The 122,058-nt window shown below is 37.0% G+C and overlaps 9 protein-coding genes across 24 annotated transcripts; 7 read left to right on the top strand and 2 right to left on the bottom strand.

Moving 5' to 3' along the window:
• The first annotated feature begins 7,070 nt into the window (after positions 1 to 7,070).
• Positions 7,071 to 56,727, top strand: prtga (protogenin homolog a (Gallus gallus)). Its single transcript, XM_058998751.1, has 20 exons — positions 7,071 to 7,353; positions 9,915 to 10,217; positions 26,261 to 26,405; positions 26,605 to 26,738; positions 27,042 to 27,179; positions 27,549 to 27,707; positions 28,075 to 28,234; positions 28,612 to 28,859; positions 32,652 to 32,816; positions 33,690 to 33,995; positions 36,026 to 36,214; positions 46,192 to 46,287; positions 46,494 to 46,680; positions 47,153 to 47,280; positions 47,672 to 47,842; positions 49,642 to 49,824; positions 51,105 to 51,228; positions 51,552 to 51,690; positions 51,964 to 52,074; positions 52,447 to 56,727. Exons 1-20 carry the CDS (start codon positions 7,287 to 7,289, stop codon positions 52,822 to 52,824), a joined length of 3,531 nt encoding a protein of 1,176 aa, XP_058854734.1. The 5' UTR covers positions 7,071 to 7,286; the 3' UTR covers positions 52,825 to 56,727.
• Positions 56,728 to 60,902: 4,175 nt separating this feature from the next.
• Positions 60,903 to 66,276, top strand: pygo1 (pygopus family PHD finger 1). The gene is made up of 3 exons (XM_034907422.2): positions 60,903 to 61,266; positions 62,637 to 62,719; positions 63,114 to 66,276. Exons 1-3 carry the CDS (start codon positions 61,218 to 61,220, stop codon positions 64,230 to 64,232), a joined length of 1,251 nt encoding a protein of 416 aa, XP_034763313.2. The 5' UTR covers positions 60,903 to 61,217; the 3' UTR covers positions 64,233 to 66,276.
• Positions 66,277 to 67,091: 815 nt separating this feature from the next.
• On the top strand, positions 67,092 to 71,488 carry dnaaf4 (dynein axonemal assembly factor 4). Its single transcript, XM_034901805.2, has 9 exons — positions 67,092 to 67,313; positions 67,491 to 67,638; positions 67,904 to 68,037; positions 68,230 to 68,467; positions 68,684 to 68,802; positions 69,198 to 69,307; positions 69,404 to 69,557; positions 69,690 to 69,795; positions 70,689 to 71,488. Exons 1-9 carry the CDS (start codon positions 67,191 to 67,193, stop codon positions 70,799 to 70,801), a joined length of 1,245 nt encoding a protein of 414 aa, XP_034757696.2. The 5' UTR covers positions 67,092 to 67,190; the 3' UTR covers positions 70,802 to 71,488.
• A 113-nt stretch (positions 71,489 to 71,601) lies between these two features.
• On the bottom strand, positions 71,602 to 73,813 carry LOC117429028 (piercer of microtubule wall 2 protein). Its single transcript, XM_034048143.3, has 2 exons — positions 73,682 to 73,813; positions 71,602 to 72,659 (listed from the first exon to the last, which is right to left on the bottom strand). The coding sequence occupies exon 2, from the start codon at positions 72,563 to 72,565 to the stop codon at positions 72,224 to 72,226; it is 342 nt and encodes a 113-aa protein (XP_033904034.3). The 5' UTR covers positions 72,566 to 72,659; positions 73,682 to 73,813; the 3' UTR covers positions 71,602 to 72,223.
• A 31-nt stretch (positions 73,814 to 73,844) lies between these two features.
• On the top strand, positions 73,845 to 86,564 carry LOC117429459 (cell cycle progression protein 1). Of its 9 annotated transcripts, none has more exons than XM_058998741.1 (10): positions 73,845 to 73,980; positions 75,758 to 75,828; positions 77,723 to 77,840; positions 78,716 to 78,780; positions 78,958 to 79,159; positions 80,087 to 80,344; positions 81,603 to 81,724; positions 82,432 to 82,557; positions 83,001 to 84,349; positions 84,968 to 86,564. In XM_058998741.1, exons 2-10 carry the CDS (start codon positions 75,769 to 75,771, stop codon positions 85,146 to 85,148), a joined length of 2,481 nt encoding a protein of 826 aa, XP_058854724.1. In that variant the 5' UTR covers positions 73,845 to 73,980; positions 75,758 to 75,768; the 3' UTR covers positions 85,149 to 86,564. The 9 variants fall into 9 exon arrangements, with proteins under 9 accessions (XP_058854724.1, XP_033904837.3, XP_058854728.1 ...); XM_034048946.3 differs by having other exon boundaries at positions 73,846 to 73,980; positions 78,713 to 78,780; XM_058998745.1 differs by lacking the exon at positions 75,758 to 75,828 and having other exon boundaries at positions 73,848 to 73,980; positions 78,713 to 78,780.
• Positions 86,565 to 86,998: 434 nt separating this feature from the next.
• Positions 86,999 to 93,504, bottom strand: pigb (phosphatidylinositol glycan anchor biosynthesis, class B). Its single transcript, XM_058998746.1, has 12 exons — positions 93,232 to 93,504; positions 92,256 to 92,389; positions 91,790 to 91,909; positions 91,541 to 91,645; positions 91,025 to 91,155; positions 90,722 to 90,862; positions 90,138 to 90,189; positions 89,806 to 90,017; positions 89,334 to 89,398; positions 88,605 to 88,824; positions 87,812 to 87,992; positions 86,999 to 87,272 (listed from the first exon to the last, which is right to left on the bottom strand). Exons 1-12 carry the CDS (start codon positions 93,353 to 93,355, stop codon positions 87,156 to 87,158), a joined length of 1,602 nt encoding a protein of 533 aa, XP_058854729.1. The 5' UTR covers positions 93,356 to 93,504; the 3' UTR covers positions 86,999 to 87,155.
• On the top strand, positions 92,845 to 94,589 carry LOC117429078 (protein PIGBOS1). Of its 4 annotated transcripts, none has more exons than XM_058998749.1 (2): positions 92,845 to 92,919; positions 94,198 to 94,589. In XM_058998749.1, the coding sequence occupies exon 2, from the start codon at positions 94,291 to 94,293 to the stop codon at positions 94,489 to 94,491; it is 201 nt and encodes a 66-aa protein (XP_058854732.1). In that variant the 5' UTR covers positions 92,845 to 92,919; positions 94,198 to 94,290; the 3' UTR covers positions 94,492 to 94,589. The 4 variants fall into 4 exon arrangements, with proteins under 4 accessions (XP_058854732.1, XP_058854733.1, XP_058854730.1 ...); XM_058998750.1 differs by lacking the exon at positions 92,845 to 92,919 and adding an exon at positions 93,495 to 93,606; XM_058998747.1 differs by lacking the exon at positions 92,845 to 92,919 and adding an exon at positions 93,706 to 93,852.
• A 1,681-nt stretch (positions 94,590 to 96,270) lies between these two features.
• Positions 96,271 to 110,441, top strand: LOC117429065 (ras-related protein Rab-27A). 5 transcript variants are annotated; one of them, XM_058998737.1, is made up of 8 exons: positions 96,271 to 96,571; positions 101,023 to 101,134; positions 102,862 to 102,958; positions 105,264 to 105,436; positions 106,404 to 106,489; positions 106,834 to 106,937; positions 107,409 to 107,532; positions 108,438 to 110,441. In XM_058998737.1, exons 4-8 carry the CDS (start codon positions 105,284 to 105,286, stop codon positions 108,640 to 108,642), a joined length of 672 nt encoding a protein of 223 aa, XP_058854720.1. In that variant the 5' UTR covers positions 96,271 to 96,571; positions 101,023 to 101,134; positions 102,862 to 102,958; positions 105,264 to 105,283; the 3' UTR covers positions 108,643 to 110,441. The 5 variants fall into 5 exon arrangements, with proteins under 5 accessions (XP_058854720.1, XP_033904104.1, XP_033904108.1 ...); XM_034048213.3 differs by having other exon boundaries at positions 100,983 to 101,134; XM_034048217.3 differs by lacking the exon at positions 101,023 to 101,134.
• A 1,817-nt stretch (positions 110,442 to 112,258) lies between these two features.
• On the top strand, positions 112,259 to 114,823 carry LOC117964281 (probable ribosome biogenesis protein RLP24). The gene is made up of 6 exons (XM_058998735.1): positions 112,259 to 112,426; positions 113,116 to 113,229; positions 113,325 to 113,397; positions 113,566 to 113,629; positions 114,130 to 114,215; positions 114,454 to 114,823. Exons 1-6 carry the CDS (start codon positions 112,346 to 112,348, stop codon positions 114,525 to 114,527), a joined length of 492 nt encoding a protein of 163 aa, XP_058854718.1. The 5' UTR covers positions 112,259 to 112,345; the 3' UTR covers positions 114,528 to 114,823.
• The last annotated feature ends 7,235 nt before the right edge of the window (positions 114,824 to 122,058 follow it).

Below are 122,058 nucleotides of genomic sequence, written 5' to 3'. Positions count from 1 at the left end.
TACTCATAATCATGTAGTTTCATCCAAAAAATGGTACTCATATTTAGACATAATTTGTATATATCTGTGGTAGAATAATGTTTTAAAAAAATTGTATTTATTTATTTATTTATTGTATTTATTTAATGCTGAATATGTTTGTTAGGTTTAGTAGTTATACCACGGAGTGGTCCAATGGCTGCTTTTTTCGCAGGTGAACCCTTGGAATTAATTATTTCAACATTTTTCAATACTACTCAGTAACACAAGGTGGCAGAATTTTCTTGACATTTACATGAAGAATGTGAAATGATGGTGTCTTTCTATTGTTTTAGTAATTAAAAATAGATGCTACAATAAATGTAGTAAATGTCCTTTCTCTATTGAATTCAACTGCCAGACAGTTCTGTTTATCACCTTCCTAATTAGCGCTTTCATGAAATGATCCTACTCACAGTTTTGCACCAGATAAAGAAATTGCAATACTTCCAGGGAATGTGCATAAACATGGAACATATTGGAAACCTTCTATAGAACTATTTGTAGCTTCTATTGTTACCTTAAGAAAAAGAAGAGAACTGTTTTAACTTTTAATAATTGATACTCAGCGTCAGCATAGTTAAGTGTCATTTCGACCCTTCCCCCTACTGCTTCTCCATGTAGTCATATCGATACCAGAACCCACAACCGCTCAAAATTACTTCAACCGCTATTACCCAAGGGTAAAGTAGGACTATTCCTGTCTTAATAATGGTCAAGCGATCTAATGGTAAAGAGGCCACATGTATCCTAGAAACAAAGACCACTCCATTAACGCTACATACACATTTTAATAATCGAGGGCAACGCGAATTGCATCACTTTATAGAGAGATATGTGATTTTCCTACGCGTCCGTATTGGCATAGAAAGGATCATTTTACTAAAAAAACACGGTGAGTCACGTGCGAGTGTAGTGACACTGTTTGCACGCAATCATTTTCCTACGGTTAAGGTGGCGCTTAAGGGACAGGATATAATATATTAAAATATTCATCCTTCACTGACATTTTCATTTCCATTAAATTGGATTGGACATAACTCGGTTCATGCTTGCATCTATTTGATGTACTTTCTTTTCAGTGTCAAACAGTAGGAGGTTCGTAAATGCATTCACGCCCCAAAATGAACCTTTTTACAACCCAGTTTTACACCAAAACCAAACATCTTAAAACAGCCTCGACCTAAATAAAACGAGCCCGTGGTGATAATTCTCCGTCTTAATGAATAGGCTGTAGCTGCTTCACGCACGTGCTTGTGTTTGTGTTGTGTTTATAAATTGCTTTTTAATTTTAAACATTATATATATATATATATATATATATATATATATATATATATATATATATATATATATATATATATATATAATCAGATATAATTGCCATTATTTTCCATTTGAACTACTGAATTTAGATTGGAATAAAAGAAAAACATGCTATTATTTCCATAGACTGTGTTTCTCAGAGGAACATTTAAAACAACATATATTTAAACAGTGTTGTATTTAAATACGTCATAATGTAAGGGTGTTGAAAACCCCAAATCCACACAGGAGGTAGAGCATGCAATCCTCCCCCACCAAATGTGCCTCAGCCCTGCCCTGTAGGGACCACCCTCTCGGGGTTAGGTGATAGGTCATACACAATCCCATTCAAATCCTTGGACTGTGAAGCAACAAAAGTGGCTGTAAGGGTCATCAGGGCTGGGGCTTTTCTTAGGGTGACATCTGTCCAATAGGAAGAGGCTTAAGCCTACCGGAACTCATTTCACAGGGGCCTCTGAACATTCAGAACATGGTAATGACTTTTACTCAATATTGATCTGGTCTGAAAGTGAACCTTCAGCCCAAAGCCTCCATATCCTTCATTGCCAAGTCACTGCTGAAAATGTCTAAACCCTACCAAGGCTGTAAATACCTTATTCTCTGACGGTCATTTAAACCGCACTTATCGCGTAGGCTAGTGTGGAATCCTTCGATTAAGACAGTAACATGTTAGAGAGTTGGTCATACTAGGAGATCTTCAGATTGTCTTTATATTAAAGGGACTGACGCAGAGTGGTCAGTGCGGGGGTGGCCTTTATGAGGAGTGCAATCAGATATAAAAATACTCACATCCTACCATAGGAAGACACTGTCGAAGAGATGTGTGGGAAATGTTTGTCAAATAATTGTTTAGATGTCAAACATGCATGTTTGGCTGATATTAGGAAGGCAAGCACTTCCTACATTGAGAAAACAAGAAAATGCTCAAATAAATTATACCAAGAAGCTTCCTGACTCATTGAATCATCCTAAATCCGTGACGTCTCTGTTTCAACCACTATAGCCACTGATGATAATAAGATGTTTTAATCTTGTTATCTACCCTTACATGTTTTAAACATGTATATATTTGTGCAGCTTATATGATTAGTATTAGTCTTGACCATATCAGTAATTATGCTTGAGGTCATTGTCCTGCTGCTGAATGAACTTCTGTTCAACAAGGCACATTCCCAATAAAAATAAATGGCAGATCAATATCTGCATTTAGTTGGCAGCTGTCCAGCCACCATCAATTTTCTCCAAATGACCCCCCCCCCCCCAGTTTGAGAGATGCTGCCCTCTATTTACATGCCACTTTAATTGTTGTGCATTGTTTGTCAAACAGCTCTCCTGCCCACCTTCAAATGACCTGCAACGAATGGTTGTTGAAAAATCCCCATCATGTTGAGGCACTGCCCCATTGCTTTGCTTTAGTGGTCGTTTCCTTTCTTTTAAGTTAATTCTCTTCGGGAAGATTTTGTTTTTTCAACGTATCCATTAAGAACATGAGCAAAGAATGGGGATAACCTTAATAAACATGTTCTTGCTATGCATGTACGTCATGATAATGGCATGGCTTTGCCTTACTTTGTGCAATTGTTTTTACATCAATGACTTAATGATGTAATGTTAGATCCTGAAATCCAGTCAAATAGGCTAATTATGGGCATGCAGCAAGAAATGTGATCTACTGGGAGATTATGTTTCTTATAGATCAGTAGCAACTGATGTGCAGTTCCTTTAACAATCATTCTGTCAATATGATCAGCTCACTTGACCCCAATTCTGATGGTTCTGTGTCCAGTATTGACACTAGTAATAATGGTTAAATTAAAATCCTTCTCCGTTATCTCTATTTTAAACTGCGTGCATCATGTTAGAAGAAATGAGTATTACGGATTGGCATAGACCAGTAATACTCATATGTGACTACTTCAGTATCCTGTTCCAACCAGGGTCTTAATAATTTAGTTGAACACCAAATGGAACACTTTGGCTCTGGATAAAGGCTCAGTTTGATAACTAAGGACTTGGTTTGAACAAGGTCCAGGACTGGAATGGATTGAATTGAAAAAGCCACAAGCGCATATTCCTAGCTTAGATATACCAATAATCAAGGTGTCCTCAGCACAAAATACTGGCTCATTTAACCTTTAGCTGATCACAGATCTATAAAGCCTGGGGAATAAAACCAACCACCTTTGATGAGCAAAAGTCTTTAATAAAGCTTTTCATCCTCAACAGACCAGCTCTTGAATTACAATCCAGTATATCATAATTAAATGTAACATGCTCCATACAAATCTGCGACTGGAAACTACACAAAAGTCAAACTTCACCTGTATGTAGCTACTATTTAACAATGATTCACCAGCCTCAAATATTTCCATGAAAGTGTCATTTATTCACATCCCTCATTGTGCCTCCGAAATGTAAAACCTGCTTCACACGTGCACTGGACACTCATTAAGTTACATCCATAACCAGTGAGAGCTCAAGCAATCAAGGTCTGCCAGATCCTAAAGCTGAGGGAACATGAAACCACTTTTTCAGGAACAGTAGCTTGAAACCTGGTTCCAGGAGACCTAGTTTGAGGCAACTTTGCTGTATCAAACCCCAAGTCTCCCCTGGTTGCTTTAGCCTAGGCTATCCAATCCAAGGAAATATGCGTGACGTTGCTTGTAATTCTCAAACAAAGTAAATCAGAAGTTTTCATTTCCAATGAAACTCTTCAGTCAGATTTCAGTATACTTTAAACAACTCATTAATAACAATTAAACCCTCAATAGCACTACATTTAGAATACAAAAAACAACTTAAGAAAGAAATGTGCTGAATCAATAAAATCGTTTAGAATTCACTCCTAAAGTGACAAAAATATTTCCTATAAATCTTTAAAGGCATGCAAAAAACAGTTTTTAACAGATTACATGTTTGCTTTACTATAGCGTTGTGATTTCCTGTATACCTGGAAATATTTCAGATCGATAAATAGAACAGGGGTTTTCGTGGCTTTCCAAAAGCATGAAAAATAATAAACTCTCTTGTTCTATAAATAAAAAGCATATTCATCCCTTTCTTCAACCCTTCTAAATCTAAGTGTGTCCCAGCACACCGCTGAACACTTACCAAGATTAAAAACACACTGGTCTTAAACAACCCAGATATTACTTAAACAAATAAAAATGACAACAAAACACACCACATCATAGATTCATACATACACTGAAAAATGTGAAGCCTGTTGAAATCCACCACACTTATTAAATGCATGACATCCTTGTTCTGTAAATGTTCTCTTTGATTCCCAGAAAATGAAGTGAACACTTGAAATGTATTTGCTTACGACTGTAAGTCGCCCTGGATAAGGGCGTCTGCTAAGAAATAAATAATAATAATAATAATAATAATAATAACTAATGTGTCAGCAAACAGCTATTTCTGTGGAGCTTTTCGTTCCTTTTCGGGGGGTTCTGGTGGGCAACCATCAAAGAAGACTTTGGGTAATAAAAATGTTTGGAAAGGAATTTGAAAATTTACAACTAACAATTTACAGAACATATTGCAGTGAATACAAAGATTTATGAGATGCCAGAGGAGACGGATTAGTCTTGTATTGATTTTTAACAGTACAGAATATCTCCCTTTTCAGGAATGTACTGTCCCCTTCATATAGCAGGAATTAAAGAATAGTTTTGAAACCTGTAATGGAATTTGACCATGGAACTGAGGGTTAGAACCATGCACTTATTATTATTATTATTATTATTATTATTATTATTATTATTATTATTATTATTATTAATAATTAGTCATTTAGCAGACACTTTTATCCAAAGTGACTTACAGAGACTAGGGGGTGAATTATGCTTCACAACTGCTGCTGCAGAGTCACTTACAATAGGTTTTACGTCTCGGTTTTACGTCTCACCTGAAGGACGAGTGCTATTGGATATTTAATTTCCACAAATAGCAACATCTGATGAAGGTACCCCTTGCAGCATGGGTGTCCAAGCATGGTCCTGGAGGGCCATTCCACTCTAGGTTTAACAGGTAAAATATTTACCTGCCTTAGGGTCTGGATTGAGGTTTGATTAGTTCCATTCAATTATTTAGAACAGGGATGGAACAAAGACCAGGTCTGGAAGGGGCTAACTTTGGCAACCCCTGTCCGACAGCATCGTGCCCCCTTGGACATTGCTTGAAACAAGGCATTGGCACAGACAAGCCAATCTGATTGTTGTCCACCCATGGAATAGAACATTACCAAAGTTTGTCATGCTACCCCTATGGGTCAGTCAGGACCTCCAACTAAAGCTGCACGGAATGATTATTAAATCATTAGTATTGAGCTCTCCACAGCAAGCAGGTGAGAAAAACCCAGGTGGGGGTCTGTGGTGTTGATTAGTCTAATTAGCAATTCCAATTGAAACGACTGAAGAAACGTCTGCGGGAATGTATGCTTATTGCTGCTCTCCACAAAGCTGCCTCTGCTAAATCTGTAAGTTTAATATTAGGAGTTTTCCAGCTATAGGGGAGTAAAGACTTATTTGCCAGGGGCTTGAGTACTCTGACTCCTGATCATTATCGTATATACTACTTACCTGATGGGGGGAGTTCTGAAACCCAGGACGTGTGACTTTTCTTCAGGATTCCTTTTAATTATTTCTAAAGCATTCACAAGATAAAACCCCTTGATCTAATTTCAATTGACAAGACATTCCACAGAAGTCTTTTTTTTACAGCAGGTTATAAAACAAATGCGGTATATTTAAACCATGCATGACACCTAACAAACTAACAAAGGCTCTCATCATCTGGGCAGCCATGAGAGGTTACAAAATAAAAGCTTCTTAATTAAACATTAATGAAGCTGCTGACCTAAGTGAAATTGGAAGAAAATTCCAAAAGAACAACACAATTCCTAAACCCATCATCATTTTTAAATTTGCTCTTTCTCTTGTGCTATTTTAACTGATTTCTTTCTCCTGCTATATTTTATTTTAAGAAAACACTTGTTTTTATTATTATTTTAATTGATTCTGTTGCCTCCCAATCAAGTGAAATTGGAAGAAAATTCCAAAAGAACAACACAATTCCTAAACCCATCATCATTTTTAAATTTGCTCTTTCTCTTGTGCTATTTTAACTGATTTCTTTCTCCTGCTATATTTTATTTTAAGAAAACACTTGTTTTTATTATTATTTTAATTGATTCTGTTGCCTCCCAATCAAATGAATTTCTGATTGTCTTGCACCAACTGGAACACCAAACTGAGGCCTCAGTTTAGTTCAATTATTTATTTATCTACCTCACTGTCATGGAGGCACCTGCCATTCTGCACTGGTTAAACCTATTTAGAGGCTGGTGGAGGCATTGACAGCAACAGTCAACAAGAGATGTACTGCCAGCTCAGAAACTTTATTAACAAGCACTTGGCCTACATAGCTCATGTTGTATGTTGTTTTACAGTCAGTAAACACAATGCAATGTGTAAAAAAAAATATGTACCGAGTTAGGCAACAGAAACTATTTTGCAGACCAGTTTTCTATATTTGCTCTTTCCACTTATTTGAACAGCCTGCTTCTCTTACATCCCCTCAAGAATGTGTTTAAAATAAGTCAAGTCAACTGGGGAAACACAGAGCTCGCAAATTGTACGGAGGGTCCTGTTACAAACCTAACCTTAAAAGTTGAAAGGTTGTAAATTGCCAGATAAAAGTAGTTCTTGGCTTTCATCAGTTGGCGGATGAATTCTTCCTTTTTTCAGTGATGCCGCAGAACATAGCGCTGCGGAGGTGGGAAATGGGATGGGATGGAATGTCCTTGCGCTTTGGGGTATTGAGAGAAAAGCAGTCCCTGATGTGAACAGTGGCGCTCTCAGTTGAAAGCAGATTAGTGACGAGTACGTGCGAGAGGCATAGTAGTAAGACTTAGCATGCGAAAACAATTGGAATAAATGGCGTCTTTTGAAAGGATAACATATCGGCGAGTGCTGTATTTTGCAGTATTTATTCCGATTTCAGGTACGTGAATTAATATTGTTTGGTTTTGGAAATATATATATATATATATATTAATATACATCTGTGAACTGCCGAACTGACCATCGGATATGTCCCTTTACCCCTTTCGCTGGCCTCTTCTTTCTGCATGTTTTAACAGCAAATCGCATCTTTGCATTAGTGATTGCAAATGCTGTTGGAATAATACACACACAGTTAAATATCACATTTTAAAGTTGCAGTTTAGTTGAAGTGGCAACTTTGAAATGTACTCTATTACAGACAAGGCTTAGTTAGTGTCCAAAGGCAGTGTAATGGCCGCGCTGACCACTATTTCGGGTCATCTATTGTCCGATCTGACCATTGCAATCGTTTGTCTTATTCCTGGAAAAAATAAATCCTGTTTTCTCTTTCACGTGCCCCCCAGCTTTGCATGCAGGGCACTGTAGGAACTGTAGTAAACAGTAGACTGATCAAAACATTAGTGATACACGTGGATATATTTAGGAATTTGTTTTTGAAAGTAGCTTATTCAGAGGGATCGGCGTGCTTGCCATTGCATGTGTTACTTTGCTTTACTTTAATGATGTTTGATTTGAATAAACAAAATGCAACATGCATGCTTACTGAAAGGGGGTTTTAAGCCTCGGTGTAGTCGTTGTTCTTACTCCGAGGTTGTAAACGTTCGGGAGATTAATAGTTTAATTCTCAACGTGTCATGCCTTGGCGGTTGATTAGCATAAATAATGTAAATGCATTTTTATGTCCTGATGATGGTCCTTTGAGTTCCACTGTGTCCATAATGTTTGAAAATGATCGTTTACTGATTAGTTACAGTATATTACTGTACCGTGAATGAATCAATAAATACAGAATTTAAAAAAGCAAACGGTAATGACTAAGAAGTGATTCCACTGTGATTTTTATTAGTTCCGGAATGATCTACATTTTAATAGAATCTACATCATTTTAAAAGCATTTCGTGTGGTATAGGTTTATAGATTGAATTCTTATTTTCCCCAATTGGCAGTTTTTACATTAATGACCATATTATAGGTAACAAACATATTCTGGGACGTTGTGTGTTGAGTTGCACTATATTTTATTTATTTATGTATTTATTTATTTTATTAATAAATAAAGCGTTGAGGGTTGTAGGGTAGTTTCACAGACCCGGCAATAATCTTGTACTAAGTTTACCTAAAAGTAACATTAACATTATAATCGGGGTCAGTGAAACCTTAATTTATGCCTAATCTTGTTCAGGTCAAATGCATTGATTTTCTATTGATTTAGTTGATTTCGGGTTATGCATGTTATGTGTAAAGTGGTGGTGTTATTCATTTATACAACGAAAGCCTGTAGAATTCGTGCTTGCAAATCTTTCAGGGGTTTGTAGCGAGATTGGATTGCTTGCTTTCCACACGGGATTTGATGTGAAACAGTACATCGTGCTTTCCAGCGTGTGCGCCTGATCTACAAAACAGCCCGTTAATTGAGAGTATAAATGTAATAGCGTAACAAACGTAGGTACTCTAATACTTTGGGTTGCACTGTTTTTTTTACTCATGTTAATAAAAATGCGTCCATTTATTACGCTAATTTTATAGTTATTTTAATATATATTTCGAGTAAAACTGCAGTTATTTGTACATACATTGGCTTACTATCATCAGTAGTAGGCTACCGTGCATGCTATTGTTCCACGGGAATACACAATCGTGAAATCAATAGGGTGTTAATGTTTCCCACACATTTCAAAGCCAAACGAATATATTTTGTTTAGTCGCAGTTTGTAAATTGCAATTTCCCCCACATGTCTTAAACAGCGTGATATAGCTCGTTAAAGAAAATCAACAGGCAATGATTGGCTTCATTTGCAGCGTGTTGGGCACAGAGCAGGACTCCCATCCACGTGGTGTCTTTCCAGCTTGTTAAGACGCTGTTTTCTAAAAAGAAGCTACTGACCTACCTAGGTAGTTTTTTTTCTAATGGCTCCTCGTAAAATATGACTTTTACTGCTTGCACTGTTCAAGATCCCTTTTGACAAGCCTGTAAAATTAGCAAACAGTTTGCTCCCAAACGCTCCTTACTAAGTGATGAAACTTTTAAGAAAAATTCTAGGAATTCAAACCCAGTGTGGCAGTTGTGGTGCCAGCTATTTCCTTAAACTATTTCTGACACCCTTGTGAAACTTTATACCACTGCACTGTTTTTAACATGCCGAAAGCTGCTCCTTACCAGGTGATGCTGAAACAAAAACATGTTTTATTTAATGAATGCATTGAGCAAAGTATGCTGGCTTTCTTAATGTAGGTTCCAATAGTTTGTTCAGCCAGTTTATGTGCATACTAATTGGATTAAATTAGTGTAAAGGGAAGTCTTGAAATCCAAGTATGATTGCAGTGCCCTGTTACAATATACACTTGGGTGGCTGAATTCCAAACTCAGCCTTTCAGTTGACCTTTCATGCTGAACCATGGCAAATCCCAACAACAGTGAGAGTTATGCCAAGAAATTCAATTGTGCGTTACTGATTCCCTTGCTGCTTACTTACTGTACTGTGCCTTCTCTCTTTGCAGGTGTTTTGTGTTTTAGTGAGCTGTTTTTCATCAAAGAGCCACACGACGTGATGGTTTTGAGGAAGGACCCTGTGATTTTGGACTGTCAAGCCCGTGGAGAAGTACCTGTGTCAATGACGTGGCTCAAAAATGGAGTAAAAGTTACAGAAAACGAGCGAGTATATGCCCTGTCCAATGGCTCTCTTTACATTGCAGAGGTGGAAAACCGAAGAGGAGACAAATCCGATGAAGGTTTCTACCAGTGTCTTGCACAAAACAAATATGGAGCCATTTTGAGCCAAAAAGCCCGCCTTACTATAGCAAGTAAGTTACTTAAGCAGGGAATCTGGTTTTTTTGTTTTCCGAATCTATGTGTGACACACAGTGCATCTGTTTTCGTGCAACTCTGCACTGGGTTATGGACCACAAATGGAATATGATTCACATGTATGGTCACCAGTGGTCAGGGGTTGACATGAATGGGCCTCAAGGTCCATTACAGTAACAAGAAAGCACAAGAAACAAGTGCTGTACTTTCCATCTGTGAAATGCAGCGTGTAACCCCAGTGCAGTAGGGGGTGAGCTGAGACCTCAAAAGTTAATTTGTCAGGCTCTACATGGCTGTGTGATCTTTGCCATGAGTCAGGGCATTTAAACATGAAGAAGAACCCCAAAAAACAAACTTCACCAAGCCCCTCTTAAGTTTATGGTCTTTGCTAACAGTAATGCGAAAGCATTTCTGCTTACTATTTAATACCAAATAGTCATACTTTTTTTTTTTTTTTTCTTTAAATCTGTAGTGAAAATATTTGATATGCAAAACCCTAGTATAGTTTTCACTGTTGTGAATTGTTCTGCAGGTATCTGAAACTAAATGTTAGCTGATCAGAGAAAAAGATGAAGACCTAACATATTGCTGAGCATTAAATTGGCTTTCTGTGCTTTAAAAAGGAAATGGTAGTCTATCATGAGTTACCAGCAGGGTGCTATCATTTTCTTTCAGTTTTCCGTGGCTAAGCTTTGGCCAGTGAGATGATCATTTTTTTTTTCTTCAGAAGTGTAATGCCCAACATTGCATTTGGAAGCCTAATTCTCTAATCCATCCAATAGTCTAGGGTCTGAAAACAAGGGGGGAAGGGGTGCATAATGCCTTTGCTGCTAAAGTTAGCGATTGGAACCCAGAAGTTACACTGTGGCAGAAAATGTGGTTATTCATGTGCAAATGAGGGAGCTGCAGGTCTAAAAGGTTAGAAACTGTCCGGGATGTGGGTTACCCCAGTGATAAAGAGCAGATGACCCCCATTCATTGGCCGAAGCTTTCATGTCGCTGCCTCACAAAGTGATTGTCATGAATTGTTCTTTTGGAATGCATTGCTTCGTATATGTGAGCAGGCCAAGGAGCATTATCACAAGGGGACGTCGGAGCAGGTCTTCTGGGACACTTCCCCCCTGCAAGCCCCAAGGCCTGACTCTTTGTTCACCCATGCATTCAAGAATTTACTTTAGTTTCCACATTCCCTTTCAGAGAAACATAAGAGTTTAGGTACTGTAAGCACCTTGACCAAGCATTACATTGTACAGTTGGCAGTTAAAGAAAGTTTAAGTGAGACTCTGTTCAAGAGTTAGCTGTGAGGAACAAAACTGTTTAGTTGAAGCCAGGCTTAAGTAAATATCTAGCAGAACCTGAACTGATTCATGACAGCAGGGCAAGCTAACTACAAAACAAAATATAAACAGTATTCATCAAAGAAAACATTCCCTGAAGTTGGAATTTAAAAAGCAAACAAACAAAATACTTGTCGCAGTATTCACTAAGCTTGGAACACACTTGGGGCAGCAGTGTGGAGTAGTGGTTAGGGCTTTGGGCTCTTGACCGGAGGGTTGTGGGTTCAATCCCTGGTAGGGGACACTGCTGCTGTACTCTTGAGCAAGGTACTTTACCTAGATTGCTCCAGTAAAAGCCCAACTGTATAAATGGGTAATTGTATGTAAAAAATAATGTGATATCTTGTAACAATTGTAAGTCGCCCTGGATAAGGGCGTCTGCTAAGAAATAAATAATAATAATATACAAATAAACTCGAATCTCATTTTATTCAGAGTCTGCCTGTAGATTGAAGTTTTGCTGAATTCACAAAAGCTGTGCATTTATCAGTGGGAGGAAAAATGAATTGCTGATATGTCTGTTAAGGTCAAAGGAAGCAGAAAGTGAAAAGGATCAAGTCTGTTAATTGTTAATCTTCCTTGTAAACTGTGGACAGGAAGTGACTTGTTTATTTCCTTTCCTTAAAAGGTGGAAATGGGATTCTTGGGAATGGGGCCCACAGTGCACTGTATTGGTCCAAAACACAACCCTTGCTCTGGGTGACCTAAAATACCCTGTTTTCAAAATATAAACATTGAACTGCATTTCTTACTGGGCTCCTTCAGATGACTATGATAATAGCTTCTAACCTTACTATTGACATTACCACGTTGACCACATTTTTAAATGCTAGCACGTAAAATAGCATAATATCCGATAGGCACAGCCATTTAAAAGCAGTAGTAGTAAAAGTCAAGTTAATGAGCCTTGGATTACTTTGCAGATTGCTAATGGCAAAACCGAATGTTATTTAGCAGCTGGTTGTGTATGTGAAAATAGATGGCACATTTCAATACATCAGTGTTTCAGAGTGTGATTTTAAAAAGATGTTTCCAGGTTGCTGTATATCATGTAGTGCAGGGCAGCAGTGTGGAGTAGTGGTTAGGGCTCTGGACTCCTGACCGGAGGGTTGTGGGTTCAATCCCCAGTGGGGGATGCTGCTGCTGTACCCTTGAGCAAGGTACTTTACCTAGATTGTTCCAGTAAAAACCCAACTGTATAAATGGGTAATTGTATGTAAAAATAATGTGTAAAAAAATAATGTAATTGTATGTAAAAATAATGTGATATCTTGTAACAATTGTAAGTCGCCCTGGATAAGGGCGTCTGCTAAGAAATAAATAATAATAATAATAATAATAATAATAATAATGTAATTTAATTGTAAGGGTGTGCTGTTTTATGTTGTAAAAGGTGATAAAATCAGCCAGTGGAGTTCACAGCTTGTTTTAAAGGGACACTTAGCTCTGCTGGACTGTCTATCTGGAAGCTCATAAAATTTGCAGGTACCTGAGAAATATAGTGTGGAGGAAAACAAAGCTGGGGGTGGGGGTTTGCTGCTGACAAGTTTACCGTCACTTTAGTTTCACTCAAATCCTGTGTAACTGGTTAGGAGAAATTTGATTGGATACCACCTCACCTGTAAAGAAAAAAAAACAAAAAAAGTTCCATGTGTATTAGAATTTCTGCGGTTTATTGCAGGGCCAAGGAGTGAAGCCAAGGATAGCGCTCTTCATGCGATTGTTTTCTGCTGTGCTACATGGAGGAATTAATGAAAAGCCATTCAGTATGGCTTCTTTTGTCTGTTTGCCCCCTGACTGTCCCCTGAAGAAAGGGATTTTTTTTTGTGGGCAGTTGTTTGTCCAGTGATCTGGGGTCAGGTCTGCTCAGTTTAACAGCTGGGCCTTTTCATTCTGGAATGACAATTACTCTGACAAAAGAGGTCCCTTAGAAACTTTTTTTTTTTTTAATGAAAAGTATAATGTAGAGAACCTTATGCTTTTTTTAAACCACCTTTTAAAAAGTATGCTAAGGTATCCTGTTACAAAAAAAATACAATGTCTTAGCATAGATACACTGAAGCTTTTTTTGTTTAGGCTGCTCTCTATATGATGATGTTTTCCATGTATAGTATTTCAATATACAGAAGCTAAGGGACATTTTGTGATGTGCAGACTGTACATTTGCAAGTTGTTTCTGTTTTAATAGGCTTACTAAAAGACGTTCTGGTAAATGTGAGAATCGTTTGTGTGTCGCCAGCTATGTGCAGGTGAAAAACTAAAGCTTTGATTATTTGGCGTGTGCATGTCTCTTCATGGGAAGGATTGGTAAACTAATATCTACATATTGGCATAGCCTTCTGGACCTTCTGCCTGAAATCCTTGGCCCCTAATAAAGTTCTGTAGCGATGTTAAAGTCTGTGCAAGGATACAAAGAAACATTGTGTTTATTTTCTGAGCCTTTCGCAGCACAATCGACCCATTTACAGTGCGTACATGTGATCTTGCTTATTCCGTTTCAGTAGGCTCAAGCCTGCTTTTTAGTCTTGTACCATCAGAGCAAGATTTTCTTTGTTTTCTTTTTCGAATGAAAACATAGATGGCCTAGAGTTAGAAACCTCCTTTCTCTGTAACATAAACAAGCAGGCGGTCTTGAGAAAGAACAGGGTTGTTGTTTTGAGGTAATGATGCTGACTGGGGTATAGATAGAGAGAGAGCCTGAGGGCAACCCAATCTGTGGAGGCTCTAATGTGTGCCTTCATGAACAATGACATGTGACTTCTGAAGCTAACTAGGATTACGTGGAAGACGGCAGGTTTGTATTGACTGTCTCTGCAGCAGGAAGCCGGGTGCATATGTTGGTTTTGCAGAGTTCTTATTGTGTTTCCAGAGATGATTTGATATTGGAGAGATGTCATTTTCCACAAGTTTAATGACATTCCTCAATTTTTTTAAAGTCGCTTGAGCCATCTTTGACCTGTATTGAACTTCAGCTGTCTTTTTTAAAACCTCAAGCCCATTAATAAATTGCTCCATTTAGTTGCTGCATGGATTGGCTCATTTATTTAAGTTTAAATATGAATACCTTTGTTGTTGGCAACTTGATTATGACTACTTTGATTACAAATTGATTATGAAGACATCTATTGCATAATGTATTTGCTGAAGTTAACCTAGATAGAATTGCAAATTCATCTATATTCCAAATGTTTAGAGTTCCACAACCTGTTTTAAGTTGTAGGCTTGTGGCTGTTGGTTTAGGGTTAGGGCTGTCTTTTCTTTTTGAAATTTAGCACCCCATCCTGATTGATCACCATGACATTCCTGGCAACACGTCTGAAATGAATCCACAAGCAGAGTGCTCTTTACACAGCAAACGTGGGCTGTCCCAGCTCAGAGGTCCATTCCAGCAGGCTGTTTAATCACTTTCCACTTTCCATTTTGGCTGTTTAGGCTTTCTGCAAAGGGAGAAGTGGGGATAATTATCTTGAGGTGCTTATCAGAAAACAGTTGTGGTATCTTCATTTGAGTGTACACGCAAAATCAATGGAGTTTCAATACAACACCTTTGGTTAACCAGCTGTATTCTGAAATAAGCTCCATTTGCATTGCTGCCTGCAAGGGAACTCGTTTTTCATTACTGGCTCTAATATCTGGAACGATGTGCCTTAGGCCAGGCCTCTCTTCTCAGTGACCTTTCTAAAGGGAGCACGTAGAGTTTATAAAGCCATTGATCGACATTTATCTTCTTTCTTTTTTCTTTATTAAAATTCTGTGACCAGCCAGAATTGAGCAGAAACTTCATAAAGAGTTCAAAGAAAAATCAATTATTTATCTTCATATTAATGGATAGTCAGCAGAAATTCCCTTTCCTGCAAGATAAAGTAATCATGGCAGTTGTACGCAGATCATACAAAATGTGTGTCTCTAGAACGAAAGTAGACATGGTTTTAGCTCGATACTCCAATTGCCCTGTGCATACTCTGTTTTACAATAATTTTATATTTGCAAACATGTTTTCTACTGGCTTCATGACCTTAAAGCATTTCTTGTCAAAATGCATGTTACAAGGTTAATAAGAGTCTGAAGCAATGTAATGCAAAATGACCTCTTTTTGTAAAGCATTGCTTAACACATACTGTATAGTTAAATTGAGTCATTGGCCTATAATGACCTTGTTCAAATGAAACACTAAATAAGCAATATTTAGTATTTGACAGTATGATTGCAAGCACACATTTGAAAGACAATATTTGAGTTTCTAACTGTACACTTTTAAAATGAAGACAAAAATAGTTGTACTTTTTTTTTGTATGACTTTGTTTGATTTACAGAATCACCAAATAATATTATTACATGTGTATCTTTTATAAACAGCCACACAGTTTGGGGGGACATTTTAAATGTGTTTAATGGGCTTGTGAGGCAGACCTAAAGCCTCAGGAAATCTCTTCAACCACTATAGATAAGAACTGAATCACTGGTTTGAGATAAAAGGCTTTTGTAGTCTCCAAGTGTCAGAGGTCATGGGCCCCTTTTGACCATTCAGAAGTGATATCTTGAGTATTTTAAATGAGACGGACCATGACAGACTTTACTTCTGTGTCCTTCAGAAACGCATCTTCATCACCTTGTTTGCTACTAATTATTAGATTGAAGTGACACCAGATATGTCCCAAGTTAATACATACATGTTCTTTCATTAGAATATATAAATAAATAAAAAGCTGACTTATATAAACATCTGATTTTTAAATCCTAAATAGATTTAATAGATGGGGCAGCATAGCCTAAAAGACACTTTTTGAGGTGCTTTCTGGTACATCTTCAATCTCTCTGATGTTGCCCATTCATCACCTGCCTGTCTTTTATAGAACTACTGCTGACAGTATGAAATGGCAATACCTTGGCATTGCGATAACTTGAGAACTTTAAAACATACAAAAAAGAAAACCCAAGTGGGGGCTTCCCAGTGACCCCTGGTCTCAGAGGCCACGCTATTCATGGGAAAACCAGCTTTGTTATGCTTTGGCAATGGTCAGTGAACTGGGGCCAGCTTTATTCTGAACCTCCCTAGCAACTAACCATCGGCTGTATGATTGATTCATTTTAGCTTTTCAGCATCACATTCTTCCCTTCAAGCGCTTGTCTAGGAGAGCATCTTTTCAGGGCTGGACATTTAATCATAGAAAGTAAAGGGACACTATATAAGATTGAGAGGGCTGTTTCACTAACCAATTTGAACTACCCTGCTGTTCTTCAACTACTCATCATCATCATCATCATAATGATGCTGTTGGCTGGCCATTGAATTATTTATTTATTTTTTAAAAGACAGCCTGTGTTTTTTGACAAAGTATTGGTGCAGGCCATCCATCTACAGAAATGTGGTGTACAGCTATGGCCAAAAGTTTTGTATCTCTCTATAGAATTAACTAATTTGGCTTCATAAAGTCGGCGATGGCATAACCTGGACACGAACCAGCCATCTCCAGGCTGTAGGGCGCATTCTGCACTCCACGCAGAGCGCCTTTACTGGATGCGCCACTCGGGAGCCCACTACTTTTGCATATACTTAACAAAAAACTGATAACAATGGAAAAATGTGACATTTCAAAATCTAACATGAAATAATGTACTACTGTTATGGCTTCCAGTAGACTGCGATACCATTTTGTAGTTTCTTCGATTTACATAATTAAGTAAAAATATCTAAATTATGTTCATACAGTGTTACTTCTTTTTAATTGTCTCAATCCTTAAATTCTAGGTGATGCAAAACTTTTGGTCATAGCTGTAGGCATTCTCAATTGCTAAATGAAGGAATTTTCTCAGGCAGGCTTGGTTTGTATTAGACTGCTTCACAGAATGAGAAATGGCATGTGTTATTTAAATACATGAAACACATAACGAATGAGATTCTTCCATGGTTGGTTGCTTACAGTAGTTCAAACAGCCAGCGGGGTGAGGCTGTGGTTCTTGCTTGACTGACTTTCTAAATAAATACAGGATGCACACAATGAAATCAGAGATTGTTGCCCATGCCTGTGTGGGTGCGCCCCTGATGGAGCATGTCTGTTTTGCATTTGCAGCTTGTTTTGTAATCCACTTCCTCTTGATCACAGCATGAAGTGGTTTTATGGACATTTGCATAGGACGGCACCCTTTTGAACCCAAATGCTAGAAATAATTGAACTAATCCTTGTAGCTCAATGTGTAATATATTGTTTTAATGTAGTGCTTGGCTCTGGGTGAAAGCAGTGCGATTTGTCAGCTGTGATGTACTGGGTTCAGTGCAGCTGTCATAGTGAGGGGCTGAGGGACAGAGATCTCTGGCTTCACATGGCTCCTTCCACTGCATGTAATAAACGCCCTGCAGCCGAAGCTCTGGCTGTGTTTGAATGAATGTGACGAGCTGCCTGTGATGAAATATGACAGACCTTCCCTGCCTATGATCTGTGTATTGTTTTGATAGACTGCATTGAAGGCATTCTGTGAATAAACCACAATTTAAAAGGACTTCCATTTGCACGCTTCAGTCATTACACTTGACTTGAGATCGAGCAAGCTCCCCCACTGTGGCAGATACCGTATCTAATATGCGGATCAAGGATGTGCGTTTTGAAAAACACAATAATTGGATTTCAAGATTTGGCTAAAACCTGAACATGGGATTGGTTTACTGTATCGTGTACATTTTTCTAAACGCTACAGAATGTAAAATCCGTCAACCTGCCATTGTTTGTATATGAGTTAATCTGCTTCGGAGAATGTATTTATGTAGAGGCAGCAAGCCATGAGGGCATTTGTAGGGTTAGAAATTGGTGTTTTCAGTCCGTCGCTTGGCCAATTGCACCAGACAAAGCCGTGGTGTGTACAATGCATGTGCACCCACCTATCTTTAATCTGAATGAACAGCAGCCACACAACTCGAGCAGCTTTGAAGCTGTCCAGCATGGCTTTCTTGGGGTCTCCCCTGTCATCTCTTGCTTTGAACACCAACGGGAAATGGGGGGGCCATGAAAATTTTTAGTGAGTGCATTGGTTCTGCACACATTGGTTGTCTTGTTGATAGATCTTCTGAGGGAAAAAAAGCCAGAGAATTAACAAGGCTGGAAACTATCTAGCTTTAATACACAGTTTATATTCCAATAAAATAGAAATAAGTCTCTCTGATGGGTAGTAAACTGATTACAGTACCTAAGATATACTAAATGCAGAATAAATAGGGGAATGTTATTATCATGGCCATAGCTATTGATTGTCAAAGGTTCCGTTGGACCTACACTGACATTTTGATGGTGTCTTTTGATATGTTTCCATGTTTTGTATTCCGATACATTTCCATGCAGTTTAAGGTATTTGGCTGCTTTCAAAGCGTTTGTTTCTAAAATGTAGTTTAAAATTAATATACCAGTATTAAAGTTATAGCATGTAAATAGGCCAATAGTCTTTGTCAGTAAATGATGATTTTAATTCTCTTCTCGTCTAAAATTATTCGCTTCCCTTTTAGTGTGGAGTGCGTGACTGGAGAAGTATAGCAGCAAACTGAACTTTAAAATACGTGGCTGTCTTCGTACTTCTATAGAGAGGCTCTGCATTGCTCGGGCCGGAGAGCTTCCAAGAAACCGACAAGATGGCACGCCAGTGTGGTGAGAAGAAGAAAGAGATTGGCCCTGACATCTCTGAGGGAACCTTTGTTTGAGTCTGACCTGGCCACTGACCCATTGTTTACTCTGCTGTGTGGTTTAGTAAGGCTTCTCAGGTTACAGCACAATTGAGAAAATTAGCACTTAAGTTTAAGAGAGAGTAGACCTTCCTCCTTATTTTGGGCGGAGACTTGTAAAAGTTGCACACTTTTAATGAGCTCTTTACAGGTCTTTTTTCTGTTTAATTGCAGGAAGACCTGCTGCCTGAACATCCCTTTTATACAGTACTGAAGCAAGATCGCCTACTAGTCATTAAATATATTTTCTAAAAAAAGAAACTTTGTTTCCCGTTTTTACTAGCTGCAGAGACTTAACAGTTGCATTGTGACACTGGAGTTAAAGCTAACAGGTTGTATTCACTCTGATGCCTATAATCTGGTGGAAAAACACAGCATTCGTTTTATCTGTAATTTGAGGCCACTCATGACCTCCGTGTCAGAAAAATCTTTTTAAGTCACATCAAAGAGGTGATACCAGTATACATGTTATTCAATAGAGGCTGTTTGATGTAAAATATATTTGTTGTTGGTGTTAATGTATTGGTATTTTTTTTTTCACACTGAGTAGAAAAAAACATGTTACAAAGCAAGATGTCCCGGGAATCCCCCTGGAGTTGCAAGGGCCCCTGTGATGTGATTGATTGGCAGTTTGCAGGCAGGCAGAAGGCCTTAAACATTGTGGGCTGTGAAGCAGCTTGGCCATGCTTTGCTAAGTGTTGTGCTAGCCGGGATTTGTTGAGAGCAGAGGTGAAGGGGTTAGGGCAGGAGAAGGGGCAGATGGTCAGATCCTCTTTCTTTGCATTGCAGTGAGGGGAATTTTCCTTTAGATTTTTATTTGTTGGGTGTAATGAGCACAACTCTAAAGTTATAGTAATTATTTATAGGAAAGCCACTGCTCTAAGGAAGGCCTAGGGAAGATGTTTCTATAGAAGGTTAGATTATGTTGATAAAGTATTTAAAAGGAACTGCAATGTGATATATCACTGAAGTATAACTAATGTGCATATGCATTTGTGAATGTACTTATTCATGTTCTTATTAAAGGAGGAGTTATTTCTGGAGGTTTTTTTCTCATTCTGTCTCAGAGAAATCATTAGACATTACAGTAATCTCACACTGTATTGAGTAAAGGTTAATTAGCAACTCTGTTGCATAAGCATAGAGTATGTAAAATGTCATAGTTTAACTAGGGTACTAATCACTGTTCATTAAGCCAGTTCAGATATAGATTAAACCCAAGGTAGTTTTGCTGTTGCTGTTTTTTTCCATAATCCATGCTAGTATGTGTAAACTTTTCTTGTTGTATTTCCAGCCCTGTCCAGCCTTTGCGGTCTGAAGCACTAATTTGATACCTGCCTGGCGAGAAAGCCCTGTTGTGAAACAGCAAGGAATGCACTTTTGATGTTGATTAAAACTTTTGCCTTGCTGAAGGAGTGAAGATCAGTTAAATGTCCAGGATTGACTGTCCTTTCTTTGCTCTGGACAGCTTTATACCTCAAGTGTTGGCACTTCTGATAAATCAATCCTGAACCAAGGATTCTCCCAAGAGGTTGCAAATCTTGCACCACTTTTTAACATCAAAGTTCTATTGGAGGGGCAGCCCTGTTTGTGTGGTGCAAGTGACCTAACGGTCCAGAACTAATTGAATTCAGAATCTAGGTGCACACAGCTGAATAGATGAAAAGCCGGCTATTGTCTGAACTCTTACTGGAAGTGGTGTTTCTGAACCTAGTTTTACTTTTATGGTTGAGAAGTGGTCTTTTGACAACAGGACTTTTGTTCAACTTGACCACTTTATTTTTTTTCTTGTTTTGCCATTCATTTCTTTTTTTGTGGACTAGATTTAAAGTAATTTATTTGTTAACGAGGGTTTATTATACAACACTTTTAAAAATATACTTAAACCTTGGACATTCCCATTGTGAGTCGCCCTGGATAAGGGCGTCTGCTAAGAAATAAGTAATAATAATAATAATAATAATAATACAAGCAACCCCTGACCCCTTATTGCAGACTACAAAGCTACATCACCTTGCATTTCTGGTGGATGTGCTAACATGTTGGCTGATATATCAGGGGGGGCAGGAGGTCTTTGCTACAAACTTAAACCCAGGGCTTTAAATGCCTTAAGAAGCTGTCAGCTGCCAATGCGCTGGTAATCACTCACTGAAAGCCCATACAATCACCCTGGGAATTTGTACTCTGCATGGGAAAGCGATCTGGCAGTATGGGCTTTATAAAGCTATTAATCATAGTTATGTAGGCAAAAGTATCCAATAGATTTGAATACAGAGAGATGAGTCAACAGCTTTTTTTCAGTGAGTCAAATACAGTATTAGAGATATGAAAATCAGAAGTAGATGAGCAACTGGATATTTTATATAGAGGGTAATTTATATATATATATATATATATATATATATATATATATATATATATATATATATATATATATATATAATATTATAAAAAACCTTTATTATTAGTTGAATTAAGACAGCAGATTTACTGCTCTGAAGTGTGGAAGCTGTTGAACAGTCAGACCAGATAACCTATTGCTTGGGAAGGTTGTTGTCTAAGACGTTCTGAACCATTTAATTGTTCTTTTCTTTTTCTCCTCTTTTGCTGACTTTTTTTTTTCTCCCATCTATCAGTGGCTGTTTGGAAGATTCTGTAGGAAACTTTAAAAAGCAAACATCTGGAAACACTCCACGTTCTTCCAATTAACCCGTGTGATAGAGCTTGGAGGAGGGGCAGCAACAGAAATGGTTTATAAGGATCATCCAACAAGGGTCCTATTAAATATACACGAGAGGGAAACATGCAAGACATTTATCAGAGGGCAAAAAGCAAATGTGTGATCAGTGGCATATTTAATTATACACTTACTTTAATCAATGACCTGGGATTTTTTTTTTTTTTTTTTTTTTTTAGACCTGCTGTTGTATTGTGTCCAAGAATTAACAGGTCCTCCAAATAGTCTTTCATTCATTATACTTTTCTTTGTGGTATAAACTGACCTAAGTAGTCACTGCTTGTTAACTAAATACTGGCAAGTATGGAAAGACCTTCAATACTGGGAATCCCTGTTGGTCAACAGTCTGCAAAATGTGTTCCGCATTCACTTTTCTGTGCTAATGACTGGCATGTCAAGCTCACAAGTCCCATGTATCCCTCAGTCCTGTGGTATTGGGGTTCCAGATACAGTCAGAACTTACTGTGGCAACTCGTCATCCGCAGGATCTCATTTGCATGTTCAGACTATCACACCTCTATATGGAAGACCAGGCACCAACAGCACAATTCCAGTTGAATGCACTTATTTCCTGGCCTCTCACTGCAAAAGGCTGTCTAGTTTGCAACCGAGATAAATAAATCACATGATACCTATACTATACTTGCATAAAGGGATGGGGAGTTTTAAGCATGTGTTGCCAGTTGTGAAAATGTTACTGTATGCTGAAATTACTTTTTGCATTACTTCACCAACATTGATCATTTTTTAATATTAGTATTTGAATTGTGTTTTTAAAATTTAATGGTATGGATGAACTAATTAGGACGACAAATAATTTAGTTTCCGATAGATGCTTCAGTGAGAGTAAGAAGCCTTTATTTGCAATCCATTGAGCTCATGATGGTTTACTTGTAGTTAAATAAGAAGATGCTAGCGAGCCTCTGACCTTGTTTTGGGAAAGTAGATGAGGGTTCTGATGGAGCACTTTTAGCTCTGTTCAAATAATGATCACTTGTATGATGAACTGCCCCAAGAAAAGGTCAATATGGATTTTTTTTAGTTCAATATATATAATTTTTTTAAAGGCGTGGGGGATGGGAGGTGGGGCTATGGATTATTGACATTTAGTGGATGTTGGTTTGCATTGGTTCAGGTTTATAGACAGAAATGCATGGCTTAGATTTAAATAATTACAACGCAATATATTTTGCTCTGTGAATGTACAATAAATATGCTGCTGTTGCAGTTTGGTTAGGAGCGAATACTTCTCTAATTATTCCCTTGAAAGGGAGCTGGTTAATAGATGACTCCTTTAATTACAATGGATGGGCCAATTTGTCATTGAACTGCAGGGTTTCTTTTGATATGGGACACCCCTGGAAAAAAAAAAGACTGGTATTTTGAGGCTTTCAGAATAAATGCTTTTAGAAAAAAAACAGAAAGGTTAGTGAAAAGCTATATAAATCTATATAGACAGCAGGTAGAGTGGAAAAGGAAGAAATATTTCATGGAAACTCAGCGGGTTGTCAGTGGGAAGCCAATGTGCAAGCTGTTGTGTTTCTCTTCCTGTCAGATTTCATTTTCAGCCCACTTGTGTTATCTGTATCGGTTAGCAATAGATCCAGTGGAGAGAAATCAAATCCCTCTTCTACTTCAGCTGCCCGCTGGTTTCTTTCCTCCCGTATGCAGCTGGGAGCCTGAAATCCTGAATGGAAGTGTATTGTGGAATAATAGCTTCTGACAGCTTCGGCAAGTAATGACTGTGTTTTTAAATGTTTTGATTTGTAAACCACAAAGTGGATTAGAGTGCTGATTGAAGGGCTGTGTCCTGGAAGTGAAATCTATTATATAGCTTATTGGAGTGCTGCTTGCAGGGGAAGGGGCTGCGGCAGGGAGATTTCTGGCAACTCTCCAATTTATGACCAAAAAGACAGCTTCTCACTGGTTTTTTTGCCACACTTGATTTGTTCTTTCAAACTGCTGTTTATTTAAAGCATGCCCCCTTTGGCTTCGACTGCAATGTATCTACTGTTCCAGCACGAGCTTGACGAGACATTTGGTTTGAGTGAATGCAGAATAATTGAGTGGTCAGTTCTCCCTGTAATTGATATAAACTGTCAACTGCCACATTTATAGGCCTGCGTTCATAAGAGTAGAATTACAGTTTATTTAAGAACCTTCAGAGGAGATCCTGTGAAGGCGGAACAAAAGCTGTATACTAACATGCTTGTTATGACAGCTGGGAATATCGGGAGATAAAAACTGTCAAGCTAAGAACAGGCAAGCTAAGCTGCTTCCAAATGCCATTATACTGGCCCACTTCATCTCCCCGAAGGTTCATTGTGTTGTTGCAAGAGAAATTGATATGCAGCTCTGTAGTAAAACAAAAGGCAGATGGGTTGATCCATGGGAGGATCAGGGGAGCTCGCAATTTATCATAGGAACTTGTAAAAGTGAATTAGGAACTGTACATTTCCTTGTCTACTGGTAATCCAGGGATTAATAATAATAATCGGGGTTACCAGGAGATTTTGTATCAGTAGTTCAAATTCCTTGTTCAGCCGATCCCTTCTTTTAAAGATTGAAGTGTGCTTAAGCTATTTTCATATACTAGGTAGTTGGCTTTTAACCTGTCTAGTTCTGGTTGTCCTGTAGAATATGCTTACATAATTTAAATTGGATAGAAGGTTAGCCATGCTTGTAAATATGGTATACTGTTCATGTTGGTTGCACATCATTCTTTTACCTTTTGAAAATATCTTCAAAAGGCACGGCAATATCACAATTGTCATGCCCATAGGCATTTGATCTTACTAACGGACTACAAAGCCAATGGCACTGATTTTTTCAATTACCCTGGAGACCGGTCAGAACTGGCCAGACAAGGTGCTTGACAGCAGTGGCACTGCAAATGGATTAAAAATATATTGGATCCAACATCCCTCTTTTCTGAACACCTGACACATGGCGGAAGACCTACCAGTAGTATACACTTACAAACAGGCTATGCTCAGTCTAGCAATAGTTTTTATAGTACCTTCTAATGAGATTCCACACTCTTCATGTTGTATGGCGTTGTAGTTCCTGGAGTTTAGAAGCCAGTAAATTCACAGAATGCAATCGACTCAAACCCCATAGCCAATTAGACTTTACTCGACAACACCATAAAGCTTCGCTGGTGCTCTTCAGTGAACTGTGCCGCTGTGCAGTTAGTTTAAAAAGAAATCAATGTTAATGTCATTCCCTTTCCTACATAACAATATCCTGACCTTTGTTTTATTTTGTCCTTAATGCTGTGATTCCACATTTAGTCCATTTGTCATGCCCCCCCCCCCCCCCCACTCTTTTACATACATTGTTAGAATAGCTATATAAGGTATAGTTAGTGACAACATTTTTGTACATGCCAAATTTTGTTTTTGAGCAGTTGTAAAAAAATATGTAATTTTTAAAAATGATTTATCTCTTAGCCATCGGCACGATCACAAAAAAATTCTCTGCATCAGGGGAGCATGTCTCATTATTGATCCAGTGAGTGTTTCTGCTGAAAGAACTCATTTTCATAGAAGCTGGTACTGATGATTTTGCTGGTACCTTATTACAACATGTAATCTCTTATTCAAATAACGACAGGCTGCAATTGGTTTACTATTGGAAACGAATGGAAAATGAACCATTGCATTCTGTAACTGGAGGTGTTAAGATGGTCGTAGAGGGGAGTGACATTTCTGAACACATTTAAGTAATTGTTCCAGGTGCGTTCATTGAACGTCTTGATTGATTTCAGTCTACCCATGGCCTGGTAGATAACATTCATGTATCTAATCATTGATCAGGTTTAGGGTTTCTTTTTAATTGTAAAGCTTGTATTGATCCTTAGATGAACATGGTCTCTCAAACATGGGTTTTATTACAATGTTATATATCTTCATTTGTTTAAATGCAAGAAGTAACTTCTTGTGCAGTGTGAATGTATAAATTCAGCAGTTCTAAAATGTCCACAGAACAATACATTGATTTGTGTCCATTCCATTTCTAGACTTGACTCTTAAGGTGCCTCATTTAACCAGGTGACGTGTTATTGGTGAGATGTCCTAAATAGCCATGGCTCAACAGTTACTAGAGAGGCTGTGCTTCAGTAGCCAGTGTGTGTGTTTAAGTTTGGGTTTGTTTCACTCTTTCCTAGGCAGTCCCTGCTGAAATGTTCTCATCTGGGTCTTTATTCACTTTCATTTTCCAGTGTTGTCCATTTCCTCACCATGAACTTTTTGTCTTTAGGTATCTCACCCTTTGAAGTCCAGCCAGTTTCTTCAGTGGTGGAGGAGGGTTCAGTGGCCAGATTTACCTGCAAGATCCATGCCAACCCTCCACCAATCATCACATGGGAGTTCAATCGGACCATACTGCCTCTGGCTACAAACAGGTATGAACCCCATCTCCTTAAAGACCATCTGATTAAAGAATCAGATGACTTGCAGTCTCTGTACTAGTCAACTTCCTCGACATTGGGACCAGGGGCACCGATTTGTTGGTTTTGCTTCATTTGCGGAGAGTTTTTGAGTGGGTCTTCTGGTTGCTGTTTGTTGTTCAATTAATGAGTTAATGGTATTGCTGTCCAATAGGATAACTGTGCTGCCCAATGGAGTCCTGCAGATCTATGGAGTTAATCAAGGAGATGCTGGGAATTATCGCTGCGTGGCAACTAACATTGCGAACCGTCGGAGGAGCATAGAGGCAACACTGACTGTTACTTCAGGTATTTACAAGGACGAAAACTGAAAAAACATCCACGTTAGCAGATTTTTTGCGTGTTTTTTTTAATATATATATATATATATATATATATATATATAAAAAAATAAAAATTAGTGTGTGTACAGTGGTTCCCCTTTAAGTTATAAGGAACAGGTTATGAGGCGGTACAATCATGGCTCCCTCTACAGTGTTATAAAGGGGAGCACTGTATATATTTATTTTATTTTTGTGTATTTTTTATTTTTAAATAACTAGTTTTAATTCACTCCATTTCATTTTCTTAATGGTTTGATTTGTTTTGTAGTTCCAGAGCCAAGGCCGCCACAGAAGCCAAGAATCATCGCGGGGCCTCAGAACATTACAACAACCCTGCATCAGAGCGCCATCTTGGAGTGTGTGGCCACTGGCAATCCAAAGCCTATCATTTCATGGAGCCGTCTAGGTATCCACTTTATCTTAAAACAGTCAGGCTACATGGTAGCTGTGATTACTGGAAGAATCACAGGTTCAGATTAGATTGTTTGCAGTGTAGGAATTGGCCTGATAACTGAAACCGTTTGTGGTGTCCTATTACAGATTTAAACATTTATATAGACTGGGAAGAAAGTGACGCTGTTGACTAAATTTATTGGTATCCATTGTATTCCCATGAATATCATTACTTGGTAGTGTAAACGGGCCATAGCTTAAGGACTTTATTGCATTCTTCACAGTAAATGATGCCAACTATAACACAAGTACTATGAGACTGTAATGGCTAAACCATCTTTGGTTCTGACTTCTTCTTCTTTTGCATTCTTTTTGCCAACAGACCACAAGTCGATTGATGTGTTCAACACACGTGTGTTGGGCAATGGAAACCTGATCATCTCTGATGTGAAGCTGCAGCATGCTGGTGTGTATGTGTGTCGGGCCACCACTCCAGGGACACGCAACTTCACTGTGGCCACTGCAGCGCTCGCTGTTCTAGGTAAGCTGGTTAACAGTTGTGTGGCAGGGATTCCAATTCCAGCTAAGGAATTCCTTGTAATCAGATTACCCGGTGGGGATTAACACAACTGCTGCAGAGTTGCCTGCCAATAGTGCAGTCATTTGGATTGAAGAAGCTGGTTGCTTTAAACTTCCTTTTGCAGGTAAGGAATCCTACTTTGGGTTAAATTTCAGCGGACGTCTGGTTGTGTTTACACAAGACCAATGCACCTGGTTGTTCACCTTGACCAAAACTCCTCTATTGGCCAGTTCACCTGCCTGTTGCCTATTTTGCCGTTGAAGTCAAGCAAAGCCATTTAAAAGTGTGTTTCCTATTTCTTTCTTTCTTTTTTTTTTTTTTTAACTAGCACCCCCTTCATTTGTCGAGTGGCCAGAGAGTTTGACCAGGCCTCGCGCAGGAACTGCTCGGTTTGTTTGCCTGGCGGAAGGCATACCGAACCCCAAGATCACCTGGCTTAAAAATGGGCTGAAGATCCACTCCAATGGAAGGATCAAAATGTACAACAGGTAAGAACCTTGGAGTTCCACAGCTTCAGCCTCCAAATGGGAAAGATCTGCATATATTATACATGCTTTTGAGAAAGGAAAACATTTTCTAACAGCCAGCAAAAAAACAATTTATTCCTGTTGTCATTGTGACACACGGCAGTAAATCTAGAACAAATTTATCAATACATGTTTTTTTTAAATATGCAATTAGTGACTGTTTTAAATACACAATGTTTTAATAATTTTATTTAACTAATGGACTTTTTTGTTGGCCTTTCTCTACCTACTGTATTGACTTGTGTACACAGAAATGCAAGTGTATTAATTGCTATTGATGATCTTTACCACACTTCAAATGATGAATGAACGACCCCCTCCCCCTTTGTCTCTTCCAGTAAATTGGTTATAAACCAAATCATTCCAGAAGATGATGCTATTTATCAGTGCATGGCAGAGAATGACCAGGGTTCCATTCTGTCAATGGCCAGGCTGATTGTGGTCATGTCTGAGGATCGGCCAAGCACTCCAAGAAACGTCTGTCCTGAAACCGTGTCCAGCTCTGCTATCCTGCTGGCCTGGGACAGACCTCTGTATAACTCAGACAAAGTCATTGCATATTCAGTGCATTACATGAAAGCAGAAGGTATGGTGTGAGGAATATGAAGTTTCTCTTTAAGATACATTACAGCAATCGTGAAAGCTGGTAGCGGTTTTGCATTATTTATTTATTTTTTTGTATGGGGACTAGTTAGCTACTACTGTCTCATACGGTAGTTTTGCGTCAGGAAAAGCCTTAAACATGGAATGTAGCGAGCGTGGACACTCAAGTCATCTTCTACAAGGTATAACGCAAAACATTTTCTTTTATAGGGAGAAAACCCAGCTTTTTAAATGGTTATTGAATTAATCCGACCACCGTCATTCATAGTTGTGATCACTGTGTAAAGCAGGCCAGCTTTGTGCTCAAGAGCAAGCTTCTTCTCTTGTTCTCCCTGCATTAGCCAGAATGCTGTGCTGTGAATGCGGCTTGGTCACTTACAATGTGTCCTTGTTGCAATTCCACTTTCCCATGGCCTTCATGGGAGGGTATGTAGAAACGCACAGAAATTAACTGAAGTACTACACTGGCTTTCATTACTAGACATCTTACAGTACCTTGAGATTGTTTTGTAGCCTCCCTGAACTCCACCCCCGTTTTATAGACACTGTTTGAAATCCTGGGTCCTCTTCAGTTTCCAAATCCCAAAAATGGAATGTGAGAAACTGACCATCTCCTGTTAATAGTGGGTTGCTGGGCAGTGATAAGGGTAAAGAATGGTTGTACTAGCTAAATAGTGACAGGTACACAAGTCACCTCCTGCCCTTGCCTCCATGCTAAAAGTGCATTGTTCCTGATTAAGAGATACGGGAACTGTATTTTACCCACCTTGCAGGTTTTCACTGAAAGATAACTATTAGGAAGATTATGAAGTCGATTCTGGTTTTGGAATAAAATATTTGAGTATACTATAATGTGTACGGGGCCAATCAGAAGCTTTTGCTGCCCTCGGTAAAGAACTGCCAAATAAATAATTGCTAAAATGTATAAAGGAATAGCAAAAAACAAACTAACTCAACATATGATATACAGAACTCTGGAACACCATAATCACAGTCTCAGTGTTCAATTGAAAATGTTCCCAATTCATTGTGCTGTTAAAGTGTTTGAGGAGCAGCGAGGGGAAGAAACACCTGCTCGTAAATGTATACTTTCGCATTTTGTCGGAATAAAACCTCTGTTTCTTTTAGAATTACTGGCATCTGTCAAAGATTTAGTGCACTTGATCACAATTTAGTGCCACATTTTGTCCAGCTCTACAGAATGAGGCCCTTAATATTGACAAGAATCATTCCAGCATTGCACTCTGCATCTGAGGTCACAAAAAGAGAACATAAAATGAATAGAGGTCTAATTTAAAGTGAGGTCTAATTAAAGTGTGTGGTGGAGTGTGCTAATGCAACACTAGAGATTTTGTGAAGGTATTGGAAGAGTGCCGGTCTGGGTGGAAGGCTGTCTTTGTCCCTCATTTATGGTTTCTTTCATTTGGACACAGTATGAGGCCTAACCATGTATTCAGCAGCTGAACAAGGCCTTTTCTATTTACCCTCGAGGATCTTGTTTACTAGGTCAGAAATCGGGCCCTGCAATTCATTTTGAACAAGCAGTCGGTGAATCTGTTGTGCGACCTTCCTAATCTGTGCTAATTAAAATGCTATCGGGGGCATTCAGAAATGTGGGAAAATTGTAATTGTGGAATTTGGCTTTAGTTGTGTTTTACAAATTTGGCTGTTAAGGGGAGGAGTGGATTTGATTTAATTGAACATCATTTTTTTTTTTTTGTGTTCATAAAGCATTCAGAGACACAACTTCACAAATGTATCGTGAAGGAAAAAGACCCACAGACCAGCCCTGCTTAATGTGCCTCCTGATTTATATTTTAATTGGCATTTACTAGGGGAAAAGAGAAGTTGTAAAGGGATGCAAAAGGTTTTTGCTTAAATGTATGCAATTCTTAACACTTTCTGTGAATGCTTAACAGACGAGGGCCTTTTTAGAATAGTAATACCGGGTTAAAAAAAAAGATTGGTTGTTAGCAGAAGGGACAATTGGCCTTCTAAACTTTTAAAATTTAGAAGGCCAATTCATCTAGGATTTATTTTTTATAGCCATTATTGTTAGTTTTTGAGTTAGTTGGTGCTTATGGAAAGTGGGGATTTAATGAAGCAATGGTTTGAGGTCTGTAAGCCTTTCATTGTAAAACCTGGTCAAATCTATAGGAGGGAGGGGGATGGGATGCAAAGACTGGAGGTTATTCTTCAGAATGTGTGTCCAATTAATTTTAAAATATTAATCTTTTTATTTTTATTTTATTTTTTTTATAATTTTCAAATGTTGGCTGAAAGAAAATTGAAAAAATAGGAAAGTGCGAAGGGCCCTTGTCCAGTAAAAACAGCATAGTATACATGTAGTACTGTTAGCATGGCCTGCCCGTGATTGACCCAATGTGTTAACGAGGGAGTACTGTATTACAGGGAAGTACAATAAATAAAAACCTTCATTTCAAGTCCAATATGGTGGACTTTCTCTGTCTACTAATTGAGTGGTGGAATCCCCTTCCAGTTGTCCACTTCTGAATCTTCACTATTCACATCTTTCTGTACCTCTGAATGTGCAATGAAGATATGGGGGACTCTCTCAGGATTACAGTATACTGTATAATCCCTCCCTAAGGAGTCAAGATAGCTGAATCGGAGTGCCAGGGGGTACAGAGGATTTGAATAAAATAAAAATAGATGCTTACCAGGTATCCAGAATCCTTCCTTTGCCCTTCTCTTATCAAGTAACACTGATGGTGAGGGATTAACAAAAGGCACCCAGATAGCTTGGCAGGAATGTGCATAGTTGGCATCACATGCAGTCTACATGCTGTGTCGTTAGAACAGTGCTTCAGGGTTTAGAAACACATGTTAAATAAATGTTAATTTTACAAATGTATTACAGTATGTGAAACTCTTTGTAGGGTTAGTTTAAGGACTCAAAAGCATTCCAAAGGTGTTTTTAAGGTTGACAGTTTTAGTTTTCTCACAAAAAGTTGTGGGATTGTATTTTGCTCCAAAGAGGATTCGAACAGGTGTAACATGGCTCCCAGTGTAGCTGAGTGGCTCTTTTAAACTCCCTGCTGATCATCTAAAACGCTCGTTTGTTTGAAGGGCGTCTTCGGATCACCTGTGTGTGTTTGTCAAGTCAAGCAGAGCACTTTGGGTACGATTTAGTTTGCTCTCGGTGATAAAGATGCCTCCTCCTGTGTGCTTGAATTGGCATACCGGTTTCCTAGCAACGAAAAGCCAGCAAGTGAATGTAGCCTTTCTTTGGATTATTTATTCAGCTTGCAGTAATTGCAGTCAGTTCCTATGGAAATTAATACGTTCCTTATAAAGTATCTAGTAGGCATACCATTATAAATAGAGAGTGGTACAGTTTTTTCCTTGCTGTTTGCTTCTATTTCATGTTGGTACTAATTGCACGCATTGTTGTGTAATTTCAGTACACAGCAATCCGGACAACCCATTGTTGCTATTGGCAAAACTGTTGCTAAAGTATAAAAATTACTGTTGGTCTTTCTCTTGGTCATTTAGAAAATTGTTCAGAACCTCCAAAGTTCTCTTGCCTCACCATGTTGGTATGAAAGCAGTACCGATGGCCAGCTAATGGATTTTGTTGCAGCAAAAAGGACCCCACTGTGAATGGTTAACTCATTTCCTAGGTCCTAGTATTTTAACTGATTACATAATATACATTTACTCAGGGTAGGGTTGGGTTGTGCCAATTTTGCTGTAGTTTCTCTAGATCCTGAATTAATGTATGTACTAATGCTTTTTATTCCCCCTGTTGTAGGTCTGAATAATGAAGAATATCAAGTGGTTATTGGAAATGAGACAACGCGCTACATTATTGATGACTTGGAACCAGCCAGCAATTACACATTTTATATTGTAGCCTACATGCCCATGGGAGCCAGTCGCATGTCAGACCATGTCTCCCAGCACACTTTTGAGGATGGTGAGTAAAAATGATCTCGAGAGAGAGAGAAGAGTGTACCTTTAGACTTGATCCACTTCACATACTATTAACACACATGTGCCATTGTGGAGAAAGAGTAAAGCAGGGGGAATAAATAGACTGCATGAACAACAATGTGTCTTATATGCAGTTAAAGTCCATTTCAGTGTAGCCTCTACTGTTTTTAACGCATTCAATATTGTATTTCGAAATCACAAACTATAGTCCTGTATCGTGTCGAACTCCAAGCTAACCTGCATATTTCGTATTAAACTTTGATGTAAATCATACTTCATGGATAAATTCAATGAATTGCTTTTAATAATGCTTCAGTACTTGAATAATCTTTAGAGAAAAGTGTATTTTTTAAAGAAGCAAGGAGACTTACTTAACTGTCAATAAACACCAACCGATTTTACATTCGAGAAAAATGTAATCTTAAATGTTTGAAAGAAAATATGTAATTGGATAAATTGTCCTTTGCAAGTATAGTATGCCAATGCCAGTGCCTGTATGCTTGCTTGCTTGCTTGCTTGCTTGCTTGCTTGCTTTAGTGTGGTAGCACTGATTTTAAAGTTGGTTGCAAATGCAGTGCTGTTGTGATTGCTTGGAGTTCCAAGAGAAGTAAATGCTCAGTGTGCCTTTGATTTCGCCCCCTCTCACTGTTTTTGTAAATGCTTGTTTGCAATGGAACAATGCAGAGACAAGGGGTGGTGTATTCAAATTAGTTATATATGATTGATTAAAACAATCCTGTCAAATGCTGATGTGTTCCTGCGCTTTATTCATATGGACTGGCTCTTATTGTGGACAGTTACCAGACACATTTTCTGTTAAGTTATTTGTGTTCATTCTGGTGTTTCCTCGTTGCAGTTCCACTGCGGGCCCCTGAAATCAGCCTGACTAGCCGCAGCCCCACTGACATCCAGGTCTCCTGGCTTCCCATTCCTGCGAAGTTTAGCCGAGGCCGCATTGTGACGTACCGCCTCTCCTACCGCGTCAGCTCGGAGAGCGCCATCAACACCCTCGAAATTCCAGGAGCCAAGTCCAAGCACCTGATTGAGGGCCTGGACCCTGACACCATCTACCTGCTTCGTATAGCGGCCGCCACAAAGATAGGCTGGGGGGAGCAGTCTGTCTGGACTTCCCACAGAACCCCAAAAGCATCCAGTGCTAAAGGTGAGGGAGTCATGAGTGCAGCCCCCCTAGTACAGGGTTCATGGTCTTGGCAATTTCAAATTACTTTTAGACTGCAGTACTTATTAGCTAAAGCTGTGCATTCTGACTAAGTCATACAATTGAGAGTGTTTTGCTGTAGCGTGCAGAATAACTTCCCCATTTGAAGTTAACTGCGGTACATGAGTCACAGACACATTAATTGAATGGCTGACTTGACTCATTTTGCAAGTATCCGAACTTAAGAACACTAAATATTGCCTTTTCTTAAATATGACCCGTCCATTTGGAGTATGATCCATATGCGGGAAGAGCCCTGTTGCTGAAGAAATTGCTCTGATAATGTTGTTAAGCCATTATGTTTGTTACACTGTGACCTTTGCCCCCAGTGTCAGTAACAACAGAATGGCCTCAGCAATGGGTCATAAAGGGAAAGATGGCCTCCATGTGGGAGGAAGAATAAGGCCTTTCCAAACCAAGGTCTGCCGGTGGTCTCCCTGCACCGTTAACAGTTTTATCTTGCAAGTAATTTCCACTGCAGAAATTTAAATCTGGTCTTGAATGTCAATGTGGTAGGAGAATGTCCAGATAACAACTAAAACCTGGCAGTTTTTTTTTTTTTCTAATTCAGCAGCCTGACACTAAATATTCCTGTCAACCAGGAGATAGATGTGTTTCTGGGGGGCTTTGGGACCTGTTGTTTTGATCAGATAAAGGGAGTAAACAGCAGGGTAGAGGACATTCCTTTTCATAAAGAAAGACAGAAGGAGGTTGATGGTTCATCCTGGGTCCCTTCTTTTATCTTTCCAAAAACTGACAATATAAATAAACTCTTCCTTGTCACATTTTTATTATGATTCATTTCTTAGCAGACGCCCTTATCCAGGGCGACTTACAATTGTTACAAGATATCACATTATACATTATTTCACATTATACAGACATCACATTATTTTACATACAATTACCCATTTATAGTTTTTTTTTTTTTTTACTGGAGCAATCTAGGTAAAGTACCTTGCTCAAGGGTACAACAGCAGTGTCCCCCACTGGGGATTGAACCCACAACCTTCCGGTCAAGAGTCCAGAGCCCTAACCACTACTCCACACTGCTGCCCTTTTATGTTAATTTCCCTAGGGTTATACACTCCCACATTTCTTGACTCCTATCTATGTAATCCCTTCAGGGGTTATTTTATATGTTTGAAACCAACACAGATGTTTAATTGCAAATTGTAATTCTGAATTTATTCCATCTTCTGAATAGTAGAGTTTTTTTTTTTTTTTAAATGTACTGCACATTCAGTATTGACAGTAGGCTGCTCCCAGTACAGTAAGCCATTGCTAACTACATTCCCCATTAGTTAAACAGTATTAGACATGTAACAGTAGCTTGTTGTCCCAGATGTCTATAAGCAATGCAGTTCAGGGCCTTGGAGAATTTACTTTGCAAGGCCTTTACGTCGTGCTTTGAAATGATATGTTGCAGTTTAATAACTTCTGTAATCTTCTATTGAATGAGATGCATACTATTTCTGAAAGTTCTAGCGAGATGGTGTACCTGAGATCAGAGCAGTGTCGTCTCCCTTAAGAAGCCCTGAATGAAATCTCCATAATCAGACCAGAGTGCCCTCAAACACAATGCAGAGTCCAGCCTTTTGGAACAGGGGGTGAAGTTGTGTGAGGGAGGTTTGAATAATGGTCTCGCATTGAATACACTTTTTGCAAGCAACAGAGGGCAGATGACCCTTAAGTGCTGTCACCATTCACCTTTCCCAAGCACATTGTAATATCTGTTAAACATCTGGTGTATTAACTTTCTTCAGCTTATCGCCACAGAACCTGATTGTGGGTTTTTCTTGTACGTTTACCTAGGAAGATCCTTTTTAAAGACACACAAATTTGATATAAAGTACATTTAAACAGTAAGCATAGATATAGCATGGACAGTTAACCTTGAGTCCCTCCCAGTGTTCTCTTCAGGACTCCTTGGTCCCTTGCATTTGTAAATCCTGTGTTCTTATTCCCCACAGTACCCATGGCTCCAGAGCTGCGTTTAGAGCCGTTAAACTGTACGACCATCCTTGTGAGTTGGCAGCCCCCTCCAGTCAACACGGCCAACATTCAGGGATACAGACTGTTCTACTGGGAGGACAGCCAGCAAGAGAGCATGCCCATTCAGCTGCGTGCCCACGACTCGCACCGCACCATTGGAGGCCTAGGTAGGTACTGTTTAAAAGAAACTGCTCGGAGGCTGTTCAGTGGTTATGAATGAAATATTATTTTCATTTTCATGAGGTAATAATTACAATGTAGTTTGTGGCTAAAAACTTTACAGTAACTATTGTTTAAGAAGCCATAAGCCAACACTTTTTTTTTCAGGGGGGGGGGGGTTGAAAATTCCACACCACTAAGTGGACAACTGACCATCTATGTCCATTCCTACCAAGGCAGGTGGTCAGCAGCTGATATTTGAGTCAGGAAGCAGGGAGGGACAGTGGCCTGGGAGAGTCGGAGATTAGGCCACATAGGGGTTGTATATACTGTATATAAACTTTCAGAAACCTGCATTTGTGAATGGATCAGGTTGTATAGTTGCACTGAGCCAATCTAATTTTTTTTTAATGGAGTATATGGTTTACATTTCAGAATGTTAAGACTAAGGATGCATGGATTAGGGCCAGACACGAGTTGAACGGTGTAGCTCAAGCATGGTTTTCCTAGACTATTATGTAACAGCAAAACCAATTCTGCCTGTAGGTTCCAGAGAAAGTAATTCATTCAAGTGGGAGCTGATGACAGCTTATGTTGACTTCATCATGTTAGTTACTACTGCATCTTGTTTCCTGTCTGCGTTCATGTCACTGAAGTTCACAATATGTTTCTTAGTTATGTTATTAATGCCTTAATTCCTCAGGAAATGTAGGCCTCAAGCTATTGGCAAGTGTGGGAGGTCATGCAGTTTAATGCTCGAGTCAAGAGAACTTGTTTGAATATTAGAAACTGTTTTTACAGACCAGCTCACTTGCAGTAGCATTTACAGCCTTCATTGTGCAGCTTTGATAAATTGGAGAACATGAGATATGACTGTCTGTCTTAGAAGAGAGGAAAAGCTGTTCTTGTTCTGGAGGTTTATGGCAGTTTTATTACTTGTGTGTGTGTGTGTGTGTGTGTGTGTGTGTGTGTGAGGAGACCAATTGGAGCTCTTCACTTCAAAGGACACTATTACCTATTGTGCTAGGTCCTGAATACCAAGATCATTTATTGGTCAAGAGTCAACACAATTCAGTTTGTTGATAAACGGACAATGGTCTTTCCATTTTTCAAGCCACATGGTAGTGTGTGCATTTTATAGCATGAACTGGTCCCCCCAAAAAAAGTCTGTTACCGTACATCAGGAAGTTTAATAAGGAGTAATGTATAAATACTAAAACGTATCTCTGCATTAAGAGAAATCTCCAATATAGATGTTATTTGTTTATTTAGCAGACGCCTTTATCCAAGGCGATTTACAGAGACTAGGGTGTGTGAACTATGCATCAGCTGCAGAGTCACTTACAACTACGTCTCACCCGAAAGACGGAGCACAAGGAGGTTAAGTGACTTGCTCAGGGTCACACAATGAGTCAGTGGCTGAGGTGGGATTTGAACCGGGGACCTCCTGGTTACAAGCCCTTTTCTTTAACCACTGGACCAAAAAGCCCTATAATGTATTATAATGTTATCACATTATAATACCAACACTGTGTGTGTGTGTGTATATATGAAAATAAACTGTGTAGCTACATTGGTTCCAGCAAAAATGTTATACATTTGCACTGGCAGAGAAACCTGCTGTAACTTGTGTGTGTATGTGTGTGTTTTTTTTTTTTTTTTTTTAAACCATCCTTTTAATAGTAGTTTTGAATGATTTATTGTAGTCTAATCTCTTCCTCCATCAAGCCCTGGGGCAGAGGGTTATCTTACTAGGACCCTGGTCTCTTCTTACGTTCAAGTATGACTAAAGGGCCAGAATAAGTGGACCCTTTGTTGGCAGATGTTCTCACTACACTCTGTTTACAGGGAATCTGTGAATATGTTTGAACTGCTGCTGACTGGAGTGGACAGAGATTTATGTGGTTTGGGTTTAAGATACTCTTCATAACCCCATGGCTAATCTGTTACTTTAATGACTGACAGCTTAGTAACATTCCAACAGGTTAGTGGTGACTTATTTTCTCACCTGAGTTTAGTCTTTGCTCTACACTACTTACTGCAGGGAGATATTGCCCTCAGGTTTCTGTCCATGTGTTGCACTGTTTTGGGTAGCCATGCACTCAGTTACTATAGCATGGAGTTAATGAAATCAATCAGTCAATCTCTTCAAAACTTTGTTAATGTTTTTTTTTTTTTTTCAATATTTGGAAGCACCCAGACCCAGAATTTAAAAGGATGCTCAGTTTATGTTCTGTTTGTAGATTGTGCTCCCAATAGCAGTAACTGGTAGCCAAGCAGATATGACTATTTTAACTGTTCACTTGCATTAGTGTATGCAACAAAGCCCTGTTAAAGAATTATGCTGTATAGGATAATATGAGGTTGGGTGCTAAAATTATTGATAATCAATTGCTAAAGGGGATGTTTAAGTATTGCATCACGTCTGAGATCACCTCATTCATGATTGAACTTGGAATATGACCTACTACACATTATTCAAGAACACTGTCATCAGTGTATGTGTAAGGTGACGTTTTGGACAAACTTATGTTGCTTTTCAAAGCTTGTGTTGCTTTTCATTATTGTCTAAATTGGATTATGTGCTTCATAATGACCAGGACTTGCCTTTTTGTGGTAAGCCTAGGGAATGTGTTGTTTTTTTTTCATAGATCATCTGTTTCTGCACTCTTACAAAAGTGCTACGTACATTCTATTGAGCTGAGATTTTATGCATATGCCATTTTAAAGTTTCCTGTCATCTGTACGATTCAAAGAAAATGCGTTTTTTTTTTTTTTTTTTTTAATGGCCTTAAGTAAATGTATTGCTATTTCTGAATCGTACTGAAAAAGCACCTGCAGTCAAAACGTCCCTCAGAATCTTTGAAGATTTACCTTGCTAAATATTTATTGTACCTTTTTAAAATGCAAAGGTCCAAGCACTCTAATTGCTTTGTGACTAGACTTTGAAACCAAGGTCATAATAATGTTTAATTACAACAGGATGTGATTTATCAATGTGGAGTTACAACATCTCCATGTATCTCAATTCAGCAGTTTCAGAGCGGACTGGATCTAGCAGTGCTGCTATAAAAAGTAGCAAGGTTATATTTTCATATTGATTTTAAGAGTGACAAAGTATGACAAATGTCCCTTTAATAAAGCATTCTGATGAGCCTGGGTTTCAATAGGTCATAGGACAACTTTAGGGAAGACCGTAGATTTGAGTAAAATTTTAATGAATGGTTTGCCTAGCAACCAACCAAGATTACTGATTCTGCACGACCTGTCCAGCATCCTTTGTGCAAGACAAATTGTTTTAGCAAAATTAGATTATTTTTGTAGTCTATTGGTTTGCAGTTTGCCATTCAAATATCCTGTTGAGACAAACGGTAGTTTTGAAATGTATTTCCTTAATGTGAAATGCTGTCTTAGAGTTAATTTAACTGTTACATAGCTAGATTATAGGGTGAAAATATATATATATATATTTGGAAGTGTTAGTTACGAAAGTACCATTTAATAAATGTCTTTCCTTTTGCCAACATTACTGAAATATAACATATTATAATGTATTTTATACTTCTATACACAATAAAAGTGTTAATTGAAATAGTAAATAAACATGAATAACAAAAAAAGCACCATTTAAAATATCTTGGCTGGTTTTGAGTGAATTTACTTGTACCGTAATTGGTTTATTATTACTTTTCTCTACAGAGAAGGTTCATGTCAGAGTAAATTAGATTAACTTTGTCCATTAGGCACTGGACCTTTCTTTGATTTGTTCTCAGTGTAAGCAAGGCTTTATTTGATGCGTGAGGTCCTTCACAGCTTCGATGTGTCAAAGGGGATCTCTTTCAAAAGATGCTTTTACTTGACGCATGAATGAGATCTGAAGCATGCCTAGGAACAATACCGTAGCCATTTATGATGCAAGGTTTCTACATATCCAGTTTAAAGAAATTCTACATTTGCACAAGCGTTTACAGTTTAAAGGGGAAACAATGATAAAATACATTTCAAATCATCTATGTTATATCAATTGGTTTCTTTTTATTGAACACTGTAGGAAACTACATGCATTAGTATGATTGCATCTTTTAATGATGAACGTTAAGAGAAATGAAACCTGCATTATTTCAAAAGGTAGCCGACAAAATTTAATTTGCTAGTGTGGATCTGGGGTGGGGTGGTAATGTCACAAATATGACATTAAAGCACCACATGGTTTTCGTAGCTTAGGAACAAGGAACAAGTATTTCCAGACATGAAAAATATAACAGATAGCAGCTCTTGGCAGATTTAAGGCTGTCATTTGTTTATCACAGAATCCAATTTTCCAGGGAATCTTGATAAGAGACCTGAAATCGGATGCCACCTCAGTCAACGTGAAGTATAACAACCACACTTTTTGTTAGTTAAAAAAGGGCTGGCCAGACCATTACACATTGATTATTGCACTGTTTCTAAATGCGTATTTCAATAGAAATCATGGATGTAGCACATTCAGGTTTGTATGATGCAACAAAAGTGGAATGCCTTTTAAAAACCAATCCAACAATGCACGTGTCTTGCTTGAAGCTAAGAAAAGACAGTTGTGAGTTATTAGTTGGTCGAGAAGTTTAAACTAACAATAGTGTAAAACTGTGACAGCCCAAAGAAAACTAGTACATGCTACAGAAACCTCCAGCCCCGAAACAGTCTGATGGATGATGATAGTGGTGTGTGGTGTTTTTTTTTTTTTTTTTTTAACTCCATTACATACAAGGTCAGAATGCTGGTGAGAGAAATGCTGTAGTCGATGTATTTTTGTGCTCAAGGCAGTTTGGAATGTGTTCAAATCCAAACATTATCAAATAATGTATCATTTTGTATGCCAACTGAAGTACAAAGAAGTCTGCCATGGAGAAGGAAGCCCTCTTCTCTAATAGAGGTCTAAGTATACTGTTTCTGTAACTAGAATTGTGTTTAGGAAAAATGTAATGTATTTTATTAACTTTGAATTGGTGACAAAGAAAAGTAAATGGGGAATTTGTAGGCTTTATGTTTTGAACACAATTTTTGTGTTTTTATTTGCACCGTTTTCATTCTGTTTTACGATATATGAAGGAATACATGTAGCATCCCTGAACATATTTTAAATATTTAAATATTTGCACAAGTCCTGTGCATATGCTTTTGTTTAACAAACATACTGTTTTTGTCAATGGCACTAACACTAGTTACACCCTTCAGAACAATTTTAATGACTCTGGGGAAGGAATTCGGTGAAGGGTTATCCGTTACAAAACCCAAAGTAGCCTACTCTCCTCCACTTTGTTCTCTTGCTAGTTTTTCTCCCTGCCTGCCCCTGAAAAGGTGCTGTTTCGGTCAGTAAAATAGATGACATTTATGGCTGAGGTTCATGCCTGAGGCCTTCAGGGGGGCAGAGCAAAGCACTGAACCAATGCAGGGTATGCAAATAGGCCATAAAAATCAGGTGACCACAAATGGAAAGAATTTAACCCCCCCAAAATATCTAAGAAATGTGTAGGCTGTCACAGAACTTGAAGGGAAACTCAAGTTTTTTTTTTTCCCCCCACAGAATGGAAACATGTAATAACATGTGCCTTTCATAAGGAAAACACTATTTGACATTTGTCCATTTATAACAGGTTATTGTATTAGCATATCCTATTATGAATCATCATTGTTTATTAGGGTGCTTTAAAATGATATTTTGTTTGCCAAACTAGCTATGTTGTGGTCTTCTGGCCACCCGTAACATTTCTCCAGTAGAAAACTAGTTTTTAAAGTTGGTGGAGTTGGTATCATGTTAGCTTAAAGGCTAAAATCCAACTGGTCTTGACTACAGCTGTTTTTAAAAACCCTTGATGCGTTCACCTTTATTGCTAGAAGATTAAAGCTGGCAGGAAATGTCAAGATAGGAATCACACATGCACAATGGCCACCATTTAAAGTGATTCCATTGCACCCACAATTAAATCTCAAACACAGTGCTTTTACTTTTCCCATAAAGCATAAGTAAGCCAATTTTAACCCAGTCTTGTGGTGAGCTGTAGAAAGTATCCTTCTAAACACTGCATGATTTTTTTTTCATCCACGTTTTTATAAAAATATTAAAGAACAATAACTGCATATTTAGGTTGTGCTTCACTCGGCTCCAGTGATAAACTAGCATTAATTTCCCAGTTCCTGACTTTCCAGTCTAATTATTCGTTTTGCAGATTGTATCTTAACTGAAGCTAATGGCAACTTAGAACAGCTTTGAAGCAGTAAGCTTTAAGAAGTTTCATTGCTTCTCATGAGATTTTTAACTCCCTCCCCTCACAGCTCCCCCCTGGTACTTCTATTGCTTCAAGCAGGATTTAGCTTGCCCAGATTCCATGTCAAAGGTCGTGGCCCAGATGTCACGCCATCCCCATACTCTAGGCCTCTTGCATGCATAATTACTGCAAGCCCATTGTGCTGAAGGGATGGACTTTGGGGGCTGAGCACTCACCCTGGAAAGGCAAGACCAATGATCTTTCAGCTGGACTGTGCGAAACAAAGGCCTATGGGGATGGCCGGAGTCAGACAGAAGGAAGATTGAACAGCGGGCATTTGCTGAGACCTTGAATTTAATTTCATCACTCATTGCTTCTTTACAAAACCCCCATTGAAAATAGAGTCCAGGCTTGTTTCTTCTTGACGCATTCCTTAGTCTTTTAAAAGAAAAGTTTCCCTTTTTCATCCAGTAATTCTAGTTGGGAGTGAATTTTTTTGTTTTTATCTTTTAATTCTGTTGTATTGACTCGTTCATATTTTAATCAAAAACAAATTGCCTTCATGACGATTTTGATTATTCATGAAAAATGCAGGCCAGCTAATTTCCTTTTCTGCTATATGGGGCTTTGAACACAGAAGGTGCTGCAAGGTGTAGTTATGAGAAAGATGGCAGTATATTTTGCTGACTTTTTCAAACCAGACTACTAATGCAGAGTTGTGTACACAGGCTACATAGTGGAGGTTTTTTTTTTTTAAGTAGATTTTGCTTTTTATCTGATTCCAAGTCTCCTGGGTGATCTTTCTTCTGAGCTTGCAGGTCTGTTTTTCAAATCACTTTCTTTCTCATAATAATATATAGGAGGGGGAGGGCAGGCCCTAAACACTTTTTTCCATGGTCGTGACCTCCGATTCTTTCTCCTGATATCTGCCCCCCTTGACCTTTATGCCCCTAGCCCGGATCCATTCAGGGTCTTCAGGTCTTGGCAAACAGAGCAGCTGAAAGAAGCCATTCCCAGCATTCCTAAAAAATAGATACTTACACTTTTTTCATTTTTAAATTGTTAAACAAAACTACCTTTTTATTTTAGAAAAATACATATCTTAAGCTTGTACCTGTAACGTACCTGAATTTCTCAATTATAAACTTTAATTTGCCTGTCAATAGGCCTCCAAATCAATTTTTTATTTTTTAGTAACTCCTTTTTCAGTAGTAAACATCTCCTGTGTGTTTGCATCATGCATATTCACTCCTGTGAGCAGTTTAATAGCAGGCATATCATTTCACACTAGGGTGTTTTCACACGCAGTGTAGACTTGGATTTGAAGACTTCTTGTTTCCTATAGCCAGCAGGTTAAATGTCAGCCCTTTGAGACACAAACCCATATCTGTCAAATGTGAACTTTACAACTTGGCCATTTTATTAAAATCTATAAATGTCTTCAATGAAGGAAGGGCGTAGCTTGGTGGCCACTTTTGGTACTACACTGCCTGAATCCATTGGAACAACATGGAAGCATGACAACATCATAACTTCATACAAGGATATATTTTCTTAGTTTGTTTTAAAGAAGCACAGAAAGAATTGGGTGGTGTACAAGAAGGTTGCATACCTGTCCATACTTTAATGTAAGTCTAACATGCACTACAACTCCAAGGAATGTACCCTTCTCAAATGTCATTCTCTAGAGACAGGCCTATCTTATTATTTCAACATGTAGTCTTTATTTAACAACTAAGCACACCCAGTTTCTGCAGATTAAAAGCGAGAGTTGCTTGAATTGGAACAGGTCTATAGCAGTGGTTTGCTTGTCGTGAGGAAGTGGATTTCCAATGCCATGTTTTGCTTGACCACCAAAGAGGGCCACAGTAATGGAGTTACTATTGTGTTAAGCAATCGTTAATAAATTCATACAGGTTTTGTTCAGACTGGGTTAATTATTTGTGTAATCAGGACTGGTATGGATTGTGATTTCGTAACTGAAATCTGGTTAGAGATTGCGCTTAATGAAGTGTGACATACTTTAAAATATTCAAGAGCCCTTGAATTCCTGGGAGTCCTCATCTCGTTAGTTTGATAGATTCTGTACTGTGCCTAAAGGCCTCAGAGGGCCAGTAAGAATCTTCAGTAATTTCACTCTAATCTCATTGGAAAAACATACAGCCATATAAAAGGGTCATATCCACACAAACCCTGGCATATTTAATTGTGTTTGCTGAAAATAAGCTAATGCACATGAAGAGAAAGATGTATACAAGTAAATAATAAAAAAAAAAAAAACCCTCATCAGATTACAAGGTCATTCTTTTTCCCAGAATAAATTGAATAGTGTTTAAAGATTGATTTCCATAGGAAATCGCTGGTGTAGTAATGGCTCTGCTAAACCAGGGGCTGACCTTTTTGAGGGACCCTGATGCATGAGGTCTGGATGTTCAGTGGTGGTGCTGGGTTCTGTGTGTGCTGGGCAGCTGCTGGACAGCTCAAAGGCCTCCCCTGATTGACCTCCTGCTGGGATGGCTTGACACTCTGATATCTTGCAGGACCCCCAGCTCCACTGGAACTCCAGGTGGTCAGGCCATCAATAGTTTGTCCGTGATTTACATGCGAATTGGACAAGATACTGCAGCATGGTCAAGATTAGGAAAAATTGTGTTTCTGCATTTAATTATCAAGGCCATTCCAGCTTTTTAAAAATCCATGTTTAATCACATGGATCTACTTAATGAATACATGCTGAAGGAGGACTGTCAAAAAAAAAAATCCTAACCCTAAACAGTGGTATTGTTTTTCTATTTTGTGCTGCGTGGAAGCTCACAGATTAAACAGCACGAAGTGTAATTCTTTTCAGGAACAGAGAATTTTTTTTCCCCTCCAACCAATGTCAAACCCAATTGAAAGTTGAAATCGTTTCAAGACATTCCTCACGGTGCTCAGTGCTGCCTCAAGATTAGGTTATTATGATGTAAGGATACTTTTGGTCACAGCTTATCGTTAAGGAAATGGGCTACATGTTTTCACTACTTTTGTGTTCCCCCCCCCCCCCCCTCTCCCTGCCCCGAGTAAAAATAGTACCATGTGTTGTGGGTCATGCAAGCAGTGGCTCTTCCTTTAGAGATGGTGATTCAACTTTGACATTAGACCCTGTCCTTTCTGTGCTTTTAGGATGAAATGACCATTCCTGCTGAAGGTCCATTCACTGAGGGCCTGGGAGGGGTCTTTTTTTAAAAGCTGTGTGGCAGGATGATGAATGGTGCTATCAGTCATCTTCTGTGATGTATATACCAGTGGGGACATCGGCGCCCATCAAACTGTTAATGGGGAGCAGGAAACAGATGTATGCTTTTATGGATCTCTTAACACGGGTGGAAAAAGTAGGAAAAAAAACCCACCAATTTAAGTGCAATTTGCCTTGTTTTGTTTTCTCTTCTAATAGTTTATCATTGTACACACACCAATCAAGTGATAAAATATATATCGTAAGGTTTTCAGTGCAGAAAGTGATTTTAAGGTTTGTTTACGGAAATTGAGATTTTTGTGTTGTAGTTTAATTGTATTCTTTGGCTAGAGTGTTAAATTATTAGAAATAAATACCTCTCGGCATGTGTTCTTTTTTCAATTCTTTTTTTTTTATAATCTAGTAGCCAATGTAATATAAAAATGAAGTTAAAGGATTCTTACCGAGGTACCGAAGTGTAGAAATCCTGTTTAACATTTTCCTTCTGTGTTTATATTTGTAGATCCAAGAAAAAAGTACCATGTGAAGTTGCTGGCCTACAGTTATGCAGGTGAAGGATATCAAGCAGACCAGACTGTCAGCACCCCAGGATGTGTGTGTAAGTATGGAAGAGACTCCATGTGTTGCAGTGTCAACAAATATGTGGGCTGTAGTTTGTAGGCAAAGTATTGCTTGTTCTGCAAGTCTTTTAAAGCCTTCATTCAATAAAACCAACAATGTACTTCCTAAATCCTAGTCTGTCATTTGCAGTGTGGTCAGTGTTTATTATCCCAATAAGTTTTTTTTTTTGTATTTCTTCTACAGCGGTTCGCGATCGCATGGTGCCCCCGCCACCTCCCCCTCACCACCTTTACGCGAAAGCCAACAGTTCATCCTCCATTTACCTCCACTGGGGAAGACCAGCCTTCACTCTGACTCAGCCAGTGAACTACACTGTTCGTTGTAACCCTGTAGGCCTGCAGAATGCTTCCCTGGTTTTGTACCTTGAGACGTAAGTCGTATTCTCACTTCAGTTTAGAAAGATGAAAGCGTTTTCTTGTTGTTGCTGAATCCACAATAAAGGATGCTATTTTAATGATCCAAACTGAAGCAGATCTAAATACTGGGATATACCATGGAAAAAGCATAGCAAAGTTATAGTAAATAGAAGTGGTAAAGAGCATGCAATTGTGGAGAATTATAGGCAAGTGTACTAAAGTGTTTTGAAATGCAGAATATTAGAACTGGAAGACCTGCAAATTAACCATGGTACCCTTTTATAAGGGTACCAGCCACATTTCATTTAATTTGTACTATAATTATGAAAAACACACATTTTAAATGTATCTCAACAAGGTTTGCTTGCTGTGTGGAGTTTACAGAAGAATAAGCAGGAAGTAAGTCTTCACCAAAGATACTTTAGTGCAAACCTGAGCAATAGAGCACTTGTATATTCTGACTCTCTACAACTGTGTCTGCTGCAGATCGGAGCCGCACCTGCTGGTGAAAGACCTGGAGCCGTACACCGCGTATGAGTTTGCAGTCCGCCTGCACGTTGAGCAGCTCTCCAGCCCCTGGAGCCCCGTGGTTTATCACACCACCCTATCAGAAGGTAAGCTTGGGGATCATCTTAACAACTGGATAAGGAAAGGAAAACACAAGCCTCAGGGGGAGCTTATCTCCTAGATGGTTAGCAGGCAGCTGAACAAATGGAAGTGAATTGTCTTCCAGTTCCAGAGGCCTGATTTCAGATATTTGGATCTGGATTAAGGCTGAAAACCTCAGGTGTGGAGGCGTTTTATAAAGGATTGGGTTAGGTTGTATGTAAAGGTTCTGCAAAGAGATAGACCATTTAATAAGACTGTGGATCTGAGTATGGAGTTGCTGGTAGGCTTTTTGTGTTCTATGTTGCAGAGGCATGTTGCTTGGGGTTTTCATAGCAGATGTGGAGGTGCTTGGGCATATCTTCTATAATCTTCATTATTCCTGGCTTCTTGTTGCAGCTCCCTCTAGCCCCCCATTGGGAGTGAAGGTGACTCTGATAGAAGATGACACGGCTCTCGTATCCTGGAAACAGCCAGATGAACCCAATACAGTGGTGACTCGCTACACCATCCTTTATGCCTCCAGGAAAGCGTGGATTGGTGGAGAGTGGCAAGTGCTTCAAAGAGAAGGTAATTTTGTCAACCAAACCAAAACCTAGAATAAGCAGGTTGGAAAGCTGTTGTCAAAATGCCTACCTCCAAACTGATGAATCAATGTGGTAGTCAATACTTAATTTCTCAATATATGAGAAACAGATTCTTAACTTCTTTACATCTGAGGTCTAGTAATGTTTTTATTTATTTAGTGATTCGTAAAGGTCCAGTAACTGGGAGCATCTTGATTTCTCTAAGGAGAATGTTACATTCCAGTGAGTGGGTATCGCATACTGAGATTCTCATCAGTTGCAGCTCACTACAATATTCTGTTTTAAAAACCATTGGTATTGGTAAAGCAGTGTAAAGCATTATTTTCTGAACAGTTTGCACTTAGTGAAAATCTATAAAACGCTAATGAAAAGACAACTGCTTTCATGAATGTGTACCTGGCACATTGACCCGCTTTTTTAAAGTAATTTTGTTAGCTACAGAATGACAACACTTAGGTTTTCCAAAGTGCCATGAAGTGTAACCTATTTAGTTCACTCAGGAAAAGATTACAACGGCAATTGAAGTTAATTAGAATTGGCAGCTTTTGAAGTCTCTCGGTGTAAGTTGCAGGGTGACTAGTCAATCGATTTAAAAATGCACTACAGAAACTTGCATGCGCTGTTCACATTTGGATGGCGGTATTGAGGTCAGCTGCTGTTTGTATCAATTCAATGGGCTCTGCAGTGCAGTAAGATGTAGAAACAGGTTATTTTAATACCTAGTTAAGTTTTTGAAATTCAGAATGCAGTGCAATGTAAACCTAGGAATAATTGATTGCAGATGACTCTCTGCAATTTGAGGCATCCACAGTTTACTTTTAGCCACCTCCTGAGGAGGTCAAAAGTTAGGCGGTTCACAACCTTTGTGTGCCCTATCCACTGTAAATCAGGACAACCGCACAGACAGTTACTGCTTGAAAATCTCTGTGGAGAGAGGCACTGAAACTTGACCTCCCATTCCTTTAGTGGCACTCCAACTAGTATGGTCACAAATAGGCCCTGTCAAGCAAACTTGATCCTTTCCACAACAGAATGACTCCACATGTTGTCATGCTTGAGTCAGTGAGTAAGACGTGAAATAGATAGCAAGTCTTCCTTTTAAAGTTTAAAATAAAATCTAATTTAACCAAAAGTTTTTTTTGTTTTTTGTTTTTTTTTACGTGGGCACTTCTTCCAAATGAGAGGGTATTTTGTCATCAAAATCCATGCATAAATGCAGTCGGAGATGGGGCGGTAATTGATCCTGTGGCAATTAAAGGGGCCTCCAAGGAAAACTGCAGCTGAAATTAGAAACCTACACCGTTTTAGCAGCTCTACCAGCAAGCATATTTTGCACAAGTCTTTATTCTTATTTTCATTCTTGTTTTGGTGAATTCTGGTGATCTTGGCCCATTACTGACACAGTGATGTCAGTTCTGTTCAGGACAGGCTTGAGGCAGGGCAGGAATTGGATAGGGAGGACTTGGTCTGTGGATGCTAGCTTTCATTAAACCACCATGCTACACCATCGCAAATATCTGCAGCATGAACATACACAAGTACAACACAAGTTTTAGAGAAATATAGCATTCATTTCACTGTTGGTTTTCAACCAGCAACTTTTTTTTATTATTAGTATATTCCATACTAGGATTTTACTTCATGGGTCTGCTAGAAGGAAGAGAAAACAGAAGGTAAACTCAATATTTAGCTCTCTTCCACAAAGCCTGAGCTTCAGTCAACCCTGCTGATACCAGCCCCTTGCAGCCGGCACTGTTTTATTAACTCCAGACTTGTTTACAGGAACTATAACCATGGCCTTGCTGGAGAACCTTCTTCCAGGAAATGTCTACCTCATTAAGATATCGGCATCAAACGAAGTGGGAGATGGGCCTTTTTCTAATGCCGTGGAGCTCGCTGTCCAGTCAAAGGGAATTCAGTCCAGTCAGAAACCTAAGCGCTCCGATGGCAGCACAGAGGCCAGAGGTCAGTAAGCGGGCAGATGCTATTTTATCAGCATGTTTCACGGTCTGATCCTGTCTTTAACAACCGTGTCGTCACGGTGACCATGCGTGAAGATAGTTGAAACGTGGTGCTAAAAGTTCATTCCCTCTCCTTTTAGAAATAGAGAAGACCAGTGCATTTTATTTTATTTCAATATTAATTAACCCTGAAGCAGTAATCTTCATACTTGAATTCAGTTCAAAGCCTTGCCAGGTTGACCCTGTACAGCAGGGATTTCTCTCTCCAGGTAATAATATGGAATTGTGAGACTTACAGTACAAAATCTCTTAATAGAATTCAGCCCTACTACTGAATAAGACTGAGACCCATGGTGTTGGCATTAACATATGGGACCCATTTTCATAAAAAAAAAAAAGATCAGTATGAAATTGCACTTGCTGTATTGTCCAGACTGGGACTGTGTAAAACAATCTGAGCTTTTGAAGGTAATTTTTTGTGAAGCACTTTAAAGAAACTATGCGTGGGGCTTTGTTATGATGTACTATTTTAAACTTGGTGTCAGGGTGACCTACTTTCTATGACACCTGGAATACGTTAATTGTGCTCTTGTCTGGCGATGTTCATGTTTTATCACCCTTCTTTTCTCGGACAGTTTTTGTTGTGCACCGAAGCATATTGTTCAAGCAGACAATTTGCTTCCACTTGTTTGACGGCATCATTATTTTTAATCTTGAAATGATCAAATATCATCAGTGTACCAGTCATCACCTCCAAAACAATCTTCCTGTGCAAGTCCCAAATCCCACGGAGACTAGAATACAAACAAGCTGTCCTGCCTGAAACCATGTATTTCAAATATTCCAGGTTTCTTCTGCTTTCATAATTAAAACTGCTGTTGAAATTGCAAAAGAGAGACACAGTAATGTTTTATCTTCCATGTCGAGCTCAAAGGAGTTCCTAGAAAAGATTACTACAGCCTCTGAGAGGCACCCAGCTCACATGAACACGACCGCTGTTTTATGACTAACTCGGCCTGCCCTTTCACGTTGCTATACGACTTTAAATTAAATTGCTTCCCAACGTGCTTAAAATTCAATAGCTCATCCTTTGCTCCTTGTGGCAGTAAATTATTTATATTTAGGTTAAGTTCTTGTATTTTAAGCCCTGTCATGTTAGCGGCAGTGTACTGCACAGAACCAATAATTGTAAAACACACTTTAAAGGTTCTCCTGGTTGGGGGTGTTCTCGTTTTTAAATCTTTGACTTGTTACACATTTATTTTTTTATTTTTATTTCTACAGCTTACTCTGACGGCTTTTACCATCTGGACCAGAAATCAATGACTGGGATCATTGTAGGAGTTTGCATAGCCCTGACGTGTATCATGATCTGCGTTCTCATTCTGATCTACCGGAGTAAGGCTAGGTATGAAGTCATGCTCAATGTTTTATGATGCACTTCTCCCTTTTTGCAGGTGCTACATAAAGCTGCAGAGTCAGTCATACTAAAATATGATACCTCATTGACTAAACTACATTTCCCCCATAGTTTCTTGGCACTTCATTAGAAACCAGAAACTGTCCTTAAGTAGTTGAGTGTAGGTATACACGTTTTTAACTTTGCTAAAGTCTCCGTCTGTTACAGGTACTTAACTTGAAATAACTAATTTAAGTAGTGGTTTAATATGTGTGCAATATCATATCATGATAACAACATGCATACAATAAACCTGTGTTTGTTCTTCATAGGAAATCATCTGCTAGCAAGATGGCCCAGCAGGGTAATGGGCAGGTCCCCCAAGTTTCAGTGTCTTTGGCTAACGGAAGCCAAGCAGAGAGTGCCGAGTCCTTCATGCCAGTGGTATCAGATAATTTTATTGATGCAAAGGTAAATAATTTTCAATACAGCACACTACCTTAATATCCTCAATTAGGATCAGTTGGTTCTTCCGCGGTTTGGCAAGCAGATGATAAAAATCAGTTTAAGGACACTGAACCCTGAACAAAGGTATGCAAAAAGCATGTTGATCTCTTTTTAAATAGATAAGCTAAGATAAAATGTAATAAAACTAAGGGCCTTTTTTTAAGTTACCAAAATAAAACCAAATGTTGGCTCTAAAGTAGCTTTTAAAATAATCCAGCATGGTGTTTCATCTTTTAGGGTGGGACTGGTCTGATCATTAACAGTGCTGGGCCTGTGAACCTTAAACCAACAAAAAAGAAATGGCTATTCTTCACTTGTGAAGATAAACCGAATGCAAAGAAGGGCCAGGTAAGAATGTTCAGAGAGGACGGAGCTTGGACAGGTGCATGCTTCCTCCCCAGTTGAAAATAAGAGGATTTTGTCTGTTTTATTTTTGTTTTATTGAATTACATTAGAATACTATTTCAATTAGCCCACACCATATAGTTAAAATTAACAAAATAAAAGTTATTTAGTTTAAATGCTGCAAAAGAAAGATTACTTTCAGAATTATTGAAACACCCCTCCTAGTGTCTAATTTCGTGGGTAAATATACTTTGAACCTCCACTTGCAATATGCTACTTCAGGTTCTCCAAATCCTAACCAGGTTAACACCATAAATGGTTGCATTAGTTTAATTCAATTGAAGTTCTAAGCCATCTTATTATTTTACTCCATAGGCACAGAGAAGGCTACAGACCCTGTGCTCCTACCAGCCAGGAAATACCATGCTGACCTATGAGGAGGAGCCCCCCACTTCCCTCCAGGTTCTGTTTGGCCCCATGTGTGACACAGAGCATTCCAACAACAGCGAGGGAAGCCACGAAACAGGGGACTCTGGGAGATACTCTCATGATGAAATGGAAATGACCCAACGTTCTTCTGTTGGCAGTAGCAGGGCTCCTTCGCTGGAGCCTTTCACAGGGAACGAAGAAGGCCTGGCCTGTGACGAGCCTAGCTCAGGTCCACCTCATTTTTTTATGGAAATCCCGGCATCCGCTTCCTCGCAACCCCAAAACGAGCAGTTTGCAACATCTCTAGACGTGTTTCCTCTTTAACGAACATGGGCATCGGCGTCATTTATGCATCTGTTTGGAAAGGACAATGAGCAGGGAGACAATGATTCTGAGGCACAAACCTGGATCAAACCTCATCGGGCGCCAATCTTTTTTGAGCTACTTTTTATTTGTGAATGTTTCTTTTTTTTATATAAATATATATTTTGTTGTTTTGTTTAACTCACCCACCTTGAATGTTACAAAAGTGTCAAATGTGAAAAAGGACTGTTACATTTCTGACTTTATTTAAAGAGTATATCACTGGAGCAAGAGGGATCCAGTGAAAAACCCCTTTTGCTAAATGTCTACCTCAGTTTACCTTGTGGTAAACGCCAACTATTTAACAATTACTTTGACCTAAGTTACGTAATAGGTGACCTCAGTTACGTAACAGCTATTACTTCCTCGTAGCAATATTTCTTTTTTTGTTGTTGCTATAAATAGTGTGTGTGTTTTGCTTATGCTCCTTTTCCCATTCTGAAGTAAGGGATTGTAAGGTGCAAAAATATTTGCTTAAAGCTTAGATTTTTTTTTTTTTTAAACAAGAAAACCAATGTAAGTGAAGTATTTACTTTTAAAACTGACCTGTATGTATGAGTTCACACAAACTCACACCTATTTACATTCAGTTTTCTTTGATGCTATATGAAACTTCTATCAGGATGAACGCTTCCATCTTCCTCTGCAAAATGACTTTGCTAGGCAGGGTTGCATTCATTTTAAAAGCCATACATCTTAATATTTCCTTGCCAGACACACTTTTTTGATTTACTTTGTTGTAGTATCTTTACAGTTTCCATTACTAAATTACGGTACTTTTTTATAATTTATTTAATTGGTTTATTTTGGGGAAAAAAATGTCTGAGCTTTAGGAATACTGTTAATTTTGGTTACGATATGGTAAGTTTCCCTTACAATCCCTGTTTTTATACTACCTCCTTCTAAATGTATTGTGTAGTATTACTCTTCCTAAACTCAGGGAACAATGTGTATTACATTTGAATTGCCATGGAATTATTATTATTTTTTTTTTTGTATGTGGCAAACTGACAGGGTATCTTTGTAGAACTTATTATTGTAGGATATAGTTACCGGCAATCTAAAGGGATGCAACTGTTTCACTAGAATTACGTGCCAGTAATTGTTCACAGCTTTGTGACGTGAACCTTAAACCAATTACCTTTCCCTGTCACTTTGACGTAAGACTCCGGCTTTATTATTATTATTATTATTATTATTATTATTATTAGTGTTTTTTTTTTGTTTTTTTTTTTAGGTCTAAATTAATTATTTTTGATAGGGTAGCTACTAACAATGTATATTTGTGTACTGATGAATTCGGTAAACAATGTTTTTAAAGCTTTAAAACTACCTGTAATGTTAAGAGACTTTAGAATAATTAAATACCAAAAATGTACTTGAATCAAAACAGTAGTTCCTAACCAAACTGAGTTATAGAAATGAACTCTTAACAAAAGGTAGTGAAATATAAATGAATAAGAATTGCTGAGAACTCCAAAACGAGAAAACGGAACTCGCGTTTTTGTCTCCAAAGATCTATTTTTGTCGGCTTCATAGTTCTACTGAGTACTCCCTTGTAGTTTTTTATTCTAAAAGTAATTGTATCCTTCTAGAATAGGATTATCCCATCAGTTTAGCACTTGTCTTTCAGATGAGTGTCATATTTTCTAGAAGAAATCGTTCAATATGTAATGGTGGCAGACGCTATTATCCAAAGAGTTGTTTGCTTTATCGGTTGATTTATATTTTTTAGCTCTTCCATGGAATAATATGATGAGTAATCATCTTGCTAGACCAAAGATCAAATAAACCATGATTCCTGAGGTTCGGCTAAGACACTGCTTTCAGTACAACGTGACCCTGTGGACATAGATATGACCTCATTATTTACCAAATATGTTGGGACTGTAGATGCTTTTATAAATTGAGCAATAATACCTAACCAAACAGTCCTTTTGAAAATGAATTTCCTTTGAGATGTCTGTGGTGATAACAGGATTTATTGTAAGTGACAAATTATATACAGAATTCTATAAATATATATATATTTCTCATTCTGCTGTTTGACAGATTTCTAAGGTCTTCTAATACCTAAAGGATATGCTTTTGTATAGAAAGTTTCACAATCCAGTTACTTTTCTTTCTTTTAAAAAAGCAAACGATACATACCAAAGATTCCCTAATGTTACCTTTGCATATTGGATTCAGATTTCTATAGTTTGTGGAATTTTGCATGCATTGTGTCTTTTTTTTTTAAAATGATTTATTTTAGTGCTATAATGTGACCTGAATATGGGGGAAATTCCTAGACTGAGAATCGAGATGAAAGTTGGTATCTTTTATATGAAATAATAATAATTTCTAAAAGTTAAGCTTTGACATTAATTTTAGAAACTACTGGTTTTTCAAGGGCTTAGTAAATTAGAAATTGACAGTGAACCGTTGGCATTTCAAGGGTGCCAAATATAGACAGCAAATGCTTACCACTGCTGTCCAGTCACTTACCCACCCAGGAAAGTACCAACTATATCTTTTGATTTTTACACAGACGGGAGGCCCCAGAAAGCAGTGCAAATGGTATATCTGCGAAGAATGTGTCTTTTTATATGAGCAGTAATCTGGAATTCTGTGTTAAACTGTCTGAATTGCTATTGTATTTGGAAATGTTTTGTGAATTATTATATTATTAGTTGGCTAGTGTGATGTTATGCATATACACAACCAGCGTTTATTGTAAACCGCCTTGTGGTGAGATGGTAGTTGTGATGCTTTGTCCTGCCAGTTTCAGTCTGTACACCATTTCACACTGCTGGAATGAGGAAAATTCATTCAAGATGTTCTTCGGGTCTTTTCTTGTAAGTTTAATTGTGCTTACATCCAAGGCTCCCCTGTTTTGTTATATAGCTGGTTCATTTCCCAGTATTTGTTAATCGTTTACAACTGCCTGCAACAGCGTCTTCCATTTTAAAACTGAAAGTGGTAGTAAAAGTTTGTGTCTCAAGCGTCCTCAAGCGTTTAAAACACTGTTTAGGTTTAATTACACTGTTGTGAAATGACACTTGATTACATAGTGATGTATAGTCATGTCTGTAAACTGAGCAGTGTTTGTCATGTTCTTGTGAAGCTCACTGGCACATGAATAAGATTTGGTTGGGCATTCCCATCATCGCATGAACGGTGTCGCCTGGATGCGATGTGGCCTATAAAAATTGTATTTTCTGTTTTTAATGAATAGATTGAACTATCCTCATTCCAGCTGAAGTTTGTAAAAAGAAAATTGGCAGGTGATATATCATTGAATGCAGACATTACATACAGCCAGTGTTAAGCGGGGGAGAGAGAGAATTTAATCCCGCTCCTTTTGGGTTTGTTTTCAACATTAAAATGTGTTACTGTTACTTTTAAGATGTGAATTAAAAAAGGGGGGTGGGGGATGAAGTGGAGGGGCCAGTTTGGCATTAAGATAATCTCAGGTGTTCTGGCTTCTCTTGACTTCAGCTGCCATGTTCCTGTTACAGGCCGTGTTGACTTCCTCAACAGTGGAAGGTGGAGCTGCATTATTTTATTATTCAATTTCACTCAGGGGATCAGCTCTGTCCTTCCCATTGCTGAGTAAAAATGCATGGCACTTTTTTTTTTTTTTTTGTAAAGTATTGATGTTTTTTTAAGCTTTTTTTTTTATATATATATATATATATATATATATATATATCTACAAAAATGTTTACAGTCTAGTTGTCTTCAGGTGAATGTTGACTGTAATACTCCGAAGCTCATGCCAAAAAAAATTTAATATTAAAAAGCCAAAATGTTCTAAAACTGTTATTAAATGTCCAAATATGAATTAATTGCACAGTTTAAAATAAAAATGTTTATTACAAACTGCACAAGTGTCTTTGTTATTAAGGCATAGTGTTGTAAATCTTGGGTGCATGTGTTAATGTAATGGATTTTGCCATTTTGTGTGTTTTTTGGGGTGGGGGGGTGGGGGGGAGGGTCGGTGTTCACAGAGTTAAATCAATAAGATGACAGACTGAATAGATAGGCCGCATCCATATAAAATAATTATGTAGAAAATACACAATTTATTTTATGTCTCTATATACTGTATGTGTGTGTATGCATTCCTCCAAATTACAGAACATCACAAGTTTGTCTAGAATTGTATACATTTAGGGCTTCTGTTCAGTATTTAGAAACACTGCATATTTGTTCATGTTTTATTACTTTAAGATTTATAGCAGATCTGTGTGTAGTCATACATTCCTTTACACCGTGCCATGCACCTTTGGAAACCTAATGAGTGCACAGGATAATTGGTATTGATGGAAGCATAAAGAGGGGCTCTAGTTAAGAAAGCAGACCACCAACTGCATCGTGTCCAGTTGCTGATTTAAAAAGCTTTGATTTATGTTAGTTTCATGCATGTAATGAGTTTTTGAAAAAGTAAACTTTTTCCCTTGCTTTTTTGAATGAAGTCTTTGCACCATACAAAACTTGTGAGTCAATTTATGGTGCTTGTCTGCCTCTGCTTGCTTGGGTTCCTGGTGTGCTAGTACAGTATACATCGGAGCCAACATTGTGAAGAAATCAGAAAGATATATTCTGTAGTAGCAGGTGCTTTGGCATTCTATTCCACTGAGCTAGAACATCATGAAATTACATCAGAAGATTTTAAATCTTGTGTTTGTATACAGTACATGTGACACCACAATAACAAAAATGACATTCATTAACATGATACAGGGCAATGTCTATTCACTGTAGAATGCAAGTGCGCTTCCTTTTTATAGCAATACTCGTCTAGATTGTGACCACTTTGGAGGATCACAGAAGACAATTAACATCAGTCTAATTCCATTTAACAGATGCTTCCTGCGTGCTGGTCAATAGTATTGATCGCACAGTGGGACTTGATCACTGTATTCTGTCCAGCGAAAATGAAGTTGTGTGGCGACTCAATCATTTAAAATGTGAATATGATCCTCCTCTCCATGGAGTTCTCTGCTGGGGGCTCAGAGGACTGGAATTTTACTCCCATGGTTTTTATTTCTCTATTTCTATGTTGCATTCTGCCCTTCTGAACATTACACATAGACGACCACGTTGTGGGTGGCTAACAGAAAAACCATTATCCAATGTTCTTAAAATAGTGGATATGGGAGGTCATCTCCTTATGTGATGAAGCTGCCTCTTCAGGGCACACAAATGGAATAGTAGATGAGCTTATACAATGGACCTCTTTTTAAGGTGCTGCAGTTACAATATTAACCCACCATTAGCACTGTGCGTTTGTAATAAGTTGTTTTAATACCTCGTGTACACAATTTTATTTTATTTTTATTCTTGTTTTTTCAGCACTGAAGATAGCAACTCTTCCTACTGAAACTTTTACCTTGCACTTGTACTTTTTTGACTTCATCTTGTCATGTGAGTTCTGATTAAATAAATTGATGTCTGCTATCTATTTGTGAGCACATTCCCAGTACCACGACTTACTCACCTGTAGCACACTGCAAGGAGACTGGCTTGTTAAGCTCATCCGTGCTGCTTTCTTAAACTATCGGCAACGAATCCTACAAAATACCTTTTGTACACTGAGGTATCAAATGAACTTCCCCTGACTCTCTCTGGTAGACTCAAGGTGAGTTTTTATGTGTTATTACATGTTAAATCTGCTAACTTGTTTATTTTAAGGATCAGAGACTGTATTCAACTCTACGTCTTGACATTAGAGTTTGAGAGACAAAAACAGTTTTCAAATATGATCACGTTAGCAAGTTAAACACACATTCCCAGGCAGCGCTACGTAGGTTGCATTAATATGTTGCCATGGTAATCTATGCCCAGCAACACCATTTATTTTTACAGGGCCTGTCTTTGTGTAAAAACAATTGCTGTTGATAATTGTTTCTTTTAAAACAGAGTCAATAAATATCTTCATGTCAAGGCTAATGGCACTGATTCCATTGCTCCAATCTCATTCAAATGAAACTCTTCACATGAAAATGGCTTGGGAAGTATGGCTCCTTACAGTAATTTAATTTTCTAAATGTGCTTTCATTCAACACCTCAGATTAACGCTGGGGCTTCATTACAATGCTGTAAAGGAAATTGGACAGAAGACTGTTTAAGAGGAATCTATTGTCAGCCTTTTCGCTGTAGTAACGATACTGGTTAATTATTACAATACTTACTATGCTGGGACTTGAATGTTTCTTTTGTACTAGTTAAATAATGAGGCTATTTGTAAATTAACATTTTAAATATTAAAATTCACTTGAACCCTAATGTAAATGATGTTGGTGAACAGTACAGATGAATAATTAAATGAATAATAATAAAAAAATGATTATACAGCTATGGCCAAAAGTTTAGCATCTCCTAGAATTTTAGGATTGAGACGAAATTAAAAAAAAAAAAAAACTACATTAACATAATATAGCTATTTCATTTAACATCATGTAATCAAAGAAACTACAAAATTATATTGCAAAAGTCTGCCGGAAGCCATAATGTGTCACATTTTTTAATTTGTCAGTTTTTCTTTAAGTATATGGAAAACTGTATGTTAACGTAACATTATTCAGCAAGTTTCATTCAACTTGATGAAGCAAAATGAGTTCATTTTATAGGGTGATGCCAAACTTTTGGCCATAGCTGCTTATAAAGAGAACAGCATCATCTGGTGGCATTGTTTATAAATGCACTTGTCTCAAAAGTAGTGTTATGGACTGGTTAAATAATCATGAAATATTTAACACACCTTCTAATAGTGACATAGATTGTACATTCCAGAAAGTATTAGGACAGTCTAAAGACTGAGTGTGTCACAATGCTTGGCAAAATCCCTGAATGGAAATAGTTAAAATCTTTCTGTGAGCATTGAAGAGACAACTCAGTAGTTTGTTCACAAGAAGAAATCTCCTGATATTATCACTGTAGTCGTTTTGTGGAGCTAACCAAACGAATTTCAAAAGACATATCACACTAAAACAAACAACATGGGGCACTGGATCTTTAAAAGGGTGAACTAGAAGATTAAAAAGGGGGTTCTTCTGATGAGCCTCAAGCTCTCCTGTGTCCAGTCCAACACCACAGGTTTTGATACAAATAACACAAATTAAACTGCCCCCTAATTTCACACACACTGATTCGATTTTAGTGCCATGTTTACGTTCTTGTTTTAAGGGTTTGAATTTTTTCACACAAATTTTTCTGAGTTGAAAATAGGTCGATGAATAAATGAACAAAGAAAACATGCTTTTATGACAGAAAACGTCAGTTTTAAAACACTACGCAAATATCACATATAATCCAATGTAGTGCTTCTAATGTCCAGAGCTGCAAGACAGGCTCATCTGAAAAGCACAATCATTTTAATTAACCTACAAATGCCTCAGAGGAAAAATATGCTGTGTCAGCAAGGCTGTGTGTTAAAAGGTCGCAGTGTTTATTACTGTATAAATCACATTTCTGACCCTGGTTTGGAAATTTCAGCTCCTAGTTAGAACCTTATGGGTCAGTAAATAAAAACTGTAAGGACTATCACACAAATAGCATTGCGAACAATACATCAATCTCTGTTGGTAATTCTGCAGCATTTGTGATAAAGTAACTTCCCAGTCCTAACGCCACTGCAAATAAAATAGCAAATGACAGTTATGCAATACTAGTTGACCAAAAATACTGCAGTTTTGTGCTGTATATTTTTGTAAATAAAAAATGTTTCCATCTGCTTTGGTGCACTGGGTAAAGTTTTAACCACAGAATTAATTGACCCCTGCTAATAACATAAGTATGGTTTCTTATTTGCAAAGTGCAGATTAATATAACCTTTAACATATCTTAAACATGAGAAAAATACAATAAAATAAGTTTTAAAATAATAACAATTGGGAAGAATAACACAACGTGTATTGTGAATCTGCAGGCCGTGTCTGAGTGCGCCAGTGTAATGAAAGCTTCTTGCAATGTTTCATCCGCGCTTTGGTCTGTCTGATAGCAACACCACATCAAACAGCATAGCGCAGACATCTTCACATGGTAATGTGGAGGGGGTTTCTTTATCGTGTCATTCACATTCAAATATAATAAACCAACAGATACACGGACATTACTCGCTTCGACTTTACACCCGGGAGATACGATGTTTACAATCACTCCAGCTTTTCTCTATTTTCAGCGCGTACAACTAAATCACGAAGTTGAACGAGTCCGCGCCTCCCGAACTTCGCAAACCCTTGCGGTTTTCCTGCACAGACTGATAGCTCAGCTGTGAGTACTGCAAAAGGGAGAAGACGAGTGCATACACCTTTAGCTTTTGAAATTATTATATTATTTTGTTGCAGAGTCATGTATTTGTTCCTGTAATGTCAGCAGACCAGGATAAAGACACCCTGTCTCTTAAAAGAAACAGAGGTAATGTGTTCTTATTTTTGTTGCTATTTTTGACGCTTGTCAATTGTATGTTAGCGTCTGTAGGGGCATGATATGCTGCGTACAAGTCTCTCCGCTAATTATGACTGTGAAGGAGCTGGTCGGCCTACCTCAATTAAGGCCTTTTAAGAATTGAATGGAACTCTCAGAATAGCCTGCGCTTACTGCATTGGCATTTGAAAGAACGAACTAAACGCGTCAGCAGCCACATTTACTTAAAAATACCTTCAAAAGGAGCACGCATTCTGACTCAACACTGGCTTGTACGTACTTTAAATTTAAACTAGTAAAAACTATTCAGCAACCAGTTGATATTTTATATATAAAAGCAAGTACATGCGTGCAGGACAAACAAGAAAGTTATGCTTTTCTTCAAGTAATTCTTATTGACTGACGGTTTTCCACTTGGAAGCAGAATAAAATGTATTATTATTATTATTATTATTATTATTATTATTATTATTATTATTACTGTTTACAGATAACATTTGTTTATTTGCAAAATGACCTTTTGAAAATGCTTAAACTTACCAAAGCTGTTACGGGTATTTCTACTATTGTGAAACTTTAAATATCGGCCAAAGTCAACAAACCAAGTAAGCTGTACAATCTTTGCAAACAAGTACCACATATGACTGATTACTATGTAGAAAACGTGCTGTCTGTTCTGGAGCTCGCCAAACGCAGCATAAAATGTGGACACACACATTGCTACACACATATATACACAAACAGCAAACAGTTCACATTTTTAGTATCAATAGAAGTAACAATAAAATTAGACAAGTGGCGAGTTTGTGAACTGCCTATTGCATTGCAGACAAATGAATTAAGCTACAGATATTCGTGTCCTGATTAAGATTTCCCCCAGGGTTAGGGATCCCCTAATTTGTGTACTGTTCCAGTTTATATACTACCCAATCATGTCTGATTAATGAAGATTGAAACCTAACTAAATTATGATTTTAACAGCTTTATTTTCAATTCTACTACAGTTAAACTGTCCATCTCTTGTGCACCATTCCTGAAAGACTAAATTATGTCTTAAATGTTGTTTCCTAATACCCATCAATCAGATGCTGATATAAAGTAATACATTGAAATCTTGAAGTGTAGTAGCACACAGTAATGTCAGATAACCCAGTCGGAAATATGTAAACACAAATCTGTCACCCAGTCAACCACATCAACTTTTACTGGTCAAGATGGGACATTAATTCTAATTTCTGTCATATACTGACATTTTAATACTTATTTTTCACACAAAGCCACGACATTTATTTTTATTGGATTTTTCCAAAGCTATTGAAGTTAACTGTTTAATTAGGGAAGATATTAATTCAAATTTTCAGGTGGAGATGGTGGGTTGGATGGCTTAGGAGGGCCAGGCATACTGGGAAGCCCTGATAAGAAAAAGCGCAAGTCAAGTACACAGGTAGCTGTCTTTCTGTTTTGCTGCTGTATAGGTTGTTTGATGGTTGTAAACCAATGAGATTGTAATCCAATGAAGTACTGTTTTGAAAGGCACTCCTAACCGCCACTATGCACCCCCCTCACCCCCATTTTATTTTGCAGACATTTTTCTACTGACCTCCATGGTTGTGACAATGCCTCTTTGATTTTTTATGTGCCACATCCAGGCACACTTTGGTTAAACTATAAAATAAAAAGATAATATAAAACCTGAAACATAAATTGTGTGAATACCAGCAATTCCGTTCTGAAAGTGTTATACTTTTGTAGGCATGTATGTATTTATTTATGCACGTATGTATTTATTTATTCGTGTATGTATTTATTTATTCATGTATGTGTTTATTTATTTCTAGGTCTCTTCTTTTCCTCCTCTTTCTGAGTATGCTCCACCACCAAACCCCGGCTCTGATCACCTTGTAGCTGCCAACCCTTTTGATGACAGCTATAACCCTGTATCCTATAAACCTCTGCCTTCTGGAAATCATTATTTTGGCAATCCTAACTATTCCGGTTTTGGTGGGTACAACTCTCACAGAATGCCACCGCACATGCAACCCAGAATGCCTTCTCCTTATGGAGGTCTTTACCCCATGCAAAACCGACCCCATCCATTTCCACAGATTCAAATGGGCAGGGGTTTTAATCGCACTCACGGCTTTAACTTTGGTCCCCATGATAATCCAAATTTCAGAAACCAATCAATGTTTACTTATCATATGAACTCAAATGTGAGCTTACCACCTCATCCACCGTTTAGACCAGGCCAAGGAGAAAACTTCATCCAAATAATGCCACTACAGAATATGAACCAAAACACAAACTCAGACACGGGCCCCAACTTTGGGCCAGAGAGCAACACAAATTTGAATCTGCCAATGGGCCCTAACATGGATGGTAACCATGGTTTTATGCAGCCACAGAGTAATAACCACCACCAGGTAAATGCTGCCGCGCCAAAACAAGACAACAGTCAAGGCCCATATCAAAACTCTGCTTCTCGTCGGCCTTCCCAGAGTCCAGAAGAAAGTGTAAACCAGGACCTTTCAAACCCGAAAGTTATCAATAAACGCGGTTCCCCCAATCAAGAAAGCAGTCATTCCAACACTCCTGAAAACATTAATGGCAACCATGGTAACAGTGGCGTTCAGAACAAGTCTCACACAGCCATTGAAGGTGTTGCAGCTGAGAGGAGCAGTAGTAAAACAGCCGCACACCCGATTCAGCCAAGCCAGTCTTCTGCAAATCCTGTTTATCCTTGCGGAATTTGCATGAATGAAGTCAATGATGACCAGGAGGCCATTTTGTGCGAGGCTTCTTGTCAGAAATGGTTTCACAGGGTTTGCACTGGCATGACAGAGACGGCCTACAACCTTCTAACGGCAGAAGCAGCAGCGGTGTGGGGCTGCGATACCTGCATGGAGAACAAGGAGGTCCAGCTCACAAAACCAAGTCAAACAAGCTGGAAACAATGATGGATAACAATAATGGCTTTAAAAAGAAAAAAAAATCTTTGTATTTTTTTTACTTTGTTTACTTCAGAAGCTAATGAATGTCTTCAGATAATATCTCATCAGTGTGCTTGTTTATTAGATTAGATTGTTTAATTTTATAAGACCTCAAAAGTCTCATATGATTAACAATGATATAATCCTCCACCCATCCACACCTTAAAGTAGTTATTTATTGTGTCCTCCTAATCATGGAGTGGAATGACCCTCCAACAATGTGACTGGACATGGGACAGAATGTTGCAAAAGTGTACAGTCTGTTATTTTTCCTATTGGAGTGTATTCTCCTTTTTTATTTAAAGCAAAAAATAATTGATTTTAATTGCAGTGATATGGCAGAATGGAAATGGAGTGTACATGGCATTGTGTGTCATAAAGTAACAATGTCTTCTTTCATACTGTTTTCCAGCACATGACAAATTATTCCAGAGAGAATGATAGCTTTGGCAATGGCTTTTGATTGTAAATGCAGGAAGAAGTAATAAGAATAAGGCAGTTTCGTTTGGATGGTGTTCTTTTGACCATCTGTGTTTGTTAATAGTACTGGGTAAAAAGAGTACAGCTCTCTTGGCACCATGCTATTCTAGATTGTAAAGCTTGTGATGTTCCAAAATCTTTTAATTTCTTTTATTATTTGGTAATGAGATATGTTTACTTAATTATGGCTCAAAGCCATGCTTTTTACAATCATTTTATCTAATTGTAATACATTTTACATTTGTGAACCAAATCATAGATATACTTTTAACTATATATTGTAACTTTTATGTACATTTATGCATATTTCTACATATTTACTACCTCAAAGCGCCCAACACAATTCAGATGTAATTTGCAAGGTGTCCTCTGTGACTAAAGTCAATTATATCTGCCTAATGTTATAGTAGTATATGAAACTAGCTGAGAACTGAATGCATAAAATGTCCTTGTCAATGACCTGGTGCTGTGGAACACCTTAAACAAATGTGTTTATGATGATAAATTAAAGTTGCCATATGTAATTTATAAATAAATATTTCAACTATACAAACTGTAAAGGGATTTATTAACTGCCAACATACTACCAATATATTTGAAATGGTTTAGGGTAAAGATTTTTAGTTTGGCTTCCATTTCTTGGCAATCAATGTAATTGCACCAGTATTGTATTGTATTGTATTGTATTGCTGCAGCACTGCAGAATGCTTCATGTTTATTAATGTATTTAGTTTTAACTAATTTAATGCAACCAGGTTCTTATTAAAACAAACAAACAAACAAACAAACAAACAAACAAACAAAATACTTGTTGGTGGGTAGTGTATATAAATTAGTTCCATATTGGTGACATTTGTATCTTTTAATAAAAATAAATAAATAAATAATAAAATGCTACCTCATGTATGAGTGGAAAGCAGACCTGTGGTTGTATAATGGTAACTGTTATAAGATACTTACCTGGGGTACAGATTCCAAGTGGAATTGCATTTTTAAGTGGTTATTAAATAGCATTATATAAATCAACAGATAATAGGGCAGGTATATGACAAGTATCATGATAATAAAAATTATACAGAATTAAGATACTCAATTCTTCTAGTAAATGTGATTAGTTTAATCAAATATGAATGGTGTAACTAGATCCTTCAATGTGTTAGGGTTTGTAGCTGTAGCTATATATGGGGTTAGGAATTGACAGAAGTATCCTGTTGGGAAAATCCCTTGTTAATGACTTAATTTGCAACTACATGCCTGCCAGTATCGCATACCTTGGCCTGTTTCATTGAGAAATTGTGTTTTGTAAGTAAAGAGCTACATTTAAGAGTGGCACTGCTATGTGTTATGCTGTGCCAAGGATATCATGTTTAATGTCCATTGATCATATTAGCAGAACTTACATTATCAAGTATTTCTGATTGATGGTTTGGGTTTTTTTTTTGGATCAGTAGTGGGATGAGTTAACAATAAAGCTAATGCTAATAATGACTAAAGTTGTTTAAAGACTATTTTGTTTCTGTGTATTTTAAATAAAAACTTTTTTCCCCTAAATATGTTATTTTCAAATCTTCTTATTTTATTAATTTCTGTTATTTACAAATATAATAATAATAATAATAATAATAATAATAATAATAATAATAATAATAATAATAATAATAATAAAACACACAAAAAACAAACAAAAAACAATCAGAGGGTTTCACTATGTACATCATATTCCGTTTCTGACAACGTTTGATGCAATGATAGCTACTTATAATAATGACTTCTGAAATCTAAAATGTACCCCGTCTGAATAGTTCTGGTATTTATGGATGATTGCTTGAGAAACATGTGCAGAATATGAAATACGTGGGTTCAAAAATGGGTTTCTAATGGTAAGCAAGACCTCAGACAACAGCAGACCACAAACTAGCAGGGGTGTAGCGAACAAATTGTTTTAACCCACTGACTAGTATGGCACAATAAGAAAACGCAATTTCACGGCCACCAATGTACAGCGTGTATCAAAACAGTAATATCAGTACTTCTGGCGTTTAAAACTATTTATTATATTTTAGTACAGCTGTTTCTCAGAAAGCTTATGAATGGTATTACAGAAATTAAACTGAACATTTTCAAAATAGTTTTATATTTATTAAACCAGTAGGGGTACCAGCAAACTAATCTGTGTTATTTCCAGTTCCCAACAGTCAATTTCCAGTGCTGTGTTCAGGAAAATAATATTCTAATAACGGTACAAGAAGCTTGAACTATTGAAAAGTTTAATTTGACAACTAGTTCGCGGGGCCTTTAATATGTGTTCAAACATTTAGGCAGGAAGTTGTAATAAGCACGTGAACGGAAGGATTAAGTGTTGCCCTAGCAACAGAAAAAGCGTTGATAACTACGGGACAGCAACGCATACTCTTAAAAAATACTGGTCTGATTTATCAATAAATCATGCCTTTGATTGTAAAAGATTACTCGTGGACACAGACGGAAACTCTGGTGTACATAAATGTACCTTTAAAAGGAGTGAAAGCTGGAAAAGTAGATATATTTTCCACAGACGAATATCTTAAGGTAAAAAGTTGACTCCTGCTAGCGTATTGTAAGGGTAGTGTTGTGGTTGTTACGTCTCATGCGTGTTCTAACTGTATTCTGGTTTTACTGAAACGATAACTATCGGCGACAAGCTGTGAAAACACACCAACGTAGTCTCTGCCCGTTTGAATATAACTTGATTTTTTTTTTCCTTAGGTAAATTTCCCACCATTCTTATTCGAAGTAATACTGTATGCGCCGATAGATGATAATAAAAGCGTTGCAAAGATTGGAAATGGAGTAGTTATCTTCACATTGTATAAAAAGGAGGAGTCAATATGGGAAAGTCTTGCACTCATGAACGGTAACGTACACTTTGTTTTTATGTAAGTTTAATGCCAGAATAGCTGGTAACTAATGTCATACTAAGTGTGCGTCTGATGTCTGTTTTTTTGTTTTTATTCTGCTGCTATATGTTGGTATTTGATACTATTTTTTAATTATTTAATTGGCTAATTTCATCATAAGTGGATATTAAGCTCTATTGATATATGGACCATGTATATTTTGCTTTTAATATCTCTTGTAAACTATTTTAAATATATTAATAATCATTCTTTTTCTACCAGTTGATAAAGAGACGTTGCAGAAGAAAAGAGAAAATGCTGTCCTTAAGGCTCAGGAAAAGGCTGTCACTGACACAGAAGCAAAAGCAATCAAGAAAAGAGAAAATGAAAAATATGCATTGGAGACAATGATGAAGGTAAAAACACATTTTGTCAGCAAATAGAATAAGATAAGCAAATGTAGTTACCAGAAAGATGTACCTTTTGAAACATTTTAGTAGGTTCTTAGGATCACTAGAACATCTTATCTCTTTAAAATTAAGAGTAGTCTCAGTTGGGGAGAAGATTTAATTTTCAAACCTCAGTATATAATATGTTTTGAATTTTAGCTGGAAGATGAGGAGAGAAAAAGGATTGAAGAAATGAAGGAGCAAGAGCGAAGGAGAGCTACAGAAGAGCTGGAGCAGTGGAAGGAGAAGCAGAGGAAGGAAGAGGAAGAGAAAAAAGCACAACAGAGGCGAGAAATACAAAAGCTTGAACACGAGAAGAAAAAGAAAAAAGATGAGATGAAGACATACTCAAAATCTGTGTCAGAATGTCCTAGAAAGAGAACCACGGCTAAGACAGGTAGTTTATTGAGATGTAAAGCTCATTTTGTTGCCATTTGTCTTTACATAATTCATACAGGAAATATTTTGGTGCTAATGTCTTGGTTATATATATATATATATATATATATATATATATATATATATATATATAAAACCAGTTTAATACTGTACTGTAAACAGAATTCATTATGTGTTTTAATAAAATCAAATGTTTTTTGTTGATGTTAATCAGGAAAGTCAGAAGAGATATCTTTGCCCCCTCCACGATCTGCTGGCAGCATCAAAATACAGTTTACACCTCGTGTGTTTCCCACAGCTCTGCGAGAGTCCCGTGTTGCTGAGGAAGAAGCGGTATGCATCTTGTAATGTTTTCCTACAGTTTTTTAGTCCAATAAGAAGAAAATGGCAGCCTTGTGAAAAATATTTTGAACATTTTAAAGTAAGTATGAAAGCAAAGGCACATGCTCTCTGGGGAATTAATATTAGCTATATAAAACTATCAAGAAACAACTTAATTGCAGGAAAGAGCAGTCAAATTATTATTCTTTGTGGTTTCTTGGTAGTTTTCAGCATTCAAATTATTTTATTGCTCTCACAAATTTGCTTTTGACCTTGCACTTTCTTTGTCAGATTTTTTTTCTTTGTCATACCAAAAAAACGTAATATTACAATAAAATATGGTCTTGTGGTCTTCTAGTTCTATAGCTAACACATAGTAACTGAAATACATATATTTATTTCTGTAGTGGCTGAAAAAGCAGGCAGATGCAAGGCGAGCAGTGAACGCTGATGTGTCTGAGCTAAAGGATCTTAAGGAAGAAGAGAGAAATCCAGACTGGTTAAAGGAGAAGGGAAAGTAAGTGATCCCCAAAATTTCTCATCACATGCTGTATGCAGAGTTATAGATTTAAGAAAAAAAAACTAAAAAATATTTTTTATTATGTTTTTTTAGAAAATTGTTTGCCACACAGAATTACCTAGCTGCTGTCAATGCCTACAACCTAGCAATTCAGTTGAATCACAAACTCCCAATCTTGTACCTCAACCGTGCTGCCTGTCACCTCAAATTGAGAAATCTACACAAAGCCATTGAAGACTCTTCCAAGGTCAGTTTTACCTTTTAGTTGTAAAAATGAAAGAACAGCAGACTTAAAGAAACACAAACATAATAACACAATGTTACAGAAGTAGTTACAGAATTCTAATGGATTTATTTTTCATTGGGACTTTTTCTGTAGGCACTTGACTTATTAACACCACCTGTTGCTGACAATGCTGATGCCAGAGCAAAAGCTCACATTAGACGAGGCACTGCATTTTGTGAATTGGAATTATATGTTGAAGGTATGTATGTATTTAAACATGGTTCTTTTGCCAGTTTTATTCACCACTGACCTTTATGTCTGAAGCAGCTTTGTTTCAAAACCTCTCCTGGATCAGTAGTATGTGTTAGTGTAACCAGAGCAAGTTCCAGTTTTCTATCCCCAATGCACCAAGTAAGGCTGTGTGTAAGCCAGTTTTTGGTCTGTGAAATATACTAAATCAACAGTGATTAACAGTACATATTATTTTAAATTGTGTTTTATAAATCCATTATTATTAAACAAATCAATTTAGTTTTAATAGTTTAACTAATTGTTTTACTATTATTAAAGTAAGTGTCTTAACGTGACAATGCAATCCTTATTTAGCAGTACTGTGTTACAAATTAGCATAAACTAATTACCATTCAGAAATAAAATGGTTATTTCTGAAATATAACAATTTCACTGATTTGCTTATTTAAATTTAAATCTACTATGAAGCGTCAATACATATATTGGCTTAAAGTACAAATGTCTATTTTGCTTTGTATTATGCAAATTATAGATCAATAAATGTTAAAAAAAAAACTAACAGCAATATCATCTGCTTTACTACAGTTGATGTCCTTGGCTTGGATAAACAGCAGAATGATAATTCCTTGTATACTGAATGTATACATAATCAATTAGAAGGGTGTTTGCCTAACAGAGCAATGTGCACACTCACTATGCTCAGTTACTATAGTATTAATATCCATGTTTTTGAGGGTTTGGGGGATTGGTTTGTTTTGCATTTGCATTTAGGTTGCACAAGGTTTAATTGAAACAAAGAAACACCCAATTAAGAGACCATATACAAACTGTATGTGCTTATAGATGTATTATCTGTATAGATATATAGATACATGTTTTGAATGTTGTAAAATTTGACAGGTCTTCAAGATTACCAGGCAGCCCTGAAGATTGATCCCCTTAATGAAACAGTAAATGCAGATGCAGAAAAGATCAGAGAGATCATTCAAGGAACAGTGCCTGATTCTTTATAATAAATAAATATTGTTTTCAGACTGAAGGCTGCCCATAACAGTGTTAAAAGAAATTGTAATATTTTTTTTTTCATTTTTATGATTGACAAATCTGTTTGTCAATAGTTAATGACATTTCTGTGCTAAATAAATATTTTGAAGGTGTCATTTTACTAGGAATGGAAATATTTCAGAAACCAGTTAATTGTTCCCAGTCCTGGGTATGCCCCTATCTCATTTTTATATGAGCTATTTCTGTATAGGACACTGAAACTATTTAATCAGTTATATTAGAGCAGACTTTGTGCTAAGTTACCCAAGGATTAAATCATTATAGTGACTACCAAATAACAAAAATGATTATAACTGTTATTTAATGGTAACGCTGCATAAAATGACAAACCGTCAGTTTTCTTCATCACAGCAGTTGTTTGTTTTATTATTTGGTAAGTTTTAAAAGTGTCATAATTAAAAAGTGAAAAGACTGAAAGACTTACTGTATCATTTTAAACCCATAGGTGCCATTTCTGATTATTATTTGAAACTTAAAGGGTTTAAATAATTCAAGCTTCCTTACATAAATTAAAGGTTTAACAATTGTGATTCATAATAAACAACACTGTATAAATGTGTGATAGATGAATGTTATGTTCCCATTAGGAATCATTCTTAAACACATGTGATGAACCAATAAAGTCAATAAACTTGTCTGTGAGCAATTGTTATTTTTTTTAAATATAATAATTGTTTTTTGTTAGTTGATTTTAAAACATGTAAGGTTACATATTACAAAACCATTATTGTAACAATTATAACTATTTTTAATGCATCTTAAAACAATAGTCTTTGTGGGACAGCTCTGAAACATATGATGTGCATGCTTTGGAATGTATTATTAAAACTGTAAATATTTAAAATCACTAAGCCCATAACTTTAACTCCTACTATGTCATAGATAACATTCATGAGATCTCATCACCACATTAATATAAAAAAGTGTATACAGCAAAAATAAACTCTAAAAAATGACCACACTTTGTCATAAAGAACCCACTTGAAATTGTTAAGAGAAAACACATACAATATATATTTATTATTTATTTTTATTATTGTTTCCAAAGAAAAGTATTTGCATATAAATTGTACATGAAAAGTGTCATATTAACAGTTACATATCAATTAAACCATTTTTACAATCCACATATGAATCTTACATATATTAATATAAGTTATTCACTGGTGTTATTTCAGCAAAAAATCATGTCTGTTACCATGCTGTAGGATATAGTAGCAGAAATCATTTGAAGCCCAATATTAGTGTTTCTAACATGAAACATTTTTTTTTATTATTAATGTACTCCTTTAAAGTAAAACACTGAATTAGAAAGATGTAACAAATAAAAGAAGCACAAGATAAACTATGATATTACAGTCTGGAACAAATCAAAGAGTGTTCTGCAGGTATGGATAGTCATAAACTCTGCTTTTGTCTACGACTGTATTCAAAGATTGATTGCGATACATCCCACAATTTCTAAGATGCTCAGAAAATGTCTGTGACATTGGATGGTAAGCACAAGGCGCTGTTTCAAATGCTGGAGGCATGTATCCATAATTACTTGATGTAGTTTTATAAAGTGGATTCTGTGGTCTAGCAAAGCACCCAGAATTGTTTGGAAGCGTAGCAGGTTTTATCATACATGAAAACACAGGGTTACCAGGATTTGCACAGGTACTCAAGTCTTTAGGTCCAGGGCCAGATGCTGATCTCACAGTGTTGGACATTTTGTTGTCTGAATCAGAAAATGCTCCTGGGGTTCAAATTCCTTTCTTCTTCTTGCTTCAGATTTCGCTGTTAATAAGCACTTCTTCCAGGCAGCTGAAAACAAACAAACAAACAAACAAAAAAAAAACCAATAAAAATTCAAATTGACAACACAGAATAACATGGGACAGGACAGTTTCTCAGTTTGATTCGTCAAAATGAAGTGGTACTAATACTCCTTGGAGATGGGTTCATTTATTTCACAAGTATTTCAAATGACTACACATATTTGCATTAAATATCATTGTTTACTTTGTGTATGATATGAAATGTCCAACTAACCTGTAGATGCCGTATTTTTGCACAATTTGTTCCACCCTTTATTTAGCTGCTGTCAGGCCACCATGTTATGCACGCTAGATTTAGCTAGCTGCATATACCTAGCTTGATTTTCCTTGTAATTTTGCCACCTTGTATCAGTTTGTAATACTGAAATTAGCTTGCGTCACAGTACCTTACTCGCTAAAGCTTGTGGCAGCTGAACAGGACATTTCCAAGACATTATTTGCCACAGTTCAATCTTTGACCAGATATGTGTACATGAAATGCTGTGGTTATTTGTAATCATTTTTATGAGTTCAGATACTGGTATTCAAAATAATAGCCAACGCTTTGAACAACTGAATCATAAAAACCTTACAATAAAAAGTATTTTAAGATTAAATAATAAATGTAGAAAAGGAAGTGAGAAACTGAAAACTAGCCATTATTTTAATAGTTAGCTGCGTTTCGGCTTTTGACTTCTTCAGATAGCAAAATAATAATGAAGAAATACAAAAACAAAACCCAAATCATGGTATTACAGTATACAGTATACAACATGATATTTGTTTTTCAATAAACGAAGTTTGATTAAAGATTCTGTTCTTGACTAATAATAATCCTGACATGCCACCATTGTTTTAATTTAAACTGAAACGTCCTAAAAACGTAATACAATTTCTGCGGATTGCTTCGTTTTTCTCGCAAGGATAGCCAGAATCCAAATAATAATATTTCAGTTCTCAGCAAAACCATACGATATCGTTAATATGATTGAATATTACTTCTAAAATGTAATATAAAAATCACCGTACCTGATTTATTTCTTGTATTGTTGCTCCAATTTTATTAATAAGATTAATGTGTAAGATCACGAATCTCACTAACTTTAAATCGACATTGAAAATGTTTTGTTGTGGTGTCTTCGCCATAGCAACGATCACGTGGTACAGTATGCTTTTACGTGAGGGGGCGTTGTGTTGATGACGATGTAAGGCGTATTGCGACCAAAACAACACGAAGCTGCAAAGCTGACTGAGGCGGGGAGCTAACTCTGTGTTTACATATTTATCAGCTATTTAATTTTTCACTTGTATTTTCAAGAACGTCACAGGTAAAAACACCAACAGTATATTACATATTGGAATGTACTTTTATTTTATGCTGTTATGGTTGTTTGTTTTGTTATGATGATGATGCAATATATATTCTGCCTTTTTTTAAAAAAGGGTTGCACAACAGTCTAGTTTCGTTTTTGGAATTTTTTTCAGATTTTTTTTAGCTTGGTGAAGCGTTAATATCAGTTCAGTCAGTATTATGTTTTAATTTAGCTGTTTAAATTACAGGCCAAAAGGATAGTGACGTTCAGACTATTGGAACCGGTTAAATTATCTCACTGCACTAGCAGTGCAAGAATGGAGTCTATTTCTGTTTTTGTTTTTTTAAATGTTCGTTTGTTTGCAATTAATGCAAGTGGCCTCAGCGGCACATGACTAGTTGGACGCTGACCAACTCAAGTCCTGACGGTGGTAATAATGGCCGTTTGCAATATGTGAAATTTTCACTTTCAAAATCATTATTATCCGATTTTATGTTGAGCGTTTCTGGGCTCTGCCTTAAGTTTCGAAATGAAAACGAGAGTGCAGGAAGTCGGAAAATTCTGGTGTTATGTAGTCACAAACGACATAGTGGAAACTAGAAATAGACTAGCTAGTACTGTATTTTAAAATAACCACTTTTTTAAAATCCCTTTTTGGCCACATATATTCGTATATTGAGTTTTGCAGTTTGTATGTAAATATCTTAATTATAATTTTTTTTTCTCTGCTCACTGAGCAAGCATACAGTGTAATGTGGGAAATGTAACAGCAGTAGAGAAACATGTGTCTTGTCCATGTCAGTAAAGTTACACGGTTTATATAGGTCACCAGAAGTACATGATTTGATAAGTGGGCGCTGTATTTTAGGCCTATATCCCCCTATAGCCAGTAGTGTGGTCTACATATCGTATCATGCCACTGCTGTGCTAAATATATAGTCGTATTTTAATTTGCTCAATTTAACTGAAGTGACCTTGAGATTTTACACTCACACGTTATCTTAAAATGCGCATTACTCAAATGTTAACTCCCTAGGGGGACCACAGACTAGTCATTGTGCGGAATTAATAATTACGTGCAACTATAACCTGTTGGGAATATTCTTGCATTTAGTATAGTCAGCCATTTGCCATCATTGTTACAAAAACCCAAAGAAAATCTGCAGGGCTTATGAAATAAAACCACACGACTCGTGTGCTTGGAGTATTTCAGTTGAATCTTAAGCACTGAAAGTCCAGATGACTGTATACAATTAAACGAATCATGCTGGTTTAACAATTGAATAAAGAACATACTGTATGCAGGATTAGGGTAACATCAATGATGTAGTTTTAGAAAGTAAGAAAAAAAAAAAAAACAGTTTAATTATGCTGTTAAAGTCCACTTAATTCATTGACCCCCTGTTTACCACAACTTGGTTACAGTATTTACTATAGCTACAGAAACAACAGCTTAGATAAAGAGTCCATTGTTCATATTGGTCTTGAGTGTCATGAGTGGCCTTAGGCTGGTACCCAGGCTGTTTACTCAGCTTGCATCATGTTGGCGCATATCTGTCTATACTTTTTTTTTTTTTTTTAATGGATGATGTGCGAGTATGCTATTGGTCTATCGATGGGCTTTCCTTTTGTTTCATCAGGCATTCTTAGCTTGACTCAGAATATGTCATTCAGTGAGAATGAGTCATTCCACCAGTAAATCCGTGTTCAGAAAGGTCGGGTTATGGTTTTGAAGTTTACACAAGTCAAGTTAATAATATTTTGATTAAATGCATCTTTATTTTATTTATAGCTGCATGAAATATGTCTGCAAATTCAAGCGACACCGAGTCATCTTGTGGATGGACCATCATAAGCAATGAGGTATTTCTATAGAAATCGATTGCAAGCAGCTATGTCAATGTTTGAATTATTAGCCAGAAGAAGTTTAAGGATTCTGATTTCTGAATTCTAGGATTTATTCCCTGAATGTAAAAGTAGATGGTGAAAGCTGTTTTTATAAAGTTTTTATTAGTCAAATGATCCACAATTCTTTTTCTGCTAATGTGCAACAGGCACTTTAATAGCATTCACTTCTCTCTTTCCTGTTTCCACAGTTCACTTCTAAAACAAAAGTTACATTCTGCAGAATGTGATATGCTGGTAGTTTTACTTATTGTATCTATTTAAGGTGCAGTAGGATATATGTACAGTACACCCTCGCTATAATGCCCTTCATTATAACGAACCTGGCACCTGGACCCCAAATAAAAAAATAAATAAAAAATAAAAAATCCTATAAACACACACTGTCAAAATCATGGCCTGTACACAGGGGATGCCACCTCCGCAGTGAAGTCAATTATTTTGTTTAATAAAAAGCGCGTGCTGTATAACTGTGCCTCTGAAACAAAAATCATTTTATGTTGCAACAAAGCTGGAAACTATTGATTGTTTGAAAAAAGGAGTAACGCAGGGATATCTGTCGTGAATATAGGTTGTTCAGAAGCACATTTGTCTTGTTAAACAACTGTGTGGCAAAGCAAAATTGATTAAAGAGAAAACATCAACAAAAAACTTGAGGATCTGATCATTTTCTTGTCAAACCTTTCATGTCGGGTTGATTTGGAAAAAAGCTCAGTTTGGGATTCTTGCATGTTGGGTTAAGATTTGGTGCACTTTGAAACGATTCATAGATTGGTTTTGAATAAAAGTTCAGCTTCAATTGGGGATTTTTGCTATTTGTACAGCGTTTTAATTCTTTAACGAATAGGATAAAGCAAAGGCAGAATACTTCGTACATGAGACGTACAGGTACATGTAATTCTGCTTTTATTCACAATCTCATTAACTTACTCCCAACAGTTTATTGTTCATCCTTTCGATGTGACAACCCCCTCAATATAATGAACAAAAGGCTTGGACCCCAACAGGTTTGTCATAGCGAGGATGTACTGTATTTATTTTACAGTTTAAAATAAATGCATACAATAAGTAAAGCCTTGTGCTTAAGTGGCCATGATGATGCATTTGACTTAACACCTGACGTAGCAAACATAACTGCCTTGCTGATTGATTAACTGGCCTGCCAGCCGAATTTGTTTGCTCTTATTATCTGAATGCAGCGAGACATCTATTTTTACCTTTAGTTTTTAATAATGCTGCATTCTAGCATTGCTGGATGAGAAGGTGTGTGATCTTGTCAAACAGCAATTGAACACTCTATTTCTGTTGGGGGGGATTGCTGAGGCGGTTTGAACACTGGAAAACGAGTTTTATGGCTTAAGGTCAGATTAGTAAAGATATATATGAAGTAGCTTTCAACATTTGCATCAGTAGCTTGATTCAAATATCCTGGCTGCCATTTATTTACATGCTATTTCTGGATCAGTTCCTTATTCATTCATTGCAGGGTACAAATCAGTTTTGTTTCAACTTTTATAAAGCAATACATTTTAAAAAGTTTAGCAAGAGGTTTTAGTAGGTTACAATGTTATTTAATTGTTAAACAAATATGTAAAAACAATCTGTGTGTGCTTCTAATTATCCAGATCTGTATTCATTAGTTAATTTTGATTAAACTGTACTGTGTTTTTATGAGATGAGCAGGCAGTAACATCATATTCCTATCCATAGTTTACATTGTGTATTCTATGCTTGCAGGAGAAATGTTTTAGACCTAAAAATTGACCATCCAGCGCATTTGTTTTTTCAGATTAATTTTAGACTGAATAAAAATTTGAATTCAATTTGACATCCGTTCTTTTTGATTCTTGAGGGCTCTGATATTGAAACACTTGGTCCTGAAAATGGTGGAGCTGACAGTATTCCTGATCCCACAGAGGTGCCCATGATTCTGGAAGATGACCAGCTAAGTCATGCATTGGAACAAGGAGGTAGGTACGGTACTATGATCTATCAGTTGTAACTTTTCTAGTTGTTGTCCTTAAATATCCAATAACAACACTGAATATTGCACCCCCTTACATTCAGTGGACTGTGTTTAATGCAATTCTTCCAGATGTAATTACCATTGTAGATCATTCAGGAAATGCATACAGCTTTAATAAAGTAAATGTATATGGGTCACTGCGCAACACATTCTTGCTCTCGTGCTGTACCAGTCAATGGTGAAACCACAAACTATACCTCAGATATATTTTGTAAGTTTAAATTGGTGCGTCACTTATCAGTGGATAGCAGTACTTTATAAGCTCAGTTCCCTTTAACATGTTAACCATGGTATTTTTGCAGTTTTACCTTGCTTTTCCCATGGTTATACTATGCATTTACCATAATAGGAGGCTGTGTGGTCCAGTGGTTAAAGTAAAGGGCTTGTAACCAGGAGGTCCCCGGTTCAAATCCCACTTCAGCCACTGACTCATTGTGTGACCCTGAGCAAGTCACTTAACCTCCTTGTGCTCCGTCTTTCGGGTGAGACGTAATTGTAAGTGACTCTGCAGCTGATGCATAGTTCACACACCCTAGTCTCTGTAAGTCGCCTTGGATAAAGGCGTTTGCTAAATAAACTAATAATAATAATGAGGGGGAACATTCTTTACTATACACCTCTTCCTTACAATGCTTACCTATGCTTTACCATGCTTTCACTGTGCTTTATTACACTTACGCTGGGCTTTTACTGTGGGAAACTTTTAGAAGGGTTCTTCCCAAGAATAGTGTCTTTTGGGTACAGTTTTGACCCGGTCCACTTAATACTTCAATTGTGTTAGGATAAAGCTTCATATTAAACTTAATTGTTTTGTAGCAGAGTGCAGTGGAGAGTCCACTCTTGAAGCCACCCAAACAGAAGAGACTTTAGAAGAGCAGCCTGATGTAAGCAGTTTTATTAAAGCCTTAATGTAGGTTTCATTCTGTTCAGCTGTCCAAATATTTAAATGAAACAAATGATTTGTTTTATCTAGTTATTTAAATTACATCTCTGTTTCTTAGTGGAGATTAACTGTATGGGTTGTTTATATATGTTCAACCCTTTTCTCCCTGCCTTTCCAGATAGCAGAAGAGAAGGTACTGGATGAGCAGGTTGTGTTCGGGTCTTCAAGTGACCATTCTGACATTGTGACTCTCGAGCCTCCGCAGGTAGAGGAGCTTGGTGTCTGGGAGGAAAGGGAGAGTGCTTTGCAGGAGCCTGAGAGCAACGAAGACCTCGGCTCCTCTTCCAGCAGTCAATACACGTTCAGTGCTCCTGAACCTCGTAAGTATCAAGCATGCATCATACATCCGTTTTATATCCCAGCTTATAACTTTCAAAAAATCTTTTTGATTTTAAGTTTTTTTTTATTATTTAGATAAAATCAGTAGACTTTATTTACAGTTTAATTTTTGAATCATGAACGCAGTGTGTGCGTTAAGTTAGTGAGCCGTTCAGTGAAAGAACCCACTTAACGGCATGCTTAGTCCCGTGCCCCCTGAGCAGCTCAGAGCACTCAGGGCAGGGAAAATTCTCACTCTCTGAGCCTCTCAGTTACTTAACACACCTGATATATCTGTTACCCTGTTTTATATTGCAGCAGACTAAAATGTTACAGCTAGAAGGCACATGACCCACAAACACTTTTCTGAGGTAGTTTCGGTTTCCTACTTAGATCTCTTGAACACAAAACAGAAACAATTAACCAAAAGTAGCATTGCTTTACATTTTGTGTGTGTATAGTCTGTTAAACTGTGGACTAACATAAATTTGAAAGAATGTCATGAGGAGCAGGAAGTTACATGGGTTACTACTTTGGTTCAATTCATGAGATCTAACATGTTTTTTGGCTTATAGTATTTTGTAATGTATCTGTTAGCTATTTGTGTATTCATTTTGAGTAAATTGTTCGTATAGTATTAATATATACTCGGTTATTTTAAATTTAATATAAACAATCTAATATTTTGCAAGCCTCAAAATACAAAAGAATCCAATTTTATGTCATGTTATGTTATCTTTTTATTCAGCCGAGGCCGCCTTAATGGTTTTCTAAATTGGGTGAAGGGTAAAGTACTTTGGATTGAGATATGTATTGCCTCTGATCTATTTGTTCTCTTGGGAAAACAATGAGTGATTAATTAACGGTGTGTATGTAAATATAATGCCATTTATTTATTAATGTATCTCCCTCCCTCTCCTCCTTCCTAGTCCTTCCTTCCGAGTCTAAGGCATTTGATTCTAGCAGTGATGAGGCAAGTGAACACTCCAGTCCTGCTGTGCGAAAACGGCGCATGAGAAAAGCAACCGCTTCAACTTCTGAGGCTGAGGAGGTTCCAGCTGTGGAGCGGCCGGGAGAGCCGGAGCAGCAGGCACCCCGGAGACGGGGCCAAGTCAGCAGCACCCTCAACAAGTGCGTCTTACTGGCACTGGTTATTGCCATCAGCATGGGATTGGGGCATTTCTATGGTAAGTTATTTAGGGGCTGGATTCTGACGTTCACAAGTTTCACTTTTGTGTCTAAACCATTTTGCTTTTTTTAGGAGCTTTGTCTTTGTTCACTTTTTTTTTTTTGTTAGTTGACTTATACTATGGTTTTACATACTGTACTGTACCACAGTGCACAAGTAAGCAGGATCAAATCCATGGAGTAGTTAATAAGAAACCAATACAATTATTGTTTGGTAGGCTGCATATTCTATTGGGTACATTTCTTTTAGTCATACATTTTTAGTTTTTAGCTTAGTATTCTTTTGTTTTTACAGGTAGATTTGAAGGTATGGATCTGTGAGTACAACGTGTTCATCATAAGGGTGCTTTGATGGTTAATGAGTATGCTAATAATCCACATCTAACATTAAACTGTAGGCCAATTTATTTCTGCGTGAACATAAAGATTTTGACACCATGTATTTTGATGCAGTTAGTGAAGATATTAGTGGCTTTTGTGCTCCAGATTATATATTGTATGCTGATCTAATGCTTCTAATAGTATTTTAAAGCTGTGTGTGTGTGATGGGAGTGAATAAACAATATTTTGAGTTTGTGATATCCATTTTACTATGCTGCCTTTACAAGCTGAAAGGCTGAGAATCTGAACACATTATTTCAGCTGTGAGACGACCCTTTTGTTATTTTAACGAGCAGACCTTGCATGATATTTGGCAGGAACGATTCAACCAGTATGAATTTAACAATGGCATTATCTGTAACTGCATGGTACTTCACCAGCTGCTTTCATGCTAAACATTATTTTGGGTGGATTGAGGAATTTAGTGTGTTTGCATGGTGGATGTTAGTATTCCAGTTTTTACACACAGCCTTATGTGATCAGTGCTACTGAGTGTCAACTGGAACCCCCCCACCCCTCACCATAACGAAATGTATGTCTTTTGGTTCTTACAGTATTGTAAACTTGCAGTACCCCTGGCTTTCAGTAAAGGTCAACGGATATGTTTGGAGTCACTGCAGTTTTTTCTATACATGCCCTTTCTATATGTGTCTCCTGTTTTGAAATAAACTTCTTTAGATTTCAGATGCAATAAGGGTTAATGTTATGTAAAGGCAGAAAAATCAATGGCATGATCTTATACTTGCTAATATGTAAAAGTGTGTTGGACATTAAACTTTAAATAACATGCATCAGTCAGTTAAAAGCTGTGGGTGCATGTATATACATTTTACATTATTACATTGAATATTATAATAATGACATTTTTGCTTTAAGGTACAGTGCAGATTCAAGAAAGGCACAAGATAGTTGAGAAAATCCGTGAACATGAATTGAACGATGTGAAGGGTGATCTGTATCAGTGCCAGAAAGAGCAGGATGCCATTGCAGAAAGCAAGGTAGGTACTTCAGCAATAAAGGGAAGGTGGAATTACATTGGAGACAGCTTTAAAGAGTTTTTAGTTTTAACTAATTTGTCTAATAGTTGTGCATTATTATAGTCCACTGTTTGTTCCGTTTTGCATTACTGTGTGTTATGTCATCCTGGGTGAACTTTGTTTCAGCTTGTTTCTAAAAATGCATTTTTCTGTAATTTTGGTAATTACTGTAAATAACAAGGTTTTAATGAATGGGATTGGATTGGTACAGCTTGGTTGTTAAAATAATCCTTTGTCAGCTAAACTGTGTAATTGGTAGATTAGTGCTAAAGATTAATTGTAGAATGAAGCTTAATAATTGAAAGACCATGCACTGTATTGCAGAATACATTTGCAAAAGTATTTTGTTACTATGGTGATAGCAAAAGCGTTGTAATTAGTTCCAGGAATTTATTAAACATGTATTTTACTATAAACTAAACCATGGATTTTGTCTCCAGGAACATGAGTATACATTTAAATGAAAACTTTCCTATCAAAAAAAAAAAATGAGGCAAAATATTTCCCTTTTGTTGGTTTTGAAATGCAAGCAACCAAGCTGTTTGTAATGCACCTTGTTAACTACTTGGTTTAATATATAATTTCCATGTGCAATATAATACATGGTAGTTGGGAATGTAGTGAGGCAATATTTTGCTCACTTAGTGCTGCTGTTTCCACATATCTAGGAAATTGTTAAGCAGCTGTCAGAAGACCTAGATGAAAAACGAGACCTGGTGCTGTCCCTGACAGGGATAATGGATAAAATAACAAAAGAGAACCAGAAGCTCGGAATGAAACAAGCTGAGCTACAGGTAAAACTTCATAGAAGTTCTATCCTGTAGCGTTTGAGTTTTCATGGGTTGGTGGCTCTCTGGAAGACATCAGCTAAATAAATGATAAATGGTATGACCATGTTTATAGAACGTATTACAATTGGAAGTAAACAGATTCAGGGAAAAAAAATCTAGTACTCAAACTTTTGTTTCTGTTTACTGTGAAAACCATTTATAATGCATATAAGGCTGCAACAAAATTCCCCATAGCATGAATCCATAATTGTGAATTTGTTTGTTTGTTTCTTTGTGAAGTCATAACCAGGGCAAACTAAGCAACATTTTTCAAATATGTTAAGAATAGTAAGGCTTTAATAGCGGTTAATTAAAAAGTACAGAAATTGCTTATCTAGAGCATGCTCCATGTGTCTAATTATTTTTTTTGGTATATATTTATTACTCCCCTTGCCAATTTTAACTAGTCCCAGAAAGAATATCTTGCAGAAGAATTAAAACAAACCATGGAAGAAAGGAGTTCCATTGACTCTCAGCAGAAAACCCTTTTCTTGGAGAACCAGAATTTGAAAAATTCTCTGGAACGGGAAGAAGAGTCTCTGTCCTCATTGCAGGAAGAACTGAGAAACCTCCGGGCACAGATGAGGAATTTAGAGGAGAAGGGGGCCGGCACTGAGTCTATCATTACAGAGAATCAAAAACTCAAGGATCATCTGGAGGAGGAGACTCAGCGGATCCGCAGCTTCCTGATCCAGAAGGAAACCCTGATGGCAGAAGCTCAGATGCTCAGGAGAGAGCTGGACAAGGAACGAAGAGTGACCGACAAGCTTAAAGAGCACCTAGACCAACTGAGCCAGACTTCAGAAAATACAGGGGAAACTGACCCAGAGACAGAGGAGTTGCAGACAAGGTTGGCAGAGCTGGAAAAGAAACTGAGTTTTGAGCAGCAGCGCTCTGATCTGTGGGAAAGGTTGTATGTCGAAACCAAGGAAGAAAAAGGTAAAGAGGAAATGCCTAAATCGAAGAAATCCAAGGATGGTGTTTTTGCTTCTGTTAAGGACAAGTTTGATGCTGTGAAAAACTCCACAAAGGAGTTTGTGCATCACCATAAAGAGCAGATAAAAAAAGCAAAAGAAGCTGTTAAAGAGAATTTGAAAAAATTCTCTGATTCAGTGAAATCCACGTTCAGGCACTTCAAGGACTCGGCCACACGCATGTTTAACAAAAACCGTGACAGGAAGATGCACGAAAGGAGATATCAGGAAAGAAAAGATACAAAGTCTGCCCAACATGACCAGCAGCAGCACACAGGTGATCCTAGAGACCACAATGCTGACAAAATCAAAACATCCTGGCAGTTCAAACAACAAAGACCAATTCATACACACCCAAGAACATCCACAACAGACAACTATCAGGAGAATGATGAAGAACAACAATATTCACAATATAGGAGTCCAAAGGGATGCTCCAGTGTATTTGATTGTGCAAACCAGGAGTCCATGAGTTTATTCAACAAAGCTCTGAATCCCATTAAAGCAGAGGAATTCAATCAACTAATGCAGAGCTACTTGAAGCAGGAGGTAGACCATTTCCACCACTGGAGAGAGTTACAGAATTTTATGAATAGGTTCTTCCACAATGGTGTCTTTATACATGACCAGATGCTATTCACTGACTTTGTCAGTGGTGTTGAGGATTATCTAGAGGACATGGAAGAGTACCAAGAAGGTAATGATGAAGTGTTTGATGATCTGGATGAATATGTATACAAACACTTCTTTGGAGAGACCTATTCAAAGCCGTATGGCCCAAGGTGAGTATTTAAAGATGTTTCAGTTAAGCTAATCTACTAATTGAATATGGTAGTACAGTACATGTTTTATTTTGTCCTGCTACATTTACATAGTTCTAAATCTGTACTAATGAATACATTGTATAATAATACAAACAGATTTGTTAAAGTTTTAATTCAATGTATAAAAATATTTATATTAATTCTTAGGATCCTACTATTTGAATCTAATTTTAATGTTGCTTTAAAATAACACTGGTAACGATTCAGATGTAGTGTTTCAAGTTGGGCTGGGTTGTGATTTTTTTACAAGCTAAAGCTAAAATGGTCTACAATCAGAAATCAGCCTATAAAAACACAGGGGTTTGAAAAGAATCATTATGAAAATTAAGTAATGGTAATTTTAATTCTATCCTCAGTTAAAAGCCCATTCATTATTAGTATGATATATTCAGCAATTGCATTTTACAATACTTGGTGTACAACAATATTCTTCTCTTGTGTTTTTAACAATAGGTCAGAAAGTCAGTAGAGCCTGCACATTGAATGAATGAATGCTCTGCACAAAACAGTATGAAGATAAATGGATTCTTTAAAAGAGGTGAAAATTTACTTTCAATTTCTGTTTACCAATTTCAGTAAACCCTTTGAAGGGCCATGTTTCATAAATGCAGAATACAGACCTCCCAAACATGACCAGCGGCCTCCTTCTCGCCTGCAGAAAGAAAGGAAATGGAACAAGCCAGGGCGTACCACTGGAAGACATGTAGCAAATGTTAAAATAGAGCTGGGTCCACTGCCTTTCGATCCAAAATATTAAAAAGCATGGGTTATAGTAAATGGTGTATAAATACATTTTGAGTGATTTTTATTTAAGTTGTAATTCATATTAAAAATGAAATGGATGTCATGCATTTTGTCACCAAATATTAGTTCTTGTGATTTTGGACAATATTTAATTCTAATGCAGCAAAAAAAAAAAAAAAAAAAAAAGCGCAGAAAATGTTGATTTTAAAACTAATTAACATTACCTGATTCTTGCTTTCCTGTGTTGTGCAGTATGCATTGCTAAATGTACTTGGCAATAGAATAAAGGCTTGAATTAGATTTGTTTCCCCTGTGTAAGCAGTTGTGTGCATGATAACATGCATTTTCTAAAATAAGTTTCTATACTGGTGTAATTGATCTGTTTGTATTAATGTAACGTGTTCATCTGCTTTGTTTGTGTGTGTGTGGGGGATTTACTTGATTGATCTAGTTTTTTGGGGAGAAATTATAGTTGGCTTGTTGCTGCTAGGTTTTGTTTATGGAGTTTAAAAGATACAGTGCAAGCCTCACCTGTTTACTATCTGCTAACAGGTGTTTTGGTTAATGTGATCAAATTAGAAGCCTCCCCTTTTACTATGTAAAAGAATGTTGGTAGGAAAATATTTTCACTTGAATAGGAACATAAAGTTGGGAATGAGAAACGGTTGTTCAGCCCATCATGTCTCTCTCTTGCTAGCACAGTTGGCTCCCAAGCTGTATGGAATTGTTTCTTCAATGATCCCAGTGTTTTAGCTGTTGCAGTTTTTTCTGATAAACTATTCCACTCGTCCATTTATTCTGTGTAAAACGTGCATCCTACATGTACAAAGTTATTTTTACTTAACTTCCATGATTGGCATTAAGTATCTCTCTCTCTCTCGAATGCATTTGGTTAATATAACCTACTCCAAAACCTACAAAATTCAAATAGAATCTGAAATGCTATTTTAAATAGACTACTCTGGTCATGTATGGCTGGTTCCACAGAACCTGATTTAGCAATAACTTTAGACTGCCTAAGGTAACAGTAGGTAGTCCAAGCCTAGTGTAATCACCGTCTGTGAAACCAGCCAAAATTGACTTGTCATAATCTTTGCAATTTACCATGAGAACATACAGGAAGAATCATCTTAAGTGGCTTGCACTATAATTATGTTAAACTTGTGAAACTTTGGATTCATGCTTTGGCACTGAGTGTACTTTGCTGCTGTATGTTAAAATGAATGACGTTGCATATATTGAACTGTAATGACAGCTAGTTTGTCACGTGATTTTTTTTTTTTTTTTAATTAGCATTAACATGGATTTTATAAATGTAACATTCCAACAGTGTAGCCACAATTTACTGAAGCTCATTCATGTCCTTTTACCATGTAGTCATATGCTTATGAAAATGTGTGCAGAGATACCTAATAAAAATTGAGGTGAAGGGGTTTTGTACTGTATTTGTTCTGCTGCAGTAATGAAGACTCTGAAGCTGCCCTTTACAGAAAAAAGTAGGGTTACCTGGGTAGCACTGTCTTTACTATTGATTAAGTCCACATAACTCTACAGTGTACAAGAACATACTTTGTTCATTACTGAAAATAGTGCAAGTTTCTTTAATTAATTGTAATGGTGGTGTAAGCCTGCTGTTAAAATAGCAACCCATTTACAGCCATATAAAGTTTGGCTTTCACGCCATACTCAGATTCACTACTTGTGTTGCAGAGAATAGGGCCCCACTGAATGAGCCTAAGCATCCAGGGGTGACCTATTGCCTGTAACACAGAGGATGTGAACCTGTAGTGCTGTTGCAGGAAAAAGGTCCTCAGCCTATTAACAAAACTCTTTGAGAAAACAAAGTTCAAAAGCAAAACATAATACTAATAAATTATGGTTTATTTACATGATAAAATCCACTTCAAAACATCTTGAAATATATATCCTGTCAGGAGTGTCCACAAAAGCCTTCACAGATCACTGTATGTACCATTAAATAGCTTGTTAAACTCCCCACCTTTCAAAAGAAGTATTTTTATTAAGTTTGTCTCTCATATAGGTATATGTTTCTTCCAACACGGCCTTCAGGGACGTGAGTGTGAAAAAACTCTGAGGTTTTCACGTAGCTGTTCCTTTCCAGGAAGGGGCTTATTTCCTATAATGGAAAATGATAAAATGGTTCAAACAAATCAAAAAGTTATTGCTGCAAAAGAAAAATAAGTAACACAACATTAAAGGGTGGGAACTGAGATGTAATTTCATATGACCCTAAATAAAAATTCTATTAAAATCCATATTATTTTTAAGCGTTACGAATTAACAAGATCAGCATGCAAATGACCATTACAGGAAATATTCCCTACGTTCTATACAAGTGTTTTTTGTTTTGACTGAAGTCAAATACAACCACAATCAAACAAGAAACAGAATGTAGACCTTAATGAGCAAACTTTATGCTGTGTTAAGTTTGATTCAAAACACTAATGATGCCAACAAACAAACTATTTCACGGTCTGGTAAATAACTGGTATAATATGTTGTAAACATGCTATTTCATCACGTTTCTTTTTTGAACTACCCCTTCCCTAGTGCCATGGAAACTTTACAGACACAACAACAAATACAGAAAATGCTCCCAAGGATACACTTATTTGAGAGCTGAAAATTTTGCACATTACAGTGTGCAGAAGTTACCTTCTCTAAAACCTCAAAAAACACCAGATGAGTGGACAATACAGTCTGATTGGGAAAATGTGCCTCAAGCCACCTCACTGGGTCTGAGAAGAAAATCTCGGCCTCATCAATGTAACTTTTATTACCAGTCAGATCTGGTGGGCACTGTAGAAACTGCATTGTGATTGGACAATGAACATGGCTGAAATAGAAAATCAGGGAAATAATTTCACATTTGAGTAACAGAAAAACAAAGAATAGACGCACACCCAAGCAGCATAGCTGATGTGCCAGACACCGGAGCAAAGCTTAAATCAACAAAGAAAAAGGGAAGCCGCATACTCCTAAAAGTTTTCAAAATGCATTGAGAAAGAAACCAACGTTTCAGCAGTAAAGCCTTCATCAGGGTCAACATAGTTTTTTGGGGCAATTTCTCACACTTTATACAAACACTATTGTCCCCAGTAGTATTATGATTTGAAAAGTGGTGTGTAAATAAAACAGCGCTAGAGATTTAATCTTCTTTGTATCTCCTTGCTAAGTGTCAAGTTTCAAAGGTATTGAATGAGCCCTTATACAATTTTACTGCAATATAGTATGGTAGTGTAGTAAAATAATACTGCATGGTAAATCATTTTAAAAACACGTGTAAGTTTAACCACAGTATTAAGCTGTAGAGTTGAGCACATAGGGATGTCAGTTAGTAGACAAATAAAAACTGTTAAGTAACGTAACCGATTCAGACAAATCTTTATGAATGAACTCAATTTGGAATGAGAACAGTGTGGCAAGTTGCTGGGTTAAAAATAGTTACCTGTAAAATGGAGTGGAATGACAAGGCATTAAGAAGAACACAGATACCTCTGTGTTGGTAGGGGAATTACTTTCCTTACAGAGCTGTTGAATATGATTCATTACATCCAGGGTACCTCGCTGGTGAATAAGTCCTGTATATAGAGCTGGTAGAAGGTTTGATAAAACCAAGAAACACACAGCTGGCTTCTTCCAGGTTTTCAGGCTTGCCAAAGAGTAACCTTGGTTAAAATAAAAGATGCATTTTTAAACTGGCTTGCCACATAATTCATACTACAAATACTTTAATCAAACCAGGAACTTGGATCACAGTGCAGATTTTCTTAACCAAGAATAATAGTCAGCGCTCTCAGGGGAATGGGTAAAAGATAGAATTATGTGTGTAACTTGGGAATCCCAAAAAATATAGATCAATTGACTCCTTGATTTAATCATTAGGACCAGCTGATAACAGGTTCTAATTTACAGCTAGTTTTATAGAAAGGGGAGGTTGTTTTGCAGTCTGGCAGTTAATCCAAAATGACTTGTGCTTGCATAACCTTTCTATAGACCTTGATGTACAGTGCTGGCCTGTGGAGCAGGGGGCGGAACTCTGCAGGGGACCTGTATTTGAGGACACCAGGATGTAGAATTATTAATGTTCACAATTGAGTAGAGAGGGCCTTATTTTGATTTGTTATGCCAGAAACCTCGTTCTGTCTCAGATAAGTTAACAAAGTATTACACTCACCACAAAAGACCATGCAGAAAGACAGGACTGGATAAATGAACCGGAACTCTTTATGGGACAACAAGCTGAAGGAACATTTTAAAGTAAAATCTCTTGGAAATACATTTAGCATATGCAACTTGAATCATAATATCACCAGTTGGCATTTCCAGTTAAATAACCAGTGCATGCACATACAGAGGGTCCTCATAATTGCATAGTACTTGAAGGGCCCTACATTACTTTTAGTACTAGTTAGCCTACATTAACAACTTCATTTTCCTTTTGCATAAAGTAGCAAAAATTGTGTTTTGGACCTTGATAAATCTCTCCTAAAATGCTGAGTGAATTTGGCCTACTTCAATAACAATTCAATATTATGTTTACTGATAGAAATCATGAGGTTGTTTTTTAACTAATATAAATATAGTTCTAACCCTAACCCAGAAGTTAAAATGTTTGGTGTTGGTCAGTAGAATGTTTTAATACATACCTATACACCAAGACTGTCCAAATGACTGCTGCAAGTAATATCCTGTATCTTTTCGGTGCTAACATGCTGCCATGAATGAAAAAAGGTAGGTGTGTCCCAAGAACAACAGGGAAGCCCTGAGTCAGGTACCAGTACCATGGGTGTGATCCATAAAACACTGCCACGTTCTGAAGAACATTTATCTTTAGGAAGTTCAGCTGAACCAGGATCCACTAAGAAGAGAACAGACAAACAAAAAAACAACTACAGTGATTTAAGAAAGTATATGTACTATGCATAAGGGAAGATAAAAAGCATTATAGTAATGCCGACCTTGACAAATGGATATTTACCTTGCCAGAAAATGCACGGTCAACTAATGTAGAAATCCCTAGAGTCAATAACCTGGAAAAGAATAACACAACAGAACTGTTCATATTAGGAGCCCATGGAAGGAATCGCTCCTATATGTATTTATATAAAAATCAAAGCCCTGTGCTGGTTTGTGGTGTTGGACAGTAAGGCATTGGTTATGAGACTGGCTGCAGGCTTACTAAATGTTTTGGTATTCGAATATATAATTGTCTTTCCACAATGATGGACTGGAACAACACTGAGTGTGAAATCAGTCTTGGCAGTCACAATTGCAGAAGCACATTTTTAGTAAAATTAAGAAATGCAATCCTACCCTGTTTCTTTTCAGGTGTGTTTAACTCCTGTGGAATACTGTTCTATAGAGAACAGATAAATAATTATGTTGCACCCTGTTGATTATTACTATACTAGACTACTTGTGTATTATGTTTTGAAATGCATGAGTTGTATGTTCGCTGTACGCTTGGGATCCCCTTTGAATGGAAGCTATGAAACAATAAGTGAGTCTGTACTGTAAGCAGATCTGTTTGTGAGTTTCAAGCATACTTGAGTGAATACATACCCGACAGGCATGGCATGATGCAGTACGAGATTCAGCTTTGTATCTTCTTGCCAGAAGTGATAGCTCACCAGAGGGAGCCACACGATAACAGCAGTTGGCCGCATAACAACTGCCAGAGCAACCAGAGCCAGGTATTTGGAACTAAAGATCAATGTTATATTGTTAATTTTTCAGAAATAAAAGGACTTTAATCAAATGACACGTTTATTTTCATTAAAATGGATTACTGTACACTTCAGAATTATAGGACTGCATATATATATTTTATAGAGTATTAAATAGAATATAGTACAGTTGTTTGACCTGTTTTGTGCCTTCGAACCTTGAAATGGGTAATAGTAGAGGGCGACTGTTGTCAGAACTGTCTCCATGGTGTTTACTAAGGTCCTTGTACAACAGTACCACGTGAACCAAGAACATAGCTGACTGAAGTACTGCAGAGAGAAGAGAGATAAAAACAAACAAACAAAAAAACATTTAACATAGAATAAGACTGCTATGGGGCTTTGGCTATTATGCCGCCTTCTCCTGAAACTGACAGAAATAATACAAGTGAAATGTTACCCAATTGATAATGGGCCCTGTTGTGAGCAATGCTCCAGGAATGAGCCACAATCCTGCAGGACACCGTTGCGCATCTTGCGGGATCTGTGGTATGTTGACTCTGCACCATCATTGGGGTGGGAAACCCAATATTAGATTGGGGGTCCTAATAAAATGACAGTTGAGTGTATGTTCCACTTTTGTTCCTGGTATTAATGAATTCCCTTCAATAAAGTGCACTGTATTTGAAAAAGAAAAGCTTAGATTCATTCTCACCACCAGCTTGGCAATATTTTCATTTTCCAGTTTTTTCACCAAGGAGTACAGCTTTATATCGGACAATGCTGCAAGAAGTGCTTGGGCAAGTCGAGGGCCCCAAATCTATTTCCACCAAAATACAAAGAAAAGCAAACAAATATGTATTTTCTCTAAGCACAGTCAGTGTCTTCAGTTAAAAGAAAGTCAGAATTTACATCTTAAATTAACTTTAGCTTTTAGTGGTTTGGAGTAAAAAATAAATCTTACCAGAAGCTCAACAGTGTCTTTGTTTAGAAGATGCAATATTTTATAAATACTTGCAAAGAAGAGAGGATAAGAGTAACTCCTTATACCTTCTGTCCACTCCCAGGTTAAGTACCCATATTTGAGACCATTAAGGAATTGAAACAGGAATGAATTCACCTGGGTTATGTCCTTGCCATTGATGTTTACAGTAGTCATATAAAACAACTAAGATTATAATTTTCAAGATGTGCTTTCATTTAGTTCAGAACAACTTGTGGACTTCTAAGTTAGTTATTTTATAATTTGGCGATTCATTTTCACAAACACGGTGATAACATCTTGATATATATATATTTCATAAACTTTTAGAAGTGGTAAAAACAGGTTGCTGATTTCTTGCACTTGCTTTTACCAACAGGCCAATTGATTGGCACAAAGAAAACTCCAGCGGTCATGTCAGCAAGGACTTGCATGTGAAAGGATATTTAAAAACCATGTTATGGGCAACTTCCAGAGACTGCCAGTATTCATCTGGAACGAAGCTTGTTTTGACCAGACAGCAGTTAACAAGACGAAACGTGACAGTGAACAGGACAAAACTGAGATTTACTCCCAGAAAACCTAAGAAAGAAAATGAGACCTTCAATTAAATACACAGTGCACTTCTCATCTATTTATATGTGTGATTCTGATCAGCTCCAGTAAATTATAGTTTGATTTACCCCTGTATTACTTCTACATGTAGTGTTCTAACCATGTGACTGGCTACTCTGTAAAGTTCCAAAGAAGACAAACACTGGGTTTCAAGAAACTAAGTTATAACGGCTTAAGAAAAGGGCTTTACTTTAAAATGCTCAAATTGACTCTGAGTGCTGTCTGCACTCTTAAATTAATCTGTGCTTGGATGGTATCTACTGAGCTGTTATCAGCCTGTAACAATCTGACTGGCAACAACGATTTCCACACCAGGTTGTTCCAATAACACCACCCCAGGCGTGCAGATAGTGGATGATATTTGAACGCCCTGTCCTGTTACTGCTTTCAAACCAAGCATTGTGCTTTGGGTAATTGCAGCACAAGAGGCGATTGTGATACTTCTGGAAACAACATGTTCACTTTGATTTACATCATTGTGAGCTAGAAAAATAATGGTAAAGATCAGGCAAGCATGGTGGCGTATGGTAACAGGGGTATTCCATGGTAAAGCGTTGAAAATGCGTGAGCACAGTGTAAGCACGCTAACTCGGCATGTTAACTGTAAAATGGCCATGCAAATTTGGAGTGTAAACTCTGTGAAAGAATATAAACCTAGTGTGTTCTTTCATTCCAAGTTATTCTGGCTTGATACATTATTTACAGGCGCACCTTTATGTAATATTATTTATTATTTTAAATAATGCGCTGTGTTGATAGCACGGCACTGACATCTTACAATAAAAAATGCAAAGTGCACACTGTGTTACCTTTCTCATACTGTGAATTTGCATCCTCTTGGCTGTATAGTTTTGATTTTCTTTTCCGCAGTTTGACAGGCTCGGCAAATGCAGATTTTCTGTTAAAAGACAATCGTTTTTTTATCCTCTCCATGACGCTGTATGTGGAACAGATTCATACAACACTACATACTGTGCTTACACAGCTTTAGCAAAACCTGTCCTTTTATTCAGATTATTGCGTTTTGGTTTCCGTGTTTCGCAAGACCTGTGTGGTGACGACACGATAAAGTTCCCGCCTCCCTAGCACGATATTACTGTAGATGTGTAAATCGAAAAGACTGACGAATTGTATAGTAGTATAGAAAAACAAGATCTATTATGAGGTTACATTTAATCAGACAGGTAATTGTTCGTGTGCATGTGTTATTTTCGAGTTTTTTAACAGCTATTTTTGGTTGAAAAATAAAGCGTTGTAGAAATGACATTGCATACTGATAGTTTGTCCACTCCCGTATACCGTACTTGTTGTTTTGCATCATGACCTTTCTTAACTTTTATGCAGCCTGGAGAGCGCTAGTCTTACTCAAGTTATGACATTGTAGACTTGGTAAGAGACTGCTGTGGGCATTTTGTGGTAAAGCACTGCAGGTACTGTACTTTGTAATTTAGACTTATTGCTTGGTAAATATGACACGAGACAAGTGAACTACATGGCACTTGACTAAGGACGCAGCGCTGCGTGTTCCAACACCGCCATTGTGATATATTTATTCTAAGAGTCGTGTTTGGACATATGTTAGAATTTGAATATATGAAGTTCTAATCACAGTACAATATGTCACTGTACTATTAGACTCAGTAACGTCCTCGTTTGTTTATCATACGCCTACCTTTTGTTTAAGCATGCATACACTTTCTGGAATTGGTTAATATTTGGCAGTGAACAATTATTTCCTTGATGTTAAACCATCAACTTTTTTCTTTTTCTTTCAGCCTTTCTTATAATCATCACGGGGTGAGGTGGGCGTGTCACCCTGAGAGGCTACGTGAGGATTTTGAAAGAAGATTGCAGATTCACCAGCAAAAATGATATTTGGAAGACTATCCTTTTCTCAAATTGCACTGGTGACTCTCATCGGAGTTGCTGGGGGAGTGTATGTGTACAAACCAATCTATGAGCAGTATAACAAAGAGCAGAGGTTACTTAAAGAAAAGAAAGAGCCACAACAGCTGGGAGAGCAGAAGGAAAACTCCAACAGTAAAACAGACTGTGGGTGCAATCATTAAACAGCGCTGTGCCTTTGCTTTTGATGATGATGATGATGATGAATGCAAAGTATTGTTGGTCAGAAATGGAACTGTAATAAATCATTGCAACTCTAGAACTTGTCGGGTTAATTTATAGGATTATAATACATTATTTTTGAAACCTTACTGCTTTTTTCACCTGAAATACATAATTTAAATGCTTTTTCTATAGCTTTATTGCATTTCATGAAAAATATCATGTGCATCATAGGCTGTTCTCCACAATGGCTTCCAGAGTACATTTTTAAGTCTGTTCCTCATGAATTTCTGCAGCCTGTCAGATCTGCTGTTTTGTCTGTTATGACAGAAGTAGAGAAATGGTCCACACCTACATTACCTGGAGTGGCTAGCAGCCCTGGAGTTATTTGCTAGCAGTTGCTGAAATTTGTTGCAAGGAGTAGGCTGAGTTCTAATCTTGTGCAATCATCTCAAGTAACTCGCCCTGTTCCTGATTAGCAGTTTTTAGGTTCTCTGTTTTTTATTGCCTAACACATGTAATGACACTGTGGTTGTTAGCTACTTGGCTGTGCAACTTTTAGAGCAGCTAGTTGCACAGTACATTTGCTGAAGTAGCTGTCTTGTTCCAGGAGCCCCAAGACTGATGCACACGAGCATATCAGACCACACTGGCAGTACCAAATAAAACAGTCTGCTTTTATATGTGTACAGTAGATCGTGTAATATCAAAGACTGTCATTGTTAAGAGTAAACCCCTGTGCATTGTGGTTAATGACCTTTTCTAAAATACACTTAGAAAGGAAACATTTCAGGGGCTTGTAGCTCTGGAACTCCGGTTTTAAAACTCAAATCTGGTGTGGATGAAAGGGAAGTCAATGATTGGTTTAATTCACATGGCATGGCCCTTACTATAAATAACAGTGGTTGGGTGTAACTATTTGGCTTCAGTAGGAGCCACATGCCTGGACAGCATGAGCCTCTGAGTTACAGTTCATTAGCAATGATAAGTAGAACTAATAAATAACCTCGAGACTCTGGCTTGCCAAAAGATTCCTTTGGTGTAACACCAGCTTCCAAGGAGCGAGCTCCACAATCTAATTCAAGATTAATCAGACGTGTACTCATGATCAGCGAGAAGTGTCTCTGTCATGGGCAATTTAGTCAAATCTATATATTATTTGAATATTAAATCTTCATTAGGTTTAAAAAAAAAAAAAAAAAAAAAACAACAGCGATGCAAAACAATGCTTAATTGACTGTATTTGCAACAAATTGCACCTACTTCATAATATAATTATTCTCTACATAATGCTGAAAATTCCCAATAAAAAAGCAATGTATGCAGCTGTAATGAAGCACTCTGAAGAACCCTTAATATATCCATGTTTTGTTGCTGGTAAAAAAAAAAAAAAAAAAAGTACAGCATATCATTTGCCGCGCCATACTGTACTTGTAAACGATTGTTAAGCGTGATCAGGTGTTAAAGCTGCCAAGATGGTTCTAGAAAAGACATTCCACGGTGCAATTTATAAAATACTAACCAAAATAACATCTGCTTACATATATCAATTCTAAAAAATCCAAATGTAAAACTAAACTGTAAATGTATTTCATTCAATATAATTATATTGTATTATTCAAACATATTTACACATCACAACATTATATATGTATGTTTTTTTTATTTTTTTATTTAAGGTTAAAACAGTTATTATCTCACCTTACTATTTTTATTAACTGCCTCTTAAAATCTAAAAGAAGACCACGTTACGCACTGTGCAAAGCCTCTGTGGCTGCACTGCAGCATCGCCCAGTGGAGAGAGCGGTGTAGAAGCGAAGTGGCGAAGGAGAGGGAAGTGCATTTTTCTCACATATTCCACTTGCTTCAGCGAGGTAGCATCAGTTTGGTTGTGATACAGAAGGAGGAGTCGATATTACGGGAAGTGATGTTACATTGACGGAAAAGGGCAGGTTTAAATTGGTTACAACCCAAAAAGGACGGAAAATTGGTTAAGAAGAAAGTGTCAGAAGTGGTCAGAAAGCTGAACTGCGTTTTTCACGCCAGTAACAAGTAAAGAAGGACTATCATTTTCCGGTGTCGGTAAGTAAAATAGTACCATCCTTATATATACTAAAACTTAGATTAATTTAAGTAATTGTCGTTTTTTATCTGTTCATGTAATATAAATGTGCCTAGTTTAGCTGCACCTATTTGCGAAGTATTGAAACAGTAAACTACGGAGTTTCTGTACATCTTTTTTCACTACAGCTACATACTGGAATTGCGTGCATAAAAGTTAGAACTAGTGATCAAAAGCAAAACGAAGATCTTAACTGCCGCCACCAGTTCAACATTTAAAGCACATACTGAACACTTAAAAGAATGTTAGTTCCTTTCAACACATCGCCCTGATAAGCTATTTTGCGACTGTCCTTATATAGAGATAGGTTGGTACTGTATTTAATGAACTTCAGTAAACAACATACAGGATACAGTATCCTGTACAGATTTTGGTATGCGTTATGAATGTGTGAGTGACACTGCCTGTAATTATTTTAGCATGTGACTGCACTCATTATTGATGGAAGGTACTGTTCTTCCATATACAAAGTTTATATATCCTGTTACTTACTATATATTAGTGCCCCTTTGAAAAAAAGAAGCTCACTGTAGGTTCTTTGACTTTGAAGACTCTTAATCTAGACAATAGGTTATATATATATATATATATATATATATATATATATATATATATATATACCCAAATGTTCGTGTCCAGGGGTTACAGGGCATAAAATATAATAAATATATTAAATACTGGAAACTGTCAGGCCCATGGTCTGTTACAGAGATATTTATAATGCATTTGCTGTATGATAACCTAAAAATATTTCACCAGAACACCCACTAGGGTTTTTTTATGTTTGAATCCGTGGTAAAAACAAAACAGCTCTTCTGTTTTATTTTATCATTTGTTGTTGTAACTAATAAAGAAACAAACAGATGCATTCTTTTGCCTAGAACACTCAATTGAGCACACTTGTGGATATTAATACCGCCTAAGTTGGCCTAACCTCATTCGGCTGGATTTGTTATTTTGATGTTTATAGTCATTTTAATAAGTGAACAATAAATGACCAATATTGATGTACAGTTAAAGGGTGTCTGTATTGAGCGCTGCCTTTATTTAGATAATTAAACTAAAGCGGCTACAAATGTTCTGGGTGTAGCTCATGTTGGCACATATTTTCTGGCACTGAGCTTCTTGTCTGGATGTTTTATTTATATACTTGATAAGGGTGCTGTATTAACAAACTTGCTGACATGTATTGCAGATGCCATTGGTATACCTCTGTAAAATATGTAATGCTAATACTGAGAGAATGAATACCTAGACTTTAGAACTGTTTAACATCAGCATAGATGAAGGATGGTGTTTATCCGGAAACAAGTTACTGTCTAATCTCAGTAGATTTCCATCTGTAAGTGGCTAACATGTTCGCATTTAAAGTTGCTTTATATGCATACAGTGTAGATATTAGACAGATTTGATCTTAAAATTGATACATGGGAAATTAAGCCACCTGGGGTTTCCGTTGCTGTAACATGCCTACTCATTTGGCTTGGTTTCAGATGAGACATAAAGTAAGCGAAAGCGTGGGCTTAAATCTCTCCATTTCTCTGTGAATGGCCTAGGTAAACATATAGAAGTGTGTTATGGCACGCCTCTGGGCTCTTCCTAAAAAAAGTAGGACGGAGGGGAGTTTAATTGAGAACCATGAACTGTAGTGGCATGAAAAAGTTTATAGTTTGAAAAGCCATTTGATATTTTATAAAATGATTTGTTTGTAAAACCTTTCAAAGAAGATTCAACTCAAAACGTTCTTACTCCAAAGACAGGGCTCTACCACTATTCCTACAAATGTAATGTGACATTTTGATAATGTATGTTGTTAGTTATTTACCCTGCATTGGTATATGACTATAATAATATTTGGATCTGTACAAGCAAAACTACAGATAGGCTAATACTTTAGTGCTGCTGAAGTATGCAAGCATCCTGGAAAGGCTTCATATTTTCATAGTTATAGTCTAATTATACAGTTTTTTACCTAATATAGCTGACAGTTGATATGATCCTTACATTTTGTATGTATATCTATATTATATGATTCTCCCATCTACATTTTCTAGTAATATATATATATATATATATATATATATATATATATATATATATATATATATATATTTTTAAACCTCCATTCATATATCAGAAGCCTAGCGTCAGTGACCTTAACATAACACCTGCCCTAATATATTGCTTTCATGTTACCGTTATTCTTGATAAACTGACAATTCAGAATATTTATTGTATAGGGTTTAATACTGTTAGCTGGTGTATGTAACATTCTACCAAAAGAGGTGGTTAATGGGAAATTGATTGTGACATTTTCTGCTAGTTGTACAGGCGGTATTTCTGTTAGCAAGAAAACTGATGTGAATGCAGAAGTTAACTTTTTTTGAACAGCCTGCGTCAATCTGATAATGTAACTTTACTATTTTGAAGCACAAAGGCAAAATTGAATAATTTCTGAAAGGAATAAAACTATTCTAACCATTTAAAATGAGCCAGAAGGTGCTCACTGCAATAAGTGAACTGGAAGAATAAAGGCATATTTTCTTAGAGGGATTCAAAACACAGTTGTAACCATATAGAAGATTTATCTTCATATCCCCAGAGAAACCAAACTGCCACTATCTTCACACTTTACCCTGCATGTCTTGTTACAATATATAGGCTAGGTCTTCAGTACATAGTGATTGGTGGTGGATTGTGTGTGTCCCATGCTACCTCATTGTGAAGTTTAGGATTGCTACAGACCCTAATGGCTGTAAGGAGTCTTATTCTTTTGCCACGTCCCCTGTGGGTGTGAAGGTGTTGATTTATGTGGGGTTTGGAAACACCCAAATGTTGAGATTCCCCAGGAATGCTAACATTGGCCAACTCCTATTTTAATTCCACATTAAAATTGTTTGGCATAGTAGAGAGATTTTTTTAACCTGTAATCTTCTAAGATAAACATTTCTACCATGAGCAGTAATTTAAACAAATATGGAAAAAAAGTGCTAGAACCGTCCAACCGACAATGCCAGGCCAAATACTTAAAAAATAGAATTTCCTGTGAACATGATTTTAATGACAGAATATTCCTCTTGAAAATAACTGAATAAAAATGTTGTGTACAATAGATAAGTAATTAGATATAAATGATTGAAGTTGCACCTGCTTTACACAATCCAGGAATCCACGTAAAATGAGTCATTCTGGCCCTTTTAAGTAGAGTGGAAAATGTGCCTCTGTGGTTATGCTGGAATGTGTGGGGAGTGGGATACCCAGCTCACTAATCCAATACACAATCAAAGACAACAAGACTCAACAAGAAACGTGTACTTCTTGTGTACTGCAGAGTAATTCATTTCTACCAAATCAACATGTGTTTGGCATACCAAAGTAAATTGACATAATTGAGTCTCATTCATTTTAATAACTTTTTGGCCTCAATTTGTGTAAGCTGTAGTTACTAGCTATAATTAGTGCAGAAATATCCTCAACTCCTAAATCAAAGTACACATCCAGTGGATTGCAAAATGTCAGAAAGGACTTCAGCTGTCTTAGAACTCTACAGCTAGAGTGAGGATAATGCAGTTGAGTGTTTAATTCAACTTGTCTGAAAGTTTTCTGCACATTTTTGAGTAAACAGAGATTAAGCAACACTTAGCGGTTGTCAGAATATGTGAAATGTTAAACAGCTTCCATTGCCTTTTCTTTCTGTAACTTATTTATGTGTTAAGCCTGGGTCATTTAAACTGTAAAATCAAGACTTTGAAAGACCTTGTACGTGAAAAGAAAGTTTCAACGCTGTTTATCTGTTTTAAACTTGCATTTCATTGTGATAAAATCCTAAAGATGAAGAACCAATTGACATAAAAGTACATTGAGGATAGTGTGAAAAAACAATCGGTTAATAACCTGTAGTTTCTGACTTGCAGTCATTTTATGTTAACGATAATGCAGTGAACAGTATCTGCTTTAGTTTAACAGAACTAGGCACTGTCATTCTACAGACTCTTTGCTCAAGGCTTGTTCCACTGATAAGGGTAAGAAATGAGAATGTACGTTCACAAGAATGTACAGCATTTTCTTATGAGATATAGTGGCTTGGTAAAATAAAATACACAAAATGCTGTAAAGAAAAAAACCCAAAAAACTTGAAGTGTAGATATTGTGATTATATCATAGGAGACATGGTTGTTTAATTGGATACTTGGCTTTGTAAAATGTTACAGTCACCTGACCGATCAACGCTGCCACATGACGAACTGCTGATACTTATTAGATAAGGATATTGTGCATTTTGAGTTAAGTCCATGTGTGAGTGTTGCCTGGGAAAGAAGTAGTTTGGGTTGCTTTCCGTGATACTTCAGTGAAATACAAGTTTCTCAAAAGGTCAGACTGCTGCAAATTTATCCCACCCTGTTTCTTGAAGACAAGATGAGGAGCTGTTCTGTGGATGGATTAAAGGCTGAAGTTCACTTTGATGCATGACGGATCAAAATTTCTACACAGAATCAAAATCTGTTTTTCCTTGAAGCGTTAAGGTATGTTTATTAATAAGGTCAAACTTGTTAGGTGCAGTAAATGGTAAGTTGCATTATACAGTATCTGCAGTTTTTCGGTTACGTTTTGGGATTGGTTTGATCAACCTATACCCTGCTGGGATAAATCGCACCTGGATTTGAAGCGTTAAGGTATGTTTATTAATAAGGTCAAACTTGTTAGGTGCAGTAAATGGTAAGTTGCATTATACAGTATCTGCAGTTTTTCGGTTACGTTTTGGGATTGGTTTGATCAACCTATACCCTGCTGGGATAAATCACACCTGGATTTTATTAGAACATTTTACAGCACTGGAGAATCACCCTGTATTGCATCAACCACCTATATGTTCAATCAGGATTGCCCATAAAAATAGATGGTTGATGGAATCCAGGGGGATTTTTACCAGTGCTATAAAATGCTATAATCCAGGGGTGTCTTAACCAAGCCAGGGATAAATTGATCAAATCAGCCTGTGAGTATAAGGGGGTTACTTGGGGGGGGGGGGGGGGGGGGGGGGGGGGGTTGGGAATAAAAGGTATCTAGTGTCTTCATATCAACACAGATATTTATAGGTTCTGTTCAGACTTAATTATAGCATTCCATGCTCAAAGGAACCTGATAATAATGATATACCATTTCTTTTTTATATAAATCTAATAAAAACTAAATTATACTGCGACAAAATTAATATAAGACTTTGAATTAATATTCACTTTGTGTAGCTTATCGCTCCATGATTTGATCAAACTTTTTATTGGCTTTTATTGGCCTTGTGGTATAAATATGCAGCGATGGACAGTGTCTGTGAACATGTCCAGTCGTAATCATCAGGATGTAGCTGTTCTGAATAAGAATGGAAAAGACAGTGTCCTCTTCCTAGCTGCATGCAAAGTGTTGAGAGAAAGTGCATGCATTATGGCTTCAGCTGTTCAGCACTCCATTTCCTTAATCACTAGACATTACAAGTGCATGTTTGTTCACTGCAATGTAGTTTTAGATGCTTTAAAAACCTTCCTAGCATAAGCAAGGTCAGCAGTGGTTCAGAATGCAGTGAGAGCCACTCCTTTGTGACACGTAGGCTCGGAAAGCTGTGTGCTTACTACAGTCAGTGATGTTACAAGAGCTTGTGCAGATCGCACTAGTTTGGCTTTAATCCTGGGGATTTCCTACTGTTTGTTATCGTGGAGGTAAGACTGTTCAGACATTAGTATTGGAATAGTTCTAGGGATCAGTGTTCCAGATGTTGCTTTCCCATGATGTGTGCACGAGCAAGGTGTTCAGAAAGTTTAATTGAATAGTAGTACCAAGAAAGAAATATTAGCAAAAAGTCTGATTTCTTGTGAGAGCCTGCATTTTCTAAGTGCTCTTGAAGTTTTAGGCAAGCATTTAAAAATCAAATATTGAAAGAAAAGCAGATTTGATACAAAGCCTCTCAATATATGAGCAGCTAGTGAAGGGCTACATCTAACGGCAGATATATTGTTGCTCAGCATATTACATTGTGTTTTTTCTGCTGCTACTGTTGAAGATCCACAATTATTACTGGAAAGCAACTTAACTGTATTGTTATTTGCTAACGGATGTACTGAGTGAATAGCTGGGATGTTTTTTATATTCAGTTCTAGAATGCATCAGCTGTGGTTACAGTCAACAGCTGTCAACATTGATGATTAAGGATACGATTTTGGCACAGTGATTTTTTTTTTTTTTTTTGTACATTTCACAGGCAAGTTGCGGAAAAAAACCAAGAATTCACACCTTCCAGATAACAGTGGATCGATAACCTACAGCAGTTGCTTGTTCACTTCATTCACTGGGTGGAGGTGCGTTACTAAATATTTAGACAGGGAGGAAGTTAAACCTGGTGTGCAGTGTCATGAAGCTCTGTAATGAAAATATTAACATTTAAGGTTTGGTCAGAAAAGTGTCTTTGTGTGTGTGTGTGTGTGTGTGTGTGTGTGTGTGTGTCTCTCTCTCTCTCTCTCTCTCTCTCTCTCTCTATATATATATATATATATATATATATATATATATATATATATATATATATATATATATAATGAAAACCAGTGATTGGAAACCGGAGGAAAAACAGATTGAACTATTGCCCTAACATACTTACACCAGAGTCCTGCACGGGTCCGATTTTTATGACTCGCTTCCGACCCAGACCCGACCCAAACCTGCAACCTGCTGCAGCACCGTCTTCTTACCTGCGACCTGACCCAACCCACTTTAATAGCCCTCCAGCCCATATTTACTATATATATATATATATATACATAATTTTTTTTTGCTATCTGAACACTATTGAATAATGATCACACATTACTGTAGCCTTTTTCTGTCAGGCAAATTCTGTTTATTAATGGTCGGGAGGCACAGGTTAAATCATGTACAAATCCTAAACTATATGATGTGATTTCCTTGGCGTCGACTTTCTACATTTTTTTTTTAATCACAAACAGAAGAATTCCCTTGACACCTGCTCGCTAGTGTCACCAAATAAGTATGAGTCTGCTTCTGCTTGCAGGTTACATTTACATCTTCAAGCTCTGTTATAGTCTTGATTATTTGACTTCATTCACAGGTGGAGGTTTATTACCAAGTATTTCTAAAGGGGGGATGTTTTAACATATCAACTTTGTATATCGTTGGTGTTTAAAACCCAGTTGTAATTGAAAATATCAAGGTTTGGTCTCGTTTCAAATTTAGCATGTTATAACTGGCCACAATCCTTATGTAAATGTTGGGCTAATGAAGGCCTATACCTTCCTAAACACGCAATCAAGATTTGAAACTTTGCATTGACATTTTAGTCCAAGATATTCTTCCCTCATAGTCTGAATGTAACTCAGAGTGCACTGTGTTATTCAGAGTAATGGAAACTGAAAGTTATTGAAAGGCTACATTTTGATTAAACTTTGCATGGGTATGTGTTAGCGTTTGACTTGAGGGACATGACAGTGACATTAGTTTTCATTATACTGACAGGTATAATGTGTTATATCACTGGTTAGACCAACAGCTACAATAGAATAAGCAAAGTACACAGAAACTATACATCAATCAAAGTGGTAAAAACACTGTAGATGTGGTGATGTTTTTAATGTGACCCCTGAAATGTGTACATCTCTGGCTGGAGTGCTTTAGCAAGGTTGAGGATTACACGTTTAGGTAGAAGTTTTTATTATTTTTTTTTTTGGAAGATAAAATGGCAGTCTTTGTGGGCTCTGAGCGTTTGCAGAATTAGATACTACCACAGCTACGGCTGAACAGATTTATCTTGAATTCGACTTTCTTCCAGTTGTTAAGCTGCTTATGCTTGTGATGAGAGTTCAAAGAAGTGAAAAGAATGTTGATCTTTGTCTGGATATTTTCTCATGGGACAGTCATATGATGTGAAAGACATTTTCTTGTACAGTATGTTACATAGTCTTTCACAAGGATAAGTTGAGTTTGTATCCTGTAGGTTGTGGTTACTTTTGAAGCTAGGATTTGTTTATATGTTTAGTATACTGTAGAATACACTGCTATTTTGTAACATACCATCTATTCTGTTAGACAGGTAGTTCATGCAGCATCAACAAGGGTGTGAATTTACCATAAAATAATGAGGACCGGATATTCTTTTGATTTTAACACCAACATTTATGCCCTTTGGTTAGCTTGTAAAGTCTAAATACAGCACTAGAGTGCTTCTCCTGGGGTTCAATATGCTTGTTCTTATAGACATTTTAAAGAATCCAACATCCCTACTATGTTTTGCTTTGTGCTATGAGTTTCCAGTACTGTATTAATGTACATAGTCTAGCATTAACTAATTTGTGGATAGATAGTTTTAGCAGTAACATGTTAGCCCTACTCTCAAAAAAGTATTGCTATATTTTTTGTGTGGGAAAACTTAATTGTTAATTTATTAGGTCAAATGGAGTAAAGAAAAATGAGATGCACATACCATAAAACTACCTCCCCTGCTAAGTTTGAAATTCTATATTATTTCACAAACATAATAGATAGCCATCAGTTGGTCCCTGAATGCAACTTGAAATCAGAGGTGGGCATATCCACATTGACCAATGGACATGCTCATTATAATTAACAGTGATGTGTTTGCTTGTGTTGCAGGTCAGAGCGAAGTTTTCACTATGTCTGATGGGGACTATGATTACCTCATCAAATTCTTAGCTCTGGGAGACTCAGGAGTGGGAAAGACCAGCTTCTTGTACCAGTACACAGATGGAAAGTTCAGCTCCAAGTTTATCACAACTGTGGGCATAGACTTCAGAGAAAAAAGGGTGGTAAGTAAGCAGTTGTAATTTACAACACTGTCCTGTTTTAGTAGAGTTGGCCTGCTTGGGAATTGCTGCCATTTGATTAGGTTTGTCTCATGATGGGAGTGCTCCAGGGGGACGTGGCTTGGGTCACTTGAGGAGCTGCTTCTGGGTCCGGCGCGGCTACCTGAAGTGACCCTGTACTGGAAATAGTCACACACTATTGAACTTGAAAATCCTAAACTGGATCAGGTGTTTTTGAATTCTGTATGAAAGATGAGCAGGAACATCAGTACCAGAAATTGACCTCCGGAGGTTTGGAACACAGATCACAGGGTTTTAGTGCTTTTCTATTTTCTTAAATATCCTTCAGCCTGTTAATAATTTCTGTCTGTTGGTAGTTTTTGAGCAAGCAGACCTCGCAACTTTGTCTCCCCAACCTGTCAAGTTATTTAGAAAACTTAATCTACTGTGTCACTCACTCCCTTGCATTCTCCACTTCAGTGAATAAGAATGTTTTAAGTCCCAGTGGAAACATTTTCTGATTTGAAGAGCTAAAAACAGCAAGAAGAGATCAGATGACAATGTAATTGTCTTGAGTTTCTAAATTAGAATGGTTCCCTCTGTGCATTTTTCTGTCATGCTCCCACAAGAAGATTTTTAAGGTCGCTAAATGAAATGGCTTCCCCGATTTAAACAATCTCATTTTACTGCACTGAATTTTAACGCTGAGTCTACCACTCAGAAGCATAGAATGAAAGACACAAACCATAGAATAAATGACAAAAAGATCACAATCAGTCTCGCACCAAACACCGGAGAAACCTTAAACTGCGCCTGATCCAGTAATACATGTTAAACGTGCTTTTGAATTCAAACCTGCTGCTTTGGTGGCATAAAACAAAGGCAACATAAGCTTAATAGACTTCCACAGGGTTGTGAAAAAAAATGTTCTTGGAATTTTGAATTTAAGAGAAATCTTTTACTTCAATAGATGTATAAATCTTGTGGCCCAGAGGGGAATTCTGTCAGAGGGCAAAGAATACACATTCAGCTGTGGGACACGGCAGGACAGGAAAGGTGGGTTATTATTATTATTATTATTATTATTATTATTATTATTATTATTATTATTATTATTAACTAGCTGCCCCTAAGGCTGTGTCAGCCCCTTGGCCTTTGCCTTTCACCTTTGTTTGGCTCAGTAAATGAAGGGTTCTGCATTACAATTTTCTGCACTTTAGTTTGCTTCTGTGGGGAGTTTGATTTAAGTTTCTTTCAATATTCACCCTTTGAATACGAGTCTTCTCTGGTACATAGCGTCCCATTATTATTTGAAGATGCAAACTAGTTTCCACTGTCTGATTTAAGTGTGTTTTTTATATGTACTGCATACCGTATTGATGTTTTCTTCGTTCTCCTAGGTTTCGAAGTTTAACAACAGCGTTCTTCAGGGATTCCATGGGCTTTCTTTTGCTATTTGATCTCACAAATGAGCAAAGTTTCCTTAACGTCAGAAGCTGGATGAGTACGTTTTGGCATTCTTTTAAGTTCTTCAAAGTTTGTACTATAACAGTTATATGTCCTTAAACCTAAATACCTGGAGTCACTGTCTGTATACTAATGTAAATGGGGGTCTATATTAACGGTCTGAACAGCAGCCGATCAAAATAGTTTAAACTCTTAAAGATTCGTTCTTTTGCAGCACTTTTTCCATTGAATTTGAATTGTTTTCAATTATGTTATTAAGGAGGCCATTAAACCCCCATTGAGGGGAAGCCCCAGAAGGATATATGAACCAGTGACATTATTTGGATCTGCCACAGTTTAGATTATAAAAACAGACCCAAATAAATCTCAACTGAATGTATTTTTTGAAAAATCTTGTTTCATTAAATGTACAACTTTAAGAAATGGCAATACAGCCTGGATGGTAAGCAGGTGTCTATTTTACAATTAACACAGCAAATATTTATTACATTAATGCCTTTCTGTCTAGGTCAGTTACAGATGCATGCATATTGTGAAAACCCAGACATTGTTTTATGTGGCAACAAATGTGATCTGGACGACCAGAGAGCAGTGAAGGAAGAGGAAGCCAGGGAGCTTGCTGATAAATATGGGTATGCAGCCTCACATTGTATCTCTTGCCAAACTGTGTTCTAGTTTACTAAGAGGGAAGTTGCAAATGCCAGCAGACGCAGTGTTTGCATAAGCTCAAATGTTTGCAGCAGGTAACAATGCAAATAATCTGTCTATTTAAATGGTAGTTATAGACCTTCAGAAAGGGTGGAGTAACTGTTTCTTTTTCTCTTACCTTTTGTACAGTTTCATTCTTTTACAATACTAGTTTGATTAAGAGCTCTTGTTTGATTAAGAGCTCTAAATGAAAATAGCTTTTGTCATACAGTGATAAACCCATTGTTAAAGTGACATTGGGTGATTTCTGTGGTTCCCTGTTTGAATAGTTCTTTGTATTCGGCCATAAGAAACATAACTCTCGTCAATCCATATAGAGAAAATTGAGACTACAAAGAGGGTTGTTTCATTTTCAAACATTGTCTTTTTTTTAATAAAATGCTTGGTAGTGGATCCAGGGTAACTCCAGACGGTGATGGGAGCGTTTTCTATGCTATGCATGTACTGTTCTGTAAAGGCCACTCGAAAGATCTATCATTTTGGTTGATTAAGAGTGACTCATGTCAAAGTCAAGTACTTTGTTCCTCATCCTAAAATCTTAACGGTACCAGTCGATCAGAGCTCTTACTCAAACAGAGAACTAAACAAACATTGATGGTATTGGTATCTCTGTTTGTACTTGATTTGGCTTCTTAGAATTTCTATAAATTAGTATATTGACATTTTTTGATGACAACATTTTATCCTAATTGACATGATCGGATCTTGGGGGGGAAACCATTATGAGTACTGACTTCTAAATTATACAGGAAATGACACTCAAATTGCCAAGATAGAAATGACAGGATAGAGAATCCAGCTAATTTGTTACCTTTTTTTTTTTTTTTAGGATTCCTTACTTTGAAACGAGTGCAGCGAACGGGCACAATGTGAGCAAAGCAGTGGACTCTCTGCTGGATCTCATCATGAAGCGAATGGAGCGGTGCGTGGACAAATCGTGGATACCTGACGGGGTGGTGCGCTCCAATGGCCACGGCTCTACAGAGCAGCTCAGTGACAGCAAGGACAAAGACCAGGGCAAGTGCAGCTGTTAATCTGCGCCAGGAGGAGCACCCCAGGTTTCTGAGTAGTACAGCTGCAGTTGCCTTGACAAGGGGCATGACCTTTCTGTGTTATTGTAACAAAGCCCTCCATCAGAAGAGGTGGGGGTGAATGCTGAAGGAAATGGTTTGTCCAGACAGTTACATCTTGTGTAAGAGTATTTTGCCCCTTTTAACTCAGTTGTACTACCAGTAACCAGTAATAAAGTAACCAGGCACATGCTAGGTACTGTATGGGTCAGGAGAGGTGGCACTTACATGCGGATGCCATGATATTTAAAATATAAACTTTCTTGTATTCCAACAGGAAAACAGGGCAGAGTTAGTGCTAGCAAAGTTTCTTCAGTGCCGTGATACTGCCAGGTGTTCTTTTGGGACCGTTTCACTTCTTAATTGGATAGAAAGTGCTGTATACAGAACCTGTTGGTCCTGTTTCGGTGAGATGCAATTGTCCTAAATCTGATAATCATTACAGGAAATTAAATGGGTGATAGAATTATTTGCACATAAAATCTTTGATTCCAGTTAACCTGTGGGTGTACATTATGTTTATATATTTCTTTAGTATTCTTATTATGGTGGCGTTTTGGTGGATAGTTTTTTGCGTATGATTCTTCTGTCTATGTTCGTAAAAAAACAATCAATGTTATATATATATATATATATATATATAAGCTTGATTTCAATCTGTGTCTAAATCAATTGTATTGTATTTCTTTAGAACACTGGATTGTTCCCAAACACTCAATATAATGCCAAATATGTAAACCACATTCTATGTAATGAAAAGATTCCTCGTAATATTTTATTATTTATTAAAAATCATGTAGTAAACATTAAAACGATATTTGCATCTTTATTATCCACAGAAAAAGTATGAAAGTGTTGCTTGATTTTCATGTGTAATATGAGAGCAAACAACCCACACGCTTTTTGTTTTAAAATGGTATGGTGGCAGTCAGTTTAGTCTTCAGTAGCATTTGGTGCAAGTTAATATTTCATTTTTAAATTATTTTAATTCACTGGTGTAACAAGTGAACAACGTATAGCATATTTGATTTACATATAGATATACAATTGTAGTAACAAAGCTTCAATTACAATTTAAAATGCAGTATGTTTAAATGCTTAATATTTTCTGATCTGGATTTCTGATTTATTTCTAACCCCATATTTACAAAGACATGTCTGACTGCTTCTTCATTTAGTGGCCGTGATTAAAACAGTGAAAGATCCACTTTGCTATGATAAGAATAGGAATTATTAGGGTCAACATTGTGCTAAAAGTTCAGTGGATGTATGTATGTATATAAATATATTTTACTAGTGCTGTCTTGTTCTTTCACTATTTTGATTATTTCACGGTTAGGCCATGCTGATAGTAAAATGTACATTACTATACTGTATAATGACCCTTCACTTATTCACTGCCCTCAGTATTTTTTCTGCAAGTCTGATATAACGAGGGTTGGAAGATTTTACTATATACTGGGTTGGAAGATTCTGTGCAGATTTAAGCACTTTTTTAATTAATATTGTTAAAGGTAAGAGTTTTTAATTATTGATAAAAAAAAATACTGTTATCCATTAACATTATGTACTAAAACACTGATAATTTCTTTTTCCGTTTTAAAGAATGTTCCAATTGTAAAATCATTTAGATTTGATACTGAAAAATAAAAGAAATATGTATCTCTTCAGTATTGTTTGAATGTGTTTACAAGGCTGTCAAATTAAATATGGCATCACCTAACAGAAAAAAGAACCTTTATAATTAAAGAAAGTATACCTTTTATACTTGTGAGTTTCTTGTCTTGTACGTTATTGGAAGAATTCTTCAACCTGGTTGATTTTTAACACTTTTCAATAGAGCTGTTGTGTTAGTGTCTGTTTCCCTTGCACCGTGATTTTAAACTGGACTGGTGCTTGAAGCTGTGAGATGCTTATGCAGCACATCAGAAGGGTTTACTACAAAGGTTGCATTTGGTATAGAATATAATACAAAGTGAGAATATATTACAACACAGCAACTTTAGTGCATCCGACTCTTACTGTGCTTAACACATAAGAAAGCATCAGCATTAAAATAAGCCTGGGATGAAAGATGTTTAGAGGTTAGGAACAGATACCAAATCATTAAAAGATTCACAAGACCCTTCTGGGTTATTTAGGTAAAAATTGTATTGGGGGAAATGGGAGCCAAGTATTGGTGTGAATATGCTGAGACCTAATGAGCCCTTGAAGAGCTGTGGCAAGAGAAGTATTATGACAATCAAAGTAAAAAGGACCTGCAATAAAGGCTTTTGAACCCAGGCTGCTAGAACTTTTTAGCCCATTCTAATTGCTTCATCAAACATCCATTAGAAGCACCTTAATGGTCTGGTAACTACTGCAGCTTCATTCTCTTTAAAAGACAATAACGCACATGGTGCTAATTACCCAATAGCACTTCTCTCAGAATTCTAACAGAAGAATAATTACACTTTAAAACTCATGCATTAGGACTAAAACAAGTATCAGTACATTATAAGTATACTATACTGGATGCTGGGACAAGATGTTGACAATACAGCTACTACTACTGCCCTGGGGATGTAGTGGAGGAGGGCATGCAAATAATACATACTCTCTGTCTGTCTGTCACACTTGCATGTTATCTAGAGGACCACTTGTCAAATTGTGAAACAGTTTACAAAGGACATTATTCAGCACAAGTTATTGAGGGTATATGGAGGCTGCCTGTCTGACCTACATCTGAGTGTGACACAGGTTCACATATGTCTTGAGAGCCACTTACTCAGTTAGGATGAAACTTCTGTTTTTATGTGTGCATAGAGTGGCTGCAGATCACGTGATCTACTTTTTCATGTTCCTGATCGCTGGTGAGGGGTGAATCTCAAGGACAAGCTTGTTACTGAAGTAATGTGCAGCAAGGGTATATGGTTCACTTGGGCCTTCTCCACTGTTTTCATTTCACATCTTGTAGGTTTAAGCTGAGCTTAAGGCAAGGGTTGTATAATTTAACACCCCAGAGCGCAACACCCCAAGCTACAGGTATGTTAGTAACACACAGCACTTTTCACAATAACATCACAGGGGTTTGTAGCAAGAATCAGATGGTAACCTTTTACAGGACCTACAGCAACAGCACTCAAGTTGTAGTTTACAATAGCTTGGTCAAAGAGATGTTAGTACCTTGATAAGGATGTCATCAGAACCAATACTCACAGTATGTGGAATAATTAATGCATTCCTGGAATAACATATAATAACAAATAATACCCCTGAAATATTGATATTCCCACAACTTTAACTTCAAAGATAGTTTAAAGCAAAATCCAGTCATTCAGTCAGTTCTGTAAAATATTGTATACTATGAGGCATACAATATGAACATGTATTGTCTATAAACATATTTGGGGCTTAGTTCGCATTTAACATTAAGTATATAGAAATAGTTAAATAAATATATGGACTGTATTTTAGACAGTGTTATTAAAAGCCAAAATCAACCATGCACTTACTTCTGAGCAGTATGCAGCAGGTCCAGCAGGGGGCAGTGTCACAAAAACAACTACTGTACAGCACCCTTCTTCTCCGGAAGCCGAGCATTTCCACTTCCTTTAGTCAATCCTCCCAGCGAGGCTGTGGAGTTTAGTGTTTCAGATGGTGGTTTAGAGTCTCATATTTATGAAATATGCGTATTGAAAAATGTTATTTTTGCTCTGGGCCGGTCTACCCAGGGCATGGGATGATGTTTGTTCGAAATGACTGCAAGGTAAGAGGTCTTTTGAAGAGTAGTCTGTGTTCTTAGATTCAGGCCTTCACTAACAAAAATACGCCATGTGTTTGTTATGGAGAAGTGATTACACAGGGTAAGGTCCTGTAAGCGTTTTTAACATTATACGTGTCGTTTTGTAGGATACTTTTAAAATGTTTGTATTAAATATGTATTCTATACCTTTTGATGCTGTAAGTGTTGAATGTAACATGGTACTATTTTGTTATATCATTTATGTTTACATTCTATTCAGAATCGTATTGTCAAATAATTTTTTGCGAAAATAATTACGTAATTTTACTCGTTCTAACTAAACTTAGAGCAGTCTAGGCTACGTTTTCAAGTGTCTCTGTATTACGAGCTGAACTGTCAGTGAAAATTGGTTTAGTAGCACGAGAGTAGTTTAAGTAAACTGGTGTATTGTAGTAAAAAGACAACAGTGAATTATATTTACCTGAAAGTAAAACTTTATTAACAAGACCCGTTTTTGTATATCTGTGCTAAAAATGCTTGTGTGTTGGTGATAACTGTTTCAGCAACTCCAATAACGAAAGTACACAGACTGATGCTTTTGCAGCGTCATTTGATCTGTAGCAGTGCTGCCTGCAAGAACATCCGTAGACATTCAAAATGTATGTGCTGTTTTGCTTTGCAGAGATTTTACTTTAGTCTTTCTCTTGTTTAAGGTATTCAGGTTTTGCAAATCAAAATGCCACAAAAACTTCAAGAAGAAGCGCAATCCAAGGAAGGTCAGATGGACCAAGGCTTTCCGCAAATCTTCAGGCAAAGAATTGACTGTAGTAAGTCGGGTTCTGTTCATTACCTGCTGTCATTTACATGTTTGTAATAGACTGGGAGGTTGATGTGTGTGTGTGTGTGTTTTTGTTTCTTACAGGACAATTCATTTGAGTTTGAGAAGCGCAGAAACGAGCCCTTCAAGTACCAAAGGGAGTTGTGGAACAAGACGGGTAAGCATATTAAATGCATTCATCTTTATAGTGTTTATTATAGCACTTGAAAGAACTGAATAAGGCTGTCAAGCGCTATACATTGAACTGCTGTCTGTTGTCGCACACATTTTTTTCTGTGTCGAATCCATTTCAAATCCTAAAGTTTTTTTTCTTAACTTATTTTAGTGGAGTCTATTAAGAGAGTTGAAGAAATCAAACGGAAACGTCAGGCAAGGTTCATCATGAACAGGTGAGATATTGGCTTTTGTGTAATTGTGTATGCTGCTTGTGGAGAAAACAAAGTTGTTGCAGGTGAATATGTGTGTGTGTATATATATATATATATATATATATATATATATATATATATATATATATATATACACACACATTTTATAAAAATCAGAAATGGTACTTTTGTTATTCTCATGTATCTTAAAATGGTTACAATAAATGTTTATTTAAAAAAAAAAAAAAAAAAGTAAAAAAAATTCTCCTTCAGATCCCCTCAGGTTTACAGAGTTAATACACAACATGACATTGCTATATTATACTGAGGGTAAACACATATAAAAGGCCACCTGTGCAGTGCAATATTTTAAGTTGTTTTTGTGCTATAGGTTACCATTTTGAACATCTTGTGTTGTGTTCTTTATTTTGTGATAACTGTTTGTGTGATAAAGTAAACCTGTATGTTCTTGGCGTATGTATTCCCGTTTACTGTATTAATTTTGGATTTTACCCTTAAAGGCTAAAGAAGGGCAAGCAGCTGGAGAAGGAGGAAGCCATCAGCGAGGTCAAAAAGAATATCCATCTTATCCGGGCTCCTCATGCAGGTAAGAATCTGATTTATTCTTCTGGCTTGTTTAACCAAGGGGAAACTCACTTTCATATTAATCCACATCCCTGGTTGTTTTTAAAATGCATTCATGCTGTTGTCCTAATTAATCTGGAAGTAATTGGGTTAACATTTTCCTTTTGCTAATTAACATGTACTTTGTCAGTGCTGCAAATTAGCTATCTAAAATGTGTTATTGATGTGCTCTTATTTATTCATGTGATTTCTAAATACAGGCAAAGCAAAGATGATGGAGGACAAGATGGTTCAAAAATTACAAGAAGATGTGGAAATGGGAGGCGATCAGTAATACGGCACGTCCTACAGTGTTCCCTACAGGATATTTTCAGTTCTTCAGGACTTTGTTTTTTGGGCGGAGAGGATCATTTCCTGTACAAAAAATGTTGGCATACAAACTGCATCTAGAGAAATGTATGTCAAGCATTGCCAACACCCACATTTTTCATTAAATACAATATGAAGAGAGAAAAAATGTCATTGTTTTGTTACAAAATACAAATGGAAAGCATGTTCTAATAACAAACTTTAAAACATCCGTCTGAATATGTACCATCACTGATAATAAAAAACGCTTTTACTATAGAATACCATGTTTTTCTTTTATTGCATTTACAGTGTAAATTTTTTATTTAAAGCAATTTCAAATGTGAATGGCTTATAGGGCTGTGTTGGACTGAATTACAATTTTCCGAATTTGCTCTGATGAACCTTATGTTCTCTTTCCACTGTAAAATGGTCTGAGATCTCCATCATCTGCAAAGTGTCCTCTTCTGCTCTGTTTAGTTAGATTTAATCAGCAATAAGGTAGTGCCTATTCAATTCCTACAATTTAAACGCAACTGCATGTATACTGTAGGTAGCAGTGTGTGTCAACATCTACTATGGTGCTACATATACGAAGGGATGTAGTACAAGTGTAAAATCATTGTTTATTTTTAATCAAATGTGAAGTGATATCTCCTAAATTGACAAATGATCGGTGACAATATTGCACCAGAGCCATGTGTCCTTGACTGGGTGTGGAAGGAATTCACATAAAACCTGAAAAGATGTATGTATGAATAAGTATGAAAAATGTGTTTAATTACAAGCTGCTATCTAGAATTTCAGTGCAATATTAAATGGGAACATACTGCAGAGCAATTTTAAAAGCAGAACCTTTTATTAGAATTACTAAATGCAGTACATTAAGATTTAAAACATCATTTAAAACCTGTTTTCCATTAGCGTTTTACTGAAGGAAATCAGACTAATGTCTGTATAGGATGCTGCACAAACTACTGAGTTGATTAAAAATAATGATTTAATTAATAGGGTTTTCTCTTCTGTGGCAGTAGTTTAAGTTTTTTTTTTTAATTTCATTTTAAGCTGAATTGCCTTTGTTCAGAGTTTTGGGATTCTTTTCCAGCATGCTTTTGTTTACACTATTGAAGCAGGCATGCTTTATTATTAAATGTAATGTCTTGCAAAGAAATCAGTCATGTCAAGGCTGCACTTAAGCATCAAGTAAATTATTCTTTACCAGCAGATCGCAATATATTGTATTCCAAAGAAACATTATGGAAATGGGATTAGCTCTTTGCTCATTAATATGGTGGAGAACTTGGATTCCTTATTATGTTAATGTTAAAAAAATGCGTACTGCAGAAACAAAACATATTAATCTTGATTTTTGTTTACAGTGCAAGATTTATTTACTCTAATTCTACAAGTCTGAGTGTTATACATTGCCATCGACAATTATAATTTGGAAATTAAAAAAAGATGCATATGAGGTTGGGTAAGTAAACAAGGGATTGATTCTTGGGGAATTATACGGCCTACATGAAACAAGCAAGCAGTATACAGTTAAGGAGTTGAATTTTAGGATTTATGTATTTTTTTTTAAACAATGTGAACATAATTTAGATATTTTATTTAACATTTCCTAATCAAAGAAACTACAAAATGATATCGCAAAAGTTTACCGGAGGCCATAATAGTAGTACAGTATTTCATGTTAGATTTCAAAATGCCACATTTTTTTGTTAAGTACTTGGAAAACTACAAAGTGATATGTATTCAATATGTTAACATAACATTATTCAGCAGGTTTCATTCGATGAAGCAAAATTTGTTAATTCTATGGGGTGATGCAAAACTTTTCGCCAAAGCTGTAGAACAAAAAAAAAAAAAAAAACCTGTGAAGTCCCACAAAGCAATCCAAAATAAAAAGCGGAGTATTGTATGAGACTATCCAGACTGACTTTCATAATGGGAAGTCAAATTGCTTTGTTGTAAGGTTTCGTATCCTATACCTGTATATCCAGTAATGGTGGTGGTGGTAAATATTTGATTTACGGATGGCTTATGCTGCTCTCACACGACTTTAAAGGGCCCACAGATTGCATCAGGAACATGAGAGTTCAGAGCTTCTGCTTTTATTTTGCATCAAGGCTGTTTTACAGGAACCGAAGACCAAAGAGAAAAAGCTGTTTCAAGGAAACTGCCCCAGGTTTGCTTTATCAAAGTACAATAATGTTGCAGCAACCTGCTGTATGGCAAACGATTGCTATTGTGGAAATCATGTTTTCTGCTGCAGGGGTGAATGTCGAGAGTGTTGTTGTTACTAACAAATTACTGATGCATGTACTGTCAGTGCTGGCCTACATTCCTTCATGGTACTGCACTGTGAATGTGGCTGTCTGTTGAATATAAAGTGAAACATTCTTGTCTTCAGAATGTCAGGATTACATTTCTTAATCATGTAATGTTTTAGTGGCACGTAATGTAATTCATATGACATTTACTTTGACACCAAATATAACCTGCTGGTTGTTTTTTATATGGCAAATGGTTGTGTGCATAAAATTGAGAAGGCACTTGAAACTCTGTATTTGTTTTTACTGCATGAATTTAGTCGTTCATCATATTATTTTTATGTAAAACAATGGTACAGAATGTATAATATAGATTTTTTTTAAAAAAAATAAATCATTCAAATGAGACTGGTATATATACACAATGGAAATGGAAGAAAATTTGAGATGGTTGACATGTTTTATTGTTCAATGTTTTTAGAAATGGATGATTAAGGGTTACCTATAAAACCTGCTAGACTGTGGCTCTCCAGGACCAGGGTTGACCACTCCCTGCTGTAGAGGGTATGGGTAGAGGTAAGGGATTGGATATGGGTATGGGTGAGGGTATGGATTGGGTTACCTAGTCATGCTGCTGAGACAGAATCGTTTGGATCCTTTAAGAACCAACATGACAAAGTTTGAGATCAATCTACTTCTAGGAACCTGACGAGCTTAGATGTGTTAAAGGGCCTCCTCTAGTTCGTACATTTTCTTTTGTTCTTATATTCTAAATAGCCACAGCAACATCTACACCTGCATGAGTTGATGTGAAGCAGGCTTTGAGTGAAATTTGTACTATAAAGGAATTAATTTTAATCTAGCCTTCATAAGAACTCCCTTCATATACTTTTAAATCATTTGAGGGTAGTTCTGAGTATCAAATTGGCTTGTTGCTTCCCAATGCATTAAGGCATACATAATAAAACATGTTTCTGTTTTACACAATACGGCACTGACACAGAGAAAGTAATAGCTGATTGTGCTTGGGGAGAATGTGCATTTTCAAATATTTGTAACCAGCAGTTTGCAAATGATTTTCTCATCCCTTATATAGAAAGAGGAAATCGAAAGGTTATTAATCCCCGTCACTCACCTTGCATTTTAAAATGTAATGTAGAACTATAGAGCTTTCAAAAACATCCGGGTGAATCAATTCAAAATTGTAAATGAAGATGAATTTTGATTTCAGTGATAACTCATTAAACAGGTTTTGCTCAGCTGGAATGAATCGTTTAATTTGAAAGATAATTGGTACTGCAAGTCTGAATAGCACATATTGATCTATTATTCATATTGTAAACATTAAAGCAAGAAACCAAATACGTTAATGCATCTTATTATTAGGGCTTGAACATTTCAGCGTTTATTTTCCAAATCTCTACCTCCCTTTAAATGTTAATTAGTAGTTGTTAAGCAGTCTCTGCATCCTGATAGATGGACTTGCTGTCAATGTACACTCCGTACTGGGTAATGTATGCTGAAAAGAAAGTGGGGGTGCTGAAAGCCATTGAACAAACTGTAATGATGGAAGCCATGCTGCCACACCCCTAGCACCCCTAGTTCCAGCACCCCTGAAAACAACTGACATTGTTTTGTAAATAACAGCTTTTTCTGAGTTTAATTAGGAAACAGAATAAGTTTAAATGGACGTCATGTGATCAAAAGTAAAAACCGAAAACTTCAAGCCCTCTTTTTCATATTGTGTCACTATTTGTTTTGTTTGTAGATCAGATATTCTGCAGGGCAGAGGAGCAGAATTCTTATGCTTTAATCACTATATTTGTGCAATATTATGAATAATCCAAAGAGCAAGAATTAACCCAGTTATCACTGGTAGGTACGCACGCAAGAAATTAAACTAAACAGCAATTACAACAATTGGCCACAAGATGTCGTAAAACAAGGGCAAGAGTGGTGCTTGTGGAGAGTTCTTGATGTTGGTATCTGTATTGGGGGAATGGGATTCTAGTTAGACAGTCTTGGAATTCAAAATGGAACTGAAGACACTGTGACTGTGTTACCCTGAACTCTGCAATCTCCATTCATTTTCTTTTTTTAGAGCTAACAAACACAGATGTCTAGAAGTCAAAGTAACAGTTGCTGTTTTTGTTGCCAGCCCTTTTAAAACTGTACTTGTGAAGCAAAACAAGAGAGTTCATAAAGCTCTTTAGATTGTTTGAAGACCATCTGTTAAACATTAACCATTTCAATTATTTAATAGGTATAGCTTGAATGATGTCTGTTAATAGGATCCCAGACTAAATAAAAGACCATTCTAAAATGCAGCACTCCTTCCTCTCTGATACCTGTGATTATAAAAGAATGGATGAATATTTACTCAGGATTTAAGATAAACCCTTTCCTGTTGTATCCCTGTTTCATATTTGTATTCTGGAGAAGGAGGAACATCTTATATCTGTTCACAGGTTACAGTCGTCTAATTGAGTTGCTAGTATACTAAGTCAATTTTTCTGTCACCCAGCAATTTTTGTCAATAAACAGCCCTTCTAATGAATGCATAGATAATTCTGTTGCCTAATGAATTAACATCAGCAGCCACAGTCTCCCTTCTGAGGTCTTAACTTATACAAAGCCCCCTTACATAGGTGATTTTAATGTTTGCCTTCTCTAAGTCAGAATCAATGCCTGCTATCAAAGGTTGATTTCTCTGCCAAGATAGCATACAGTTTCACATTTCCTAATGCCCCACGGGAGAAACTTGCGCATAACAATTACTTCCTCATTTGTTCAGCTATGATTAGAATGCCATTCTTATCAGGGCTGGTAATGAATAACACTTTCACTCATTAGAGTTTGAATTTTACCATTAGTTTCAGGTATGGATTTCAGCACTTTTTAAAAACAATACATTTTAGTGTTGTATAGACTTTAAATTAATACCACAGATGCTTATATATACATAGATCTATCAAAGACATTAAATATAAATTCAAGTTGAACGACATAGCTGTATCTTTTTAAATATATATGCCCTGCTCCTGCTTCCCACTGTATAGATAATGGTCTACAAGGTGTACAGAGATGCTTGGAATCTACTAGGGTTCTGTGATCCAGAACACAGGGTTCACAGCCTATTAAACGTTGCTTCTATGGTAACACAAGAATAATTCTTTGGCACTTACCTCACAAATTAATATTATATGACTGTGGTTTCTTCAAGGAGTCAAAGTTTTAACAGTAATTTATGTGGTGCAGATTGAAATTGCAATTCTGGATAATTTATTATGTTCATATATATATTTTTCTTTCTGGGCTCTAATTTTAAAGATCTGGCCTTGTTATCATGAATATATCAGAATGTGGTGATCAGCTCCAGCAAAAGTCAAGGTTCAGAGAGCTTAAAAGAAACCTTTTTTTTTTTTACTTGAATTGTCAAACGCTTCAAGTTACAATACAACTTAACCGATTAACTCGTCTTGTTTATCTGATTTCTTTTCATGGCTGATGCTTCTTCATACATTAGGCAATTTAGTAGGTAAGCACTAGGAACTGACAGCCTGTTAAAGCAGCTGCCAGACTATCCTTTTTATATCCGTACTTCATTACTCTTCCGGCGAACTCAAACCACTTCATGATGCAGCTCTTCTTTTAAGTTAAAATTTCAGTTTTTGAAATAACAAGGCCCGATATCGATTTGAAAGCCGAAAAGTTGCAGTGTCCCGCAGTCACGTTAAGTTTTACACCAAAATTTAAACTTGACTATCAGAAAGCAGGTCTACAGACACACTGGTAGTTTGAGCTGTAAGGAGACAAACTGCTACAGCATGTTTGTTACTACAACACTAAGAGAATAACAGAAATACTGTACCCCTGTTACTACTGTTTCCTGCAGGGCATTCTTGGAGTACTCTAGTTATTCCAAGAATGAGGATGCTCCAATAAACGAGACAACAAGACAAGTGGGTTGTCTGCAGCCACCCATGAACTTTCACTCTGTAAAAATAACAAGTACAATGTATTGAAAATAAAGTAAGTTTAAAACTGAATTAAATACCTTAGTTCTGAGAATTACCTATTTATCTCTGCATCTGCCAAGCAATGCAGCATTCTTTTAACAGTGTCATTGTTTTGAATGAATGTGTACTTCCAAAATGAGATGCGATAAAAAAATCTATAAATAAACTCTGTAGTTTCCACACTTATAAACATGAGTGTGCTATATAGTACTTTTCATCAACATTTGACAGTATATAAAAAGTATATGTAAAACCTTCAAAAGCCTCCTTTCCAGTATTATATTAATTTGCAGAACTACAACATGCATGAACATTAACATGTGTGTTCCAAATGCAATTGAGAATGAGTTTGCCTACCTCATCCTAAATATATTGTTGATTCAACAGACAGAAACATGGGTAAGGAGTTGCAGGAATGAACTGAATTTTTAACTGGTGTTTATCCTTCATCATAACACTGACAAAGTCTACTTGATGACTGTCTACTTAAACTTAAGGAACAAATACAGCATTAATGTGGAAATGTGTGACCTCTGCTGCGTTACAGCATGCAATATTATTTATTTCATACAGAACTTAGCCGTATACCAGCCCCTTGTATGGTTTTGATAGCGGTCACCCAGGTTAGTTAAGATTCCAGACTTCAATGTTTGAACATCGCTGATGTAAATAAGGCTTTTCTCTATTCTGGATCTGTCTATTCAGTAGTTTTATATGCAATTGAGATAAAGTACATCTTCCACCACCAGGCCATGTACAGTATCAAACCACTCCCTCTCAAAAGGGATAATAAAAAAATAATTGATTAAGAACGCCTTATATTTCATTAATCCTCAGGTCAATTGAAATCCCATGGCTGGGGTTTAATGAAATTAGCTTCGACCCGGTATGGAGTTGTATAGGTAATAAGTGATTTGAGGGTGAGGACTCATCCAAGTGAAGAAGCTAGACAAGAATATTTTTACATTAGAACCAGCATTTAATATTGCATCCTTTTCACATAAGCAGGTTTCAGAGGTGATGCAAAGAGATATGCTGTTTGAATTTCTTTGACTCGCTGAGAACGCACGTGATGACACTTTACATGTCAGTCTAACAATGAGCAATACTGTTTTTTAGAATAACATGCAAAAGTTATATTATTTAAATGTTTTTTTTTTTATCATGTTGCATATCAGTGTTATACGTTTATATATTCATTGGATATTGTTTCAATACAACT

Source organism: Acipenser ruthenus, chromosome 24, assembly GCF_902713425.1.
Source record: "Acipenser ruthenus chromosome 24, fAciRut3.2 maternal haplotype, whole genome shotgun sequence".
NCBI lineage: Eukaryota > Metazoa > Chordata > Actinopteri > Acipenseriformes > Acipenseridae > Acipenser > Acipenser ruthenus.
The sequence above is the reverse complement of the archived record's forward strand: the minus strand, read 5'-3'. Positions and strand labels throughout refer to the sequence as shown.

What these genes read in the sequence shown, in the direction of transcription:
- LOC117429078 (XM_058998749.1), top strand. Translation starts at nt 94,291, where the DNA reads ATGATATTTGGAAGACTATCCTTTTCTCAAATTGCACTGGTGACTCTC.
- prtga (XM_058998751.1), top strand. Translation starts at nt 7,287, where the DNA reads ATGGCGTCTTTTGAAAGGATAACATATCGGCGAGTGCTGTATTTTGCA. An exon ending in CTGCCTCTGGCTACAAACAG is followed by an intron (nt 26,406 to 26,604) that starts GTATGAACCCCA and finishes GCTGTCCAATAG; the next exon opens with GATAACTGTGCTGCCCAATG. An exon ending in AACACTGACTGTTACTTCAG is followed by an intron (nt 26,739 to 27,041) that starts GTATTTACAAGG and finishes TTTGTTTTGTAG; the next exon opens with TTCCAGAGCCAAGGCCGCCA.
- LOC117964281 (XM_058998735.1), top strand. Translation starts at nt 112,346, where the DNA reads ATGCGTATTGAAAAATGTTATTTTTGCTCTGGGCCGGTCTACCCAGGG. An exon ending in TTGTTCGAAATGACTGCAAG is followed by an intron (nt 112,427 to 113,115) that starts GTAAGAGGTCTT and finishes CTCTTGTTTAAG; the next exon opens with GTATTCAGGTTTTGCAAATC. An exon ending in TATCCGGGCTCCTCATGCAG is followed by an intron (nt 114,216 to 114,453) that starts GTAAGAATCTGA and finishes TTCTAAATACAG; the next exon opens with GCAAAGCAAAGATGATGGAG.
- pygo1 (XM_034907422.2), top strand. Translation starts at nt 61,218, where the DNA reads ATGTCAGCAGACCAGGATAAAGACACCCTGTCTCTTAAAAGAAACAGA. An exon ending in GTCTCTTAAAAGAAACAGAG is followed by an intron (nt 61,267 to 62,636) that starts GTAATGTGTTCT and finishes TCAAATTTTCAG; the next exon opens with GTGGAGATGGTGGGTTGGAT. An exon ending in AGCGCAAGTCAAGTACACAG is followed by an intron (nt 62,720 to 63,113) that starts GTAGCTGTCTTT and finishes ATTTATTTCTAG; the next exon opens with GTCTCTTCTTTTCCTCCTCT.
- pigb (XM_058998746.1), bottom strand. Translation starts at nt 93,355, where the DNA reads ATGGAGAGGATAAAAAAACGATTGTCTTTTAACAGAAAATCTGCATTT. An exon ending in AAATTCACAGTATGAGAAAG is followed by an intron (nt 92,390 to 93,231) that starts GTAACACAGTGT and finishes TTTCTTTCTTAG; the next exon opens with GTTTTCTGGGAGTAAATCTC. An exon ending in CATCATGCCATGCCTGTCGG is followed by an intron (nt 90,190 to 90,721) that starts GTATGTATTCAC and finishes ATTCTTTTCCAG; the next exon opens with GTTATTGACTCTAGGGATTT.
- dnaaf4 (XM_034901805.2), top strand. Translation starts at nt 67,191, where the DNA reads ATGCCTTTGATTGTAAAAGATTACTCGTGGACACAGACGGAAACTCTG. An exon ending in AAGTCTTGCACTCATGAACG is followed by an intron (nt 67,639 to 67,903) that starts GTAACGTACACT and finishes TTTTTCTACCAG; the next exon opens with TTGATAAAGAGACGTTGCAG. An exon ending in GAGAACCACGGCTAAGACAG is followed by an intron (nt 68,468 to 68,683) that starts GTAGTTTATTGA and finishes GATGTTAATCAG; the next exon opens with GAAAGTCAGAAGAGATATCT.
- LOC117429065 (XM_034048216.3), top strand. Translation starts at nt 105,284, where the DNA reads ATGTCTGATGGGGACTATGATTACCTCATCAAATTCTTAGCTCTGGGA. An exon ending in ACTTCAGAGAAAAAAGGGTG is followed by an intron (nt 105,437 to 106,403) that starts GTAAGTAAGCAG and finishes TTACTTCAATAG; the next exon opens with ATGTATAAATCTTGTGGCCC. An exon ending in TAACGTCAGAAGCTGGATGA is followed by an intron (nt 106,938 to 107,408) that starts GTACGTTTTGGC and finishes CTTTCTGTCTAG; the next exon opens with GTCAGTTACAGATGCATGCA.
- LOC117429028 (XM_034048143.3), bottom strand. Translation starts at nt 72,565, where the DNA reads ATGTCCAACACTGTGAGATCAGCATCTGGCCCTGGACCTAAAGACTTG.
- LOC117429459 (XM_058998738.1), top strand. Translation starts at nt 76,746, where the DNA reads ATGAGACGTACAGGTACATGTAATTCTGCTTTTATTCACAATCTCATT. An exon ending in AAAGGCTTGGACCCCAACAG is followed by an intron (nt 76,878 to 77,722) that starts GTTTGTCATAGC and finishes TTGATTCTTGAG; the next exon opens with GGCTCTGATATTGAAACACT. An exon ending in GGGATTGGGGCATTTCTATG is followed by an intron (nt 80,345 to 81,602) that starts GTAAGTTATTTA and finishes TTTTGCTTTAAG; the next exon opens with GTACAGTGCAGATTCAAGAA.